General features: G+C 36.5%; 4 protein-coding genes and 1 non-coding gene across 5 annotated transcripts in view; 1 reads left to right on the plus strand and 4 right to left on the minus strand.

Moving 5' to 3' along the window:
- Positions 1-13,195: 13,195 nt before the first annotated feature.
- On the minus strand, positions 13,196-32,582 carry DNAAF10 (dynein axonemal assembly factor 10). Its single transcript, XM_063078595.1, has 8 exons — positions 32,354-32,582; positions 26,805-26,905; positions 24,286-24,416; positions 21,585-21,686; positions 19,979-20,094; positions 19,146-19,280; positions 16,813-16,910; positions 13,196-14,050 (listed from the first exon to the last, which is right to left on the minus strand). Exons 1-8 carry the CDS (start codon positions 32,534-32,536, stop codon positions 13,843-13,845), a joined length of 1,074 nt encoding a protein of 357 aa, XP_062934665.1. The 5' UTR covers positions 32,537-32,582; the 3' UTR covers positions 13,196-13,842.
- Positions 32,583-32,925: 343 nt separating this feature from the next.
- On the plus strand, positions 32,926-45,908 carry PNO1 (partner of NOB1 homolog). The gene is made up of 7 exons (XM_063078641.1): positions 32,926-33,236; positions 33,459-33,608; positions 40,492-40,575; positions 40,774-40,834; positions 41,064-41,181; positions 44,593-44,663; positions 45,535-45,908. The coding sequence occupies exons 1-7, from the start codon at positions 33,030-33,032 to the stop codon at positions 45,600-45,602; spliced, it is 759 nt and encodes a 252-aa protein (XP_062934711.1). The 5' UTR covers positions 32,926-33,029; the 3' UTR covers positions 45,603-45,908.
- A 1,760-nt stretch (positions 45,909-47,668) lies between these two features.
- Positions 47,669-112,031, minus strand: PPP3R1 (protein phosphatase 3 regulatory subunit B, alpha). Its single transcript, XM_063078262.1, has 6 exons — positions 111,577-112,031; positions 78,770-78,809; positions 56,484-56,660; positions 55,378-55,437; positions 54,594-54,778; positions 47,669-49,729 (listed from the first exon to the last, which is right to left on the minus strand). Exons 1-6 carry the CDS (start codon positions 111,577-111,579, stop codon positions 49,682-49,684), a joined length of 513 nt encoding a protein of 170 aa, XP_062934332.1. The 5' UTR covers positions 111,580-112,031; the 3' UTR covers positions 47,669-49,681.
- Positions 107,997-108,101, minus strand: LOC134363480 (small nucleolar RNA U13). Its single transcript, XR_010021730.1, has one exon. It is a non-coding gene; the product is annotated as a small nucleolar RNA U13 (small nucleolar RNA).
- A 31,396-nt stretch (positions 112,032-143,427) lies between the features above and the next one.
- The window catches only part of CNRIP1 (cannabinoid receptor interacting protein 1), a 23,407-nt gene continuing 22,655 nt past the window's right edge, over positions 143,428-144,179 (minus strand). Inside the window, exon 3 of the mRNA XM_063078781.1 lies at positions 143,428-144,179. This exon is cut by the window's right edge and continues 235 nt beyond it. The gene's annotated coding sequence lies outside the window, so the exon portion shown is untranslated.

Raw genomic sequence — 144,179 nt, forward strand, 5'->3', positions numbered from 1 at the left:
TAAATGCGAATGTATAGGGAGCCATAATATCTGCCGGCAAATATTTTAATAAAAACTGGTAAAAGCAGAGGGCAAAACAATAACCATAAAGGAATTCCTTTATTGTATCATTCCTATTTCTCTGAATATTACCCAGCAAGTAGCAGATATTAATCCTAGTTGAAAGAGATAGTTCAATTGATAGAGCCACATAAGGAGAAAGAAAAGTATCATGAAGATTTTTATATTTATCCTGCAAACATAGATTATAATCATCGTCAACATCTAAGAAAATGTCACCCCAAAGCCTAAAAAGATCACCTAAAAAGAATCCAGTTTTAAAAACAACCCAAAGGACTCCACGAATTTGTTTGGATAAATGCGGAATTACAGATGTGGTGCTTGACTTTTTCTTTTTATTCTTAGGTAGGTCGTTCTTTATATTCTTAAGTCTAAAAATGGTTAATGACTGTTCATCAGTACGAACTCTGATTCAGGAAGAAAATAATTGTAAAGATGAAAAGCAGCCTTTACTTGAAACCTACTTAGCACGCAAAGGAATTTGTCCTTCTGATGCAAGTTAGGATACATCATTTTTGAAACACACAATTTTATTTTCAATATTAGAATAATCCATACGGTTTAAAAATCAGGGAAAAAAAACACTTAAAATTCTGTTCCCTCCAGCCCCCTAGATAACCACTTTTCTTAATTTTTTGTTTATGCGAAACATCATTTCTAAACCATTTCTTCACTGTTCATTTATAAAACTGTCAAGTGTCATCTGAGTTCAAAGAAGAAACAGAAAAAAACCAGGCAACTACATATGACTTTCCTGGTGAGCTGCTTTTCCTAGTGACACCCTGCTGTAGCCTTAGTTTCCTTCTTAGTCCGGTCATCTAAGCACTTGCTGACTTCATTTTGCCCTGCTCTGAGGAGATTTCCCTCTATGCTCGTGCCCCTTTCATATAAAATCTCGAGTCCCCTTCAGCATTCCATCACAAACTGCCTTCTTTTTTCCTGAGAACTCCTGCGTGCTCTCCACCTCTTTCATCTAGTTTCTCCTTCCTCATTTTTACATTCACTTGCCCCTGTCAGTTCCTGTTGGCCTGTGCTGGATGAAAACAGTTGCCAAACTTCCTTGCCCCAAGAACATCTGTCTCCTTCTGGCCCGCTACTCTCCATCCCCTCTCCCTATATGTCTTCACCTAGTTTACACAGAAAACGCCACAACAAGTGAATGTTACTTTTTGAACAGCACTGAATTTGAAATACTGGAGTTAATATATTACTACAGGGAGACAATTACAGATGAAACCTCTTGGTAGATGTTGTTAGTTTTCTACACCACCGAGGCTTTTTCTCTGTTTCTCTTGAAGCAAACAGTCTCAAGAAGTGTCTAATTTCATTTTCTGTGCACAAGCTCTTTAAGATCTAACATTAGAAAGGAAGGGGTCCAGAAAGAATAACCAATCTATTATCCTAATATAACATATGAGGAAACAGATTTTGTGAGAGAGTAAATGGTTTCTCCGAAGTTGCACAGCTAGTACATGTCAGAGCCAAAACTGAAATGAGGTTTCCAGATTTCTGGTTCAATACTTTACCCCATTATTCTAAAGTGTCTTGACTGTACTACTAACTTTAGGGGGAAGAAATCCAATGAAACACTAGAAAGTTCCTGTCCTTACCTGACATGGAGAGAGACGAGGAAACGTCAACTGAGGACACACAGGATGAGGAGACGATACTGGAGGATGTCTGGGTGGCAGAAGCCAAAGGGCGCATGTGTCCAGTACAGAGGTTACTGATCACTGGCCACTGGCCACTGGCGATGATTCGAGTTTATTGACACACAACTCCATGGAAACCCCAAGATTCTACCAGGTGGCCGTAGGTTGGTGGGCGAATGATGTCACAAAACAGGCAGTTTAAAGGTATCCAGTAGCCAATATTGAGGTCAAATTTCCAACAGGAAGGTGAGATTGGACGGAGAGAGTGGCAGGAGCAGCATCTGAATGTCTGAACTCTGGGGAGGTTAAATACTGCAAGGTAGACATGATAGTTCCACGTTCCCCTAGATCATCTCAGTGCTTCTTATAGATGTTCATTAATATAATTAACTAAAAGTCATTTATATTTTGTATGTTATTTTTAATGTAATATATAATATTATACATTTCTAAGTATATATTATATATACAGTTAATTAATATCCTTGGGGAGGAAGGAAAGGGACACATAGGGGGAGCAATAGTTGTTGTTCTGAAACTATTTCAGTTATTTTGCTTAGTGAAATTACTGCAACTTTCAGGGAGCAAAGGAAGGGATTAAAGGGCTCTTTTTGTGCCTTGATTGAAGAGTAGGGTGAAGTTGGTTGAGTGTGCCTTGTAGGGAATAATGTAATCCACGGCTCTTCTCTTAGTTTCTTCTCCTTGAATCCTACCTTCCTTGGGCTGAGCTGGGCTGGGTGGGGCTGGGCCGGACCAGGTGGCGCCAGATCGGACTTGCAACTCTCTTCTGCTCTCCTTTCTTCCCCTTCATTTTAGGCATTGTTTCTGAGATGAGCCTTGATGTTGCCTTCTTATACTTGTGGATGTTACTTCCTGCGAACTTCAAGAAGCAGCGGTCTTCCCTTCAATGCCCCGATGCTTTGAATAATGGACTCTGCCTAGTCAAAGCCAACACCAGAGTGGTAGAAGATACAGGTAATTGCAGACGTTCCTTCTTCTGGTCTGTGGTCACAATTCTTTTGCCCATAAGTTGCTTCCTCTGGCTCCTTGCACCTCTTCATAGACATTCTGCCATCCTGCTCTTTTATTCGTGGGAAGCATTTGGGATATTTTCTCTCTTCTCACTCGAGAGAATCCAGTGTGGCAGTTACTGTAGCTTCCTCTCCCTTGAAAACAGCCACTGGTGAATCTTGGGCATCTAGGCTCCTTCGTATGCCATGCCTGAGTGCAATGCCAGGCAAAATGAAGAGAAGAATAGTTAGAGAAAGAAGACATCACTGGAAAATAGGGAACGGGTAAGGCAAGGGCATAGGAAAAAAGAGACTCGTGTATGTTTTGGTTTCTGTAAGAAACAAGTTGACATTCTTTGGCCTCATTTTGTACTAGCAGAACAGACAATTCAATGTGTGTGTGTGTGTGTGTGTGTGTGTGTAGATATATGTTTTTGACGTGTATATGTTTTATGTAGCTAGAGAATCCAGAACCTGCCATGGATTTGTACACTGAAGGGAATAGTCATAAATGGATTTGCTTTTTTTGTTTTATGTCATATTACCTGATGTATGCCATTCCTTATTATGTTTGTAGAATAGGGATTGCTTTTAAATGCTTTGGTTTTTCTACATGTTTTTTTTCCACCCCTAGTCCTATGTTTCAAGAATCCAACCCTGGAAGACATATTGCATGTTCTTTTCTCTTGATTTTCTTATATTGAAACATCCCAAACTAACTTGACCTGATGGATTTTGTGGAGAAAATTAAAGAGGGGTCCGTGAAAAAGGCATTGTGGTGAGCTATACCACATTAAGTGTGGTGTAACTTATGTGCCTGAGCATAAGGAACAGATGTTGCTGTCAGCCCACTTGGCCTGGTTGCCTTTGCTTTTGTTCCCCTGTTTAGTGCTTTTCTCACCAACTTCTCTTGTGAACGTGATAAAGGGAGTTAAGGCTGAGTTGCTAACGGTTGATATGTGGATTAAGCTGGTTTGGGGGAGGAAATGCGTGGCTAGAATCATTTTTCTTGGTGGCAAGCTTTCAGGCACGCCTAGAACCATCTTTCTGGGGACTTTTCTAGTGGCAGTGAGAAGGTAGCATTCGATACAAGATGCTAAGAGCCCAGAAGAAGATACATTGAGAGGTGGGACCTGTAACAATCAGTATTGCTTTTATAGACTTATTTTTCCCATCTCTTCCAGTCATGCTCCTACTGCTTCTTACGCAATCTGAATGTTTTCAGTGTATGTGTGCGTCTGTGGGGGTGATGCTTATCTGAGATGAAATTGTGAAAGGTGTGGCAGGGTAGACATATGGTTTAAGTTTCCAAGTGTTTTTCCCTTTGAGCTTAGCTTCCCCTCTCACATAGCTTACTTCCATAATACTAACATGGAATGTGAGGCTAACAATGTATACGAAGTGTCTGCAAGCCAACCAGTGTCTATTTTCTCTATGGTCCCACAGAAATCAAGGCCATCCATAGGTACTACATGTTTGGGTGGGTGATATGGATAGGGAGGAGTGTGGTAAGAACAACCACGTGTTTACATATGAAAATGCTCAGTTGCAACATTCAATTCTATTTAGGCAAATGCTTCTCATAGTTTGGTCTCCCCTGGTTCCTTGCCTCAGTAACGATTTTCTCTCCACAGTTTCTAGCCACTTAACTCTAGCTCCCAGTCTCAGCATCATCTTAACCTCTAAAATGAATCTCAAATGTAGGAGGAAGAACCTAAAGAGCTTCAGTCTAACACTCTGGAACTTGATTAAGTCCTATGCTGACTAAAGCCTCCATTTTCATATTCAGTGTGTTACCTTGTTCCAGAGACCCACTCCCTGCATTTCGTTCCCATCAGGATAACTGGCCTTGTCTCAGTGTAACATACCCAGACCATCCATCTCTAAGGCCCTTCTTTATTCTATCCATTCCCTTTTTTGCTTTCCTTAAAGACTGGAATCCCTCAAACACCTACATTGTGCCTGCGCCCTGCCACATACTGGTAAATATTGTTAGTGTCACCTTAGCTGTTTGGTGCTCCAAATGTCCCTTACTCCTATTTTTCATGTGTCTGTTGGCCTTTCGTGTTTCTTTGTGAAATGCCTACTCAGCTCCTTTACCCTTTCTTTAATTGGGTTACTTGGTTTTTTGCTTTTAAGTTGTTTATGTTCCTTGTATATTCTGGATATCAATCCTTTGTCCGATGTATATTTTGCAAATATTTTCTCCCACTCTGTTGGCTTTCTTTTTGCACTGTTAATTCTTTTGCTGCACAGAAGCCCTTTAGTTTGACATAATCACATTTGTTTATTTTTCCTTTGGTTGCCTGTGCTTTGGGGTTTGTATCCATAAAGGTGAAAACATACTTTTACCTCATGTTGGACTCACTCCCTTCCAAAAAAGCCTGCTCTTTGCCAGTTTCCATACCTTCTGGAAACCCTATTCTGCCCAGATCGGGATATTTGTGTGTGTTAACTATAACTGTGATTGTTCTCACCCCAAATTTGTGCCTTTTAGCAAAGGGGAAGTACAATGTCAATATAGTATTTGTGAAGGTTAATTCTAGTTGTCAGCTTGGTTAGATGAAGGAACGCTGAGAACCTGGTAAAGCAATCTTTTCAGGTGCATCCATGAAGGTGTTTCCAGCAGAGATTAGTATGAGAGTCTGAGTGGCCTGGGTGTGAAAGACCCACCCTCAGTGTGGGTGGGAACCATCCAATCCGCTGGGGTCCAGAGGGAACAAAAGACAGAGGAAAGAGGTGAAGCTCTCTCTCGATCCGCTGGAGCTGAGATACACTCTTCTCTCCTGTCCATGGACGTCAGGGCTTGAGACTCTTCAACTTTTGGGTTCCAGAACTTACACCAAGAACACCATCAGCTTCCCTGGTTCTGAGGCCTTTGGACTTGGACTGAGACACGCTACCGGCATCCGGTTTACAGACGGCCTATTGTGGGACTTTTCTTCATAGCCACATGAGCTAATTCCCCTAATAAATCCCTCTCATGTAATTATAACATATCCTATTGATTCTGTCTCTCTGGAGAACCCTGACTAATACAGCATGTCTAGTTTCTGATAGACGTCTGTCACCTTTTGTATGTTGTCATGTTTATAGATATTTGTACCATTTGTACATTTTGGTAATCATACACCTATTGGATATTTTTTCTATAAATTCCAAACGAGTATTTTATAATTTAATACCAAATATGAATGTGCATAATTGTCAGTTTGCAATCTGTGTAATGCCAACTTCTGTCTTCTGGATCCCTATGTAGGGATGGCAGCTTAGCTCACTTCAGAGAGCATGGTGCTGACAACAGCAGGTCAAGGGTCAGAAGATCCCCCTTACCGGTCATCGTTAAAAAAAAAAAATTTCCAAAATATGAAGCACTAAATAAGTGCATGTTCCTAATACTTTTGCTAGTATAAACTGTGCTGGAAAGACAAAGAAGTCTGGGGTCAGACAGATAGACTCAAATCTGAATTCTGCCAGGGAATATGTGTATGTCTTTGGACAGTTACTTATTTTTTCTTAGCCTGTTTCCCCCTTTGTAAAAAGAAAAAAAGTTAGCAATTAATAGTTAGAATTAAGTATCTATGCACACAAAGGAAAATGCCCAGCTATCATTGGTTTAAATAAGAAACAAGTTTATGGGTCTCTCCCATAGAAGCAGTCGAGGTAAACTGCCTAGGTCAGGCATGGAGGCTCCCCAGGTATCAGGCACCAGGTCCGCACACTCTGGGTTCCTCCATCCCCAGAGTACAGGCCCTTCATACGTCCATGCTGACCACACCTAGCAGAAAGGGAAGCCAGCAAGTGTATTTTTCATGTGCTCTAATCAAAATTGGGCTCCTCTTATTGAGGAAGGAGGGAAGAGTGGGCCTGAGGAGGCAACCTGCTGCTCTGCTAAGCGGAGAAGTGACAGGGCTGTGGTGAGGGTATGTGGAGACCAGCCCCGAGCACACACTGGGCCACCACTGAGGTCAGCGCCCCTCCCTGCCTTCCCCTCCAGTGCCCTGTCCTTGCCCGAATCACTCCCAAAGTCAGCATTCACTGTGATACCAGTTTGTGATCCTTATGTCAAAGCAGTGAAACTGATGAATAAATGCATCTAACAGTCTCCACCTAGACATGAAGATGACGAGGTTGAGTTTGGATTCTAGATATGGATGTACCACATTTCTACTCCTGGAGCTCCTGCTTACTGGCTGTGGGACTTGGGGCAAGTTTCTTAAGCTCTTGAAACTTGTTTCATCAATTGCAAATGTCAACAACAGTAGTGTTTGTGGAGAGGATTCAAGAATATAAGGCATGAGAAATACTTAGGAGAGTGCCTGGTACACAGTAATGCTCAATAAATATTAGCAGCTATTTTATTATTATCAGTATTATCATCTGTATTAAGGTGATCCTGGTTATCTCTCTGAGTTTATTCTTCACTGCTTTCTTTGGCTTCAAAAGCCTTACCAGTGAGGAAGAAAATGAGGCTTCTGACATTTCTCCTGTCTAAGAAGCTTTACAGAGCAGATTTGGAAAATCCATAGTAAGCCCTAAGTGGCCCTTGTGGATTAGCAGAGACTGACGCCATCAGGACTCCCCTGCTGAAACTTCTATATCTGTCTTCTTAGGGCTCTTTAGCCTGTGATCTCAGTAGTTCAGGGACTCCACAGGTGGGCGGTCACAGAATTTCCTGTAGTCCATTGTGCTGGAGCCCTGGTTCAGCCAGTGCTGGGACCAGGCCTGTACTCAACAGGGTTCCCAACCTGTTTACTGCAAGCACAGACTCCCTCTGAGTGTGAATGTTATCTTTTACCAGATAAGGGATGTGCTCCGCCCAGATCAAAGATTTGTTTATCTACAGGGAGGTGAGAGCCAAAACTCTGCTTCTGTTCCTCTCTGGTGGTTTATTTGCTTACCCTTATCACCTCTGAACAGTGGTGTTGTCTGCACTTGTGTTCTCAGTTTCTGGCTTGTTAAACTTAGAGGTGCCCTGGTCAGGAGACGGAGGGCCTGGGTCTGTCTGCAGATGAAAGGATTGGTTGCAGTGGTCTTGAAAGCCCTCTTCCTGCACTGTGAAAGGCTTAGGTGTGATAAAGAAGAAAGTTAAAGACATAAAATGAGGATCAGGAAGTGTGAGTGCCTTCAGCCTCCCGTGTGAGGGAGAATCGTGTCTCTTTTCACCACATTGTTTATTTTGTGTTGCTTATTTTAGCTGTGTGGTCCACAGCGCCAAAAGTGGGCAGGTAGAGGTTTTTAAAAACAATGACTATATCCCATGCAAATCTGGAGCAAGGAAAATGGGGAGGTATTCTAGAGTTCTTGCAGAAAGTTAAGTGATGATATAAAAAAAGTGCTTACTTTGAAAAATACTTCATTAAAATCAGAATACAGAAATTACAGAATAAATTGGTGGTGGGATGTGGAGGCATATTGTATTTACTTTATAAAATAAGTCCTCATCTATAAAAAGCCAAATCTTTCCTCTTGGAAGTCAGCTCTCATGGTGCTGAAAATAAGATTGAATCTATAATAAAGCTAATAATACAACTTTTGGCTAATAAACCAATTGTGTAAAAACAAGCATAGCCTCATTATGCAGTGTTATTACATACGAAGTGTTCTGGTTTTTGTCGTTTTTTTTTTTTCATGAACCCACTCACATTTTTGGGAGAAATTTCTATAAGACAATGTTTTTCTCAAGGTCGAACTTGACTTGTATTCCTCCTGGGAACTGAACGGTGCAGATTTCTCCAGTTGCACTTGAAAGGCAAATCTGTTTTCCTGAGGTGAAAGGTCCGCAATGCCCACATCTCCCACAAGGGGACAGCGCACCACTGGGTCTTGAGTTACAACAAAGTCCTGGGATTCAGAATGTGCAGCTCTAGGAGAGAATGCCTGCTTTCTAGAGGGTAAACAATTCACTAAAGCTTTTAAGAGGCAGATCTGATAGTGCCCTGGCATAAATGAATTTTGTTGTCTCATGAACCCTGAGTATTTGCCAGAAATGTTTTGGTTGTTCTCATGCAAAAAAAGGATGAAATCATTTTGTGTTGGGCAGTCTTTAGACATTCACAGAAAAAAAAAAAATTAGTTCCTGTAGAAATACAAAATACATCCACTTAAATCACCAACAAAAGTGATTTTAGGCCGGTACCAATACACACTGGATCATAAATATACTGTTCCCTCTTCAAGTTTCTTTTGTGAGTTTATAAAAATACATGAGGTAAAGTACTCTGTTCATGTTCCTTGAAATTTTCCTGAATGAAAAAAGTATTTAGGATTTGAAAAAAATTAAGTAAAAATAAGTTTAAAGAAAAAGAGATGAAGATCAATTTGAGTTTTGAAGAATTTTTTTTTTTTTTCATATTTTTGTACTGGGCTGGGCTTCCACTGAAAGGATAATAAAAGTAATTCAGAAGATAAGGAAAAACAAGTGATTCCATTGTGTGTGGTTTATACCAGATGCTGGAGAAGATACAATCGCTGAAAGGGAGTACTGGGTGCCAAGACTCAGATCCAGCCTAAAGAAGCATGAATTGATCATGCCCTAGTTTTTACCTCATGGGGGAACTTAGCCAGGGAGAATTTATGCTTGCTCTTCTGTCACACTGTGGTGGAATCTACTTACGTCTCTTAATATCCATTCCCCTGTCTTCCTCAGTACCAAAACTCCTGCACGTTAGCTGAGTATATCACTGCATAGAATAAAGTCTATCTCAGTCTTGCTGTGACAGGTGTGATCTCATGACCATGTCATGACAAATGGATGAAAGCCGAAGTGGTATTCTTTAAAGCAGCAAGGTGCTGGGTGTTTTTCTTACTTTTCCTACTTTCCTGATGGCTAAAATGTGGGTGTGATGGTTGGAGCTGGAGCAGCCACACTGGATGATGAGTTGAAAGATACGTAATAAGAATGGTGGAGAAACGAGATAGAGCCAGGTCCCTGGTCATGGTGGAGCCACCATAGCAGCCTAGACTGCCTACCTAGATTTTGATGAGAGACAAATAAAATTCTCTATTTTGGGTTTTCATTCACCTGCAGCTGCACCTAATCCCAATCAATAGAAATACCTTGAGAAAACAGGCCAGAGGTAAGATGGACTTTTTTCTAAAAACTTGTTTTGTTGTTATTTCATCATTTTTATCACCAATCAACATTTACTGAATATTGTACAAAGAGCACTGCTGAGTGATCTGGTTTTAAGTTGGCTTAGAAATAGAGCTGGATCAGGACACCATAAGCAAAGTTCAATTGCTACACAATCCTTCAGGAAAATTGCTCCAGCACTACTGTATAAATGCAGCTGTGTTTGGTCACAGCCATAGCTGCTTCTGATACCTATGTTTTCCCTAAGAGCAGAGGTTGTGTTTATCCTGAATCAAAATCCTGTTCCTTCATTCAAGCTTGACGTTTGATGTAAAATATACAAAACCTGTGGATGACTACATTCATGGCTGTGTCACTGAATACAATCTGCATCTGCTCCTTCTGGGTTGTTCTGGTCAATAACCACTTTACTGGCTCTGGGGTTGAGGACAATGCAAGTTCTTTTCCCTCTAGATCCCTACACAGTGACACAGATTCAGAGTTTTCATGCTGCCCTGTGTTCACCCTAGACCCAGCAGGGAAGACAGAGTAGGGGAATCTACTGGTGAAAGAATTTCTCACCACTCCAAGAGTGGGGTAGGGGATGTTGTCCTCCAGCCCTGAGACCTGAGACTGCTGGGTTTGGCGCACCTTTAAGAGAGATTTCTGTGCAGACAAGGCCTGGCAGTCCAATCCCATCAAGAGTAATGAGGTGTGGCTGCATAGCGGGAGAACCTCCAGACACTCAGGTCAGGGGCTTCTTGGGTAAAAATAATCAACCAGTTAAATTTAAAAAAAAAAAAAAAAAAAAAACGTAGCTAAAAGCCAATTGCCCACTTATTTTTCAAACTAGTCATAGCACCTGATTTCATGTTGCCTTATTATAATCAGGTTGCACAGTCAGCTTTATATCCATAGTCTACATGCTTCACCTACATTAAGGGGCAGTCTGGTGGCTGAGGGAGAAAAAAATTATTTACAAAGTAACATTTGCCTGGAAGGTCCTAGTCCTCACAATGAGATTTATTACAGGGATTCCTTACTAAAACACTCTATAACTTACTACCATACCCAGCAAAGTGCTACACATTAATGCTAAAGAAGAATAGAAACAAACTTGCAGTAAAACTGTGCACAATGTCCTAGAACCTCACTGTTCTGAGATGGGTTTTTTCAGGCTTCACTGAGGTCTAGATGAATTAATTTTAAATACCGTCAATGTCTACCTTTAATTCCACACTCACAGGAAGCCTTCAAAACCACTACACAGCACCTCAGATAAACCGACATGAAGAGGAAAGTGCACCAGTTGGCAAACCTAAGCACTTCAGTACCTAAAAGGTTTATCCCTCATTACGTACGAATTAAATACCACTTGGGGGGTTGCATCAGTTTGGTTTACAAGGCCTAGTGCTAGAAAGCCTCATCGTTTCTTGGCATAATAAAACACAAAGCCAAGGATTGGGGGTGGGGGCGGGGGGGTGTCCAATGACTCCTGCTCCAGGAGACTAGCTGGCCTCCATTGGGCATCACTCTCTAGACTCAGGACAGTAAATAAGTTTTAGCTCACCTGCCAGCAGTTGGTGGTAGCTCAAAGTAGTGTGATAAAGCTGTGGGGTTTAGGGAAAATGATTGCCCTGATTGATTAGTCATGTCTGCAATAGATTAGGAGCAGGTGGGATAGGATTGTCTGCATTACAAGTGATGCATTTCATCAATTATAATGAGCACATTCCTGCCCACTTATCCATCTCTGAAATTGGGATGCATCTTTTAATCACTGTGCTACATTGCATTTTTCAAAAATGGCCACAATATTTCAAGTCTCACATGCAAAGCGTGGCAAAGGTGATGCTAAATGGATTATAAAGCTAGGCCATTAAAAAACAAGATAGCTTTTGCCTGACATTCTCTTGGGATACTCACCCTTGGAACCCACCCACCACGCTCTGAGGAAGCCCATGCCATGTAGTGGAGCCCCTGGTTCTCAGGTCTGGCTGAGGTCCCAGCTGACAGCCAGCATCAATCTTCAAGTCACGTCAGTGTGTGCCATTTTGGTAGCAGACCACCAGCCCTGGGTACCGCTGCCTGCCTGACACTGCACAGTGCACAGATGAGCCTTTTCTGCTGAGCCCTGCCCAAATCGCAGATTCCTAAACAAAGGAAATGATTGTTGTTTTAAATAATTTCTTCTCACACTTTATGAATCAATTTTATGTAGTTATCTATTTTGACAGCTGGCCAGAACGGGGATCTGAACCAGTGACCTTGGTGTTATAAGGCTGTGCTCTAACCAACTGAACTAACTAACCAGCCAGCCTGACTGATGCAAGGTTCTGCAGTGGTATGTTATACACCAAGAGACAAATGAAATCATCACAGTCAGCCAGGCAGCGGTCATGAAAATTGTCATCACATGTATGTGTACAGTGTCAGTTAATTGAAAGAAAACCCTGAGGACAATAGTAGAGCATGTCTTAAAGAAATGCTGCATCACCAACTCTTTTATGTACAAAGGACAATATTGTAAGGAAAAACATGAAATCTGATGACTCTGAATTCAAAAAGTGATTTAGAAGAATCAGACTTTGAATATGATGTGAAGGAATAACATACCAAATTTATTTTGTATATATTTTCCTTTTTAAGGATGCATAACAGTGATATGTAATGAAAAAATACCTATGTCTAAATAAATTTAAAAGAACATTCAATTAATATGCAACACTAAGTGATAAGAAAGAATTTTATCATAGTTTCACTGGCAGCATTTTTCTTTCTCAGTGGTATAAGATAATTTTACAATCAATAACATCTTAGATTTAATGAAATATAGGGTTTTTTTGTTCTTGACTTAAACCTCTCTAATTATACCACCAAATACAAGTGTTCTAAGAGAGATTTTCACAAATTTTCCATTTTTTCTTTGGAAAAAGAAACAGCAGGGATAGGCACTTTTAAGTTTAATTTAAGTTTACTTTTATAGTTATGACCACAGCACTGTTCTATAAAGTATTTTGGAAACTAAAAAAAGTTAATATTCTGAATTTAATATTACAAACAACTGACTCTCCATGAACTCCTGAAATCACATGAATTTTACATACTCTGAATGTTTTAGGAGGCTCTATTTTCTTGAACACAGGTAGGGGGAGACTAGGCTTAATGAAAATGTGATAAAGTCAACACCTCCAAAGGCTTAGCTAATGATATGAACATTAAAGAAACAAAGGGAATTAAGAGATACTTATTAAACATTTATAAAGCAAAAAGAAGTGACAGTGTTGATTTTATTACTATTAAGTTAACAGAACTAAAGCTTCCACAGACTTCAAAAACAGACGTTTATTCATAAAATATATTTTTTGACAAAAAATACAACTACAAAACCCCTACAATCTTATATATCTCACCATCACTTACCATAGTCAATAATTAAAAGTCTCACCAATTCAACTCCGTATTTTAAGTAAAAAGAGGTCTTCACAAATCATAGTATTTCATTTTATGAATTACATTGCTGAAAATAGTTACTAAATCGAATCCGACAGTGCCATTTTGATATTTTATAAAATAATTTATCGTACAGAAACTTACTGACACTGAAATCTCTCAAAATATATTTATGAAGGTTACTTCACAGTAGTTTTTCCATGGCAAACTATTTTAGACCAAATGGAGTGATTCCAACCAGAATAGCATAAACACTAAAACATAAGTGTAAAGATACAATATGGAACTTTGAGGATGCAGAACAAATTTAAAATATGTTTAAATATAGACAGCTATTGATTTTGTATTAGAAATGGAAGAGGAAAAGAGCTGGCCCTGGAGATTGTGGTGTCCCCATGAACAGCCACAAGCCAGCATGCAGTTAGGTCACCGAATGTACCCAGAGAGGCTGGAGACTAGCCTGGAGATTTGCATCTGTGGCCATTTTTCTTCAGCCAAATCCAACTTTGTTCATGAGGGTCAGAAGGTCCCAGAACTTGTCTTAAATTCTATAAGTGTCTCTCTGGAAGGCTTCAAGTCCAAAGTCTTCAGATCAAATTTTATGGAGTTTTGTAACAATCAGTACTCTCACCATTTGGTCAAAGGAACTACAAATACAGAGACCCCTTTTATCTGGACTCCAGTCCAAACTTGAAATGGGCTGGGTAGACAACGTGACATTCTGCAGAAGGCTGACAGAACCCGCAACTCCCATCTCTACTCCTTCTGAATCTTTCTTTGAACGCTGAATGGGGTATTCACTGAAAACAGGATCAAAGTGATAAGAGGAGATACATCTTAGCATTCACCATTTTATTTTTTATACATATACTTCAATGACTATTTTTATCAATTGATTACTGGAACTAATAAATACTTAAAGACTCTTTCAATTGTGTTGAGTTGTATGCAAAGAAAGAGACACCATTTCAACCTTGACACTATCCCCAAAATATCTCATAAAAAAGGCTAGTTCTACAAAAAACTTCTAAACATTATGTCTGTTCAGCATGCATTTGAATTTTCTCTTTTGATATGAAAGTTCTAAGCTGATCTAGTATTCTTTAATAAATTTACTTGATGCTCTTGATAACTCTTACTGTAATTCTTCTCTAGACTCAGATTGCTAAATACCATGAGCAAATGGTATCTGCAAAGGCAAAAGCTGCTAGGAACATTTGCAGAACCTTATCTAAACAGTTCCAGAATGGAGAACTGACACCAGTTTCTAATGCAGAGTTCCACTATACAGATGCAAGCCTAAGGACCTTTTGTGTACCATTTCTATTGGAAAGCACCACTGGGTAGAGATTTAGATCTAAACATCATTTCCTCAAAAAAGAATACAGCAATTCCAAGAACATTTGATTTCTTTTTTTTCAGCTGAAAATATAAACTTATAAAGTATGAAGAGCTGAAAGTTAACAACTTATAAATACTACTTGGTCTAGATTTGAGATGGGGAAAAAAGAAACACCTCTCCCCCTAAGAAGACGTGTTCCTAGCGAAATACAAAGGTTCTCCTCGGAAGGCCTTTTAAAGCCTATTAAGTATCAATTATGACAGTACCTTTATTTCATAAATGCTAATAAAGGCCAAGCATTTAAGAGGAACAAAGCAAATCAGAAGCAGAGCAGAAATGGAAGAAGCGGCTATAGGTAGATAACCTACTATTCTCTTTCTCTCAGACCCTACAAATTATTTTGATTAAAAGGAATAAAACATTGAGATGAATAAACAGTTTAAATACAGACTTTTTTTCATATGTCTCTTGGCAAAGGCTGCAGTTACTTTGTATTTAAAAGATAACAAAGATTTTTTAAACTCTCATATTATCTATTAAGGTTTTAAAAGTATGTGTGTGTGTGTTTCAAATACTCAAAAAAAGAAAAAAAAAGAAACAATATGTTGAGGCCCCTTCATTCAAAAACCAAATTCTGAACTAGATGAGTTCCTCTAGGAACTCTTGGTTAAGTGCTCAATAAACATTTACAGTGTAATTGCATTACTACCAAGGCAGACAGGCAAATGGAAATAAAGCTAAATATCATTTTACCTAAACCAATTCTCTTTGTGGGTACAATACTTGACAGAAAGCGCCAAACCAATTTTAAGACTAAACTAGACATCTGTTACGGTAAGGATTAAAGTTCATATTGAAATAAAATTTGTAATTGCATACAGACCTAACAATCCATTATAGTCAGTCAAAATTCTAGCTGCAAACATGTTTGCATATCACATAGAACATGTGGATTACATGTGTGGATTACAAAGAAAGCTGGGACTGGTTCTTCAAGTAAGTAGCTGAAGGAGTTTGGTCATCAAGTGAAATGTTGGAGAGTGCCACAGCATGGCAGAGACTGGGGTGGAAGAAATCAGGGAAGAACAATGGGCAAAGGTACTAGGAAAAGGGAAAGGAGCAAATGATCCAGCCACCTGGCATTCTCCCAGAATTCTTCAAACTTTTCCTCTGCTTTTTACTCACAGAAACCATATCACTTTGATCTAAAACACTCACACTCAGTTTTTTGTCAGCTATATCCCAAATACTTTAGCAAGTAATTTCCCAGTTACAGCCCTGTTTCTCAGAACCCCTTGCAGCTTCTAAAAGGAGCTAATACGTAGAGAAGGACTTTGTAAATGTGAAAGTCTCAGACATACTAAAGATGATGTTTTTCTTCTTATATTATTAATCAAACTTTGGTCTTTTTGAAATATCCTTCATTTATGGGCTTGTGTTGTTTTCTTCCCCGCCCCCTGTGAGTGATGTTTATAGAAAGATGTATTTTCTTTTTCCCTCCAAGTATATATTGCTTAGCTATTAAAGTATGCAGAAATACTGTTAACTCCCAATTTTTTTTTATCATAACTTTTAAATGAACAGCTGACCTAGTATCTACCACATTACGGCCCTTGGGATTCACAGAGCACACTGGGTGGTAACAGCTTTCACTGTAACTCACCCTGCCTATACATGCAAAAAGCAGACTCAAATGATTAGGTTTTTCCTTGGAGAAAACCTTACCAGGAGCCTTGGGCTCTGTCTTTGTTCTCTCACAGTGATGTTACCTGAATTTAGGCAAGTGAATTCTCATGATCTAAACTAACAATTCCAATCCTTTTTCTATCTTCTAGAGGTAGTGTTCTAATGACTAGATGGAAAGATCTGACAAAAGTCTTGGGTCAAATTTTTCATATTAAAAAAAAAGCTACAAAAACTATAATTTCAAATCTATGAAAAAAAACTATTCCTAAGCTACTCTAATATACAGAAAACACAACGAAAATGACAAATATATTTAGTGTGTCAAAAGAAGGTTAATATTTACTAAGTGTGAAATAAGTACATTAGTAAAAAAAAATGCTTAGAAAACACAATTTATGTAACTTCATTAAATTTAAAATCCTATCAAAATGAACTAAGTCAAAGGAATAGAAAAGAAGACAAAAAGTTCAATCTAATCCTACTTTCCACCCACAGTAACTTAAAAAGGAGCCATGTGCACTAGCAGAGACTTACTACTTCCAGAGGTGAAGGCCGCCAGCACCTCCAGCTGTCAGAAAGAGCTCTCTGTTCTGTGGCAGGTGTCGGACCTGCCAGACAGTAGATTTATGAGCCTAAATAGGACAAGAGGCACACAACTGGTTTATATGCTAAATAGTACACTGGAAGAGAAACTCTACAAATAAAGAATTTTTCTACTATAATTTCAACTATTATAAAAGTAATTAAGGTCATTTTCTGGCATATCTCTTTATAATGGCTATAGAGAGTTATAGGAGCCCATAAGAAATTAAAAAGAGCATCATTTTTCTTTATTGCTTTATAAAACAAGGTCTACTGGATTAAATTTAAAAAAAGAGAAAGACATTGGATTAAAAGTCCATTTAAAATTATAGTACCAAATAAATTATGAAAATATATTTTATACATTTAAATATCTCTAGTTCATTCTGAGGGGGAAGAACTCAAAATACAAAAACATACTTCTTCCTATGGGGGAAAAAAAGTATAGACTTGATTTGTTCTGAAAAACAGATTTCAGTTTTTAGAACAGTTTTATGTTCACAGCAAAACTGTGCAGACAGTATAGAGAGTTCCTGTTTACAGATTTAACTTATAGCTCCCGGAGCTTTATCTTCAATCTATTGCCATTTGACTTGTTCAGTCTTTAAAATCAGGACCATGAGGACTCATAGTATTCACAGTCATAATAAGCCAAGGCCTTTATCAGTCAGACTAAACTAAAAGATTAAAAAACGGCAACTGCAAGAAGGGGAACCGTTTGTTAGCATCTCAGCAACAGCCAGTACATCCATTCCAGCAGTGCTGTTTTCACTGTGGGGGAATAGGAAGGAGACAGAGAAGGAGAGAGAAGGCGGGGAGCTATGAATGAATGACTTCTGCTTTGCAGGAGTGAGGCTGGCAACGTGATCTCAGCCACACTTGCGCACTTCACATTTGAGGAAGTGAGTAGTCTTGACACTTGATTTTAACAGTCTTTTGAGACAATTACCATTAGCAGATAGAATCACATATCTCAAAATACACACTTTAAGTGTGTGAGAGTCCCCAAAGGATTAGGTTCAAGCTGTCAAAACATTTTAATTTGCTTTGTAGCTTAAACTTCTCTTTTCTTCTGAAAGTTGAGAAAAATATAAAAAGCATGAGGGGAGATGGCCTCTTAAGACATACCAGAGTCATTTATTTAACAGATTTAGCAATTACTGGATTAACTATACACAATATAAAATGTTTGGAGATGACACTATTATTAATAGATAATGAGAAATGTGTTGAAATTACACTGGTATAATGGAACAATCTGGTAAAGTGTTGTATGTTGCTGGTAGATATTTAATATATTCTAAAATGACAAAGGCAAAACAATATCACAGTGTTTAGCCTCTTTGTTAAGGATTTAGTTCATCAGTCAGTGACAGTAATTTATACACAATAACAATAATAAAATGAGACAAAATAGGAAGGTTGGAGAAATCCTATTGAATCCGTGGTGGTGGGAAAGGCAGCAAGGGAATGAATTCTTATTTCCTGAGCAACTTGTACATTTAATCTTATGGAAACTATGAATCCAAAACTGATCTTTCTTTCTTTCTTTTTATACTTGAGGAAGCTCAGAGTCACATTTTCAACCCATCTCTTGTAAATGATAGGACATTTCAGCATGAACTTTACATAATCTCCTGACTCCAGACATTATCTCCTTTTTTTAACCAGTATTTTCCATTTGCCCTGCTTTTATCATCTATTTTTCTAATGCTGTAATACCATGTTTCCCTCTAAGCTACCTCAAACACAAGGCAAAGTATAAATAAATAAATAAAATATTTTGAACTCCTACTATGTACTAATCACAGTAATCCACGCTCTAAATAATTGCATTTAATATAGCAAACTGGAATATAAAATAACATGTGACGTGATAACAACGTATATATGAGTATGTTTTGAAAAGCATATACTTATATAGCTATGTTTTGAAAAGTATATAGTTAGGTATTAATACAGATATTATATGTTTATTAAAAAACATGAGGCTGGGTTTTGTTGATCAAATTCCTAACATCAGCTAGGTTTCCCGTGATTGCTGCTAAACTTCAAAACAAGATTCCTAGCTAACTGAGATCTTTATTATAATCAAGAAGTCTAAAATTGATAAACTTTGGGAAAGTACTCTTTGCACAGAAAAACTTGGCGAAATCCCACAAGAATATATCAAAAATAACTCCCTTCACATAAAGACCTAGAAGGAACCTTGGTGACTAATTCTATTTATTAGTCTAAAACAAGCGATCATTCTTCTTCATAGAAGACATTTCCCTCTTATTTACCTTTTCTGAAACAGAAGCAAAACCTTTGGTTGGATGCTGTGTTCTCATGTCAAAAACGTGGAACTTCCCTTCCAGAGATGTAGCTACTAACTTATTCATACTTATGTCTTTTCTGTCAAACTCCAAGCTACATACCTGAAAATAGAGAACATTATTGATAGTCTCAATCATCTTTATTCAGGAGGCCCTTTTAAACTAAGTAAACTAAGTAAAACAGCTTTAAAATGATCAGATCACGTGAAAGCACTTAAATAATCACTTTATCTTTTGAATCAAGACATCAAGTACTTTTACTGTAGAAAAAATTCTTCTCGGTGAATAAGACCAACAAAACCATCTTGGGTTCCCATATTCAGGGAATGCATTTGGAAAGTCATAATTTAACTTTTTACAGTTAAATCAAGGCTGACTTTAGAAAACATGAGGGAACTATATTCTTTACTAAAGGTGCACAACTCAGTAACCAGAAATCTGGGGGTAATTGGGGAGGGAGTTACTATTTTAGGCTTTCCGATATTAGCAGAAAAAGGCCTCTCATTTTCTCATTTTGATATCACACTGCATGACCCACAGGGGTCCACAGCTGGGCCTCAGGGACTGGTGACACCTCTGGCATTGTACATACCATATCTGGGTGTGTGTTCACTTTCTGAAGAGAAGTTCTATGATTTTCATTAGATTCTCAAAGGAATCTCGCCCCAAAAGGTTATGAACTATTAGCAGAGGGGTTGACTGAGATAGTTTAATAGAGGTGCTTTTTTTTTTATAGTAGTAGTTCAGAGGTGAATGAAAACATGCTCAGAGAAACTAAAAAGCACTGGAATATACATTACCCCATTTTTTATATTTGTCTCCCACCGTAATGACATATTTCTGAGATCAAATAGTTTGATATCCCCATTGTCATAGCCAGCACAAACAACACGTTCCTCTTGATTATAAGCATTGCCTGGAAATCAGGATACAACATTTCAGATCTTTGTAAATGCGAATTTGAAGGCTGCTAAAAAAATCTTATGGAACTACACAGATGAGGGTACTTCAAAAAAAGTTCACGGAAAGATTTTCATTATCTTTTAATTCTATTTTTCCATGAACTTTTTGAAGTACCCTCATATAATTTATACCAAATTGGATCTTAAAAATCATATTAGGTAGAGTTCCATTTTACCAGTCCTGACAGGACATCAAGATTATTAATTTGGTATCTAATATTGAATTTTTTTAAAAAAGCTCATTCATTTAAATTCTGTACTGAAGGGATATGTGAAGGTGTTTAGTGGATTCTAAGTTGAAATAACATGTTCTCTCTATATTATATCTGCAAAGACCAGCAGATCAACCACAGTTCAAACACAGCAGGGAATAGGAAGATAAATATAGCAATTCTACTATTACCTTCTTTGTCAGTAACTATCCATGAATGTAAATAAAAATTACTTTAAAACTAATCTATTTTGCAAAATGTTTTTGTACTGCTATTTTGTCTTTGCAAGGACATCTGAAATATCCTATATTTCAAATTGTACTTATGTCCCTGAGATTGACAATGACGAGGCTTTAATGGGCCCCAAAATCATTACTTTTTCATTATAATTTCAATTTAAAACGATCATTCTACCTAAAATTTCCCCCCTATTGTATGTTTAAAAATGCTTAAAATGACAATCTTTATGTTATGTATGTTTTACCACAATAAAAAAAAAAATGAGGGGAGAAAAAAACAAAAATCAAAAAAAATCCTAAATATGTTTTATATCCTTTAGTAGCAAAAATGAATTTAAGATTAATTTGGTGCTCAGCAAGAGAGCCAAGGGCAAATATCAATTAGTCCTACAAAATTAATATTCATTAATAGAGGAACACAGTTAAGTGCATTAATAGTGGAACTTAGTTACCAAATTTATAAGAAACAATTTTGTAATGGCAAACTATTCTGTAGAAAGTAAGCATAAGGTAAAGTGTAAGGTTTGTTAGGTTACCATTTACATTTGAGGCTCAGTGTAGCCCCATTAATGGCATTTGGTTCTAAATTAGATCAATATCATCCAATTAAACAGGAGCACATAATAATAACAATAATTATAATAATAAATATTTTTGAGCACTTAATAATCTAAGAACAATTCCAACCACTTTACATGTATTAACTCACTAAATCCTTATAACAACATGATTAAGTCAATTCTATTATTAGTTCCATTTTATAAATGAAGCAACAAAGGAACAGAGAAGTTTGGTAACTTGCCCAGGCCACACAGCCAATAAGTAGCAGAGTGTGGCCCCGGAGGCTAACAATAACCATCATGTACATTTGCTTCAATAAACTATCAGAATAAATCCACAAAATAGACTATAAAGAAACTATTAGGAATTTCTTAAAGCACTGTGCTTTCTACCATCTGATACTTCAAATGCAAGAATTCTTCAATAATTTACCAAAAGCCACAGTCCAACAGTCTCTCTTGTTTTCTCCTTGTACGGGTTCCATATTAGCAACAGGGTCATCTTTTTGCCTTGGGTCCCACACCTTCACAGTTCCTGTCATAAGTAAAAGTAAGTTGGCAAAATTCAATAATGAATGATCATGTTTCTTTTCTGCATTCACTTTCTGTGGCTTCCTGTATACATGGCAATATTATAGATGTTATGACATCTGAAAAATATTCACACTTTTCTTACTTCTAATTGGGTAAGTTGTATTTGATATCAGAGATATAACCTATATGTTGTTGTCTGACTTAATTTTCAAATCAGTAGATACACAGAAAAGCTGACAATTGTTCCTAAGTTATCCATAAATTATGATTAATGATGCAAACACAAATGTTATATAATTCATATCATGCCTTATTTTTTTTGAGCCTAAAACTAATGTATTATTTATTAACAATAATACCAGTATCATTTATTTTTTTTCTTACTACCCATATAACCATTGGCATTTTTCTTATACAGATGAACAAACTCTAATTTTGAATAATGGCTTCTCATATGGGGTTCTGGAATACTATTTCACATACAAGAGAGTTTGGAGGGAAATATTAAAGTTAAGAAACACTTCTGAATTTAATTTCAGTTCTTTTTTTTTGTTTTTTAAAAGATGACCGGTAAGGGGATCTTAATCCTTGACTTAGTGGTGTCAGTACCACGTTCTCCCAAGTGAGCTAACTGGCCATCTCTGTATAGGGATCTGAACCCGTGTCCTTGGTAATATCAGCACCACACTCTCCCAAGTGAGCCATGAGCCAGCCCTTCAATTCATATTTTTAATTCATATTACAGGACTACTAACTAAATGGTGTCCCTACCTATGAGAAATGTAAATTCATGTAACGGAATGGCTAAAAGGCAAATACTTGAGAGAGAATAGGAAAAGGGCAAAAAGTCCTTAAAAGAGATAAGAACTCAGGAAAGGTGGAGGTATTCCACTAGATCTAGGTTCAGGGATAAAATAAAATTGATCATTAGAAAGGTTGCTTCAAGGAGATAAAAATTTCCCACAAATATGACAAGGGGTTATTATCTTACTCTACAGGGTTTATACAAATTGGTAAGATTTATAGTAAGTTTGCAATAGTTAAATGAGCAAAGAACCAGACAATTCATAAATCAAAATTAACTAGTAAACAAACATAGAAACAAGTTGGAATGAAGAACCATTTTTATCTATAAAATTAGGGGGAAAAAGGAAAATCAATGCTTGTAGGGTAGACTGTTAATCTACCTCAAGCACTGGAGCTGACAATGTAAATAGGTACACTGGAAAGTTTGGCAATACATTTTAAGAATCATATGTTTAAGGCCGGCCCATGGCTCACTTGGGAGAGTGTGGTGCTGATAACACCAAGGCTACAGGTTCAGATCCCTATATACCGATGGCCGGTTAGATCACTTGGGAGAGCATGGTGCTGACAACACCAAGACAAGGGTTAGGATCTCCTTACCAGTCATCTTTATAAAAAAAAAGAAAAAAAATCATATATTTATAACAAAAGAGTTACATACATGGCAATACTCAATTCTTCATTATTTTAAGCCACTCTCCCAAAATGATACACAAAAAAACTTAAACTGAATGTTTATTAACAGGGGCATGGTTAAGTACACTATGTGATGGAATATTACAGTCATTAAAATGATAATTAAGAAGACTATATGAAAACAACATCTGCATATGATACAACATTAAATGAAAAAGGTAAGCTATAAAACCATATTCGCCTTGGTAACTATGAAAAATTTTATATATGACCAGAAACAAAAGGAAAAATCCAATGGTTGTGGTAATGCAGTAGACTGAATGTTATTTTTCATTCTACATTCCTTATTGCTTTGGTGATTGAAAAAAATAATTGATTTCTAAAACACAGTGCTTGAGTACCTATTAGAAAATGACATCTCACTTTTCTTTTAAAACAATTTCCTCATGGTTTTGGGCAGCCATTAAAAAACTAGCCAAATCAATTAAGGTACCAAATCTCTCATGTACCGCTCATGAAGCAACCCAAATTCTGATTCCATTATAGCCATTCAGAGCAGCTCTGGACACCAAAAGACCTGTCCCCTGTTGGTCACTGCAGGGTGCAAAAGCTGCGTTGGAGCCCTTGGAACTCTCTACACTGCTCAGCGGATGGATCCCAGAACTTCAGTTTTCAACCAGCTGTCAATATGACAATTTTCACAAGTACTAATTCTGCTTTTCAAAAAAAGAAAATGAAAAGCTGCCGCCCACATTATATTGTCAGCTGCCTCAAAAACCTTTAACGACGTTTTAAATCCTTGAAGGTTCAGAGGAAACCATCATTGTTAGTAGGTGAACTAGCTCAACACTAAAATAGTAAGGGCTGTGCCTCCATCTCAAAATACCCAAAAGTCTGAAAAAACTGAGGGACATGCAGTCAAACCTGCTGTTAAAAAAGCAAGCCTATTAAGCAGCAAGACTGTTAGATTTAGGGGTCAAGGCAACTGACAAGGATTTTTATGTAAATATCCGAGGGCACTTCAAAAAATTGGTGGAAAAACAGAAGTAAAAGAGGATATGAATCTTTCCATGAGTTTTTTGAAGTACTCTCATACTGTAGCATACAGATTTCCATTTTTTAAAAAATTAAAAAATACACAGAATACAATGACTCACCATCTCGGCTGCCAGTCACGATTTCAGGTGCTCCTTCCCCAATTCCTAGTCCACCTATACCGTCTATAGTATTTATAATTTCTTTATGGCCCTTGACGGAATACACTGGCATCTCTGGAGCTTCCAAATTCCTAAGTAACAAACACAGCTTCTTACTTATGCCACATGTCCCAAACATTTCAGTGCACTGCTAAAACTTAAGAATGTACACCATACTTAGATTTTTGTTTAAAAATAACGGTTTTGCTATGAAAGTAATGCTAAGTAACACTACTTCTAAATTTTTCTCCCCACTTCAGCTTCTTTGAAGCCCCCAATAAAAACTGTCATAATTCAACCTGGAATTTGAACTCCTGAAACCACTTTACTTAATGTTCTTCAACGATGATCTATCTAGAACTGCTGCAAATGAATTACCGGATCTGCTTGTTAATAAACAGATTCACGGTCTCCTCGCAAGACATAATGAATCAGGATTTTTGATGGGCCCCCAAATCTACCGACTATTTGATACACTGAAGTGTGACAACCACGGCTTTAAATACAGAGAAAGGCCTGGCCAGTTAGCTCGGTTGGTTAAAAGTGCAGCCCTGTAACACCAAGGTCAAGGGTTTGGATCCCTGTAGCAGCCAGCGGCAACAACAACAAAACAAAAATGAAAACAAAGAAAAAGAGAAAATTCAAAGTGATTTAGAATTCTTCCAAAGTAGGCCTTGGTAGATGGATCTTGAGACCTTTCTGAAGGATAAAATATGGGTAATGTTTACCTTGTACACATTTCTTCTTTTATCATGTGTTATTTTCTCACTTAATTCTATACCAATTTTCATCTAGTGACATATTTTTCAATGTATCATCATACTGGTCACAATATATATTATAGCCAGTTTGGCTGAAGTTTGTCTAATTCAAGGTTAGTTAACAGAAAGGCATTCAGGAAAGTGTCAATTCCCATGTGTGCCCTAGACTGCACTAGATGGCTGGTGATGAGTGGCTGGGCAGGGTTATGCTCATACACTCCTTTTCCTGCTCCCCATTACCCACTTTCTTGTTTTTCTTTAGCTTTTCTTTTTCAAAGTTTTTTTCTTTTTTTTATTTTTCTTTTTTCTTTTGCTTTTCTATTGGAGCGTCTATCGACATTCCTCTTATTTATTCCTTCAATTATTTATACTTTTTAAAAAATGAATGCAACTATTCATAAAATGTAATCCCAACTTATTATTGGGCCAGGATTCATTAGTAAAATCTCACTAATCAAAAATTTGAGATACTTCAACCTAGTTTAGAGAAGACATTTATTTTTGTACCATCATTATAAAAGAATCAAGAGACTAAACGGGATTGTGGTTCTATTTAAAAGGACTGTTTTACTATTTTTATGGACTTCAAAGCATAATGTTTTTAAACATGAAATTATAAGACTTGTCAATGAAAATAAATTTGTAATACTTGTATTACACTAGAAAACTCTACTAGGAAGATGGTCAACAATTATATTTGTTGTATATTCTCATGCTGAAATATATTTATTTTAAAAAGTAATACTCAGACTGGCCTCTCTCCCTATTTCTCTGAAAGAGTGTGACATAGCTAGCGTAAGAACTGATGAATAAATGCTAACTTATTTATTAAGCAGTTAAAACAAGAGGAAATTAAGATCGCTTCATGCTGTTTTATGTTATGATTCTAAGACAAATAAATATATCAAAGTAATTTAATTATAAAGTAGCAGATTCTAAGTGAGAATCAAGAAAGGTCATATTAGAAAACATGATACAGGGAAGACAGTTTCTTTCTAAAACATTACTGTATACTTTAAATGATTAAAATAATACATTTTCCTGAAAAACAATTGAAGAGGAATTTCAATTCATTCAACTCTAAATATGCAGAAATAACTCTAGGTAAAACATGAAAATGAAGTCATTTGGCACATTTCTGATTTTGCTCATTCAAAATAGGTTTATCTTGATTTGTTCAACAGATGTGTTTCTTTTAAGTTGTGCTGAGATGTTAGTTAAAGCATCAAAAAATACAAACAAAAACAACAAACTTTAAATAATTTGGTAGTTCTACATTAAGAAATTAAAACAAACAAAAACTCAATGTGTCATTCTGTAATGTCAAATCTCTTGCTGAAATGTAAACAACTAATATCTCATTTTTTAGTGTTATTCATGGGCATTTTTATATATTGTATCCTTAAAGGTAGAGGGAGAATAGACTTTTATCTACAAATATAGGGCATTAAATGCTAGAATCAAACAGCATGTGTAAAAATAAGTATTGATAACATGATCTGAAACATCTAAAGAAAACTAGATTGGTATTTTTTAATGGATTTTGAATATGTAATCTAGAAATATATACTAAAAGATAATTCTCATATTTTTATAGATAAAACTGAACAAGGAAAAAAAGAAACATTTTAAAATTAGAATTCTTTCAGAGAAAGAGTCATAAGACTATCAAAGAAATTGTTTATTTCATCTGTCTGAATACCGATTAAATAATCTTACCATATTTGAAGGTTTCCATCAAAATCTCCAGTAGCTAAATATCTCTGCTGTAAAGATGTTGCACCAAATGTTCCACATTTAATGGGTTTGGCCTTTTCAATCTTGATAGAAGGGAGGAAGAGAGGATACATAATTTATTTAAGCAGTTATTTATAATACACAATATTTAAGGCTCTATTATGGGATTTAAATAAGACACATAATACAAAAGGCAATTAAAACATTTTCTGATAAAATGATCATGTCTTTCCTTTAGTCATCTTCCTATAGTTTAAAAGTATATAACTGTCAAAAAGGAGTTTTAATTTGCTTTTCCTCTTTCCTCTCATATCACTAATGAGACATTCAAATGCTAACAACTCTACCACCTCCAATGGTTTGCAATATGAAAGTTTCAGCATTTAATGTGGTATTCTTTATGATCCTCAGTAGAAATGAGAATAAAATGAAGATATTCTTTCCAGATGGCCACAGGAACAAAAATGTTTATGTGTCTGTTATAGTTTTCCCTGCACAACCCTATAAACTGAAGATGTTTTGTCCCACTTTCTCTGGGACCTTTCCAATGCATAGAGATTTATAAGTCTGTGTGTACCAAGGCACTGCTGTTAGTATGGATTAGTCAATCTTTTAAGGTTTCTTTAATTTAAAAGGCTACTGCTCCAAGTATTGTACGTAGTCACTTTAGTAAAACAACCACATACCAATGTACACTTTAAGATATGGGGTTTATTATGGAAATCAGGTGAAGAAGACCATATCACCCAAAGGGTACTTGGAGAAAATCTAATACAATACCCTCCTGTTACAGAAGGAGATAGAAGGCTAGAGCTTTACAGATTTGCCCAACTCATGTAACATTCAACATTTAATGAGTTCCTACTATATGCAAGTCAATGAACTAGACAAAAGAGGATATAAAGATGAATGAGACTGGTCATTTCCTCAAGGAGTTTACAAACCAAATATCAGTTCCTATCTGACTCCTCATATATAAGAGCAGCTTGGACTGCTCTTCTCCCATCATTAGGCCTACCTCCTTCTTCTCATTAAGATTTCATTTCAAATGCCACATCCTCAAAGAGGCCTTCCCTGCCCCTCCGATCTGAAGTGGAACCCCCAAATCACCATCACTCACCCTGTTTAATCTTCTTTATTGCATTCATCAACAAAATTATTTTACTTATTCAATTATCTGTCTCCTCCCTTTCTAGAATGTGAGCACCATGAGAGCAGGACCTTGTCTAATTTGCTTAACACCCACTAGGTGCTCAACATTTTCTGAATGAAGGTACAAATGAACATCTATTATTCCCTCAGCTCTAACGCTGGAGAGAGAGATAGCGATGGTGGAGTTCACTTTCCTTTTTCTCCCTTTTCTCCCACCACGTTTTCACATACCAGGGCTCTGACAAACCGTATAGTTTCCATCATTTACATGCAATCTCAAAACAGCTTCCATATACAGAACACCTTCATATCAGACACTACTCTAGATGTTCTTCCAGACTAGACCATCTCTTCCCTTTTTAACACATACAACAATTTTGGAACACCATTTTCAAGATGAGGAAGCAGGTTCAGGGGACAGAGGACTTGCCTAAGGTCCCCAAAGCTAGATAGACTCCAAGCTTTTTGTATTAAAATACATAAATCAATTAAATAAACATTTTATTATGTAGCCCCCACTCAGTAAACCCAAGAGTCATTAGAAGTACCAAAAAAATGTTCCAATTCTGAAATGCACTGATGAGTTAAATGGTACAGGCATGAATTAAACCTACTTTCACATTTCTGTTCTTCGGTTTTTAACCATCATTCATATCTTTACAAGGTATAAATACACAGTGATATGCTTCCCTCATGTCCTCTTTTCTCCTTGTAGTGAAGAAACATAAATGGATTTATAGATACTGGTGGTCTGTTGTGCAAGAATCAAATTAAACTGCAAATACACAAACTTTTAAAATAAACTCAAACGTATTAACATCTTCATGCAGCAAGAACTGCACTTTGCTCAGAAGGGCTGAGCTGTGCTGGCAAATGGACTTATAAAAGCAGGCGTGTTTTCTCCTTTCTCAGACATTCATGGAAATCACAATAATAGCTAAATTAATTGAGGACACTACTAAAGCTAGTCTTTATAATTCACAAAAGGGCTTCCTCTCTGTCCCTGTTAAATATTTATCTATGGAAAGAAAATATGAACAGAATTCAGTGATAACTTAAAAATTTTTTTCACTAGAAAACTGATTGGTTAAAAAAAATAATAAAGATCAATTTTGCGAAAATTGTTCCACCAAGAAAATTAGTATATATTAATAATTTTTGCTGTGTGACACTGAAAATGACTGTCAGTGATGATCATAATTGACCTAGCTATTGGTTTCTTTGCTACAATAACAAGTTAACATGATTGAAGAAGACCATGATCAATCATTCCTGTGAGAGCTATTTTTGTTCTGTCTGTGGGTGGGTCTAGTACAGCTTGTCAGTATTTCCTCCTCCACATCCTGGCACTACTTAATTAACATTAAAAGGTTTAGTCAACCAAATGCTAACAAGTAGTGAATTCAGAAGCACAGAGGCCAAAAGGCAGCACTTTATTAGCTTATTACTAATTTCTATACTATAAATATCCACAACTATGATTCCATTTTTGAGTGCCATCCCTAGTTCATATGGTACCCTTGTGCCAATTAGAAAAAAGTTGCCCTTTATAGGCTGAAGTCTCACACGTCCAGTTTGATGAAGGAAAAAGATGTCAGCTCCTACTTGAACACTCAGACACCTTCATGTGGTACAACGAACTGCCCAACTGTACCTGGAGGCCCTGTTCCTTATCTTTCTTTTTAGCAATGAAATAAGGAAGACATCAACAAAGACCAATTTGCTTCCTTCACAAGTTTTTATCTTAGATGCATGGGCTTTGGAGCATACAAATTGGGGTGGTTCTATAATGATAAATCAAGTATGTTTCATAATTTTTTTTTTTTTTAAGATGACTGGTAAGGGGATCTTAACCCTTGACTTGGTGTTGTCAGCACCATGCTCTCCCAAGTGAGCCAACCGGCCATCCCTATATAAGGATCTGAACCTGTGGTCTTCGTGTTACCAGCACCACACTCTCCCAAGTGAGCCACGGGCTGGCCCTGTTTCATAATTTTTTAATAATAATAATCCATCTAGCCCAATGGTTCTCAACCTTGGGATTCATTAAAATCAACTGAAAGAAGTTTAAAAATAATACTCATGTCCAGACCTTATTCTAGTTCAGAAGCAACAGAATACAACTGGGTCAGAATTTCTAGGAGTGGAACCAAGGCATGAATATTTTAAAATATGCACAACAAAATACACTCAGGTGATCCTGATGCACAGTAAGAGGCGAGAATCACTGAACCTGTCATATTCTTTTCCATTGTACCATCACTGCTAAATACACTGTAAGTTCTTAAGTGTTCTTGTATTTGTTTTACCCTCTTTTTAGAGAATAGACTCTTCAGGAGAAGGAATTCACCTGTCAAATACCTTTGGTCCTTATTTAGCACAATATCTAGAAATAGTGGTTCTCAGTAGATAATTTATGGTGGGAAAAAAAAGACTCAAAGAATCCAGATGAAAATATAAAAAGTTGTTATTCCTCAGGATGAGATTATAGGTGGTATTTTCTTTTTCTTTCCTATCTGCATTTTCAAAATGTTCAATCATGAACACATATTACTTTTGCTAAAAAACAAAATTACTTTTTGAAAATTGCTAGAATCCTCCAGAATCTCTAGAAGAGACAAAGAGCTTTTTACTCGATGGAATAAGTATATTCCTGAAATATGTACAAATCACATATTCTTATTTTTTAAAGTCACAAGTTTACAAATGCTCTCTGGTTGAGCTTCAATTAGCATTTGTTCCTAATACTTCACATTAAAGTTTCTTTCTGCTATTTCATTTGTTCAAACTCCTGACCACAAGTTAATGATCAGTAAATCAATATTAAAATTTCCCAAGTTATGCCCTATTTACAGACATACACTCACTCATTCTTTTAACAAGTAATTTATTGAGTCGCTGCTCCTTACAAAAACACACTTTAAAAAAAGGCATGTCCTTACTCTCCAGGAGCTTACAATCTAGTTAGAGATACATGGGACAGAATATATTTCTGGCACAGAAAATAAGTACTATAGGAATGCACTTTGTGTGGGGATCAGGAAGGGCTTCATACATCATATAATCTGAACCAGACATTGGAATAGCAACGGGTGACTGGGAGCTAAGTGATGAACAGCATAGGAAAGGTGGAAAAGAACAAGCCATGTTTAGAAACCCTGAGTGGCTGGCTAGAGAAAACAAACAAGAAAACAGGCACTCAGGGAAATTTAAAGTGGGATGGGGTCTTCCATACCTTTGCCTATCCAAATTGTATTCATTCTTTACCTACCAGTTTACCCCTATCTCCTCCAAGCCAGCTCTTTCCATAGCTTTTTATCCCTGGAGTCTCAACCTTTCCTGCACTTGTCTTATTACAACCCTAAACACCTGATTATAACTGATCATTTTATTCAGGCAACCCAAATCAAGACATTTTAAAAATTGTAAGCAGCTATAAAAATGCTAGTTATTATTTTCTAATTCTCACTAGTGACCTTTACGAAACCTGTAAATCTGATCTTGCCACAGCCTGTTTAAAGCCCTTCAATGATGTTCCATTTTTCTTAGAAAAAAAGGCATAAACCCTTTAAATGTCCTACAGATCTTGCAACGTTTGGTTCCTGCTTACCCCTCCTGTTTCTTAAGGAGATAAACTTTCTCCCATCACTGAGCCAATCCTGTTCTCTTTGGAAATCTAGTCCTCTGCTCCTAGTTTGGCCTAGCTATCTGCTATTCATCCCAAATCTGTTTTTACTCTCAGAGAACCATGTTGCTTTGTGTTGGAGAACTCATCTACGTTTGTATGTATGCGTTGTTGGTTTGATTTATTTAACTTATTATCTCTGCCACTAGAAAATAAACTCTATGAGATAGGGACATTGCCATTCACATGCCTGGCACTCAACTGATACCAGGCACTCAACTGATACTTGTCAAAAGAATAAATGTGTTAGGTTGTCTCTTTCAAATACACTGCACGCATCCTGGTGTTTGCTTTGGCTCCGCTTGCATGAAAAAGCATTTACTAACATGGGCCTACTAACAGACTCTCAACAAATAACTGCGAACTTTCTAAAAGGTCCTCGAATTTAGACAAGACATCTTAAGTTCACTTTTCAGAGACCTCGCGCTGGACTGTGCTGGGGGTGGAGGAAGGGGCCGGCTGGGCGCGCATGTACTAGCCCGCCAATAAGAATTCAGGGCTCGAAAGAAAAGCTTTAAGTCGGAAGCATTCCTCAACTGCGATCAGCTTCTCTGGTTCCACGCAGCTCGAGCTATGCTTTTGGGAGACGCTGGACGAAGACTTTGGAAAAGAGAAATGCAGACCCCAGAATCCGCACTTGCCCCCAACGGCAGTCCTGATCCTGGAACTGGGTCGTCTCAACCCGGACACCCACCTCCCGAAGCAGCTTCAGGTCTCCGTGCTGGATTTCATACAGCTGAATGACGCCGGTGCCCCGTGCGAAGTTGCCCATGGTCACAAATTTGGCGCTGCAAGGCACCCACTTACAGTCAAACACCGTGTAGTTGAGGCCCTTCTGGATATGGGCGATGATCTGAGGCTTCTCGAAGGCCGACATGGTCAAACCAGTTTCACCTCCAGCAACTGCCAAACCCAGATCCTGACGAAATACTAACCTGGAAACCAGTCTCCAAACATTAAGGACAGTTTGTCCCTCCTGTTTGCCGTACTCTGCCCCAGCAAGTCGGATTTAGTTATCTCCAGTAATGCCAGATGCGCTCCTGAGATCACACAAGATGTTTCTCCACAGATGGCACAAATCTGTTTATTGCCTTTACCCACTGCCTTTCGCACACGTACATATTAGAGATTACAAAATGCTTTGGCTGTGAGTTGCGCGGCCGGAGGGAGACCATAAGAATCAGGCATATTTTAGGACAGCCCCCACAGACACAAATCCTGCTGCAGGTCCCCGGCGTGGGACTTGTTAGGAAAGGGGGCGGAGCCCTGAGGTCGGTAGGGGAAGGCCCGCTCCTGCGGGGTGCGCCTGCGCGGTGCAGCAGCGCACGTGCACCAGGTGGAAGGCTTGCCGCGGCCGGAGGTTCCTGAGGATGGAACCCGAGATGGAGGCACGGAGCGCCGGGGCAGAGGATGGTTTCACCCAGGCCACCCGCAAGGGTGGCCGGCGGGCGAAGAAACGGCAGGCCGAGCAGCTCTCCGCAGCGGGGGAGGGCGAGGACGCGGCCCGTATGGAAACGGAGGAAGCCCAGCCGGCGAAGAGGCCTATCTTCCCGCCCCTCTCCGGTGATGGGCTTCTGGTACTAGCGGGGACCCTGGGACTGGAACAAGGCAGGGGCCAGAAGCAGATCAAACCGGTGGCTTCTGGGTGATGTTGAAGCTGCGGGGGGCTCTTCTGCCGTGAGGCTGAAGTTTAAGTCGTTCATTTAAAGGAAGCTTTTTGTGGATCAGCTGTCATTTATTTTACAACTCCACCCCCATCCTTGCACACGTCTCCTGAGTTATGTGTTCTTTTATTGCAGAGTGGGAAAGAAGAAACAAGGAAAATTCCAGTCCCAGCTAACAGGTACACACCCTTAAAAGAAAACTGGATGAAGATATTCACTCCTGTCGTAGAACATTTGGGACTCCAGATACGCTTTAACTTGAAATCAAGGAATGTAGAAATCAGGGTAAGGAGAATATTAATCATTTCCGAGTATACTAGGTTTTCTCTACAGGGATAAAAAGGCATGGATAGACTTTTCTTAGTGGGACTTATTCTTTTAAATGGTATTTTTTCCAGGTTTTTTGTAGGGTTTTTTTTTGTAGTTTGGTTTTTTTGGCGGCTGGCCAGTGTGGAGATCTGAACCCTTGACCTTGGTGTTACAGTACTGTGCTCTAACCTAACTAGCTAACCGGCCAGTCCTTTTTCCATTTTTTTAAATATATCCTAGTGAATCGGAACTTCCCAAATGCCCTCACAATCTATATTCAACACAAATATTAATTGAATTCCTAAGCTGGTTCTTAGGAATTCCTAAGCTGAGGTCATACCAAAGTATTGGCTATGCCTGTGCATGTCATTTATTATGTTCAGTGTGGAGTTGAGAAAACGCTGAGTAAAGAGATTATCATAGACAGATGTATTTAAATAATGAGCATAAGTACTTGTTGCAGTATAAGAACTATATATTTTAATGGCACTCTTTTGGGGAAAAGTATATACTATTTTAAGAATAAGTATAAAATGTACATGCATACATATGCATATGTATTTTTTTTAATTCCATGGTGTCAGTCTGGGAATTAGACATTTAGACTTGACTTTGGGTTTCCTTTTCCAGGTGCCAATTTTATACCAGAATCAATGACCGAAATTAATTATATTTTCCTTTTTGAGGATTCTTATACCGTCATCAGGACTGGTGTAGACTCATCTCTGTTAATGGACAATAACAGTGGAACAAAGAGAGACACTAATTTAAATAGCAGCTGAAGTTTAAAATATCATAGAATGTGACAGTACAACCCCTCTTTGCTCCCATTGCTACTCACATTCAAGCTTTTATGGTTTCAGGCCAAGACTTCTTATTTCCTTATGGGTTTCCCTTGCTTCATGGTTTTATTTTATTTTATTTTATTTTTTTTTGATTTTTTTCTTAATTTTATTTTGTCGATATACAATGTGGTTGATTATTGTGGCCCATTACCGAAACCTCCCTCCCTCCTCCCTCTCCCCCCTCCCTCCCAACAATGTCTTTTCTGTTTTCTTGTCGTATCAACTTCAAGTAATTGTAGTTGTTATGTCTTCTCCCCGCCCCCCCGGTTTTGTGTGTGTGTGTGTGTGTGTGTGTGTGTGTGAGAATTTATTTATTTATTTTTAGCTCCCACCAATAAGTGAGAACATGTGGTATTTCTCTTTCTGTGCCTGACTCGTCTCACTTAATATAATTCTCTCGAGGTCCATCCATTTGTTGCAAATGGCAGTATTTCATTCGTTTTTATAGCTGAGTAGTATTCCATTGTGTAGAAATACCACATTTTCCGTATCCACTCATCTGATGATGGACATTTGGGCTGGTTCCAACTCTTGGCTATTGTAAAGAGTGCTGCGATGAACATTGGGGAACAGGTATACCTTCGACTTGATGATTTCCATTCCTCTGGGTATATTCTCAGCAGTGGGATAGCTGGGTCATATGGCAGATCTATCTGCAATTGTTTGAAGAACCTCCATACCATTTTCCATAGAGGCTGCACCATTTTGCAGTCCCACCAACAATGTATGAGAGTTCCTTTTTCTCCGCAACCTCGCCAGCATTTATCGTTCAGAGTCTTTTGGATTTTAGCCATCCTAACTGGGGTTAGATGGTATCTCAGTGTAGTTTTGATTTGCATTTCCCAGATGCTGAGTGATGTTGAGCATTTTTTCATATGTCTGTTGGCCATTTGTATATCTTCCTTAGAGAAATTCCTGCTTAGCTCTTTTGCCCATTTTTTAATTGGCTTGCTTGTTTTTTTCTTGTAAAGTTGTTTGAGTTCCTTGTATATTCTGGATATTAATCCTTTGTCAGATGTATATTTTGCAAATATTTTCTCCCACTCTGTTGGTTGTCTTTTAACTCTGTTAATTGTTTCTTTTGCTGTGCAGAAGCTCTTTAGTTTGATATAATCCCATTTGTTTATTTTTCCTTTGGTTGCCCGTGCTTTTGGGGTCGTATTCATGAAGTCTCTGTCCAGCCCTATTACCTGAAGTTTCTCTCCTATGTTTTCTTTAAGAAGTTTTATTGTTTCAGGGTTTATATTTAATTATTTAATCCATTTTGAGTTGACTTTAGTGTATGGTGAAAGGTATGGGTCTAGTTTCATTCTCCTGCATATGGATATCCAGTTCTCCCAGCACCATTTGCTAAAGAGGCAGTCTCTTTCCCAGTGTATAGGCTTGGTGCCTTTGTCAAAGATCAGATAGCTGTAGGTGTGTGGGTTGATTTCTGGATTCTCTATTCTATTCCATTGATCAGTGTGTCTGTTTTTATGCCAGTACCATACTGTTTTGGTTATTATAGCTTTGTAGTATAGTTTAAAGTCAGGTAGTGTTATGCCTCCAGCTTTATTTTTTTTGCTCAGTGTTGCTTTGGCTATGCGTGGTCTTTTGTTATTCCATATAAATGTCGGGATAGTTCTTTCCATTTCTGAGAAAAATGTCATTGGAATTTTGATGGGGATTGCATTAAATTTGTATATCACTTTGGGTAGTATGGACATTTTCACTATGTTGATTCTTCCAATCCAAGAGCATGGGATATCTTTCCATCTTCTTGTATCCTCTCTAATTTCTCTCAGCAGTGGTTTGTAGTTCTCATGATAGAGATTTTTCACATCCTTGGTTAACTCAATTCCTAACTATTTTATTTTTTTGGTGGCTATTGTAAATGGGCAGGCTTTCTTGATTTCTCTTTCTGCATGTTCACTATTGGAGAATAGAAATGCTACTGATTTTTGTGTGTTGATTTTGTATCCTGCTACTGTGCTGAAATCATTTATCACCTCCAAGAGGTTTTTTTGTAGAGGCTTTAGGCTGTTCAATATATAGGATCATGTCATCTGCAAACAGGGACAGTTTGACTTCATCTTTTCCAATCTGGATGCCCTTTATTTCCTTCTCTTCTCTGATTGCTCTGGCTAGTACTTCCAACACTATGTTGAATAGGAGTGGTGAGAGTGGGCATCCTTGTCTAGTTCCTGTTCTTAAAGGAAAAGCTTTCAGCTTTTCCCCATTCAGGATGATATTGGCGGTGGGTTTATCATATATGGCTTTAATTATGTTGAGATACTTTCCGTCTATACCTAACTTATAGAGGGTCTTTGTCATGAATGAGTGTTGAATTTTATCAAATGCTTTTTCAGCATCTATAAAGATGATCATATGGTCCTTGTGTTTGATTTTATTAATATGGTGTATCACATTTATTGATTTGCATATGTTGAACTAACCTTGCATCCGTGGGATGAATCCCACTTGATCGTGGTGAATAATTTTACGTATGTGTTGCTGTATTCTGTTTGCTAGTATTTTAGTGAGGATTTTTGCATCTATATTCATCAAGGATATCGGCCTGTAGTTTTCTTTTTTGGTTATATCTTTACCTGGTTTTGGTATCAGGATGATGTTTGCTTCATAGAAAGAGTTCGGAAGACTTGCGTCTGTTTCAATCTTTTGGAATAGTTTGTGAAGAATTGGTGTCAATTCCTGTTTCAATGTTTGGTAAAATTCTGCTGTGAATCCATGTGGTCCTGGGCTTTTCTTTGTTGGGAGCCTACTGATAACAGCTTCAATCTCCTTTATTGTTATTGGTCTGTTCAGATTTTCTATATCTTCATGGCTCAGTTTTGGGAGCTTGTGTGTGTCCAGAAATTTATCCATTTCCTCCAGATTTTCAAACTTGTTGGCGTATAGTTGTTTATAGTAGTCTCGAATGATTCCTTGTATTTCAGATGAATCAGTTGTAATGTCACCTTTTTCATTTCTAATTTTTGTTATTTGAGTCTTCTCTCTTCTTTTTTTTTGTTAGCCATGCTAATGGTTTGTCAATTTTATTTATCTTTTCAAAAAACCAACTTTTTGATTCATTGATCTTTTGTATTGTTTTTTGGGTTTCAATTTCATTAAGTTCTGCTCTGATCTTGATGATTTCTTTCCGTCTGCTAACTTTAGGTTTGGCTTGTTCTTGTTTTTCTAGTTCTTTAAGGTGAAGTGTTAGGTTGTTCACTTGCCATCTTTCCATTCTTCTGAGGTGAGCATTTAATGCAATAAATTTCCCCCTTAATACTGATTTTGCAGTATCCCATAGGTTTTGGTATGATGTATCATTATTTTCATTTGTTTCAATAAATTTTTTGATTACCTGCTTGATTTCTTCTTGGACCCATATGTCATTAAGTAGAATGCTGTTTAATTTCCATGTGTTTGTATAGTTTCCAGAATTTCGTTTGTCATTGATTTCTAGTTTTAATCCATTGTGGTCTGAGAAAATACATGGGATAATTCCAATTTTTTTGAATTTATTGAGACTTGATTTGTGACCTAATATGTGATCTATCCTGGAGAATGATCCATGTGCTGATGAGAAGAATGAATATTCTCAGGTTGTTGGGTGGAATGTTCTGTAGATATCTGCCAAGTCCAATTGGTCTAGAGTATTGTTTAGATCTTGTGTTTTTCTGCTGATTCTTTGCCTAGATGATCTGTCCAATATTGACAGTGGAGTGTTCAGGTCCCCTGCTATTATGGTATTAGTGTCTATTTCCTTCTTTAGGTCTAATAGAGTTTGTTTTATAAATCTGGCTGCTCCAACATTGGGTGCGTACATATTTATGATTGTTATGTCTTCTTGATGGATCAGTCCTTTTATCATTAAGTAGTGTCCCTCGTTGTCTCTTTTTATGGTTTTTAGTTTAAAGTCTATTTTGTCAGATATAAGAATAGCTACTCCAGCTCGTTTTTCTTTTCTGTTTGCATGGTAAATCTTTTTCCATCCTTTCACTCTTAGTCTATGTGAGTCTTTATGGGTGAGGTGGGTCTCTTGAAGGCAGCATATAGTTGGGTCCTCCTTTTTAATCCAGTCAGCCAGTCTGTGTCTTTTGATTGGGGAATTTAAGCCTTTTACATTAAGAGTTGTCATTGAATAGTGTTGATTTATTCCTAGCATTTGCTTCATGGTTTTGAGTCTCTGCTTTCTCCACTCTATCCTGTATGCTAGTGTCAGATTAATTTTCCCAGACAACAATGCTTTTATTATGATATGCTGGCATCTTCAACATCTCTGAAGGATAGAAATTAAGTTTTTGGCTGAACCTGCCTTTCAAGTAGGAGACCAAGTCACAAATTCATCTCTCACCATTTCTTTGTGTGCGTACTTCATGGTGGCTTTGCTCTGTGAAAAAGATCCTTTCCTCCATACTCCCTTTTTCTTCCTACTTCAATTCCAATCATCTTTCAAGGTCTCGCTGAAGTTCTTTCTCCTTTATGATAGGTCCATTTTCAGTCATTTCTTCAATGCTTGAACTTTTATTGTGTTTAGCTTTCTTATTCATTGCAGGATCATCAATTTGGATTCTACTAACATTTGTTGATGCTGCCATATATCAGACACATAGTCGTACTTTGACATGTACCACATCATTTGGTCTTTAGGATAGCCCTATGAGGTAGATAATATACCCCCATCTTGCAGGTGTGCGGAAACTGAGGGTCAAAGAAGTTGAGTATCGTTGTCCAAGTCATCAAGCTAATAAGTGAATTTTGATGCTAGTAGGTCTTCCACTCTGACTCCCTTACTTTATAGATGAGAAAACTGAAGATCTAGAGTATTTGTGGGACTTACCCAAGGTCACACGTAGGATTGGAACTGAGGTCTAGTTTTAAATGTGGAAGTCCGGGAGACTTTCTCATTACACAATCCTATATGGTTTAAAATTTGTCAAATATGTGGTCTTCTTAACTGGATTGTGAATCTTTATGGGAGAGTGCAAACAGTTTTGGAATCAGACCTGTGTTCAAATCTTACCTTTTTCACTTTTTAGTACTGTTACTTTAGTTTCTTCACATATCAAAGTATTCATAGCGCTTAATATTCAAGGTTGTCCTGAAGATTAGAGCTATAGTGTGTAAAGCATATTACTTACAGTGCGTGTTATTTACACTGGTAGACATTTTATGAATAGCTGCTGTTTCTTCAATTATCAAACTCCTTGAGGGTAAAATCTCTGCTTAAACTATTCTTGGTTTCCCCTTCAGTACTGGGCATGCAAGTACAGTTGAATCTTGAACAACACAGGGTTAGGGGTGCTGACACCCACACAGTTGAAAATTCGAGTATAATTTTTGACTCCCCCCAAACTTTATTAATAGCTTACTGTCGACCGGAAAAGCATTACCAATAACATAAATGACACATATTTTGTATGTTATATGAATTATATACTATATTCTTAAAGTAAGCTAGAGAAGAGAAAATGTTAAGAAAATCAAAAGGAAGAGAAATAGACTTTTAGTGTACTGTTCAGTATTTATTGAAAAAAATCCTCATGTAAGTGGACCTGTGCAGTTCAAACCTGTGTTGTTCAAGGGTCAACTGTAGTTAGGACTGGAGTTGTTGGTTTGGGAAACATCAGCATATAAATGATAATTGAAGTCAGAAGGTTAGGTCAGGACTCTCAGGGAAGACTGCCTGCAGGAGAAGAGAAGAGGACTAGCGTGGGCGTTGAAGGAATGGACAAAGGATGGAGGTCCTACAGAGTGTGAGCGATTGGGCTGTGTCAGGGGGACCTTGCTGTTAACCGAGTTTGATCAGTCAGATAGTGTGGTCAGTCATTTGACAGTCTTTGGGTGAAACTGTCCAGCTCTGGAACTGGGAAGGTTTTATTTTCAAATTAAGGATAGTACTTCATACAGAATATACTGGGGAAAGGTGGCAGTGAAGGAAATTATAATAATGGGAAAGGTGATGATTTTGTTAGCATATTTTCTTTTTTATTCCCAACTGTAATTTCTACCTATTTTTTTTTTAACAGACTTGTAAAGACACAAAAGATGTTAGTGCTCTGACAAAAGCAGCTGATTTTGTGAAAGCCTTTATTCTCGGGTTTCAGGTGGAGGTGAGTGATTTCATGACATCTGAAATGGGGGCTTGCAAAATATTCAATATGAACATTTCAATGGATGGGACATTTTTACAAACCTTGAGTTTTTTAGCTCTACTATTTGTGAATTTTAGTTCAATGGTGCTTTCTGCTTCACTCATTCTCAGGTATCTAAATGGAAGGGCCTTCACAGTATTTATTTTTATATTATAGGATGCACTTGCCCTCATCAGGTTGGATGACCTATTCCTTGAGTCTTTTGAAATTACAGATGGTGAGTGTGGATGGTCTTTTCCTGTGAAACACTGTCCTTTTGTATTACTTTGTATTGTGTCGTGACTCAGTTTTCTAATAACATCAACTGAGCTGTATTATTAGCAATTTTTTTAAAAATGTGTATATTTTGTGTCTTTTAGTAGGGAAATTTAATGATTCAATTTTATATGGAAGTGGGTGGTGCACTGGATTGGCTTGCCTCTTGAGATCTTGCTTTTCTTGTTTAGTTAAGCCTCTAAAAGGAGACCACCTGTCAAGGGCAATAGGAAGAATTGCTGGCAAAGGAGGAAAAACCAAATTCACCATAGAGAATGTGACACGGACGCGGATAGTTTTGGCTGACGTGTATGTATCTGACTTTGAGAAAGTAATTGTCATAATTTATATTTGAACTTCTGTTAGTTTCCAAAAAAATGTTATAACAGTCGTATTTTATGCATAATGTTGCCACTAAATCTTTGTCAGTATATGGTTCTGGATGAATAGTCACCTACTTTGAAAGGAGATTAGGTTAGTTGAGAAAATTTCAGGAATTATAGCTTTCTTTTTTTCATTTAGCAATGAGGGAAATGTTTAAAATCACTATTCAAAGAAATTATATTACAGATGAAAATTTAAATAGTATCTCGGGGGAATTTATTATATCAGTATGGGAGAGCAAACAGTCGGTGTTTCAGATGCCATCATGAGGCTCTCCTTTAAAATATGAGGGTACTTCAGAAAGTTCATGAAAAGATTTGTGGTATCTTTTAATTCTATTTTTCCATGAACTTTTCAAAGTACCCTTGTATATGATGAATTCATGCCATTGCATATATATATCCCCAAGGCCTTTTAGAAAAAGGTGAGTATCTCACGTTGGGTTAAAAATCTTGAGAGCAATTATATGTACACATAAATGAGGTGATATGGGCTTAGAATAAGGGTGTCAGCAGTGAAGCTGGGATTATCCGTCTCTGAGGTTGAGGCTGCTCTGTTGCCGGGTTGGGGATCTTACTGGCAGATGGCTCAGAGGTTATGTAATGCCAGGAAGTTGGGAAATGAAGCAGTTGACTGAGAGGAGGAGGGATCTGCCTGTGACTAAATTCAGAAATAATTTCATTTGATATCATCTCATTTTTGCCCTAAACTGAGGGGCTCATCATTATTTAAAATCTAAATTTCAGACATTCTTTATAGTCTACAGATAACTATAGTACTATGTGGGTGCCCTCTTTACCTGAAGCCAGGTGTATTTTTTTTTAATCTCTTATGGATTGACCCTAAAGTCAGAAATATGGAGCCATCAGCAAAGCTTTTTTGAACTGGAAATGTCAAAAACATGGAAAGGTACACATTTTGAAATACCTTATATATTCCTGCCTAAAAGCTTTTGTTAGTTTAGAAATCCAAAAATGTAACTAATTTGCTGATGAAATAATGGTTAGTATGTCATTAAATTTCTGATTTTTATATTTATATTTGTAAATGTTGACTTAAAATATACTAATTTTTTTAACAGCTTTATTGTGGCATAATTTACATATAATAAAATTTGCCTGTTGTAAGTATTCAGTTCAATGAGTTTTTGGCAAATGTTGTATAGTCCTGAAGTTCCACCGTGCTCACATAGTTCCATCACCCTGAAAGTTCCCTTGTGTATCTTTTCAGTCAGTCACCTTCCCACGTCCTGTTCGCAGGTAACCACTGCTCTACTTCCTGACACTACGATTTTGGTTTTTTTAGGGATTCATATAAATGGAAAGACAAAGTATGCAGGCTTTGGTGTATGGCTTCTTTTAATTAGTATGCTTTTTGTCTCTCCATTCTATTAGGCGTATAAGTAGTTCTTTTTTATTGCCAAGTACTGTTCCTTTGCATGGATATGTTGCACTTTGTTTATCCATTTACAGTTGGACACGTGGGTTGTTTTCAGTTTGGGGCTATTATGAATAATGTTGCTGTTAAATTATCTTTTATATCTTTTGTGTTTTTCTTACAAACTGAATTACAAACTACTCAAAATTAAAGCGGTGTACTACCTGATTTTGCTGTAAATAGGCTAAATTGTAAGTGCACATGTTTAACAATTTATATTAATTATGATGTAGCCATTAATTATGTTATAGCCGTAAGATGGACTATTGCACACCTATAAATGTTACTTTTGATGAGTAGCTAATAACCTGGCAAAGTACAGTATAATGTGAGGAAGATATAAAACTAAAAACATTTAGTTCCAGATATATTCAGTATACCAAATGGGAAATAATATGTTGTCTGTGTCTTGAAACACGTTCCTTTCCAACTTGCCCCATTAGTTTGGTTCTTTTAGTAGCAAAACTACTCACACTTTATCTGTTCTTGTCTGTATTTCCTCATCTCTCATGCTCTATATTAAATAATTTTATTTTTATCAAAGTGAGACATACACAGTCTAAAAAGCCAAAAGTTTCTGCTCCATTTCACACTTCTCAGAGGAATCAATTTCAACTTTTTGCTAATTTATCTCTGTATTTCCAAATATCTTGTTTATATACAGCTCTTGATTTATTTTTCAGATTCACTATTGACTTTCTGCCATGAAAGATGAGAATTTAGCTTTCTTTCACCCCTTCTCCTGCTCTAGTTTGACATAGAAATTGTGGAGGGGTTGTAGTTTTTGGTAATGACCAAGTTCAGAGTGTGACCATTGAAGTGAGAGGCTGGAGTAGGGTGGAAAACAAGATCCAATATTGGTATAAAGGATATCAAGGACCCAAGAGGCTAGGGTATTGGAATTTTCATCTTTGTGTATACTGAAATTATCAAGCATTGTGATGAGAGTAGTCAGAGAAAGATAGTAAGTCAGTAAGTGTTCAAGGATGATCCACAGGGGCAGCTAAGGATTGCAGCAAGGTGGGGTAGTAGGTGATGTGGTCTGAAGGGACCAGATCCAAAGCTGAATCGATTGTAGGGAGGAGGGCAGGAAAGCAAGTGGTCTGGATGTGGCATAAGGAGCACCTCCAGGCCCAGTGGTACACGGTTTGTGGAGGAAAAACTGGCCACCACTTGAGAGCTGGGTTTTAGTTAAAGCAAGGTGAAGGGAATATTAACAGAAGTTGAAGGTAGAGGATTTAACTGGTCGCTATTATAGAAGGCACAGTGAAAACATTTTAGAAGATGAACTCCAAAAAGCAAAATTCTGTATTGTCGATCTTATCTGAATCATTCAATAAGGAATCCTGTTAAAGGGGTCTGGATGATCCTCAGAGTACTGAAGAAGTTTAGATAATCTCTGGAAAGATTTGCAGATGAAACCCAAATGTGTTGTAATTAAGTACAATATTACTTACATTTCTGGGTATTAGGTAACCCGTTCTACCAGTGTGTAGTCTTGGGTGGGTTTCTTGATTTCTCAGAAACTTCTTTCCTCATCTGTAAAATGGGGATAACATCTACCTAATGAAGCTCATGCAAGGATTAAGTGAGAACATGTATACAGACCCCTAGCACATAAAAGGCACTTACTGGATGGTAGCCATTATTAACCAAGAATCTTAAAGAACTTTTGTTTTTCATTTTTGTCCTAATAATTTTTTATTGGTATACCATAAAATCCCATATACCATAAAATTCACTCTTTTAAAAGGTGGTTTTAGTATACTTACAAAGTTGTACAACCATCACCACCACCTTCATTTAGGAACCTGGATCTGTCATGATTTTCTGGTTTTTGGACAGGACTTAGGTAAGGAAATGCTTTTTGTTGCTAACTTGTCTCATTTTATCTTTCAGGAAAGTTCACATTCTTGGCTCTTTCCAAAACATCAAGATGGCAAGAACTGCCATTTGCAACCTCATCCTAGGTAATGGCAGTTTCATTCTTTGTTGTTTTCTTTGTAAAGAATAGGGAATTTAGGAAGTCAAACCACATTGGCAAAGCAGTAAGGCTAATGTTAAAAAGAGCAAGTAGAGGGCCGACCCTGTGGCTCACTCGGGAGAGTGCAGCGCTGGGAGCGCAGCGGCCACAGGTTCGGATCCTATATAGGGATGGCCGGTGCGCTCACTGGCTGAGCGCGGTGTGGGCGACACCAAGCCACGGGTTACGATCCCCTTACCAGTCACAAAACAAAACAAACAAAAAAACCAAAAAGCAAGTAGAAACCCTTGAGAGTTGGCAAACTGGGCCTAGAGAAATAAGTAGGAATATTTTTGCTTAGATTCCATTTGTCTGCTACAGAAGAGAAAGGGTTTCTTGGGGAATACTGTTTAAATCTTTGCTTCTTTTCCCTGATGAGGTACACAGAAAAGCCATTCTGGAATAGCAGAGAACCTCACATTTTAGGTTCAACAAAAGTGGAGCTGCTGAACAGCTTTAATCAATCTTATTGATCCACTTAATCCTATTTTCATGATCCTGCAGCAAAGTCAGTACCTTATGATCAGTTAGAGGATAGTAGCAGCTTGCTCTGAAAACACCTGGGATTCCTTTTTGGGGCCCAGGTCTGACTTCATTTTGAAATATTTTGACACTCAGTACCTTTGGCTTTTAGAAGTTTAAAATGCTTTTTTAATAATAATTTGGTTATGATTTCCTTTAAAGTTCTTTTGGCAATTTAAAGTAGATCCAATAAAAAAAAGGTCCCTGTTATTTTTAGTGTTGTAGACGCTTTTCCTTGTAGTTTCTATATATGTGAGTGTTTGTGTACATAAATTACTTTCTTTTTTCTTTTGCAGGAAATCCTCCATCAAAGGTTTATGGCAATATTCGAGCTGTGGCTAGCAGATCAGCAGATCGATTCTGATTTTAAATCAGAAACTTTTTATCTTGTCTTTGGACTCTAGAGAAAAAGACCTTCTACTCTAAGTGGTCACAAGAAACCATGTGAAGAATTTTTCAGTCACCATCAGCCTCGGTCCCTTCTTCCATTCTCAGCCAGAAGCTTAAACAGAAAGGAAAAGTTTAATGATATTCACACTCAGCAGCTTTTAGGATAATTTAAATATCAAACTTTAATACTATTATTATACTTATACATTAAGTATAATTTATCTCTTTAAGTTAATGTAGCAGATTTACATAGTTTATAATCCTCTCATTTGAAGGGAAACAAACAGTTCTTTATGAAATTTATTTATAAATTTATAACTTTTATAAATTTATAAACATTTTTTTCTCTGTAAATTGTAATTAAAAGAATTATCTCAGAAAGCCTAAGAATCATGACCCTTCTTTAATACCAGGTGTTGTGTGTCTATTTTTAGAGTCAGGTTATAAGCAGCGGTTTTAGCTATGCTATATGAACCAATACAAGCTAATCTTCGTACCTGTTTTGCAGCTTTTAAAATTGAAGGCCTACCTCATAAGGTTGATGTGAGGGAAAGTTTTATTTTTTAAATAGCATTTAATGAAAGCAGTCAGAAATTTTGTTTATCCATTCACCTGTTGATGGACACTTGGGTTTCCACCTTTTGGCTAGAGAATAATGCTGCTGTGAACATGGGTATACAAAATCTCTATTTGAGTCCCTGATTTCACTTTTGGTTATATACCCAGAAATGAAATTGCTGGATCACATGGAAATCGTTTAGTATTTTGAGTAACCCCCATACCACCCAACATCCACAGTGGCTGCACCATTTTACATTCCCACCAGCAGTGCACAAGAGTCCCAATTTTTCCACCACATCCTTCCCAACATGTTATTTTGTGGGGGGTTTTTTGGTAATAGTCCATTCTAATGGATGTTGCGTATCTCACTTTGGCTTTAATTTGCATTTTTCTAATGAATAGTGACATTGAGCATCTTTTCATGTGCTTGCTTACAGTCTATTTGTGTATCTCCTTTGCAGTAATATCTGTTCAAGTCCTTTGTCATTTTAATAAGTTTGTTTTTGTTGAGTTGTAGAAGTTCTTTCCGTTTATCACATAGGTGGTTTGTGAATATTTTCTCCTACTCTCGGTCATTGTCACTGTAGATTTCACTTGTCTACTCTTAAGACTTAGTTATAATTAGGTAAAAAAAAAAAAAAAAAAAAAGATATCTAAGGCTTAAATTTATCTACTTGCTTAGGCTTAAAGGAACCTATACTCCTAGGATACTTGAAGGAGCTACAGAATCCAGTGTCATAACTAGTGCATACCTGACAATAGGGGTGTTCTGTGTATAAAATATCCCCAATGTCCCATAAGTCATTTGGGCCAGGGATGTTATTTACCTATCCAGTGCCAGTGCTAGACATGTAGTAGGGACTCTATACAGTTGCTTAATGAATGAAAGGTCTCAAAAACTACTAACGTTTATTTTTTATGTAGAGTAACAAAGTGCTGAATAGCATTTATTATAAAATCACAACCTGTGTAAATAGAGTATCACATATTCATTTAATATTTACTGAGCAAACCCTAGAGCTAAGGAGTATTCTGGACAATTGGAGCTATCAGTGAACTAGAGACATCACTTGTGGAGCTTTCATTCGTTTTATTCAATAGCCAGGGAAGACAAAATACGTAATTATGTCAGGAAAGGATAAATGTTTTGGAAAAAGGAAAAAAAAGTAGAGCAGGATAAAGGATGAGATCAGGGATGTAAGGTGGGGGTAGAGTCCTAAAGGTCTTTGTAATGACTTTTTCTTTTACTCAGTGACAAAGCAGATTTCATGGCTTGTAGGGAAAGATCAAACATCACTTTATCAGAGTTTTTTAAAAATCTAAGAAAATGGGGAAAAAAATACATCTTATGGCTCTGGAAGCCCACCAAAGATCACTGAATACATTCAAGCAAGTTTCAAATATTTTATTTTCTTATTCATACAGTATGAAGTTTTCTAAAGATCCCACAACATGACGTATCATGCAGAAGAAAAACTAAACATTCAACATAAACCACCCCTCCCCTACCCACCCCCACACACAAACTAAAAAAAAAAAGGAAAAGGAAAAAACCCTCATTCCCCAGTAAGGAAATAATGTTTGCACTATTTTTCTGTAACGCCAGCCAAGATATGCACAAGCAAGAGAAATAGAAAGCATTTGCTAAAATATTTGTAACAAATACTTATGTACAAAAAAATTCACAAAAGACTAGTTCCCCCTTGAAGCAGAGCACATGGCAGTTGACACTGGAACAGATCAAACCACTGGCTGGGATTATAAGCCACGTACTGATCCAGAGGAAGAAAGTTACATGTAGTGGAGATTTTCAGTTTGAACATTAACATTTCCAAAGTTTGGCAACATTATCTTCAAAATTATGCAAATTATTGTAAACAAGAGGTACATTTTAAATCGATCTACATGCAAAACTCCATGTCATGCAAGGACACCAAGCACCGGGATTTTTCTCTCACAGACAGAGCCCATGATGTGCAGCACTCAGTTGAAGGAACAGCGATGGCAGGCAGGGTGTGCTCAATTTAAGATTCATTCACCTTGATTCAACCTGCCCTTTTTCCACTCATGATTATAAAACCAGTTTTTATAGAAAAACTATATAGGGAAAGACTACTGTCATACAAAGCTACCAAAATGTTTTTCTTCCAGCCAATAGTACCTTTGCAGAAAAGGGAAGGGATAACGTCCAGTGGTAGAACATGATACACTACTTTTATATCACACACATGTATTAGGTTATCCATTTCCAATTTACGTGGGCAAATCAAAAAAAAACCATCATGCGTTCTCTATGCCTTGTGGTAAAGAAATTTAAGAGGTTTAAATTTGGATAAAATTTTGCTCTTCTGCGGCATATAGATCAGCAAGATTTCTCCCATTTAAATCACAAATAATATGTGGGTGTTCAGATATATACATGCACATTAAATATCACCAGTTTGGGGTTTTTTTAGATTAGCTGCAAGTCTTTTGAAACACAGAAGGAAAATTCATGGTTCAAACACAAGTTTAATAACAAATTATTTACTAATGTAAGGATGCAAATCGTTATCCTAAGCAGTTATGTGATTACTTCAGGTATTCATTAAATAATGCATAAGATAAATCATGATTGCCTCAGATAGCTTCTGGCCTATAAAATCAAAACTGAGAGTTTACATTTACTCAGGGACATTTAATAAATGCAATGGCTCCTAGTTACAAAGTAACAGAATGAAACAGCCATAAGCATTGTGCAGTTACTATATGAACACAAGAACTAGCTCTTGGCATTCGCACTGAACTATACTTTCTCCTCAAGAAGAGATGTATTAAAAGCTGCTCAGCAATGAGACATAGCCCCTGGAAATATATTCATAGGTATAAATAAAGTTACAGATTCCTTTGTTACAAAAATGTAGATAAGGTAAATAATAGGACATTAACAAATGCTTTGTCGATCTCTCAAAGGAGAAAGCACAGGAAAAGGAAAGTAGCTGGCCTAACACCCGGCTCAAATTGTACAATCTTCTATCTATATATAAAACTGTGTGAAATAAAAGTAAGGATGTTTTATGTTCTGCTTGGCACTTTTGTACTCTATCATTTTGTTTCTCAATCAAGTATATTAAATTAAAGCCAACCTACTACATATATAGAAAGCTACATATATCTATATATAAATATTTACATATGTATATATAGATACTTTCTTGTTATAAAAGATGAAGAAAAATAAATTAAAAAGCCAACCCCTTCCCTTTCTCCACCACATTGATATGCTCTTTTCATGTTGCTGTCCTTCAGACTTTAAAGTGCTACACTGAGTTATTGAGAGAGTAAGAGTTCAATAACACTTAGTTGGCTTCATGAGGCTCATGTTGGAAAATGTGGCTTCACAGAGAAAAATACTTCCATTTAAATACACAGAGAGCATTGCTGGACGTCTTGAGCAGATCTTCAGAGATGGAGAAGAAAGCAAAAGTGTTGGGTGGTACTCTTTAAGAAGAGTCACACATCTACCACCATCTTTTTGTGGATATCTAGGCCACCTACAACCTGCAACAGAAGGAAAACTCAAGCTTAACAATGTTCAGTAAACTCCTTTTTAGTAGTCTAACCACCTTACCGAAACTACAATTTAAAAAAAAGTATTTTAGCCATTTTCAGAAGCTAGATTTTAAGAAAACCAAAAACTTGAGTCTCCGCTAGTTAAACTTTCATGGTTTCTTTCTCCTAGGATAACAAGCATTACTTTTTCTGTTTTCTAGTACAAAGGTCAGCAAACTTGTTCTGTAAAAGGCAGATAGGAAATATTTCAGGCTTTGTGGGCCACATATAGTTTCTTTTACATTTTCTTCTTCATCCTCTTCTTTTTTAAACAGCACTCTAAAAACTACTCCTAGCTCAAAGACATTAAAAAAAAAAAACAGGCCACGGACAGGATTTGGCCCACTCTGTAGTTTGCTGACCACTATTCTAGTAGCTTAACATTACATGATAACAGGTTACCATAAAAACCGTCCTCAAAATTCAAATATAAACTTCAATGTCAGTCTATTCTAGAAGGTATTATTTCAGGGGGATGTTTTATTAAGTATAAGCTACCTAAAAAGAAGAGTGCATAAAACAAAAATGTCCATGGCTCTCTTCCAGGAACCAGACATCTCCCCTCCTCCCACTCCAACATGCGCACACGCGCACACACAAGCACGCACACACACACACCTGAATTTTACGATCATGGATTCGTTTTGTCTATTTTTGTAATTTATTATATATTTTGCAATTCATAGTATATTTCATAAATGGAATCTATTTCGTATCTGTTTTCTTTCACTCAACATTATGTTGGTGAGATTAATCCATGCTGTTGTGTACAGCTGTTATCTATATTATTTTTAAAATTGAACTTACTTTTTAAACTTTTTTATTTGAAAAATAAATCATAAAGAGCCAATTCATTCTATGAGTCTGCTATGAAAAGAGCAGTTTGCTACCCTGCCCTTATTCTCTATTTCATTTTATGCAGACGCAATCACTTAAAATTTTTAGCTGAATTTCAGTATTTACCTCCAGGTCTCCAACTAACATTCCTACATTGCCTTTTCTGGATTGTAAAGCTTTAGCCATTATCCATTGACTTCCCACCACAGAAGATATAAAGATTCAGCTTTCATACACATACCTCTCCCTCCCCTTTACCTCCTACCCCATAAACTTTCCTCCCCTTCCCCCACACCTTTCCAATGGTTATATCTTTTTTGACTAGACAAAAATTCAGCATTTTACATTATGACTGTATAAAATACTATTTACAGCTGAACAAAGATGCACACTATGATTATTTTTTCCTTCCTGCACACTTGTTTTGGTACAGCTAATAACTGTCTGATCTTTTCCTCTGCCGTGTGTTCTATGTATTTATCATTAATTCAACCCCAAACTTTTGTTCTAAATACATTCAAACAAATATATTATGTAAGTCTATCAATTTTATTACCTTGAAAGCACTCTCTGGACCTTTCTACCTGCTCCAATCTAGACTGTTTGCTTTCCAGGCCTGTCATCTTTGGGTCTCCCTTCACTGTCATCCTGGAGGTCTCCTTTTCCTCTCTTATGTTGTACCCTCTGCTTCCTGGATCCCACACTACCTTCTTTTTTGATTTACAACCTTATTAAACTGGGAGTAGATCCTCCAGTAGTTTCCGAAAAAGGGAGTCCTTAACCTGCCTCAATATGTCTTTGTTCTACAATCTAATATAATTGAGTTTGTAGAGAAGTTTAGTTGGAAATAACTGTCCCTTAGATTTGCAAAGACAATGCTCCATTATCTTCTGGTTTCCAAAAATTTTTCAATTTTTGCCATTGAAAAATTTGGTGCGATTATGATTCCAGATCCTTTGTATGAAGCCCCTCTTCCTCCCCTCCACCCTACTACTCCAGCTGTTTGGAAATTTGAACCATCTCTTTGTTCCCACTGTTTTGAAATTTCATGACAATGTACCTAGGTCTAGATTATTTTTATATACTACGCTGGGTACTAAGTAAGACCTTCAGTCAGGAAACACATAACTTTTGGTTCTGAGGTATTTTCTTGATTCATTTTTTATGATTTCTTTCCCTCTACTTTCTTTCTGGAATCCTGGGCATTCAGATATTACAGCTCCCACAAATGAATCTCTAATTTAAACTTCCAAGAGCTCTTTCATATATTATTCAATTTTTGTGTCAAGGATTCAATATATTTTATCCCTGAGGATAATTACAACAGGTTTGTGTTTTGCTTTTAAAATTTTTACTGTCCTTGCCTAACCTGTTTCTTCCAAGCTTCTTTTTTGGGTTTGGTTTCATCTCTGTGTTCCATATTAAAGATTTTCCACCAGTGTCTGGTGATCCTTGGCTCTGTTTCTGTGGAAAGGAAACCTCTGCATACATGATGGTGGTGTTGACTGTGAACTACACTTTTGAGTGATATGATGTGACCGTTTCTTTGGGAAGATGAGATTTCCCAAAGAGAGCTCCTCCCATCTCTTGCCTGGAGGGTTTAAGTCCAGATGCCAGGGAATCAGGTCTGAAGAAGGCTAGAGGTGTCAACATGCAAATATGCTTATTTTCACTTAATTCCATGCCCCTCCCCTCCCCTCCCAACACACACACACACACACACACACTCTCTCTCTCTCTCTCTCTCTCTCTCTCTCCATCTCTGCCTCATGCTTCCCAGCCTAGAGACTCTACCCAGTCTCCTCATAGGGTGCAGGAGATAGCTGCCCAACTAAACAGGGTAAGGAAGGAGATCCAGTGTTCCAATTGCTTCTTAAAACAGACTTTAACCAATCCTGTTTTCAGCCTCACCTTCATCCTCACTGTGAGTTACTCATACCACTAATTTCTGAGCATTTCAGTGCTCATTTTTCCCCCAGGTTAGTTAACCACTCAGCTTTCTAAATTACCAAATTTAGTTGCTATCTTTTCTGCTATTCAATTTGTCCTTGTGAGTTCATAAACTTTTCTTTTTAATCCATTCATTTTATTGGAGTTTTGGGAAGAAGCAAAAAATAAAGTGTATGTTCAATCCACCAACTTTAATCCTGTCACAATCACTTATAGCTTGAGAAGTCAGAATAAAAAAAACTAAATGAAGTCAAAGCTATAGGCTTGATCAATGCTTAAAGAAGCTGATTTTAAACACAATAATATTTTTCTCCATTCGTGTACATGCCCCTCAAAAATACAAGCAAAGGCAATTTATTACAAATATTAGAAAACAAACTCAAAGCCTAGCATATTTCTTTGATATAGATAATAGCATCATTTCTATACATAATGTCTTAATTTCCTTCCACTGATAAGTGATGTATATCTTACATTTTATATTTACTAAATGCAAGCAATCTTATTTTACATACACTATTTCCATACCACTTTAGCCAAGAGTTTTCCATTTATTTTGTTCCCTCAGGCTTGGGATTTCTTCCTTTCTTTCCTTCTTTTGAAAACTAACTGCTCTCTATGATGCCACTACCAGTGTGATCTCATGTAACACTCAACCATATGCCAGTCCATGGGAGTCCTTCAGTGATCTTTGGCAATGGTGAAGGAGGAGAAACAATGAAAGGATAGCAAACACTTGTAGCAGTACCACCTGGCAGCAGATAAGAGTCTAAAGTCACAACCTATCTAAATTTTCCAAAAAGACACAGCCTATTCTTTACACGAGAGCACCACCCTACTTTCTGAAACAAAATGCAAAAATAGTATTTTCCTGCACTGAAGAAGAAGCTTAAAGGATATTAGGGACTTCTACTGAAATGCCAAAGTAGCTACACTTCAGTCCTTGCATAACACACAACTATCAAAGTCACCTGTTTTTCCTTGTGTGATTTAAATAAAAAAATAAAAAGGAAGAAGAAAAACCTTCCTATAGAAGCATCCCATCATGACTGACTAAAAAGTTTTTAAACATTTTATCTTTGCCTTTACTCTGGATGCTCTAGTATTTAGCATCTCTAGCTTGCAGTTTAAAATCCTAGTAACACATCAAAAAACTAGTATGTTTGCTTTAAGGGCACAAGTAAAGAGAAGCTGAGTGGCTGTGCTCATGAGCAGTGAGTGGTGGCAAATTCCTGGATCCACTAAAGAAAGGCAGCAAACTGAGAAGCTAAGCTGTTGCCCCAGTTTCCACCTAGAATTAATTTTCTAAGGCTCCCCATTACTGCAGTCCCCACCTCTGCATAGAGTCCTTGTCCCAGAATATGAGAACTACCCCCTCAATAGCTTGGAAAGGAAAGGGAGAAAAATCACCTAGTGCCTAGCAGATGAGTTTAAGATGGACAGGAACTCTCCACTTCTGTTGTCCCAATGAAGCCAAGTTTCTGGTATTCCCAACTAAAATTCATGAACACATATCTGAAGTATTTTCAAACATGTTTATTTTTAGGGCCGACCCTGTGGCTCACTCGGGAGAGTGTGGCGCTGGGAACCCCAAGGCCACGGGTTTGGATCCTATATAGGAATGGCCGGTGCACTCACTGGCTGAGCGCAGTGCGGACAACACCACGCCAAGGGTTGCAATTCCCTTACCAGTCACAAAAAAAAAAAACATGTTTATTTTTAAATGAACCTTAAGAATATATCCTAACTGTAGTTTGGGGTGCTACCAACAATAAATGAAAGTTACTAATAACATTCTTGTGGCATTTTATGATAGTCACTGAGAATATTAATTCTTGAAAATAATAATAAACTTAATTATTAATCACAACAAAACATACTTCAAAACCTTAAATATGGGGCAATTACACAAAATCAAATATATAAATTTTTAGGGCAAAATACCTAAAATAAATTCTCTATTAAGTAGTTTTTAAAATATACTTTAAAACACAATTAATGAAAGAAACAGCTCTTTTGTACTTACGGCACAGAATTCTTCAAAGGATATTCTTCCATCTCCATCCTTATCTGCATTTATTATGGTTTTGTCTACAATTTGCTGTAACTGTGTATCTTTCAGATTGTTCCCCACCATCATCTTCAACACCTGGAAGAGTTCCCCATTGGAAATATAGCCATCTTTATCCATGTCATAGATCCGGAAAGCAACTAAAAAAAGAAGAGGAGGAAAAATCAATGGCAATTATAGGGCAATGACAAGTAAATACCTCCAATGAACAAGAAAACGGTAAACTGCCAGACATCTAGGATTATGACACTGAGGATGTTTCTTTCTTAAATATAGATGTTGCTCTTAAGCACAGTATAACTAGTTGGTTAAGAGATGGGCCATGGAGTCAAGACTGCCTGGGCCAGTTAATGTAGCCTAGGTAAATTATTTAACCCTGCTAGGCTTCAGTTTCTGCCAATATAAAACTGGGGATATTAACAGTTCTAACCTCTCAGGTTTTTTGGAACATTTCTTCCCACTTTCATCAAAAATCTCTTATCCAAATCATATATATAGTTCATGTGGCTGTTTTCAGTAAAAGGAAATTCTGTTTTCCTTCTATCCAACCAAAAGGAACAATGACAAATATACTAGCTGCAAATAGAGAAAAATATTTTTACAAGCATGTAAAATTTCTGTAATGTCTAAGGATCTGAAATAAAAAAACATTTTGAATTTTTTAAAAGAAGTTTATAATGCAGAATGAAATGGTAGTGGTGTAAGAGGGAGAATGAAGTCAGGGAAGAAAAATACTTACACCTCAACTTCTGCTCCTTATCGCCTTTGACACTGAACTGAGAGACTCCCTCAATGAATTCTAAATAAGAGTTAAAAATTTTCACAAATTAGAACTTTCCATTTTTTACATAGAAAAACAATATTTACCTTACATACCCACAAAAGGAAATTTCCTTGCTACAAAACAAAATATTACTAGTAGTGTTTAAAATTTAAAATGCAAATTTGAAACCTCAACAAACAAGGTTCTCTATATATTTTTCTTATTTGAACTTGGAGTTTTCTAAGGTCAGTCAATTCAAATACTTTATTATGCAAAGCATAACACTCAAAAACATATTCTTTACGCTATTTAACTCTTTCTTCTTGGAATACAACTAACAAAAGGGGCTTTATAAAATACTATAAATAAAATACTATAAATTGTTTTGCCAGAATAAAATATTTTCGGATTTCTGTTCCAAAATTCACAATCATTTAAATACACTTAAAAGTTTCATGACAAATGATCATTTTTCTTCATTGCCTGATAAGCACTAAGTCACAATCAGTTTTAGACCCCTTCACTTATTATTTAGTTCCCCAAATTAAAGTAACAAAATCTGTTGACAATTCTCTACTGAAATGAAATGTTTACTCAAATGTATAGAATCAAATATAAAATTTTGTATCATGTTAATATTAGCAAAAGCGCTACTGAGTGTCTTTGTAAAATCCAGATTAACTAAAATAAATTAATCTTGTTTTATGATAATGGTCACATCTTTATTACTGCAGTTTACTTTTTACTGCTGACTTAAGTATAGGCCTCATTCTTTAATCAAAGGTTAAAAAAATGGAGTTTCTAATATTGTTAGTTGTCTTAAAGTAAGATTAATTTTCTAAAAACAAAGGAAAGGCTAAACTTCTCCCCATTTTTTGTACATTACCCTAAAGGATAACTTGTTCATTTATGAACTTAGTTTATTAAGTTGCATATACCACAGATTTGGGGGTTTTAACATATCTATTATCATAAGATTATCAAAACCAAAAAGATGTTTAAGAAAAAATTTCAGACATTTTTAAACAGACCTATAAGACAACAGGTTATCTAATTAAAAAAAAAAAAAAATACTTTCTTACCTTTAAAGTCTACTTCTCCATTTCCATCTGTGTCGAATATATCTATTACTCGCTGTACTAAAGGATTCTGTTGTAACTCAGGCAGAGACATGAACTCTTCCACACTCAAAGAACCAGAATTGTCCAAATCGAGCTTCTTAAATCTCTTTCCTAGCCTTTTAATTTCATCAGCATCAACTAAAAGTAAACAAAAAAAAGGTAGCAAGATTTTTAAAAATTATTTTATAATGGTTATTAAAAAAAATCCAGGAGTTACTCAAAAGTTTAATTTTCAATTTGATATAAGACATATATATATATATATATATATATATACACTCTTGTCTTGATATAAGACATATATATATATATATATATATATATATATATATACTCTGGTCTAATTTATTCTAATAAAAAAAGTACATCATAAATATATTGATTTGGTTACCTTTCTGTTTGCCTGTACCTGCCATAACATAAAGCTGTATGCTGAGTACCAAGATATTCCAGGACTAATAATGCTAAGCTGATCATGAAGGTCACACAATATATTCCAGGATAGACAATGCTAAGCTGATCACAGAGTTCCTACTAGACAGGCTAAATCAATTTCTATTTTATACCAAAGCACTCTTATTTTCATTTGTCTTTTTAAATTTTAATTTATTTTATTTCTAGTAGTTCATGGTTAAAATTCAAAGGGTATTCAAAATTCAAAGTTTCCCTCCCATCCCACCTTATGACATCCAATTCCTTGGAGGCAATGTTGCCAGTTTCTTGAATATTCTTCCAGAGCATTCTTTTAAATGATAAAAGCAAACTGCTCAAATAAATCTTATTTTCCCATTTTCTATTATGAAATTAGATACACCCTTACTCTTGGAGGGGGAGAATGTAATGAAAGTCCTACAAATGCTTTTCATTTATTTATTTACAGGTCTCCTCCACCTCAGGGAAGAGCCCATGACTTTTTCATTGGTGTTCTGTATACTGCATATAATAGATGCTCAACAAATGTTTAAAGTGAGTATTAATTATAAGTGTTTCACATCTGATGCTTACTGATCAAAATGCCATCAAATACTTAAAGTAAAACTCTACTTTATCTAACCAGACACTCACTAATCAGCAAACCATTCAGAAGAGTTTCTCAAAGTTCATAGATTTTCCATAAAGAGCTACTCTCTCCATGTTTCCCTTAATTTTACATACATACCAAGGATTAATTAACTATTTTCTTATCACAATCTCCAGTTTTGCCCTTGTTTACAACCACAAACCAGAAAAGGTGATGGGGAATTTGAATGTAATAGATCACTAAAGTATATTAGAAGTGGAAAAGTAAAGGCAACGTCTCCACAAACAGTAAGTGGATGAAATCAGGTTCTTTTCCTCTAGAGTGTATCATTAATGAAAAGAGGGAAGACAGAAATGTAGTACCATAGTATTTATGGAAACTATTTATTAGATTCTATTTATCAAAGCTGAGTCATGGATAATAGTTGTCTATTAAGAAATTGAAATTGAGGCACTTGAAGGATTATTTTTCAGTTACCTGGAAAACCTCAGCATCCCAGAAGACAGCATTCTACAGTCTTGAATAAATAAGGAATAGAAAGAATAATGGAGAATAATATAGAGGAATCAGAAATCACGAAATAAATATATTTGGTTCAATCCATCCTTCTTTACACTGCCAACAGTAATCTTTCTAAAAGGCAAATTCAGCCAAATTGCTAGTTCCTGTGCTTAAAAATTTCTAGCGGCCTCTTGATATAAACAGGATAAAAAGTCTAAAGCCCTTGACAACAGTTAGCCTTATTTTTCAATTTAAATTTCCATCTTATCTCTCCCTCCATTTCCTTTTCCTTCTCCTGGTATAATTCTGCTGCAGTATAAATTTTATACCTCCATTACCTTTATAAACCTCTGCCATAATGTCCTTGCCTGAACTCTCCACTTATGTGACTCCTATCAGTTTTTCTCTGATTAAAGAAAGGGGGTATTATTAACTATGTATCTTACAGCTGTGAGTATCATAAACTCTCTGGCAAAAGCCATTAAAGCAACAGTTAAAATCCATTTACTTTCTTTTGCTTTAAATATCTTATGAAATATTATAAAATAGTTGAAACTTGTTCCTGATGAGTAGTTAAAACTTTCCTCAAAGGCAAAGCAATGTGCCAGTGGATCACACTTTACCTTGAGAATAAATGTCTTCTTAAAAAGCCCTTTCCTTAAGTATGACTTGGAGGGAATGAGCACTATCTAATCTTTCCATTCATTCCCATTCCCATATACTCCATGCAGCTAACACTCACCTTAAGCTTCTTTTAGAAGCCAGTCAAGTGTGTAAGAAGGCAGTAGTATCTGTTTCTCCACTCCCCACCCCACCCCAATTTATTTCCTCCTCTTCTCCTTCCCTTCCTTCCAGCTAGGATGATACAGACTACTCAGTATTTACCACCCAGTTGACGCCGGGTGAGCAGCTGGAGGAAGCCATACCTAAATATCTAGAATATTTAAAAATGGCTAGCTTAGAAAGCAAAGCTATTAACATTTTTAACCAAGATCTAAGAAAGCTAGCTTTCAAAAACAAATGGTAAAAACAGGCCTTTTCGGTAGTGAACAAACTGACTTATTTGGTCATGACTGTCACCAGAAAAGCAGTTATTCAAGCACTTCCACTTGCCAGCACTGTAGACTAGATGTGTTGCAGGATATTAGGGTATGAAACAGAGTTTCAATCCTTGAAATATCAGCTCTTACCAATCTCCTACAAATTAGGCACAGATCTCTAAAATAGATCAAACCCATCTTGTTAGCACCATGAAATATTTCAGTATATTCACAGAAAATCTGCATTTAGCGCCAGTTAAATAACGAAGAACAAATTCCAACTTCCAGAACCACCTTTCATCAAAGGCTTTTTTGTCCCTACTGCTTAAGATCATACTCCCTTAAAAAGAGGACAAGGAAAAACAAACAAACCTCACCCTCTTTGACTCATCTTGTGACTCAGAGATACTCTTTTTCATATGTTTTGCCAAGTTGAACCTCATATTATTTTTCCACTTTTTGGAAAGATACCTTTGGAAGGACTATCTTTTTTTTTTTTTTTTTTTTTTTTTTTTTGTCCTTTTTCGTGACCAGCACTCAGCCAGTGAGTGCACCGGCCAGTTCTATATAGGATCCGAACCCGCGGCGGGAGCGTCGCAGCGCTCCCAGCGCTGCACTCTACCAAGTGCGCCACGGGCTCGGCCCAGGACTATCTTTTTTAATAGCTGAGAATGCTTAGATATTCAACTTAAATTATATTAGACAAAGTATAAAATAAAGAATCTTATAAAGTAACATATACTATTATCTAAAATTTAAACAAGGCAGTAAAAACTTAGATCTTTTAGTGTGAGTTTATAATATACAAAAATGGCTATTAATAAGGAATTGATGATTTGCTTACACAGAAAACACCAAATTAAACTGTTAAGACCTTACCTGGATCAATACACTGTGAATGTTCTAAAGGATAAATGTGAAACTTAGATGGTAACTCATTTTAACAAATGATTTCAAGAATCTTATTAATGTTATCACACATAAAATGATTAAGAATTTACTTTTGGAGAGCTCATGTTGCTACAATAAATTTTAGTATTTTCAACTGGACACAATATTAGAGCAATATGATTCTAATAGAAATATTCATTCATCACCCCTTCAGAGGGAGAAACACAAACCATCTCTCTTTATCCTACTTACATATTTCTCTCACTTAGAAAAAAGGAATGTGAGATTCCCAAACAGTAGAGACCCAAGTCTCTGGCTCTTAAAGCACTGCTAGTAATACATACACACCAAGCTGCTATTCAACTGTTAAGGTTAAAAGTAAAAACAACTTAAATTAAAGTTAACCACTTGGAGTCTAAACTCTCAGGTGATTCTGAGGTTTCTCAGAATAAAAAGAAAAAGAAAGAGAATGGTAGAAACATTCTCCTCAAATTTTAGTCCATTCCTAATAATTGTATAGTAGAAAACAGCAATAGGACTACTGCTCCTTCAGGAAATTCTTTTAATAGCCACTTTATAGATAATTTATTACCTATTAATAGACTAATGATTTAACAACGAAAACAAAATAAAGTGAGTTTTAAAACCGTCCTGGCAATAATATTTTGAAAGAAACAACTAAATGCAATGTAGAATTCTGGATATAATATTGGAAAAGAAAAAAGACAACACTTCAAATTTCACCAGTTTTTTCAACAAAATTTGTGATTTAATATTATTTTACCAATGTTAATTTCTTGATTTTGATGACTGTACTATAATTCTATAGGAAGCTGGCTGAGGAGTGTTTGAGAACTCTTTTATTTTTGTAACTTTTTGTAATTTCTCCTGATTCTCCTCCAATTTGTGACAGCTCTTAACTCTTTCCTTGTCTTTCATGACCTTGAAACTTTCGATCCAATATTTTGTAAAATGTCCCTCAGTTTAAGCTTGGTGATGTCTTCTCATGAATAGAATGAATTTAGGCCTTTGGGGAAAGAATATTACAAATGATTTTGTGTCCTCAGCACACTGTATCAAGGGGCTCATAAGGTCAGTATGTTTCATCACTAGTGATGTTAACTTTGATTATTTAAGATGGAGTCCACCAGGTTTCTCCACTATAAACCTTTATTTCTCCTTGTAGTGAAAAAAACATCCTGGGAAGAGATACTTTGAGACTATGCAAATATTCTATTTCTCCTCAAACTCTGACCTAATTTTAGCATCCATAAGAGGGTCTTCTATGCAATATTTATTACTGTGATATTTGCCTAACAATGATTTTCTTTTTCCCTCTTTCTACATTAATTGGGATGCTTCTATAAAAAACAAAAACAAAAACAAAACCAGTCCCTTCCCCTCCATTAATTTCGTTATTCAATTATTTACATCAGCATGGACTCACGGATATTTATGTTACTCTGTGAGTTAAAATCCAATACTATCATTGTGTGTTTTATTAGTCAAATTGTTCCAGCTTTCGTCTTTAAGTACTACTTCAGACTGGCTCCTGTGTGGCCTCTCAGCAATTCCTATTCTTTTTTTGAGCATTTCCTTAATTTCTGGCACCATAAGAGTTCCAGGCTCATCCTGACTGTACAAACTATTTCTAAGAAGAGATACTCCAGCCTCTTTTGTATGACAAGAAATTTAGGACAATATTATAGGATGAGAACTATTAGGATATAATTACTCTAATACGGGATCTCAGAATCTCTTAGAAGTATTTTGAAAAGAGCCATCAGACATGGCAAAATTATCTATGGAGAAACATATACTGAATAACTCTACAAGACCACCACAAGAAAAAACTTTATAGTGTTATCAACAGAAATTATTGATGTTTTTCAACATAAAGATTAATTTAAAAGTTTTACGTCTTCTTAAATTCATTTCCTACAAAGGTAATGGCTGTATGTTACTCCAAGTGAGAAGTTAAAACCACCAGGGGGTGCAGTAGATAAAACCTTCATAAGCAGCTTCAAAAACTTACTTTATAACGACCTTGTTTTGTGTATAGACCAGTAGTTTTATATTTATATTCTGCACAGAATAGTTTGACTACGAAATGAACAAAGCAAAGAAAGCACCCTACTGATATGAAATAACTGAAACAGTATATTATGAAATAAATATGGACACACAGTCACATACATTTTGCTCTATCTTTTCTCACACGTGAAAAACTTTCACCCACTTAAAAGGTCTAGATTTTAGAAAAATCATCATTTTATAATGCCAGAGGCAACATAACATGCGCTTTGGCACGTGTCGATTATAATTCTTATGTACTTTAAAAATTATCAAGCAATGGTCAAATATACAAAAGCTAGATATCACCACAACAAAAGAATTATCAAATTGTAATCAAACTGCCAAAAATATTTTTAAGCCAATGTTGAGAAATAAAATATTCAAAAAATACATTATTAAGTATATGGCTCTTTTTTAAAAAAATAAGTTAATGGTTTAATGGGTTATCATGGAGTAGACTGTTGGCTTTATAAAAATAGGAAGAAAGTATGCAGATGAGCTTTTGCCACTCTTGTCATATGATACTCGCACCACTTCTAGACTCTGCTGAGCAGTGCCTACCAGTAAGAAGTCTCTCACCAGATGTGGCTCCCTGACCTTGAACCTCTCAGCCTACAGAACGTGTAGGCTCTGGTTTGGGAGTTCTTCTATCATCCATGGCTCTGCTTCGGCTCCAACTTGAAGATCACCTCAGGTTTGATAATTCAGTCCCAACAAAAAAGAAAGTGTTGCTCCAGAGACTTTCGGCGGAGTTTCACCAAACACCACCAGGCTGCTGTAGGTCTCCCACATCACGTCCCTGTGCCAACTCCTCTGAGCATCATTCAGGTCCTGACACTCTTCCCAGGTGAAGCCCACAGCCACATCACCAAATGACTTCAAACTACTTTCTGAGGCTGGGATGTCCAAAGTCCAGGGAACACATCTGGTGAGGGTCTTGGTAATAAGTATATAGTTCTATAGGTTTTGACAAATGTATACATCTATGTAAGCATCACTACAATCAAGATAAAAGCACATTCCATCATCCCAAAATGTTCCCTTGGGCCCTTTTGCAGTCAATCACATCCTCCCCTCATTGACCCCAGGCAACCACTGTTCTGCTTCCTGTAACTAAATTCTATCTAGAATTTCATATAAACGGGATCATATAGTATGTACTCTTGTGTTTATCTTCTTTTACTCAACAAAGTTTTTTACATTAATCCACACTGTTGTATATGTCAGTAGTTTGTTACATTTTATTGCAAAGTAGTATATAGTCCACTGTATGAATATACCACAATTTGTTTTATGTGTTCATCTGTTAACAGACATTCCTGTTGTTTCTAGTTTGGGGCTATTAAAATAAAGCTACTATAAACATTAATGTATAAATCTTTCTGTAAACAAACGTAGTCTTGAAATGTCTGGGTCATAGGGTACGCTTATGTTTAACTTTCAGAAACTATCAGTTTACCTAAGTAGTGTACTATTTTACACTCCCATCAGCAATATGAGAATTCTAGTAGCTCCACACCTTTGTCAACATGTGGTATCGTCAGTTTTTTCATATATATATGTATTTGTGAAGTGACTGTTCAAATCTTTTGAGCTTTTTAAAATTGGTTTATCTAAAAGATTTGTAAAATTCTGTTTACTGATGCAAGTAGTTTGTTGCCTTAAGGTGTTCTTTTCAAAAGCAAAAACTTTTAATTTTATTGAAATCCATTTTTTTTTCCATTTATGACTCATGTTTTGTGTACTAAAAATCTGTGCTTACTCCTGGTCATGAAGATTCTCACTTGTGTTTTCTTTTAGACCTTCCACAGTTTTAGCTTTTATGCTTAAATCTATGATCCATAGTCTGTTTTTTTTGGGGGGGGGCAGGTGGTAACTATAGGCTAATTTTTATATAATACAGCAGAAATACAGCTGTTTTGTTGTAAAGGCTCTCCTTTTGTCAAAAATCAATCATATATATATATATATATATATATATATATATATATATATATATGGGTCTGGCTTTTATGCTGTTCCACTGATTTGTCTATCTTATGCCAATACCACAGTCTTATGTTTTATAGCACATCTTTAAATCAGGGAGCACTATCCTTTACTTTTCTTTTTCAAAACTGTTCTGACTCTTCTAATAATTGTGCATTTCCACACGGAACTAACAATCACTTTGGGTTTTTTTGTTTTGCTTTTTAATCTTGCTGAGAATTTGACTGGGATTGTCTTGAAGCTGTAGATCAATCTGAGTAAAACTGATATTTTAATATCAAGTCTTCCAATTTATGAATGTGGTACATCTATACATTTGTTTAGGTCTTTTCAAGTTTCAGTAATGTTTTGAAATTCAGTGTATATATTTTACACATATTTGACTAAATTTATACCTGAGTATTTTATGTTTTTATTCTATAATGAATTGTATTTGTCAATTTCACTTTTTTTCAATTGTTTTTTGCTATTATATAGAAATTCCATTGATTTTAGTAATATTATCCTTGTATCCTACATCTTGGTGAATTCACTTATAAGTTCTAGTAACTTAGGCTTGCCATATATACGGGTTGATTATTCCCTATCTGAAATGCTTGGGGCAAGAACTGTTTCGGATTTTGGACTTTTTCAGATTTTGGAGTATCTGCAGCATACCTGTACATATACCAGTTAAGCATCCCTACTCTGAAAATCTGAAATTCAATGTGCTCCAATGAGCATTTGCTTTGAGCATCATGTCAGTCATCAAAAAGTTTTAGATTTTGGAGCATTTCAGATTTTGAATTTTCCGATTAGGGATGCTCAACCTATATATAACCATGACATCTGAGAATAAAGACAATTTTACTCCTGCCTTTCCAATCTTAATGTCATTTCTTTCTTTTTCTTGCCTTAATGTAATGACTAGGACTTCTAATACAATGTTGACTAGAAGTGGTCAGAACGAAAAATTGTGCTTTTTTCCCCACAGTCTTAGGTGGAAACCATTCAGTCTTTCTCTGTGAAACAGGATGTCAGCTGTCTGGGTTTTTTTGTAGGTGCTGGTTATCAGGTTGATGTAGTTCCCTTCTATTCCTAATTTGCTAAGAGTATTTATCATGCATGGATATCAAATTTTGTCAAATACTTTGGTATATCTATTGAGAAGATCATGGGTTTTTGTTTTTTTTTTTCTTTTATTCTGTCAATACAGTGAATTACATTAATTGATTTTTTAATGTTAAAAGCATACTCCTGGTATAAATCCCTTAGTTGTGCTATACTATCCTTTTTTACACATTGCTGAATTTGACTTGCAAATAGTTAAGAATTTTTGCACAAATGTTCATGGAGAATATTGGTTTATACTGGTTTTCTTATCACGTCTTTCGTACTGTTATCAGGGTAATGCTATCTTCTATTTTCTGAAAGAATCCAGGTAAGATTGGTATTTTTTTTCCATTAAATGTTTAATAGAATTTACCAATAAAGTCATTTTGGCCCTGGAGTATTCTTTGTGAGAAGATTTTGAAATAAGAATTCAATTTCATTAATAGATATGAGTTTAAGATATTAAGATTTTAATATAACTATCTAATAATTATCTAATAATTTATAGATAAGATTTTCTATTTCCCCTGTGTCAGTTTTAGTAATTTGTTTTTCAAGAAATTTGTCCATTTCATCTAAGGAGTAGAACATATTGGCATAAAATTGTTCATAACATCCTCTTGTTATCCTTTTAACATCTGCAGAGTCTGTGGTGATTTCAATTTTCATTACTCATATTGTTAATTGTGTGTTCTTTCTTTTTTCCTAGAATGCTCCTTTAAAATGCAAACACCATGTAACACCGACTTCCTCCCATATTATGTAAAAGATATAGGGACTAGATGGTTAGATCAGTTGGTTAGAGCATGGTGCTAAAAACACCAAGGTCCAGGGTTCGATCCCTGTACTGGGCCAGCCACAAAAAAAAAAAAAAAGCAAAAAGAAAGAAAGAAAAAAAGAAGGAAAGAATGAAACAAAGAAAGAAAAAGATATGACCAAAAATTACCCAACACACTAGAACTTACTCAGCCAAAATGAATGCTGTCTAAAGATGTCACAAAAGAAGCTAAATACTTGTAACAATCCTAAATATACATTCTCAGAATTGTTTTCAGAACTTAATGAGCTTCACAGGAAAATCTGACACTGAAAAACCACGTAATATAAAGGGTTGAAAGAAATCGTAGAGGTGAAAACCCAAAATAAGAAAACAGACCCACAGAGTTAAGTAAGTTGTTCAGTGCTATAAACCTTATGGCAAAGCTGGGTGACTGGGATTTCTTGAGATGGTTTCTGATCTAATTTCTTTTCCTGTTCCACCCGAAAAGAGCTGCATAGAGGCATCAGGCTAAGAGATACTACCCATTCCTGCTTTACCTTCAATCTGTACTTCTGGGCTAAACGTGGAGAAAAAGGAACAACATGAATGTTCCCACTCCAAGTAGATAAAAATCACACCATATATTTCTAAGATATCCTTTCTAACCCTTCTCCCAACTTGTATATTACTAGTTTTCCTGCTGAAGGTATTTGTATTGTTTTTCTCCTTTTCATTTATCTACATTTTGGTTCAAATCAAAATATGTAACAAGTTAATGAAAAAACATGTATTTATAAAATCATAAAAACATGTCTTCAATAGATGCAGAAAAAGCCTAAAATAAAATCCAACTTCCCTTCATGATAAAAACTCTACAAATTAATGAGGTACAGAAGGAATGTACCTCAACACAATAAAGGCGGTATATGACAAACACAGCTAATATCATACTGAATAGACAAAAACTGGTGGCTTTCCTCTAAGACCTGGAACAAGACAAAGATTCTGACTGTCCTTACTCTTATTCAACACAATACTAGAAGTTCTAGCCAGTGCAATAAGGCAAGAGAAGGCAATAAAAGGCATTCAAATTGTAAAGAGAAAGTCAAACTATCCGTATGTGCATATGACAGGATTCCATACATAGAACACCCTAAAGACCACACCAAAAAATTGTTAGAATAAATGATTTCAGTATAGTGGCAGGATATAAAATCAACACACAAAAAGCAACAGCCTCCCTATATGCCAATAATAATGTAACTGAAGAAATCAAGAAAGTAATCCCAATCACACAAAAAAATGAAATACCTATGAGTAAATTTAACCAAGGAGGTGAAAGACCTCCACAATGAAAACTATAAAACATCAATGAAAAAAAATTGGAAAAGACACAAATAAATGGAAAGATATCCCATGTTCAAGGGTTGGAAGAATTAACATCATCAAAATGTCCATATTACCCAAAGCAATCTACAGACAATCCCTATAAAATCAACACAATCCCTATAAAAATACCAATGATATTCTTCACAGAAATAGGAAAAATAATCTTAAAATTTGTATGGAACCACAAAAGACTCCATATATAGCTAAAACAATCTTGAACAAGAACAAAGCTGGTGGGATCACAGTACTTGACTTCAAAATCTACTATAAAGCTATGGTAACCAAAACAGAGTGGTACTGCATAAAAATAGACAAACTGACCAATGGAATAGAATAGAGAGACCCAAAATAAACCCACAAATTTACAGCCAAACACAAAGGTGCCAAAAATATATAATGAAGAAAGGACAGCCTCTTCAACAGATGGTGCTGGAAAAACTGGGTATCCACATGCAAAACACTGAAACTAGACCCCTATCTCTCACCATACACAAAAATCAACACAAAATAGATCAAACACCTAAACTTAAGACCTGAAACTATGAAACTACTAGGAAAAAACATAGGGGAAATGCTACACGAAATGGGAGTGGGGAGTACTTTTTTGAGCGAGACTAAAAAGGCACAGACGACTAAAGCAAAAATACATAAAAGGGACTACATCAAACTAAAAACCTTCTGCACAGCAAGGGACACTGTCAATAAAGTGGAGACAACCTACAGAATGTGAAAAAGTGTTTGCAAACTACACATCAGACAGGGGGCTAATATCCAGAATATATAAGGAACTTAAACAACTCAACAGCAAAAAAACAAATAACTCAATTAAAAAATAGGCAAAGGACCTGAACAGACATTTCTCAAAAGAAGACATACAAATGGCAAACAGGCACATGAAAAAATGTTCTATATCACTAACCATCAGGAAAATGCAAATTAAAACCACAATGAGATATCATCTCACTCTTGTTAGAATGGCTATCATCAACAAAAAATGACAAATGCTGACGAAGATGTGAAGAAAAAGGAACTCTCCACTTTCCTACACTGCTGGTGGGATGTAAATTGGTACAGCCACTGTGGAAAACAGTACAGAGGTTTCCTCGGTGAACTAGAAATAGACCTCCCTTATGACCCAGCTATCCTACTAATGGGTATACACCCAAAGGAAATTAAACCAATATATAAAAAAGATACATGCACTCACATGCTCACATGTTCATCACAATGCTATTCACAATAGCCAAGAGATGGAATCAACCAAAATGCTCATCAATGGATGAAAGGATAAAAAAAACTATGGTATAGATACACAATGGAATAATACTCAGCTAATGAAAAAAGAAAAAGATATCCTATCATTCTTCAGCAACATGGATGGAACATCACGTTAAGTGAGGTAAGTCAGGCACAAAAAGACAAGTACTACACATCACTCATATATGGAACCTAAAAAAAAAGTGGCTCTCATAAGAGTAGAACAGAATAATTATTACCAGAGGGCAGGGAGAAAAAGTGGTGACCTAACGGGTACAAAACTATGCTGTCTACCCTAAGTGAATCATTGTGCAGTATATGCACATACTGAAACAACATGATGTATGTACCCCACAAATATGAACAAGTAAATGTTAAAACCTTTCAAATAAGAAAAAAAAAGGGACTAATAAGAGAAAAACAAGGTAACAATCCAAAGTATTTAAGTTCACGCACCATAGTTAAGAAAAACCTTTCATCCCTTTCTACATTACTCAACTCTAATGCTGTACTGAAATTAGGCAGAGTACAGTCATGTACTGCGTAATGACATTTCAGTCAACAATAGACTGCGTATACAATGACAGTCGCTTAAGATTATAATGGAACTGAAAAATTCCTATTGCCTAGTGATTTCATAGCTGGTGTAACATGGCGCAATGCCGTTACTCACATGTTTGTGGTGATGCTGCTGTAAATAAACCTACGGTATAAAAGTCTAGCACATACAAATTTTGTCTAGTACACAATACTTGATAGCATTAATAAACAACTGTTACTTGTTTATGTATTTACTATACTGTATTTTTTAATCATCTTTTTAGGATGTACTCCTTCCACTTATAAAAAAAAAAAAAAAAGAAACTAACTGTAAAACAGCCTCAGGCAGGTACTCCAGGAGGTATTCCAGAAGAAGGCATTATCATGGATTACTGCCCCAAAGACCTTCCAGTAGGACAAGATATGGAGGTGGAAGACAGTGATATTGATGATCCTGGCCTTGTGTAGGCCTAGGTTAATGTGTGTGTTTGAATATAAATTTTAAGAAAGTTTTAAAAGTAAATAAATAAGTTGTAAAGAAAAAATATTTTTGTACAACTGTACAATGTATTTGTGTTTTAAGCTAATTATAAAAGTCAAAAAGTTTTTTAAATTTTAAAAGTTTACAAAGTAACTCAAGTTACAGTAAACTAAGGTTAATTTACTCACATTATTAAAGGAAAAATTTTTTTATAAACTCAGTGTAACATAAGTGTATAGTGTTTGTAAAGTCTACAGTAGCATACAGAAATGTCTTAGGCCTTCACATTCACTCACTGTCTCACCCAGAGCTACTTCCAGTGCTGTAAGCTCCATTCATGGTAAATGCCCTATATAGGTGTTTTATTTTTTATACCTTATTTTTATTGTATCTTTTCTATGTTTGGATATGTTTACATATGCAAATACCATTATGTTACAATTACTTACAGTATTCAGTAAAATAACATGCTGTATAGGTTTGTAGCCTTGGAGCAATAGGCTATACCATATAGCAAAAGTGTTTAGTAGGCTATACCATATAGCAAAAGTGTTTAGTAGGCTATACCATATAGCAAAAGTGTTTAGTAGGCTATACCACCTGTGTTTGTGTAAGTATACTCTATGATGTCTGCACGATGAAATCACCTAAACGCATTTCTCAGAATGTACCCCCTTTATTAAGCAACACATGACCGTATAACTAATTCTCAGTGACTGGGTGAAATAAATTAGAATTCAGGATCACTAAGTTACCAAGTAAATGGTAAATGAAGGCTGACAGACTGTTTAAGAAGCATGAACTATATAACACATTTATAAAGATTTTAGGGCTAGCCAGTTCAGTTGGTTAGAGCATGGTGTTGTAACACCAAGGTCAAGGGTTCAGATCCCCATACCGGCCAGCAACAAGAAAAAAAAAAAAAAAAAAGATTTTAATCTAAAGCAACAAATGCACAAGTCAATTTCAAAGTTAATGATATACAATTTTTGTTATAATAAATGGCATCTTAGGAATACAATTTTCAAAAACATTTTTACCTGTTCACATTCGGACTGAATTTTATTGATATTAACAAGGTTTCTTCGGAAGATTTCTGAGAAGAATAAAGGTTTGAAAGTGAACCAGAAATTAGCATTTAGAAATTATCACTATTAAAATTTGAAGAGTTAAGCCAGTCCACACAAGAAAGAAAACAAAGATGCTAAAATAAAAGAGGAAATCAAATTAACTTTAGATTAACTATTACTCTGAAAAAGTTTTCTTTGTTTTCAAAACAAAGATAAACCTCTGTTTAGGTAAATAATATGACTTTGTAACCCCCCCTGAGAAAATCTGATTAGGAGCGGAAATTAACAGCACAAAGTAAAGTCAGTATGTCTAAACTTTCAAGTCTCTTATAAATATTCAAACCAGAAAGAAAACTGCTTGAATGTGAAACCAAATCAAACTGCTTGAATGTGAAACCAAATCAGAACAGTGTTCTAATGGCTAGAAATGCCTTCAAGGTTTCTACAGATAGTTCATTACACAGAAGGAAACATTCCCTCAGAGTCTTCCAAACTCTTCCTGGGTCACTTTCTGAAAAAGAAAGCTGAGAAATCTTTTTAGATAAAACACCTAATCTTTCTTCTACATTCAGTCTACAAGAGGCCCTGTATTTACTAACTTTATCAAAACCATGCTGAATTATATTGGTTTTAGCAACAGTAAAAATCAGCTGAATCTGATTTTCCACGCATACTTTCAACTGTGCCCCAATCTAATCCTTTTCTTAAACTATCTAAAGTAGTATCTTGCACTCAGTCACTTTTCCAAATTATCATGCCAAATTGCAACTAAGGTCTCAACCTTGAAAAAAATCACCCCAACAAAGTATACATTTCCTAGTCCAGATAGGTTAACCAACAGACAGAAACAATCCAATGGCCTAGAATTGGATTAACTAAATAAAAATACAATAAAAATACAATATTGAATTGAATGCAAAAAAAAAAAATCAGAAAATAACTATCTTAGACAAATCCAGTTTTGCCTAAAATCATTCATACAGAAAATTATAACATTAATCTCATAAGATTTACTACAAGAGAAGCTATATAGTATAGTGATTAAAAATATGACTCTGGGGCCAGCCCACACTTGGGAGAGTGTGCTGCTGGTAACACAAAGGTCACGGGTTCAAATCCCTATATAGGGATGGCCAGTTAGTTCACTTGGGAGAGTGTGGTGCTGACAACACCAAGTCAAGGGTTAAGATCCCCTTACCAGTCATCTTTTACATATATATATATATATATATATATATGACTCTGAATTATGATTGGTTAAGATCAAATTACGGCTTTGTTACTTCAGTTCCTGTGACTTTAGGCCAGTTATATAAGGTCTCTCTGCCTCTATTTTCTCATCTGCACAATGGGGAAAGTAATGGTGCCTCCCTCAAGAGGCTAAAAATGGTTAATGTATATAAAGTGCTTAGAATCATACCTAGCACATGGTAAGTGCCATACAAGTATGTGTTATTATTTATGCAAATAAATGGGAGATTGGTAACTACTGGGTTTTTCCAAAGTTACAGCTTTTAAAATAATACAACTAGTTGTCTATGTAGTCTAGCTCTGAGCTCTTATTAGCTTACCCAGTCAACAAATATTTACTCAGCATCTGCTTTATACCAGGCATTGTACTTATGCTTCCACTGCCAATGCCCCAATTCTTTTATTGATGAAAATTAGTTTTTACAGCCACTTACTCTTAAGGTCTTGCTGTTTGCATGCCATACTTAATTGTAATTAAATAATTATTTCTCCTTGATTTTTATTCTTAGTTACTTCCATCTCCCTTTTTCCACTCAGGGGAAAAAAAAAAAAAAACTTTTTATAAAGGAAAATTTCAAACACATACAAAGGTTGAAAGAAGAGTATAATGTATTCCATATATCCACCATCCAGTCTCAACCATTAACACTTGAGAAATATTTCATCTATACTCCCACCCCAATTAGTTTAGATCAATTCCTAGACATGTCATTTCCTTGTAACTATTCAGTATTTATTCTCTCTAAAAAATACTCTCCTAAAAAAAAATCACAATTACATTATTACACCTAAAAAATAATAATTTATTGATATCAAATAATCAATATTCAAATTTCCCCAAGTCACAAATAATTTCACAAATTTTTTTAATCCATCAGATTTGGCAATTAGGCAATAAGTGAAGGTAGCCTTAATAATAGTTTCAGCAGATGAAAGCCAATTTGTAGCAAACCAAGAAATTAGCAGAAATAAGGCAGAGAAGGTAATTGTGTATGTTCTTTTGAGAAGCTTAAGCATGAGAAAGAATAAAGAAAAACTGGAAGGTACCAGAGTCAAAGAGAATTCAATTACATCTGTAAATGGAAGGGGGAGAAGCTGAAGACATAAGAGAGAAACTAACAAAGATCCTAGTGATGACAATGGATGAGATCAAAAGCACAGTGGAAAAGTTTACCTTGAATAACGGAGGCACAAGTCAAATCCTGATACTGAAGGAAAGGAGGTTAAGGGTGTGTAGATCAAGCAAGTTTCTGTGTGCGGCAAGTGGGGTTGAGGAGGGAATGAGGTTAAAACTTAAAATGTCCTTAGTTTTCTCAAGCAATAGGTGGCAAAATCATTTATTAAAAGTAAGGAATTGCAAAGGATTATTCAGAGGGTTTGGACTGAATGTTGATAATCTAGATGGAATTTGACGAGACTGAAAGGGAGAAACAACCGAACAGGTCAAAGAGTTAACCACTTAAATCCTACACAGCTTTCAAAAACATTTCAAACATCACCCCTTCCATGAAGCTTTTATTTCCTTAACCAAGGGTAATTTTCTCTCCTGGGAACCTTTGTTTTTATATCTCATAATAGTTTATTTACTTTCACTGTAGTAATTTATTCATTTCTTTTTCCCAGTAGCTTTCCTATAAGAACTTTGTTTGTGCTTACTGATCTGTGTATTACAGTACCAAGACAGTACCTTACAGCATGTAATTTAGTTTTATTAATTTTTTTAAGAAGTAACAATTTATATACTGAAAGAAGAAAACAGACACTAACTACTTAAAAAGGTGAGAGGATACTAAAGGCTGAAGAAAATATAGAAGACCTAATAGAGCACATGGAATGGAGCTGGGTTTTGAAGGGATGAAAAGGCATGATGGGAATTAACCTGAATAGAGGGGTATAAATGGTGAAATGCCTCAAGGATTATTTTAACAATCTTAAATGATAGTAGCTGGTTACAGAGTAAAAAAAATTTACTACAATGTATATTTGGTCAAAAAAGTGGCAATTTTAATGTGGACAAGTTCATTTGGGGGAAATTCATCCAAATCATATGTAAAATATAATAAAAGTATATTATATTCTAGTGACCCAAAAGGGAAAAAACCATATAATGGACAACAGAAGAATGTGGATAGATTCACAGCTGGTTGAACCATCACTGACAAGTAGAAATCTTTAGTGACAAGGTCCAACAGCTTAATCAAAGCATGGATACAGTAATAAGAAAGAAAACTTAAGTTCTGAGGATAAAACTGAAAGGGACAGCTTTAATAGTGTATGAAATCTATTTCAAATATAAAAATAACTTGGCTTTTGCTATCCCAGATGTACACAAAGGAATATCCATCTGCCTTTTGCCCTAGTTCATTTTTCTTTGCAACCAGAAATGACCCTCAGTCCCAGATTTAAAGAGAGAGCAGGAGATAAGAATCTGGGAAGTATGGTTCCCTTAGGACCTCTGTTCCTTGACTGAGATATAAAAACTAACTTCCTAGTACATCATCCTTGTCAGAGTTGTACTATCAACAACAAATATCGGTATGGAGGTTCCTCAAACAATTACAAATAGATCTACCATACAATCCAGCTATTCCACTGCTGGATATATACACAGAGGAACAGAAATCATCATGTTGAAGGGATATCTGCACTCCTATGTTATTGTAGCACTATGCACAAAAGCCAAGAGTTGGAACCAGGCCAAATGTCCATCATCAGATGAGTGGATAAGGAAAATGTGGTACATCTACACAATGGAATACTACCCTGCTATAAAAAATAATGGAATACTACCATTCGCAGCAACAGAGAAAATTATATTAAGTGAAACAAGTCAGGCACAGAAAGAGAAATACCACGTTCTCACTTATTTGTGAGAGCTAAAAATAAATAAACAAATAAATATACAAACAAATAAAGGGTGGAGGGGGGAAGAAGACAACAATCACAACAATTCCTTGAACTTGTTATGACAAGTGAATGGATGATGTTGATGGGGGGGAGAGGGAGGGCGAAAGAGGAACTGGTAAAGGGACATGAAAATCAACTACATTGTATATTGATAAGTTAAAATAAATAAAAGCAAAACAACAACAACAAAAAAACAAATCTCTACTCTACTGCAGCCTGAAGCCTAGCTAATTACAGACTTCCACACCTCTTTTTTTCCACTAGCAAGCAGAAGAATAATTATGTCACATGCTGAAACTATCTAGTTAGTGGCAAAATACAATTATGAGCAAAACTCTTTCAATTCTAGAGAACCTATAAAACTGATACATTAACTTTGCCAGAAACAAGAATTATAGTTCTACATGAGCACCAGTCTATAAGTTCTGCCTTGACCATATTTCAGAGATAAAGTTAGCTGTGTAGTAGTGACAGCAACGATAATTCTCAAATGCAAAAAACCACTATAGTCTATAACAGGGTTCAGCAAATTTTTTCTATAAAAGGTCAGGTAGTAAATATTTTAGACTCTGTCAACTATATGGTCTCTGTTGCAACTACTCAACTCTGTCATTGCAGCACAACAGCAGCCACAGACAATATGTAAACAAATGGGCATGGCTATGTTTGAATAAAACTTTATTAATAAAAACTGCCAGCAGACAGTAGTTTACCAACCCCTGGATCTACAGAGTCGTAATCAGGTCTGGTTTTTGGTCAATCCTAACAATATTCTATATGTAACAATTTATCTTCACGTTTAAAAGAAAAACATGCATACCTTCATATATAAAAAATTAAAATGTAAATACTGGCTGGGATGGAAGTATTATGGGTCATGGACACTACCATCTTTTAAAAAGTTTTTAAAAATTGCAGAATTTACAAAATGGAAGATAAAATGGATTAATAAGTAATTTCAGTTTATGGTAACTGCTCTAAAGAAAATAAACAGGGTGCTACTCATAACAGAATCCAAGAAGTGTAAGGAGTGATAGAAAACATCACTTATACCTAGAGGTGAAGGAGAATGGAGTTCCCCAAGTAAACAGCTGAAAAAAGAGCATTCCACCCAAATTCATAAGCAAGCAAAGGCAGTGATGGGAATGAAGAAATTGACATGTGTTTTGGGAAAAGAAAGGAGACTGCTGAAACATAATGAGCAATGGGGAAAATGGTTTTAACAATACAAAAAGCATGTGACACCTTATTGCAAGGTTTAAGAGGTCTCCATTGAAGCAGGACCAGCCTCATCAAACAGGGGCTGAATAGGCTGTTTCTGCTGGTAAGGAAGGCTCAGAATGGTTTGGGAGTTCCGAAACCTTGTGATATCTTAATCTATCAACAGTATCCATTCCAATTCTCAGGATCTCCATCTTTCCCAATCATTGCCCTTTCACACAAAACATCTTGTGATTTTTCCCCCCAATGAATTCACATAAGCATCCTGGCCATCTGACTGGTCCTTGAATCAAGAATTTCTAAATTCTCATTTTCTTTCTTTAGAATCTCAGTACAGTCAGAAGTAACCAGCATATCCATGCTCCTTATACTCCTCATTCTCCCCAGAAAACTTTTATAATAGCTATTTGGTCTGTCAAAGTTTTGCCTTCAAAAAACAACCACAAGATAAGTAAGTTAACTGTTTACTCCACTATGTGCCACAGACTACCAATGTTCCATTTTTTCATAATAATGGGGTCATCACTACCTTCAAATCCAACCAGGTGAGACAGCCAATCCAGAATTGAGAGTATGCCACCTATACCATTCCTGGAATTATTTTATTATTCAGGTTCAACTACAGACAACAAAATGAAACTCTATTTAGTTGAAGCAGAAATTATTTTTCAATGCTAGAAATTGTTAGAAAGCTAAAAAACACAGATTCTGGGTTGAACTTTTAGGAACAATTTACAAAGCCACACTACAGAACTGGGCCATCGAAAGAAATACTGCCTATCCTACAATCAGGAAGATGCAAGTGAATTTGAAAGCTCCAGAACACTGCACACACAAAAAAATCTAAGTCACAGCTGGAATCCTACCAGGAAAAACAGTAAAAAACAGGAAAAGAACAAACTCCAACTCACTTCTATAATCCAAATCTCACATGAACATATCTGTGGCAGAAATAAAGTTACATTAAGAACCCTGGCTGCTGGCCTATGAACACTTCCTTTAAAAAAAAAAAAAAAAAGATCCCTGGCTGTAAAGGAATCTGGGATATTATGTACTTGTCAGTTTTAAAGTTTCTATATACCAGAAGGAGGTCTGAACGATATTGACCACCCTTGGTAATATAGCATGAAATTCTGGGTTCCACAACAATAGACATACTACAACAAGAGCGTATAGAAAGCAACTAAAATAATTAAGAGAATAAAGTTGCTCAGAGGATACAAACAAATTAGGATTTGAAGATGTAGGGGGAAGCAAGTGAGGAAAGAAGAGAGCAGATAGGACTGAATTAAAAAAACTGGAATGTATAAGAACAGTATGACCAAGAACTTAAGAGTTATCATTACCTTTTATTTTTAAATACCAAATTATGAATAAACTCTAAATTAACATCCAGTCTTTCAAATATTAAGCTTCCATCAAATGCATGTGTGAAGATTAATTCTAGATGTCAACTTGGTTAGATAAAGGAATGCTGAGAAACCTGGTAAAGCAATCTTTTCAGGTGTGTCCATGAGGGTGTTTCCAGCAGAGATTAGTATGAGAGTCTGAGTGGCCTGGGTGTGAAAGACCCACCCTCAGTGTAGGTGGGAACCATCCAATGCACTGGGGGTCCGAAGAGAACAAAAGACAGAGGAAAGAGGTGAAGCACTCTCTCTCGATCCACTGGAGCTGGGATACACTCTTCTCTCCTGTCCATGGACATCAGAGCTTGAGACTCTTCAGCTTTTGGGTTCCAGAAGTTACACCAAGAATACCATTAGCTTCCCTGGTTCTGAGGCCTTTGGACTTGGACTGAGCCACAATACCGGCATCCAGTTTATAGACGGCCTATTGTGGGACTTTTCTTCATAGTCACATTGGTTAATTCCCCTAATAAATCCCTCTCATATAATTATAATATATCCTATTGATTCTGTCTCTCTGGAGAACCCTAATACAGCATGTATGAAAACATAAGACCTTTTTCAAACTTAAAACATTTTAAATATCAAAAAGATTTTAGATAACTGACTTTTATTCTGGAAATGTTCTGTTCAGTCAGATAAAGATAGAGAATCACCCCTACCCCTATCCTCAGGATTTAAAAAACTAAAAAAAGAAAGTTAGTAATTCCATTTGTTTAAAAAAAAAAAAAAAAAAAAATTTAATGGATGCTGTGTGCCTTATCTGTTTCTCCTTCCTGAATATATGGAAAGCTATACTTTCCAGCCCCGTGGCAGTTTGGTGGGGCTGTGCGACTAGTTCTGACCCATAAAATGAGCATAAGTAAGTTAGACCCATAAAATGAGCATAAGTAAATTAAGTCACTTCTCGGCCACGGCAGATAAAAAGCACTTTCTGCAAGTCCCTGCGTTTCCCTCTTTCCCAGTGATCTTGAGAATCATGCATAGAGATGGTGGCATTATAAGACAAGGGAGCCCAGATCACTGAGTCACCAAAAAGACAAGAGCTCCTACAAATCCACTTTGAAACTTTGTTAACCGAAAAACTTCTGTCAGGTTAAGTCAGTGAAATTTAGGGAGTTATTGTAACTTTGGCATAGTGCAGCTATTAACAATAAAGAAATCTATTTAAAAAATTGCCCTACTCTGGTAACTTTAGAAGACCATATGTCAAATTCACTACCCATTTAAAATAGTTAAGGGCTAACTTTGCTATGTAAATAAGTAAATATATATTATAGAGTTATATAATATACATACATACATATATGTAGATGTGTGAATAAAAGAAACTCTTGATAAGAATAGTCACTTACAGTGTGAGCACATTTCCAAAGGATAACTTGCCTCATTTCCCTGGTGGAAAAAAAAGAAACGATCAGTCACAAAATTGGCACAAATTTCTTTCAAATACTAAACTTAAATATTTAAAATCACAAAACATAGGAAAATAAGCCATAAATGAATATGTCTAGATTATAAATTACCTTTACACTTTTAAAAAACTGGTAAGAAAATAAGTCACACAACACAGTAGAAAGAGCTCCTGAATCAAACTGTCTGAGTTGTGGCTCAGACACTTAGGACTTACGCAAACATTTGATTAAAATAGATTTTAGATATTTTTAATATCCTAAACATGCTTTATACCAAATTTTCACCCTGGAGACTGTCAGTGATCTAACTTGTTTTGCTGGATGAACTCACTTTAGGAAAGGGCTCAACATAAAGTTTTTCCTACCATTTCTATCTAATTAAAGAGTTTCCTGAGACTGCAAAGTGAGCTGTTAAAAAGGAAAAAACAAAAACCTGTTATCATATATACCTGTATTGAAACAGAATATTCTATATGCTGTACAACCAAAATAAGAAAAATATTAACAAGAAGGTGAGCCCTATATAAGACAGCCGGCCAACCATTTGAAACCCAATTTTTCTTTTATGAGAAGTCTTATCTCATGGATAAACTGAAAGTTAAAACAATTTATCTGAACTTATAATTTATAAAAAAACGTAAACCCAACTGTTTTCTATACTAGAATTCTGTGTGAAATGTATTTGAGGGAAAAGGTATTTTAGAAAAACTGCAGACCTGGGCCAATGCCTACATTTAACATCTCTTGAGGACTACACCCAGGGATGTCAAATATCTGGTGGAAGATCACAACATTTGATTAGCAGTAGTAGTAGCTCTAAATCTAAAACAGTAAAAATGTTGAGTAAATCATGAAACCTTTAAAAAGGTCTATAGAACTTAAAGTAATGTAATTGAGTTTTTAAAGTTCAGTGGTAAACTGAGTATCAAGCATTCTATATTACATTCATCTAATCTTGACCCTGCGTAGCAATTAAATAGCAGTAAGTGAACAAGAGGATTAACATTGGAATATTTGAATATACTTATACATCCTAAGCTCCTCTTCAAAACCACCTGGGAAAAAAAACAGTTTGGTATGTCTGGTTGGCTTTTAAACTCTTCAGAGTATGTTAATACTGTGTAAACCTAAGGTCTAAGAAAAGTTTTTCAGTAAATTAGCATCCCTAATTCTTGACATGTTGCCAATATCTAGTCTTTACCCTACAAGTTACAGCAGATAATTGCAAGAGAGCTGGTAAATTTAATTTTAGGTCACTTTAAATATCAATGTATATTAAAGTAAGGCTAAAAGAAACAGCAAACAATAAAAAGCTTGACAATATTAATGAGTAAAAATGGATTTCTGCTTATTTTGCACGTTAATTGATCTTAATATTCTTAACCGTGATTCCTAGCTTTACTGCCTCACATATTCTTACATACTTCAATTTTTTAAATTCTCCTTTTTCCCCCCTTATTCTACTCTACCTTACTTATGTTTCTTGCAAGCCTCTCAAGAGTATACTGTTATTTACTACACTTTGCATCATCACTGTTTTCATTTTGTTTTGTCTTTTTAATTACTGTTGAAAGTAAAAAGTGTTATGTGGTAGTTTCAGGCAGGATTTTAAAACCATGTCTTTGTTTCTCCAGCCCACTAAAACTTTCACAGTATTATCAATTCTTCATAAATGATACCATCCATCTCCCCTATTTATCTGTTTCACTCACAGCTAGCCAGCATCCACAAGACCCAAGGACCAGAGCCAGGCTAGAGCTCTTAAAGGCTTTTCCACCCACACTGAATACTTCATCTCTCTCCTAAATCTGGAACCCATATACCCAAATGGTTATTGCAACCTCAGTCTGTCCAAAGCTGACCACATCATGTCCTTGCTAAAATTCAGTAGCTCCCCACTGCCTCCAGGATAAAAATCCACACTCTTTAGAAAAAAGCCATATAAAACCCTTTAATTAAGAAAACTCTTATCTCTGTAGTCACTATCTGAAGCAGCACCACCATCTCTATCCTATACCCCTCACTTTTTTTTTAACCATATTCTGTATTGTTCAAATGTCTTCACAGTTTTGCCTTCCATTTAAAAAAAAAATTAAAGCAATCAAAGCAAAACATGGCAGTATAAAGATGATTTTCTCAATAGTCAATATAATTTTGTCCCACAATCATGCTTAGTCATTAGTAAAAGTAGTTTTGGAGCTTTCCTCCCTCCTACCTGAGCTTCTTGAGCTTCTACAGTAATTGTTTTGTTCAGGTTTGGCCTGTGGTTTATAGCTTGTTGATCCCAATAATGTATTGGCATTAACTACTAAGAGAACCTCTCAACTAAAGAAAGCCATAAAATTATATCTAAATATGGGAAAAATTCTAAAGCTAACAAACATGTTTTAAACTTATATAATAAGAAAGCCTATAGAATTTAAACACTGTACCATATGACCAAGCCATTGGCAAGATCACTTGATGACAAGGTCCTTAAATAAACCTACTTGCTTGAAGTTTAAGATAGACTTTCCTTTTTACTATACTGATTAAAAACTCAGTAACACCCATGAGGGAGTAATGCTATAGGAACTATTCTACCACCACAAAAAAAACTAGTAAAAATCATAAAAATTGTATGAAACATTTTTCAGACATTATCTGTAATCACTAATATAAATAAGGAAACAAGAGGTAAACCCTAGGATTGTCCCAGCACACTGTATAGAAGAAATTTTTACGTTGCAGCACAGGAAGTGGGAATAGGAACAGAGCCCATGGTGTTGCTAAATTAAAAAGTCAGAGACACACGGAGTTCAGGAGGCCGAAAAGGTTAGACCTGTGGGGAAGAGTACCTTAGGGAAGGAAGGTACATAGAGATCATCAGAGACCTGCAGAAAAGTCCCCTCCAGTCTTTGCATAAGTTTCTTAGGAAAGTTCCCAAGGCCAGGGAATAAAACTAGTAGCAGACTGAACAATATTTGCAGCTTGCACAGAGCTGGGAATAGCTCCTGTTCCCATGCACCAGAATGGAGAAACCTTTAAATTCACAGGGCACTGGGTAGAGTCCTCAGAATGGCTATATTAGCCATGAACTAAAGGCTGCTGTGGACTTACCTTAAAAAAGATTAAAAGCAAGCCTCAAAAAGACCAAATTGATTTTAAGTAATTTAAATGTGTACCGAAACAAACTAACATTCTTTAAAGGAATAACACAAAATTCAGCACACCACCATAAAATTCACAATGTTATAACATCCAATAAAAAACTAACAGGATGCTATAACATGGGTGAACCTCAAAACACAAAACAGTCTAGCAAGTAAAAGAAGTTAGAGACAAAGGGCCACATATTTATGATTCCATTTATATAAAATATCCTGAGGTAAATCCATATAGACAGATGCAGATTGGTGGTTGCCAGGTGCTGGGGGAAGGGGAAATGGGGAGTAGCTTAATGGCTAAAGGGTTTCCTTTTGGGGTGATAAAAAATATTTTGGAACCAGGTGGTGACTGCACATTATGAATGTACTAAATGCCACTGAACTGGTCACTTCAAAATGGTTGATTTTGTTATGAATTTCAACTCAATAAAAAATTTAGAGCTGGCTGGTTAGCTCACTTGGTAGAGTGTGATGCAGATAACACCAAGGTCAAGGGTTCAGATATCCCTTCCAGCCAGACACCAAAAAAAAAAAAAAAAAAGGAAAAAGAACAACGTTGAAGAATTTATACTATCTGACAAAGAATTATTACAAAGATTATAAAGCTAGAGTCATCAATAGAGTGATACTGGTTTAAGAAAAGACAAAGATCAATGGATAAAGTAAACACAAAAACACATACATACGACTTTCAACAAAGGTGTCCAGATAATTCAATAGTGAAAAAAATCTTTGCAACAAATGATGCTAGAACAACTGAATATCAATATACCAAAAAAAAAGAGACTCAAATAGACATTTCAAAACAAGATACATAATAGCAAGCACATGAAAATGATGTTTAACATCATTAGACATTAGAGAAATGCAAATTAAAACCACAAGATACACTATACGTGCAACTAATATGGCTAAAATTAAAAAATTGTTAGACCAAGCATTACTGAAGACACAGAGCAAAGAATATGCAGAGGACAGCACTCTTACACAGCCCTTTGAAATCCCAAACTCTCATATACATACATTTTCTCCCAGTTATTCAATCAAACACTAGGTATTGCTGCAAAAGGATTTTGCACATGTAATTAAGGTCCCAAATCAGTAGACCTTAGGACAAGAAGATTATCCAGGTGGGCCTGATCTAACTGTAAGAGCCCTTTAAATGCAGTTTTCTCCAGGTGGTGTTAAGAAGAAAGTTAGAAATTCAAAGCATGAGAGGAATTCAACACAAGGGAGATGGAGGGTCCACTTGGTATTGAATGCAGGCAGCCTCTTGGAGCTAAAAGTGCCCCAGTAAGCAAGTTGACAGAGACCTCAATCCTACAACAGAAAGGAGCTGAATTCTGCCAACCTAAATAGCCTGGAAGCAGACTCTTCCCCAGAACCTCCAGAGGAGAACTCAGTCTGGGCAACAGTATCATTTCAGCCTTGTGATACCCTGAACAGAACCCAGTTGTTCCATGGTTGGACGACAGTTTGATTTCAGCCTTGTGATACACTGAACAAAACCCAGTTGTGCCATGGTGAACCTCTGATCTCAGAATTATAAAAAAATAAATGGGTGCCGTTTTAAGCCACTAGGTTTACGGTAACTTGTTACACAGCAAAAGAAAATTAATACACAGACATAAGGTATATGTGGCTGAAAGTAAAATTATTGACATACCAAGTGTTGGTGAAGATGTGAAGCAACCGAAATTTTTATACATTCCTAGTGGGAACTCAAAACTGTACAGCCATTTTCAAAAAACAGTTTGGTGGATTCTTAATAAAGTTTAACAAACCATTCAGAAACAAAAACAATTCCACACAAAGATTTGTACACATACGGCCACAGCAGCCTTATTCTTAACAGCCCAATCTGAAAACAACCAAAGTGTCCTCAACTGATAATTGGATAAACTGTGTGGTATCCAGACGATGGAGTACTATTCAGTAATGAACAGGAACATACTGATAACAGACAACATAAATGAATCTCAAAAGCAATAAACTAAGTGAAAGAAGCCAGATACAAAAAGCTACAATGCCACATGATTCCATTTATAAATGCCAGATAAGGCAAACTATGGTGACTGAAAGTTCAAGGGTTTCTAAGGGTGTATGTGGGGGTGAATGCAAAGGAGTACCAGGTAATATTTTAGGGTGACAGACATGTTCTATATCTTGATTGTGGTGGTGCTTACAAAACTACATATATTTGTCAAAGAACATTAACTATACACTTAAAACTGGTTAATTTTAATTATATATAAATTACCTAATAAGGACCTTAGTTCCAAGTACAATGGAATTGCTTCATAAAACAGATTTAAGTCTCTAGTCAAGAAAGAAACAATCTCATCATTTTCTTTAAAATTTAGTTTCATAACTGTCATACTACTATTCAAAATTCAAAAACTATGTTGATTTTTATTTATAAGATACATACGCATTTCAGGATAGCAAATAACATTTCCCATATAAAATTTACAGTATTATGAGAAACAAAAAACTATTACAGTTATAGTAATCTTGACATTTGTAATTCTTTCATCCCTTACGCAGTCCCTTTCTCAGATTTTAAACTCCATGAAGGCAGCAATGGTCTTATTACCTTTTGATATACCTTGCCAGATTTGACACTGTCCTAAGTTTATTTTAAGGAAGAATTTTATAGGTGCATGGTAAAAATCTGGAACTTACAGTATAAGTGACATTTTAAGCATCAGTGTGCTTAAGAACATGGTTAGATTAGGGACATTAGAAGACTCATTGGATGAAGGCAGCTTTAAAAGTCCAGTTATAAAAGCACTTCAGGATTTTCACTTTTCTTGATTTTCTCTTCTCATAATAAGTGTCTACTAAGCATTTGGATCTACATACGTTTTAAATAAAGCAAGCAGTGCTCTAAAACTGAAATAATATTTATAGTACACAAGAAGAGCCTATAACCAAATAAGGCAACATTGTCACCTCTTAAAGTCTACTAGATGGAGATAGATGTCTAAATATTCTGACAGCATACCCTTTGAAAATATTCTAAGCTTTATAGAATGCATCTATAAAATTTATTTTTATTCTCTCAAATCTTGACACTTGACAGATCAAAGTAACTCTAAACAAGATGAAATAAAGAGATCCAAAAAATATTTTCGTTTCTTTGCCAGAAAATCTCATAGATTATATTTTCCCAATTCCTACTGATTTAATCCCCAAGTCAACAATCATAACAAAGTAATTTTTTTTTAAATGCTGAATAACATGGACTTGAAAAATAATCTTAGGAATCAATTCAAATGTGCTTCTCTACTGAAAGACGGTTTGCCAACTTCCCACAGTTAATCTAATCATTATAATGAAACTAATTTTCTTCTAGGGTAAAATCACTGACCATCTGAATAACTGTTCTAGAAAAGACATTACTTATTCATAGAAACATAAAACAAGATGTGAAACTATGGATGCGTGAATTCAGGGGAAAAGGGGTAAAAAATTAAAAGATAGAAGCAGGAGATAAAAATCAATAATGTGACTAAACTTCCAGGACAAAAGTGTTTTTCAAAAGCTGTGTATTTTCAAGTACCCCTCTAGGCACACCCCTTTGGGCTCCTTCATGGACGTATTTAAGTTAGACTAAGTGACTTTAAGGGGTCTTCCTAGTCAAAATTCTTGACTATTAATGAAGATGCCAGACATACTTAAATTTAGGCACTAAGACAAAGGGAGGGAGGGAGAAAGGAAGAGAGAAATGAAGGGAGGAAATAAAAATGTCAAGAAACTATTTAAAGCATCCACTTGGTACAAGAGACATAATGTTTCCCAAATAGAGTACGTTTAATATTTTATTATTTTCTTTTATTGGCCTGTACAACTCTCAATATAAGAAAGAAAAAAGCAATAGACCTCAAGAGTACAAGTTGTTAGCAATGTGAATCTAACATGACCTTAGTTACGGCAACAAATCTGGCACAAGGGATTTTGTGCATACTCTGTAAAAATTAGTCATGATGTTATCACACGCAAGGAATATTTATTAAAATAGAGTACCACTGTTACACAGTGACTAGTTTTCCAACAGAAGTCAATAACATATCTGAATGCGTCAAATGATTTCAGGAGGAAAAAAACCCAGAAAACTTCTAGGCTAATAAATGGGCCATAACTGCACTGTGTAACTTGCTTGAACCCATCTACCAAATGCTTGAAGGCACATAACATGCATTAACTATTTTAAAGATTTGATTACATAATGCCATGATATAATCACGTATCTCCTATTAATAACACCTAAACTTCCCAATCCTGTTTTTCTCTACTACTCAGTGTTAACCATAATTTTTATATCTTTTTAAAAAATTTATTGAAACATAATTTATTATACATATTGGTGGGGTACAGTATGGAATATCAATACCTGTGTGCAATATGTGATGCTCAAATCAAGATAACTAGTACATTCAACATTACACAATGTAATCATTTGTTGTGGACCTTACCAATTTACTCCTAATACCCCATCCCCTTTCCCAACTCTGCTGGCCTCCTTTTGAAAGTTCAATAAATTATTGTGATTGTTGCATCTTTACAAGTGAGAAAATGCAGTATTTCTCTTTCTGTGCCTGGCTTACTTCACTAAACATAATTTCCTCTAAGTTCATCCATGTTGCTGTGAATGATAGAATTTCATTCTTTTTTTATGGCAGAGTAATACTTTATCCTACATATACCACATTTTCCTTATCCAGTCATCCAATGATGGACATTTAGGTTGGTTCCAACTCTTGGCTACTGTAAATAGGTAAACATGGGAGAACGTACAGGTATCCCTCTGACATGATGATTTCCATTCCTTTGGGAACAAACCCAGCAGTGGGATTGCTGGATGGCATGGCAGTTCTATCTGTAGTTGCTAGAGGAAACTCCATACTGTTTTCCATAAAGGCTGCACTAAATTACAGTCCCACCAACAGTGTAGGAGGGTTCTCCTTTCTCCACATCCTTGCCAGCATTTGTTATTCTCTGTCTTTTTTATAATAACCAATCTTACTCAGGTGAGATGATATCTCAGTGTCGTTTTGATTTACATTTCCCTGGTTCTTAATGATGTTGAGCATTTTTTCATGTGTCTGTTGGCCATTCACATATCTTTCTTTAAGAAATGCCTATTTAGCTCCTTTGCCAATTTTTTAAACAGGTTACATGTTTTCTTACTGTTAAGTTGTTTGAGTTCTTTGTATATTCTGGATATCAGTCCATTGTCACATATATAGATTGCAAATATTTTCTCCTGTTCTGCAGGTTTTCTTTTTGCTCTGTTAATTATTCCTTTTGCTGTGCAGAAGATTTTTAGTTTCATATGATCTTGTTTTTCTTTTGTTGCGTTTCTGAGGTCTTACGGCAAAACTTTTTGTCCAGTCCTGCTTCCTGAAGTGTTTCCTCTACGTTTTCTTTTAAGAATTTTACAGCTTCACCACTTATATTTAATTTTATCCATTTTGAGTTGATTTTGGTATATGACGAGAGGTACAGGTCTAGTTTCACTCATCCACATATGGATGTCTTTTCCCAGCACCATTTATTGAAAAGGCAGTCTTTTCCTCAGAGTACATTTTTGTTGTCTTTGTCAAATATCACTTGACTGTAAGTATGTGGACTAGTTTCTGGGTTCTCTACTCTGTTCCCTTGCGCCAACTGTCTGTTTTGATGCCAGTACCATGCCGTTTTGGTCACTAAACCTTTCTAGTGTAATTTGAAGTCAGGTAGTATGCTTCTCACTTTATTTATTTATTTTTTCATTCTGCTCAGGATTGCTTTAACTGTTCGGAGTCTTTTATTCTTCCATATGAATGTCAGGATTTTTTTTTCCCCCACAACGAATGTCATTGGCATTTTGATGGGGACTGCACTGAATCTGTACATCACTTTGGGTAGTATGGACATTTTCATAATATTAATTCTTCCAATCCAAGAGCATGGAATGTCTTTCCATCTCTTTCTATCCTCTTTAATTTTCTTTCAGCAGTGATTTATAATTCTCATTGTAGAGATCTTTTGCCTCCTTGGTTAAGTTTATTCCTAGATATTTTATTTTTTGATGAATATTGTAAATGGGCTTGGTTTCTTGATTTCTTTTTCTGCTTGTTCGTTATTGGAGTATAAAAATGCCATTGATTTTTGTATATTTACTTTGTATCCTGTAACTTTACTGAAATTGTTTATCAGCTCTAAGAGTTTTAGGGTAGAATCTTTAGGGTTTTCTATATACAGGATCATGTCATCTGCAAACAGGGACAGTTTGACTTTGTCTTTTCCAATATGGATGCCCTTTATTTCTTTCTCTTGCTTGACTGCTCTGGCTAGCACATCCAATACTATGTTAAACAGGAGTGGTGAGAGTGAGCAACCTTCTCTTGTTCCTTTTCTTTTGTCCAGCTTTTCCCCATTCAGGAGGATATTGGCAGTAGATTTATCGTCTTTATCATGAAGGGATGTTGAATTTTGTCAAATGCTTTTTCTGTGTCTATTGAGATAACCACATTGTCTTTTTCCTTGATCTTGTTGATGTGGTGTATCACATTTAATAACTTATGTTGCCCATCCTTGCATCCCTGGGATGAATCCTACTTGATCATGGTCAATATTTTTTTTTTTTTGATGTGCTGTTATATCCCATCTGCTAATATTTTGTTGAGATTTTTGCATCTATGTTCATCAGAAATATTGGTCTGTAGTTTTCTTCTTTTTATCTTTGTCTGGTTTTGGTATCAGGGCGATGCTGGCCTCATAGAATGAATTTGGGAATATGGCTTCTGTTTCAATATTGTGGAATTGTTTGGGAATAATTGGTATCAATACTTCTTTAAAGGTTTATTAGAATTCAGCAGTGAAGCCATCAAGTTTTAGCCTTTTCTTTTTTGTGAGACTGCTGATAACTATTTCAACTTTGTTGCTTATTATTGGTCTCTTCAGGTTTTCTATTTCTTCTTGGTTCAGTATTGGTAGTTAGCATGTGTCAAGAGATTTATCCATTTCCTCCAGGTTTTCAAATTTGCTGGCATATAATTGTTTATAACAATCTCTAATGGTGCTTTCTATCTGTGATATTGGTTGCAATGTCTCCTTTTTCATTTCTGATATTTGTTTTTAAGGTCTTTTTTTATTAGCCTAGATAATGGTTTGTTTACCTTCTCAAAAACCTACTTTTTGTTTCATTGATCTTTTGTATCATTTTTTGAGTCTCTATTTCATTTAGTTCTGCTCTGATTTCTTTTTGTCTATTAATTTTGGGATTGGATTGTTCTTGTTTTTCTAGCTCTTTAAGGTGTAGCATTATGCTGTTTATTTGAAATCTTTCTATTCTTTTGATGTGCTTATTGCAATAAACATCCCTCTTACTACTACTTTTGCAGTATCCCACAGGTTTAGGTATGATACATACTTGTTTTCATTAGTTTAAAGATATTTTTGATTTCCTGTTTAATTTCTTCTTGGACTCAGGTCATTTAGGAGCCTACTGTTTTACTTCCATGTATTTGTACAGCTTTCAGAGTTTCACTTGTTTTTGATTTCTAGTTTTAATCTATTATGGTCTGAAAAGCTACTTGAAATGATTTCAATTTTTAAAAATTTGTTGAGACTTGATTTGTGAACTAACATGTGGTCTATCCTGGAGAATGCTTCATGTGCTGATAAGAAGAATGTATATTCTGTAGCTGTTGGATGAAATGTTCTCTAGTATCTGCCAGGTCCAATTGGTCTAAAGTGTAGTTTAAATCCTATGTTTCTCGTTGATTTCTTGCCTAGATGATCTGTCCAATGCTGAGAGAAGATTATTTGGCTCCTACTACTGTATTTGGGTCTATCTCTTTCTTTAGGTCTAATAATGTTTGCTTTATATACCCCAGTGCTCTGGTGTTGGGGGCATATACATTTATGATTACTATGTCTTCTTGCTAGATAGATCCCTTTATCATGATTTAATGGCCTTGTCTCTTTTAATGGTTTTGGGCTTAAAGTCTATTTTATCCAAAATAAGAATAGTGAGTCCTGCTTGTTTTGTGTTTCCATTTGTGTGGGATATCTTTTTACATTGCTGCACTACTAGTCTGTGTTCGTCTTTTCAGGTGAGGTGATTCTCTTAAAGACAGCATATAGTTGGGTCTTTTTTTTTTTTTTTTAATAAGAAAACAAAATTTATTGCTTACAGTTTCTGAGACTGGGAAGTCCAAAGTCTATCTGGTGGTCACAACAGTGACCCAGGAGTCTCACATTGCAAGACAGTGGAAGCAGAGAGCAGAGAGAGAGAAAGACAGATTTTCCTCTTCTTTTAAAGCCCTCAGAACCACACCCTGACCACCATTTTTAATCCATTCACTACTGCACAGTCCTACAATCCAATCACCTCTTCAAGGCTCCACCCTTCAATTACCATAATAGGATTTCCCACCCTCTTAACAGTAACAGTGGAGGCTAAGTTTCTAAAACATAAAACCAAGGGGACACAATTCAAGCTTCAGTGAGTTTTGGGAGACATAATTCAATCCACTACTAAGAAATACCCTTTAGAAAAAAAAACAATTAAACTATGATATAATGCCTTAATAATAATCTTTCATAATGCATTAATTGGTCATACCTCTTAGTAGTTTTGATAATTTTTTTACAAAGTAATTGACAAATTCTCCAACTTCCACTTACATCAATAAGCATGTTATAGGTAATCCTTTTACACATATCTCAGCAACAAAATATAAAACAGCTTCTCTTAAAGGTATCTTACTCTCTTAGGATTCATAAAGCACTTGGCTGTTGCTTTGGGGAAAAAAATGAAAGTTCTGTCATTCTATATTTCTTCACATTGCTCTGTTTCCATTCTTTTCTGCATACATAATAATCATCATCTTTTAATGCCAAATCACAATATTAATTTTTAAATTCATTTTGTTTTAAAAAATTTTTTTATTGAATAATTGATTATACATATTTTGGGGGTTCAATGTTGACATATGTTGACCAAATCCATTTTACTAGCATGTATATCGTTACAAATTGTACTTATTCTTTACGCCCTTTGTCCAATCTCTCCCCATCCCCCTCCCCCTCCCCCCTCCCACCACTGATAACCCTATATTTCTTCTCTCCCTCTGAAACAGTAATGGTTACTCTGTTGATTTGTTGCCTAGATGATATGTCCAATGCTGAAAGGTGTGTTCAGGTCCCCCAATATTATCATAGAACAGATGCTTCTTCTGTCACTGTGGAATGGGCTTTGTGGAGAGAGACATCCTATTCTTTTCTTTGGACTCTGCTGGTGACTCTCCTTGTGCTAATGCACTCCAGTGGCTGGTGGACCATCTCTGCATGGTGGTTACAACATCTAGCCACTTTCACGGCAGCCGTGGTTACTGTGGTGGCTGTGGTGAGCTACCCACATGGAGGTGATGTTTCTGGCATGCTCCTTGGTGCTGGTGGTGTGCCTGGTTGTGGGGGGGGGGGTCCAGTCCCTGGCTCCATACCCCAGGCCCCCAGGTGGGGCCAGGGCAGGCCTACTTTTTAATCCAATCAGTCGGTGTTTTTTGAGTGGGGAATTTAATCCATTTGTATTTAGGGTTGTTATTGAAAGGTATTGTCTTACTCCTGGCATTTTATCAATTTCCATGTGGATGTTTCAAATATCTTTCATTCCTTTCTTCCCTTTTCTTTTATTGCTTGTCTTCAGAGTTTGTTGGTGTCCTGACATGGTAAGATATAGTTTGTTTCTCTTTCTCATTTGCATTTTTATTCTACCAGTAGGTGTTGTTCTTTCTTGTGTATTCTTGGTAGTGATTATTGTTTTTCGGGTTCCAAATGCACGACTCCCTTGAGGATTTCTTGTAGGGCTGGTTGTGCGGTAATAAACTCCTGCAGTTCTTGTTTGAGAAATACACTATTTCTCCCTAATTTCTCGTGGACAGCTTTGCTGGGTATAGTGTTCTTGGCTGGCAGTTTTATTTTTTTTAGTATTTAAAATATATCAGCCCATTCTCTTCTGTCCAGCAGAGTTTTTGTTGAGACATCTGCTGTTAGTCTGATGGGGACTCTCTTCCAGGTGACTTGACACTTTTCTCTTGTTTTCAAGATTCTCTGTCTTTGATCTTTGCCAGTTTTCCTATATGTGTCTTGGAGAGGACCTTTTTGGACTGAATCTGTTTCAGGATAATTAAGCCTCCTGGATCTGAAGGTCCATGTCTCTCCCACACCTGGGAAGTTTTCTGCTATTATTTTGTTGAATAAGTTTTCAATGCCTTTTCCTTTCTCTTCCCCTCCTGGAACAGCCATGATTGGGATGTATGTGTGCTTAAGGCTGTCTGCTCTCAGATTTCCTTCATTTTTCAAAAACTCTTTTTCTTTTTTGACTGCCTGGGTTATTTCAAAAAGACCATCTTCAAGATCAGAAATTTTTTTCTCCTCCTTGCTCTAACCAGCTGCTTAAGCTCTTGGTTTTGTTATTTCATTGACTGAATCCTTCAGTTCCAAGAGCTCAGCTACATTCTCTTTTAAGGTATTAATCTTTGTAAATTTCCTCCTTCATATCCTGGATACTTTTTCACATTTCACTGCTGTCTAACAGTCTCCTTGTATCTCATTGAGTTTCCTAATATTGTTGCTAAGAATTCCTTTTCAGTCACTTCAAGCAAGGGTTTCCTGCTCCAGGAGGTTTGGTGGGTACCAATTATTGCATTCCTTTGGTGGTGTCATATTTTGTTCTTTCACATTTCTAGTATCTCTACATTGATATCTGGTCATTTAGTAGAACAGCCGCTTCTTATATTACTCTGGAGTGGTCTCTGAGGAATGAGACTTCCTCCTGTAGATGTTTTAAATTGACCATTGAGTACAGTGTTTTAGTATTGGTTCTGGGTAGACAAGTAACATAGTCTCTGTGTGGGCACTTTGGCTGTATTCAGTGTGGGAGTTGTATATGAGTCTCTCTGTGGCCTGGGCTCTTAGTGATTCCTTGCTGAGGTTAGTGACACTGTGCTCGTTGAGGATGTGGGCAAGCTCCTGAATTCTTGAAGCTCCTGAGTGCTCTGTCACTCTTTGGCTGGGGTGGGTGACCCTGGGCAGGCTTCTTGGCACTCCAGTTAGCATCCTATGAAGGGGTGAGGTTTTTTTGTTTTTGGCAGCTGGCCAGTAAGGAAAAAGTTGAAGTAGGAAGAAGTTAAGAGTAGCAAAAGGGATAAACAACAATTACTCCCAGACTTTCTATTAATCACTTTGAAAGCAAGGTATAAGTTTAATTTGATCAGTGACAACTTTAAAGTATGCAGATTGGTAAGGAGTAATTTACCAATGCTAGCCCTACAAAACTGTCTTTAAAATGACAATAAGACGTGAGATTTTCAAAATGAACTACTCATTTACTGTAACATACAATCACAAGTACTTTCTTATTTACTGAACACACAAAGATAGGCCACATTATTCTGGGTCTCCTTCTCAAGAGAAAAATATTTCCTGAGTAACCACAAAATTACTGTGGCTGTGAACAAAACAAGATTCTATCTTAATTAAGGCCTAAATTAAATGCAAAAAAAAAAAGCTTCCAACATGGCAGCAGTTTTTCATTATGCATGTCAGCAGTTTCTCATTATGCTTACCTTACTACATGGCAAGCTCCATGACAGAAAAGCACTTGTTTTGTTTACTAATTATTCTTCAGTGAAAGATACACAGAAGATACTTTTAAATATTTCTTAATTAGCATTGAAACATACTTTTTAGAATCTTTATTAAGCAATCTCCTTTTTGTTATTTCTTTGGGTAAACATATTGACTCCCAAACAACTGGTATATAAACTTTAAGCACAGTCCATTTGCAAGTGGACTATATTCCATTTAAATCTTTTTAAATACATTTAAACCTTCCTCTGTTTGCCAACCCTCAATTTTTCCAGCAATGAGACTCCCAACATTTAGGCAAACTGTCAAAAAATTGTATTATGTCCAAATATGTGGAATATTACGTCCAAAAAGGTAAGGATGGCATTTCACAAAGTACTTAGTTCACTACAAGCAATTAATAAATCCAAGGATTTAAGAATAAGATTTCACTCCCAAAAGTTTAAGATATTTCTCAATAGCAACAGACACATAATGAAGCCTTTATTAAAGCAAAAATCTTTTTATATCTAAGGTTACAAAAACAAACCAAAAACCTGTTGGCTCTTTATGTCTGCTTTTATTCTTACAGTGGAATTACTTTTCTTCAAATTAAGACAATTCTTAAAGTCCTAAAATCCTTTGGATACCTCAGATGTACTAACTGAAATTTCAATGACTTTTTTAGTTTAGTTTAATAAATGTTACTTTGTCAAGTTTCAAGTTTTACAAGACTTTTTTAAAGGTAGAAATTAATGGATCTAGAAAGTAATCTTAAAAAGCTAACTCTGTAAATATAAATATGGATGGAAAAGGGAACGTTAACACTGAATGCAAAAAAAAAGTGAAATAACATTTATTTGCTGGGCACTCTTGTTAGATACTTTACATACATTATCTCATTTACCCTCCAAACAATCTACCGGGTAAACAGGGGTATCAAGAAGGTTAAGTAGCTTGCACAAGGTCACACAGCTGGTAGTGGTAGAGACCAAACTTGAAATCAAGCTAATATAATTCCCATAGTATTCTTAACAATATATCATAAAGCCACAGCCTTTCTATATTATACAGGAGAAGCAATAAGTTATTGCACCCATTTTCTTCTCAGAATACTTAAATTTAAGTGGCTCGTCATTGCCAACCTACACTGGCATAGCAATTTTATTTTTTTTATTTTTTATTTTTTTAAAGATGACCGGTAAGGGGAATCTTAACCCTTGACTTGGTGTTGTCAGCACCACGCTCTCCCAAGTGAGCTAACCAGCCATCCCTATATAGGGATCCAAACCCATGGCCTTGGTGTTATCAGCACCACACTCTCCCAAATGAGCCACGGGCCGGCCCTTGGTATAGCAATTTTAAATGTGTCATTCATATATCTAACACAGTAGTCACAATCACAGAAACATGACAATAAGAGGGTGTGAGATAGGTAGAGTGAGAGGTGGAGACAGCTGAAGAGGAGTAAAGGGACAGAAAATATAAAATACTATTACATGGAAATAACTTCTATAGTAATAATAACTATTACTTTCCAACAACTTCTTGTAGGTAGCAATACTAATTTAATTATGTGCCAATTAAAAAATAAAATTAAAAAACCACTAATTTGGCAACACATTTTAATTTAAAAACACATATAACCCCCCAAAAAAACAAAAAACCCTACAGGCATGGCCTTTTTAGTAACTATAATTGAGAAAATAATCTTAAAACAGAGGAAATAAAGTCCTAGCAATGAGATAGTTCGGATGATTCTAAGAGACCACAGTAATTATGGGCACAAGAAAAGTTGAAATAGAAAAGTAGTGAAGTGGTCCTCCACTTGAAACACTGAAGCTAGGATGTCCATAAAAAACCTAAAGTGAGGGCCGACCCTGTGGCGCACTCGGGAGAGTGGGGCGCTGGGAGCGCAGCAGTGCTCCTGCCGCGGGTTCGGATCCTATATAAGGATGGCCAGTGCGCTCACTGGCTGAGCACGGTGCGGCCGGTCACAAAAAGACAAAAAAAAAAAAAAAAAAAAACCTAAAGTGATGGTGGAAGCTAGAGGGAAAATGTGAGACAATAAATTCTAAATGAAAAACTGAAGCATCCAGAAAGATATTAGAAAGCAATGAGAATACACAAAGGTACAGTCAGATGAAAGGAAATGAATGTGTAGAATGAAGAATAACAGAGAAACACACAGATTAGGAGGGGAGGCACAATGAAATATGGGATGTACTACAGTAAAAGTTACTTACAAATAAGTCTCTTATTAAATATATGATTTGCAAACATTTTCTCCCATTCTGTGGGCTGTCTTTTCATTTTCCTGGTGTTCTTTGAAGCTTAAATTTGTTCATTTTGATGAAGTCCAATTTCTTTTTTCTTTCGTTGCTTGTGCTTTTAGTGTAGTATACGAGACAATCCACAACCTGTGTTTGTAAATTAAGTTTTACTGGAAAACAGCCATGCTCACTTGTTTATGTATTGTCTGTAGCTGCTTCACACTATAATGGCAGAGTTAAATTGTTGCGACAGACTGTATGACCCACAAAACCTAACATATTTATTATCTAACACTTTGCAGAAAGTTTTCCAACTCATGGTCTAAAACAATGCCAACAACTCCCACCTAACCCTAACTTAAAATGAACAGTCCTCCATCACTTGAAAGTGCTGCAAAGGAGACGACATCCCTCAGTGGGGAAGCAGTATTTTGGTTATGGTAAAACAGGCACAGAAAATATGAAGACAGTTCAAAAAGCTCATGGAAAGAATCATTATCTTTCAATTCTATTTTTCCATGATCTTTTTGAAGTTCTCTCATATTTTGGTGAAGTGGCTGACAACATGAGGGGATAGCCATATGCTGGTGAAGATAGAGGTACAGTATAACATCAGAAGCCAGACATAGTTTTCACTATTTGCAATCCCATTAGCAATCTGTGACCTTTATTCAGAGTATCAAATAAAATACTAATGAGGGTTTCTTTTTTCCTTTTAGCACTTTTAGCATGTACAGAACATGCGCTTTATTTTAATTTTGAAATTGTTCTGCATATAAAATATAGGATAATTAAATTATCTGAGAAAAAAATAGGATAATAGGATTAAATTTAAATAATGTATGAAAAATCTTTAACACAGTACCAGACACACAGAAAGTGCTCAATAAATGGTAGCTGTTGCTATTGTGGTTAAGACAAGGAAATAGTACTAATAGCACAAAACATGGTCTTAAACGTTACATTCCATATTGTATACCAAAGTGCCTTGTATAAAAGTAGATAACATGCATCCATGAAAAATCTTGACTGTAGAACATTGATTTAAAAAAATCCATTTCATTGAATTTAAAAATTATACATATCCAAAAGTGAAGTTGTGACCAATAGAGATGCTTAAGGAAGCTTATTTTGTAGAAGGAGAGCTCAAAGTTGTCAAGTATGTTTTTAATGCTTGATTTTTGTAGAAACTCACATCTCCCTCTATCTTGTCTGCAGTATTAAATTGTTTAGCCAATTCTTCATTCACAAAATATACTTAGACCATCTTAAGCCTTTCTGAATTAGCAAAACTTCCAAATTTCTGAAGTATGACATTCCAGAAGTTTTACTGTATTCCTGGGATATATTAGGCTCACCAGACAACAGTACTAGCCAGAATTCCTGATCCAGGTACACATTCGTCCTTCCCCCACTACCTATTTCAATGTAGTAAAGTCAGGGGCCAGATGACGCTGGCTTCCCATTGTAAAATGTGCCCAAGTTCAGCAGTAATATCTAAAGACCTCCCTCCTCACCAGTCATAGCCCTCACCCCCAACCAGTCTAGACTCGCCAAGTGCCTGTGTCTGGCCTGCTGCTGCTTTGTCTACCTTGAGTTCTCTGATGAGGCTGTTTTTACTACTATAATGTCTAGCCTCTGGTAATGGAAGGTAAATTAGGGCCAGGTTACAAGAATGTAACTGCCAGAATAATAAATTTGGTCTTTTTCTGGTATACAAGAGCTACAGATAATACAAGACCTAAAGAAAAACCCTTCTATGAGACCTGCAAGAAAGTTTCTTCCTAAAAAAAAAGAGACACTTAAGGAAGCACTCCCCGCTCTTCTTCAGCCAAACTTTGGTGTATGAAATTGTGACAGCCTTCTCCTGACATGCAGAGCTTCAAAGTAAACAAGGCTTATGTCTTTAATGAAACTCATGAACTGCTGAACCTCATGAACTGGAACTCTGGTTCAGGGCTTCTCATTCTGTGAAATAAAACATCCCTTATTATTTAGGACACTTTTAGTTGGATATTCTGTTACTTGTAGCCAAAAAAAGTATCAGTACCCTAAATGATACTTTTTGTACTTTGTTAATCAGCACATTAACGAACAGCGGATTGCGAAGAAACTAGGATTATGAAACCTAAACCTGCCAAGAATACTACATACTAGTTTTCGATTGTTTAATTTATTCTAAAAAATTTAAACAGCATTTTGTAATTTATCAGTCATCCCCAATAATTACTTAGCCCAATACCCACAAGAACTCTGAATCAGGCAATCTTGTGGCCATTTCACAGATATAGAAAATAAAATTCAGAGTAGTCCAATACAGGTCTTCCAATTCTATTTCATGTAACATATCACGTTACCTCTCATAATATCAAATAATATTCATAACAGCAACATAACCAACAACAAAATGCTTATATTCTTTCAGCACCAAATACAGATGCTCCTCATCTTAACGATGAGGGTACATCCTCAGCATAAATCAAAAATATCATAAATTGAAAATGCATTTTATACACAACCTATCAAACATCACAGCCAACCTTAAATGTGCTCAAAAACTTATATTAACCTACAGATGGGCAAAATCGTCTAACATAAGGCCTGTTTTATAATAAAGTGTTGAATATCACATATAATTTATCAAATACTGCAACTGAAAGTGAAAAACAATGGCCAAATGGATGCTAAAGTACAGTTTCTAATGAATGCATATCACTTTTGCACTATCATAAAGTCGAAAAAATCTTTATTGTAAGTCAATGACTGCCTGTAATTACTTATACAACTCTATGGGTAATATGACTAGAATGAATAATAAAATGCCCAAAAAGCTGCTACATTTTAAGTTCGAACTGGGCAAGCAGAGCAGCCAGAAGAAATCTAGCAACTTGTAATAGCTCTACTGAAGCACTTTTTATGTTGTATTATAGTTTTCCCCTCCACACGTCTAACTCAGTCTATGATATGAAGTCTCGGGGGTTGTGCCTTCTTTTCTTTCATCTTTGTACCTGACACTATGTTTGATATGTGTGGTAAATGAACATTAAATGTTTGCTAAATGAATGAAATAAAAGATTTAGATAGAGTTGCAATCTCACCATCAGCTGTTCTGGAATCTCTAGAACAAGATAATTCAGTTTAAGTAAACAAATGTAAATATTATTCATAAACTTTGAGTTTCCTTTATTCAATTATTAAAAAGTTTACTTAAAATTTACAAATAAAAGTAGCTTCCTGATACATCTACTCAGATACAAAAAAAAAAAAAGAAACTGAAACATCAAAGAAGTCCTCTAACTTTTAGAATCAATTGCAGTTTCCTTTTTGGTAGCTTTCTGACTATGCCTAACACACTTGTGGCTTTCTAAGTATTTATTCACAGGACTTGAAACACTCTCTCTACCTCTAGATGATAAATATAACTTAGCTCCATTGCACCTCTGTATTACATTAGAGATATCACAATGGGGACTGGATTCACAAAGATGAAAAAATGTATCACCTGCCACAGAGAAACACACAGATTAGGAGGGGAGGCACAATGAAATATGGGATGTACTATAGTGAAAGTTACTTACAAATGGTCATTAATGGCCTGGAGGAGTTGAGAAAGTTTTCACAGAATGCCACTGGAACAGGATCTTGACATATACCAGACAGACAAAGGGGAGGGACATTGCAAATAGAATAAAGAATATAAACAAAATCACTAATAAGCGGAAAAGAATGAGGTATTTAAAAAACAAGAAGTTTGACTTGGGTTACAGCATAAAGATGGCTAGAAATAAGGGTCAGAGCATGAATGCCATGCAAAGAAGTTGACATTTTTAATTTCAGACGATGCAGCATCAACTTTTAAAAGAAGGCAGTGACACAGATTTCCTTTTCAGAAGAAAAACTGATGGCAATATGGAAGACAGAATGAAGAAGGAAGAAACTGGAGGCAAAAAAGAAAAAAGCAGTAAGTAGGTTACAGAAATAGTGCACATGAAAAATAAATGGAACGCAACAATGCCAATGGCAATGGGGATGGAGAAGCAGCTGATTCAAGAGGCATTTGGGGGATCTAAATGACATGTCTGCTATAATATATTTATGTTCCTGAAAGAATTTCAAGTTCTTAAAACCACACATTAAAAATAAGATGGCTTAAGGAAAATCAAGTTGGGAGCAGACACTCAAAACCTATGAAACTTTGTAACCAGAGACTAACAAAAACAACAAAAATCGTAATAAAAATAGGATTATTTTAACATGGTTGCACAAAGATCTAGAGAAACTGTGCAGTAATTCTTCCAACACAGATAAAGAACCAAACTGAGTCAAGAGGAATACAGACTAAATGGGCAGTATATAATACTGTATTCTTCCGTAGCTTGCTGCTTTCAGCTGTGTTGATGTATTTTGGATTCATCTGCTGCTACTTGGTGGCACAAAACACTAATATGATGGAAATGTTTCCTGATAGCATATAAGCCAATCTGTTACAGAGATAATTACTGTATGAAGGGCTGGCCAGTTAGCTCAGTTGGTTAGAGTGCAGCCTTATAAAACCAAGGTCACAGGTTCGGGTCACCTTACTGGCCAGCCACACACACACAAAAAAAAAATCAGAAATAAGCACTATATGGACTGCAACTGATGACTATCTTAAGACTGAGGTAGTAGTGAAGAGAAGAAAAAAGTATGACTATACCAGGTTTCTTGTTAGGTGTGAATGGATAGAGACTGTTCCCATTAAGAAAAAATAGAATAATGAAGTGTGAAATATGAACATAATGAATGTGGTTTTAGTTATGCTGAGTTTGAGGTGTCTTAGAAACATTCTTACTTAGATAGTATCCATCAAGCAGTTAGATCTATGGACAAGAGCAGAAGAGAATGACAGGTGCTAAAAAAAACGGATCATCAGTACATAGGAGATAGATGAAACTTTAAGAATTAACAAGGAATTCATACATCCACTCACAAATATTTACTGAATTCCTATAATGTGTAGGATCCTATGCTGGCAGCAGGGCTATACTTAAGAGAGTCAAATGAACCTAAATTTGGTCTGAGGATGTCTCTGCACTTGACTCCTTACATATGGAACTGCAGCCTGGCTTACTACGTAAACAAACAATTTAGGAGTATATGAGGGTACTTCAAAAAGTTCATGGAAAAATAGAAGTAAAAGATAATTTGAATTTTTCTATGAGCTTTTTGAAGTACCCTCATATGTACAGATGGTCCTCAACTTAGGATAAGCCCATCATAAAGCTGAAAAACCATAAGTCACACCATTGTAAATTGGGGACTGTCTGTACTTTTGTTACAAATAGCTGAGTCTCAGCAGATTATAACAGCTGAGCTTCAGTCAATCACAGGAGGCTAGCTGATTCACATAAGGCCCAGCTGTAACCAATTAAACTCTACACCTTACTTCTGTCTCTATACCTCACTTTCATTTTCTATATGCAAATACTGCCTGATATTGCTCACTGGAGTTCTTAGAACCTGTTCTGATTTTGAGGGATGCCTGATTCACAAGTCACTGTTTTGTTTGTTTTTGCTTAATTAAATCCTGCTAAATTTAAGTTGTCTAAGGCTTTTCCTTTTAACAGAGTGAAGAACAAGAGACAAGATGCTCACTCTCACAGAGCTCACACTAAATCATGGGAGATAGAAAGGAACCAAAACACCTATATAACTAATCAACTATATGCTACAAATGAGACACAGAAGGTACTAAAAGAGTATAAAATAGGAGCATGACCTGACCTGGTGTAGGAGAGGGAAGGTGAGCCACTTAACTGAGGGACTTTTGAGGCATTTCAAACACACCATATTCAAAGGGTCTGATGGTGGAATAAACAGATGGAGGAATAAACATAGATAATATTGGATAAATGACACAAGACCAAGTGGCCAGAGTATAGAGAATAAGTGGAAATATGATGGAAGGGGCAGAAGTAAGCAGAGGTAGAACCTATGGTGTCTAAGGGTTATGTTAAGGATTTTAGTCTTTACAACATGTGGAATTTTAAAAGGGAAAGTGATACGATAATATTTAAGAGGGCCTTGGACCAAACCCAGATGTGAGGCTAGCAATAAAGACTAAAAATGGTCAGAGAGGTAGAATAAGTCTGTAGAAAAGGTCACAGCAGCCAAAAGAGGAAAAAATTTCAAGAGTTCCCAACAAGGTCCAACATTAAGAAGAAGTCAAGTAAGAAGAATGAAGAACCTAATACAATTAATGAGTGTGTAATTGATTCCCAGACACTCTATACTGTCATCACAATCTACAGTATTGTTATTCCTACTTTACATATATACTAAATAAGGTCTAGAGAGCTTATGGTATTTGTTCACGGTCACATTGCTAATAAATGCAGAGCCAGAATCTAAATTCAGATATTCGCAACTTCAAATCTCATGCTGGTAATTAGAAGATTATGCTAACATAGTATGCATATGCATAATCACTCTAGACCAGCACTATCTAACAAATTTTTCTGCAATGACGGAAATGTCCTTTATCTGTATTAACACAGTAACCACTAGCCACATGTAGCTATTGTCACTGAAGAATTAAATTTAAACTTTTACTTAATTTTAATTATTTTTAATTGAAATTTAAACAGCCACATGTAGCTAGTGTTCCCTGAATTGGATGTGACTGAATGGCAGTGGATTGAAAAACAAGAAAATGAGCAAACAGAGATAAGGGTCACAAAGTAAGATGGTAAAGGTAGAGTGACAGACAGGAAGGCAGAGCTGAAGTATATTCGTGTTCATAAGTTCACTCTTTATTTGAGAAAGATTATTATGAATTAGTTAATAATTAATGAAATTATTTTTGTTAGAAAAATAGTTGCACCATAAACATACATAAAAATCACAGATTTCTCTTATTACTCCATTATTGCTTGTTTTTCCTGAGATTTGTTTTTATTAAAGATTGTCTTACAAAGCAAATAATAATAGAGAATGCCAGATTGCTGCATGCCTAAAATAGGAGCTTGCTTGTGGCATCACACTGAGGAGGATATGAAAGAAAATCCTACCATAAACTAGAAAGATCAAGGATAAATAAATAAAAGTGTTTATCTAACAAGGGCTAAGGATAAAGATTTGGTCCTTTTTGTAGGCTGCTATGCTTCACCTCATTGTATTTAGGTTTTAATTTGCATATATAATTCTGACATACAAATAAAAATGAACACTATTGTTTGCAAAAGAAACGTGGCCAAAGCGCAAGTGCATCAACATGACATCTCATCTACAGAAATGTTTTATGGGATATAGATAGTGCTATCGACATGGCCACCATTGTGGCCCTCTTTATGATACTCATAAGGGCTAATTAAAACAAAACAAAAAATTCTCTGAGGAAGGAAACTAGAAATCAATGCCTAGTGCTAAATTCTAAAGGATTTCCTATAGAAATATTCAAATATTTTAAATAATTTTATAGTACAAGACTGTAAAAACCAAAGACAAACCTAGAAATATGTATCAGTCACATTTCATTTAACAAAATTTTATTCCTGCGGCAGACCTATACATTAGCTGTAATTATACTGTCAATTCATGACCATGAAGAGAATGTGGGAGTCTCAGGAGAAAATTCAGAATACATGAGAGTGGCTGAGGGCTATTTGAGAAAAGGCTTATTTGGAGGGATAAATATGAAATTTTAAACTAGCAAGCTTGAATTAAACTAGATGCTTTTTCCACTACATTTCAGAGGTCAGTTTCTCTTTTTAATTCAAGAATTTGTTATCCACGTAGTTAATTGCTTACCAAGATGTTAGGTAGAAATACTAAGTACAAAAAAAGTTCTAGTAAAATATTATTTTTCCTAAGAGTAATTTCATAAGAATACTGTCATAGTTCAGATCCTTATTAAAGAACCAACCTCAATCATTATAAACTTGCTACCTGAATAGAATTAGAATTATGAATTGTTTTTGACTCAATGTTTACATTCAAAATACAGTTTAAAACCTTGGAATAGGGCCGAGCCCGTGGCGCACTCGGGAGAGTGCGGCGCTGGGAGCGCAGCGACGCTCCCGCCGCGGGTTCGGATCCTATATAAGAATGGCTGGTGCACTCACTGGCTGAGTACTGGTCACGAAAAAGACAAAAAAAAACAAAAACCTTGGAATAATATTGATTGTAAAGAGTAAACTGGCACATATCATTAAAACCTCTTTGCAATCTTTTTAATAAAAACTAAGTTATAAAAAAATAAATCCATATGTTGTCAGAGACCCAAAAAAGGGGGGGGAACCCCCACACAAAAACTCCTTCTCAGAAGAATATACAAGAAACTTAATTATTAGGGGACAGGTGGCCAGGGAAGACTGACTTTCCATTTTATACCTTTTAGTATCGTTTGAATTTTTAAGCAAATGTATTAATACACTGTCTTTAGAACTTCCAAAAAATTTTAAGAATATTGATCTACATGTTCTCCCTACATAAAACCTGAACACAGAAAATGGTTCCTTTTAGAACTGTGTAACTTGATCAGAAGCACAAATAAATCTGAGTTAATAAAGCAAGGACGAACAAAGTACTAAGCTCTTCTTGTTAGAACCCCCGTTTCCTAGATTCATTTCCTAGGTCACTGACTGACTATTGCCCTCTTCTAGGTTCTGCCTACTATTAAGTTATATAACACCTATTAACAACGTATCTAATTTCCCAAAATCAATAACATAATTTTCTTCCACAGCCTTTACTCTCAATCCCACCCCATCTGCCTCAACCTCAATCTCAACCTCAGCCAATCATCTTGCCTCAAACTATTCCAAGATACTGAGAAGATTTAGGCCACCTGGTACAAACTCCATTATTAATATATATTTGTTGCCAAGTCTACTCTCTTCATCCCGATTCTTACAGCTCCCTCTCTTGTATTCACTTTTCTAATTCTAAAGAATAGCCACGTCTTCCCTTATCCCCCCAAAAACTTACTGCAACTGTAAACCTCTGAAGTTAACTATTTTGTCCTTTCTTTCATAAACGTCTCAGAAAGGGAACTGACACTTATTGCCTCCAATGTCTCCTCAGCACCTACTCCTTCGTTCCATTTATTGATTCACATATTCCTTTTTCAAGTACTAGTTTATATCTATTATATCCCAAGTACCTGGAACATAACGAAATGACAAAGACAAGGTCTGCATTCACGGAGCTTACATTCTCTTGCAACCCGATTTTCATCACCTAGGTCTTAACTGAAGTTACTGTCTTAAAGATTATCAGTATTCTTCTAATGACCAATTCCACCAAAATCTTCTTAATCCTTATCACCCTCCCTTAAGCTACCACTTGACTCAAATATTCTAATTCTACTTCTTTTCGAAGTATATTATCAAATCTCTTTGTTACATAATTATAGTAGAATGTCTCAAACCCATCAAATCCACTGTCTAAAATCAAACTCACCTTCTAACACTTCTTTCAACCAGCAACTTAGGTGCTACTTTCCTGTTTTTATTAACAATATAGAGCTCTCCTTATCTCAAATCACCAGGTTGGGTCATCTTTTATGACTGTTTCCTCATCATCAGTCAGTTTTTAACTCTTTTCAACTTTATCTTTAAAATGTCTCTGTCTCTACTCGTTTTCAAATCCTTTCAATACCTGTAATACCACAAAGCCGTATTCCTACCTACAATTTCCATGCCTTCCAAACCACACAGCATCTTATTTCCAGATTAATCTATGGTTCCCCAAGGGGACCAAACTGAAGTCAAACAGTAAAGCCATTTACAACACGACTTCCTTTCCAGCCTAAACTCTTATATGAGCTATATAATTAGTTTCCATCTTTATTTCCTTCTCATTCATGTTGAAAGATGAGAAAAATCTCTCCTCTTGTATAAGGTGAGTCATATTCCCTCCCACCTTCTTGGGGATATCGAACTGTCAATAATCCCATCTTTTCCCTTTGAAAAGATTCTAAAGACAACCTCTCCCTCTTTTCTGGTTTGTTCTTTTGACTCCAAAATAAACCCTTCCTCAAACCTAAATTCTCTAGCTTTCATCCTCTCTCCTATTCAAACCTTTAAAGAGCAGTCTATATCAATGTCTAGCCACCATTTATTACTCAACTAACTAAATCCTGGCTTTCCTTGCTACCGTTACAATAAACTACTATTGCCCAGATCACCAGAACTTTTCTGACCTCCCCCCAAAATACTTTAAAGTTCTTCTCTTTCCTAACCCCTGCAGTATCTATTCACGCTGACTTCTTCCTCCTTAAAACTCCCTTCAATCTGACACAACTCTGCTAATTTTCCATCTCTCTGGCTATTCATTCTCAGACAACCTTCACAACAGGCTCCTCATCCTCTATCTGCCTCTCACATGCAGTGTTCTTTAGAATTTGCCTTCTTCACTTCTCATTTTAAATTCCTTCTATACAGGATTTCATCCAGTTTCATGGCTTCAACTACTACATAATACAAATACACAGATAATGCTCACATCTTTCATTCAAGCCAAGATCTCTCTTCTGAGCTCCACATAGTCATACAGATAGCCAATTACCTGTTGGCCGTAACCACCCAGATGACCCGTGACTACTATCAACATGTCCAAATAAGAAATCCTCATCACTCCCTCAAATTTCTCTCCCCTATACTTCCTGAGAGAATATGCATTTCTAACAGGTCCCAGATGATGATGCTAGCCCAAGATCCACATTTTGAGAATCACTGCTCAAACATATGTGTCTCTTCCTACCTCCAGGCTATCAAGTTCCTTCTGCTTTCTCCCCTAGGCTATGATACCTGTGTAGCAGGCACTGTTAATATTCCTATTGAACTCAGAATCTTGCAACATAGCATTCCAAGCATTAACTACCAAATGATAAAAGATGACTAGAAATGAAACAATGGTCATCCCAGCAAAATGGAAGTTTCTTAACAGGAATTATATTCCCCATGTATCCTTAGAACCAAATCTTACCCAAGTAAGGAGTAGATAGCATTATCATCTATCCAGTCACCAAAGCCAAAAAACAAAGCAAAATTCAACATCCTTTTTCTTCCCCATATTCCTAGTCACCAAGTCCTCTCTTCTATCTCCTAAATATAACTCATATCCAGTCCGTCCTCTCCATCTGCCCTTACTTCTCACATGTAATTATTTCTTAAATGATCCCCATATCTATATTCACCTATATCTTGATTTGCCTATCCTATTTTACTACCCACATAGCTATCAGACTGATCTCTTTGAAAAAGTAAATAATACATCGTCATTCTCCTGCTTTAAAATAATAGCTTCTCACTACTTTTAGGGAAAAAAGTTTAACTCCTTCATATGATATGCAAGCCCCCCTATTATCTAGCCTCAATCTACCTGACATTTTCTCCCTTCCATCCTAACCCTCAACTCTCCAGCCATGCTGAACTAATACTTTGGTCCTCTGAATGGCTTGTACAGCTCATTCTATGACTTCAACCATAAGCTCTCTACCTGGAGTGCCTTTCCCCACTGTTAAATATTCATCCTTTTAAGACTCAGCTCAAGCACCATCTCTTCCAGGAAGCTTTCTTTGAGTGACATCCATCCCCTACTCTCATCCAAGTTTGGATTAAGCCTCTTCCCTGACATGCTCTTAGAGCACCCTATGCTTACTTTGTTAGTACACATCACACTGCATAATCACTGCCTTATTTACTCCATCTGATTAAGTCCTTGGAGAGAAAAATCATATACTATGTTTGTACAGTTAGTGTTAGGTATACTAAGACACGTTACTAAAATTTAAATAAATATATTCCTTGCTATTCTCTAAACAGTGGTTCTCAAAATTTAGCATACATCTCAATCACCTGGAAGACCTATAAAACCCTGGATCATCTCCAGGGTTTTGGATTCAATTGTTCCAGGGTGGGGCCCAACAAGTTTCCAGATGATGCTGTTGCTACTGGCCCAGGAACCACATTCTGAGAATCAGTGCTGCAAACATACATTGTCTCCTCCTCTCTTCAGGATTTAAAGTATCTTCTAGATGCCTCCAATCTGCCTAGTACAATCCTAATAATCTTTTTAGACCCAGCTCAATTGTCACCTCCTTCATAAAACTTTCCCTAATACCAGTTGAAAAAAATTTTTTCACATCCCATGGGTAATGTGCCAACATCTTAACAAGGTTTACAGGGACACAAATCTCACAGAACAACGTGAAAACCCAATCACTACACTTATGAACCAAAAAAGGATCCCCAGATGAAACTGATCTTGATCTTTCCTCTATTTCTATAAGGCTTTGTGTACATTATTCATATAATATTCATCACATGCTAACTTATTTCAGCACTGTCATTTGTATTATGTTCTCTACTTAAATGAAAATAGAAAACCTGCCTTAATCATTTTAATATCCTCCACAAAAGAGAGGACAGTAACCAGTGAATGACGGACAAAATCTACAAGTATTTGTTGATATGAATGAATCCCTGTCACTTGCTCCAGACTCTGGGCCCATTGTCTATCTGACTTACTCATCCTCCTGGCCCAACCTGACTTCCTATATTGCCTCACTACCTATGACAGATGCCTGATTCTTCCAGACTGGTCTTTTCCTCTCATTGCTGGCTGACCCTTAGCTTCTTCACCTTGCACCCCGAGCCACTTTAATTTTCTCATCCATTATGGGACATAATGAGTAGAGAAATTTTGTCCTCATGACTGATACAGATTTTAATTTTGCTGTTTGTTTTCTTAAAAAAATAAACAAAAGTAGCCTTTCTTTGTCACAGAGTCTGTACTAGAATACGTTGTGTACAACTCTAAATGTGGTCACATAGACAGCAATATATTTGTTTTAAGTTCTAGTTACAGATCGTAGAGATAAAGACAACTTTAAAAACTTAAAAAGCATAAAGACATAAAAAGGTCCTTTATGAGATTTAAGGTTGCTTTAGAAAATAAAACTTAATAGATAATAACCTTTACACTATATTCATATTAGTATCCAGAATAAAATCCATATTATCTATTCCAACAAAAAGAGATACAAAAAACCTGGTTCAAGGGAAAACCTAGGTGCTCAGTACCCACAAATTTTTACATACATATACATAATCTCCAACCCCCTGGATGCTCAACAGCTTAAAACTCAAATGGGGTGAAGGGAGAGAAAGACAACTCTCAGGGGAAAAAAGCAGTAAACTACTTTTAAGACAGTAACTAAAATTATTATCAAGGATCTGAAAAGATTCTTAAAAGATTCAATTAAATTTTACAAGTCCTTTTACTTTGTCCTTACTTGAATTAATCAGTGAAAATCACAAATAATGTAAACTGTTGACAAAAATGTAAATATGTTCATGACACTCAGAGTTATAACAGAAATTTTCCAAAGGGAGTGAAAATTGTCAGAATTATATGTTCAATTAACTAGAAAAATTAACCAGATCATGCCAAAGCCTGATTTGAGTTAATCAATATCCCAAATTGCAAAGTTGAATTATAGGTATGGTCTTGATACTTACAAACTAATGCTATATTCAGTAGCTCAAAATAACCCTAAAGTTGGGAAGCCACTATAACCATGAATTATGTAGGTCCTCAAATGGTATGGGAGGAGATGTAAGAGAAAAGACTCAAGGGTGAATCAGAAAATAAATACTGAAAAGGAAACTGGAAAAAAAAAGGAAAATGATGACCTAGAGAGAACAATATTGTACGACACATCTTAAAATATTTTTAAAGACAAGGAATATGAGCTCCAGAAAGATAAGAAATTTAAGAGCTATAGGAAGATTTCTCAAACTCAGTTTGTTCAAAAAAAAAAAAAAAAAGGGCAGGGGGTGCAGCACAAGGGGGGGCGGGAACTATTTGTAAACCAGATCACTATGCTATATAATATATAAACAATAAAGGCTAGAACACTGTTTCTGAAAATGTACTGTTTATAAATATAAGTAAAAAAAATTCCGTGTACTGACAAAGATCTTCAAGTTCCTGACCTTCAAGTAACTTACATGCACACGGAAGTTCTACTAAAGCCCTAAGGTGCAATGTCTAACTTAAAGAGTCGCTAACAAAAACACTGTTCTGTGAATGGCTCCTTCTTTCTAAGTTGTTTTCTGTAATAGTCTGGAAAAGCTTAAGTTTTGTGACTTTGGGGCCAAAATTGTCTCTGAGCTACCGCCCAAGTTGTCAAGGAAAAACTTCTCCACACATCAAAATCATAAATTAAGTCTGCTCCTAATCTGGACTTCAAGTACACCAATAAGCACACTTACTCATCTGCCCAAAACGATACTTCAAAAAGTTCGTAGAAAAATAGAATTAAAGATAATGAGAATTTTTCCAGGAACTTTTTGAAGTATCCCCACATTTTAAATAAAGGCTGACTTACTCGAATATTTTAATTTAATTTTCTTCCCTCATAACCACCACCAAACTGATTTTAAATTGCAATCAACAGGACTTCTCTCTTCACTAACCCAACACTTATTTTGAAATACTTAAATTCTACAGACAGGGTTGAATATCACACAATTAAAAGGTGCAAGAAATGACCCAACGTCAAAAAATCAGCCTAAAAATCTTGACAACTGTTCAAAAGCTGTTAAGAGAAAGTGTTAACCGAACCACAAGTTCTAATATCTGATACGTATGGAAAAGCACTGCTAACTTCTACTATGTACACAATTCTTGATTACAAAGAGGAAACTGCAAGGGTTAGCCGGAGCGAGAGAACCGGTAACAGGCTAAAAGGGCGTCGTTGATTTCTTGGCTACAGTGACAGAGGCGGGAGACACACCCCTAGCGTCGGTCTGAAACACTACAGCAGTGAGTTCTACCTAGGGATTAATGTGAGGGTAAGGAAAGACAAATTTAAATCGCCATGATTCAAAACAACCATCCCAAGTCAGAGAGAAACACACAAAGGTAACAAAGAAAATGAAAAACCCTTGGTGGTAAGGAAGCGCTACAAAACAAGTATCCCCATTTCCCCACGACCAAGTTACGCTATGTTTTTACCGACTATACACCTAGGACCTTTCTGGCTCGCCAATGCAGAGAGCAAAGCAGCAGCCAAAGAAACCCCATAAGGTTGCAAACAGCAGCGAAATACAGACTAACAGGAGAGGGGGGAAGTAAGTGGCAGGATTCCTGCCAAGACTCAGCTTGAATATGGGGAGTGAGTGGGAGAAAGAGGAGCTCTGGAGAGAAAGTGGGTCTTACATAAAGCGCCATTTGCCACATGTTATTATTTCCATAGGATTTCAGGATATCCTCGAACTTGCGAAAGTGAGTCTGGGGGTGAAAGGGGGACTCCACGTGGACGAGGGTCGGGAGAGACGTAACGCGGGCGACAAGGGGACAGTTCCAGGCTGACGGCGGTGGGGGGAGAAGGGGGACGAGGCAGGGGCTGAATCCCGGCGGGGGTGGGGCGGCGAGGGGCTCCCCGCAGAGGCCCGGGGAGGGTGCGGGGGCCCCGCCGCCGCCACGCCGGGGGGGCCGCGGTCCTGTCAAGCAGCCTGCCCGCCGCCCTCGCCGGCTGCCACCGCACCCGGGCCGCGACGGGCTCGCTCGCACCGCCGCGACACCGGCCGGGCCCGGGTCTCTCGAATTTTCCACGGAGGGAAGCCGGCCGGGGATATCGGGGCTCGCCCCCGCACCCGACTCTGTCCGCGGCAGGCCAGGGAGGGATGGTGCACTGGGGAAGCCAGGGTCTCACCATTTTGCTCGGCGGGTCGGCGGCTCGTTGGCGCGGAGGAGAGTGTCGGCGCTCGGACGGGCTCCCTCAGGAAGCGGCGGCGGCGGCCCAGCTGCGGCCCTCGGGACGCCCGCGGGGAGGGGGCGCGCGTGGGGGAGGGGAGGCGGCGCCGCGGGGCCCGCGCCGGCCGGGTGACTGGGCACGAGAGGCAGCGGGGAGGGCGGGGAGGAAGAATTAAGGTCGAGATTCAGAGACAGGGCGCGCGGAGGAGAAACGGCGAGAGGGAGGAGAGGCAGAAAAGCGAAGAAGAGGGGGCCGAGAGGGCCGGGCGGCTCGGGGGCTGCAGCCTCGCGCTCACGCCGAAGCCGTGACGGACTCACTGCAGTGGCTCGCGCTGACCCGCAACCTCAAGGAACGAAAAAGGGGGAGGGCGGGAGAGGGAGGAGAGAGCGGAGCGCAGCGGCGCGCGGGGCGGAGGGCGGGGGCGCGCGCGGGCCGGCGGCGGGGGCGGGGCTTCCGCGAGCGCCGCACATCCGGGAACCCGCGCGCCGGCTCGGCGGCGGCCGCCGCGGCGCTCTGGCGAACTCTGGTTGGGGATCGCGGAGCGCGCGGACCACGTTCGCCCCTCCACCGGCCGCCCCTTGCGTGCGGGGCGGGGGGACGAGGGGTGTGGACGTCGGTGACGTCTCGTGGCGGAGCCCTTCCTGTCACGTGGCTGCGGGCGGGCAGGGAGGAAGGCAGGGCTGGGAGGGGAAGGAGGAAACGTGAGTGCGCCCCGGGGGCGATAAAACGCGAGGGGTGCGCGAGCAGCGTGCGAAGGGGGACTTGGGCCCAGGAGTGGTAGCCTAGTGGGGGAGGAGAAGCAGATGGGCGGCCTTAAGGTGTCAGAACCACCCAGATTCCGCACCAAGAAAGAGAAAAAATCCAAGCCCTGGGGCTGGAGAGAATCAAAGGTATCTTTGCATCTATGTACCGACTTGGACCCAGTACAGAATTGCGCGGCCCATCTGGACTGTTGTCATCCTGGAGCAGTACCGCAGGCCCACACTGTAGAATGAACTGGCAGAGTCAGGAGCCCGGTTGAACAGAGAGGGGAGAGCCAAGGCTGGCCCTAGCTTGAGGCATGGGGCGCCACTGGGCAACCGAGAAGAGGGGCTCCTTCCCACTCCCGCAAAGACTTTACCACACAGCTCTGTATTTTCCTTAACCCTCCAGGCTGCCTTGGGGCGGGATGCGGCAGTGTTTGTCTTTGAAAAATACTCCAAAACAGATTGCCCACTTATTCCTTTAGTAGGGCTGTATCCACTCTGGTGGCAATTACCTTCCCTGAAAATGCAGACTATAAAAGAAAATGAAATCCAGAAAAGCATGAGGAGAAAAGTTATGTTCTAGAGAAGAAAGAAAGAAAGCAGTCAGGAGAGGTGTGATAAGGATAAGGAAAACATTTTGCAACAACTGTGTTATTCCTTTTCTGGACTTGAAAGTGTGTGTGTGTGTGTGTGTGTGTGTGTGTGTGTGTGTGTGTGTGTGTGTGTGTGTGTGTGTGTGTGTGTGTGTGTGTGTGTGTGTGAGAGAGAGAGAGAGACAGAGACAGAGACAGAGACAGAAATGTTTTCTAAGTGGTCAGAAACTCCTTATTAATAATTCCTTTGAGTACTTTTATTAAAAGCTGTAGGGTTTTTAAAGAGTCTGTTAATGCTCTTGCATGAGAACTGTATTCTTTTTCTGTGCTAATTATTTTCCCATATGATAAACATGCATCTTTCTAATTAAAGCTCAGCGATGTGCCCCTAGGTCTCTTCCTCTCTCTCTCTGAAAAGAACTACTTAGGTTCTGTCAGGCTGAATGAGGGAAAGTAATTTAGACATAACAGACTGTCACATAGAGCGTGTATCAAGGCAAGGCCAAGAAGAAGACACACTGGTTTCTTCCACTATTTGATCTGAGTTTCTTGGTTTAGATATGTTGCTACTTGATACTGTGTTACAGAACAGTCAGGGAAAAGTCCCTAAACTAAAATGTGTGTAAAGTTTTCTAGGTATAATATTTTAAAAATTTTTTTATTGAAACATGCTCTTTTTTAAAAGCAAAGTACTATATACAAAATTCTTCTTCTCTAAACTCCACTTCTCAAAGACAATCACTGTAACCGCGTTTGTGTGCATACCTTGGACATTTTCAATGAAAATCAAATGATAATTTTGACTGAGGGTTACATACTATGATGCTATATGGAACACAATAGATTTGAGTAACCCACAATTTTGTTTTGTTTGAGGTAGTTTAGCTATAGTCATTCAACAAATATCTATGGTGACTCTAAATCAGAAATTAGAGAGCTAGGAACTATGAAAGATTGGTTAATCTCTGTTACTGACCAAAGCAGAGAGGCAAGGCCAATCCACCTACTTACTTGCTCCTAATCGTCCTGCAAATCTCTCAGAGTTCACCACTTAAATTCTATAGCCCTTGGGTATACAGGCATGTAACAGACTGTATCTCTGACATGGAAACTAGTTATTCTGAATCCAGTGAGAGAGGTAAATCCAAAATTCATCTTTAATGACCAGGTTACACTTACACACACACACATACACGCAGGCCAAAAAAGAAAGTAGAAATTCTCCTTTTTCTTCTTTCTTTCCTCCTGCCTCCCCCACCCAGCCCCTTGCTGACTGATACAGGAATAAAACCCCAGACCTTGATGTTATCAGCACCAAGCTCTAACCAACTGGCCAGCCCAAGTTCTCCTTTTTCTCTCTCCATGTTAAGTTTTGGTGTAAAGCTTAGTATGAAAGGGAACAAGTACCAAGTAGTCCTGCTAAAAGCATACATATTTTTAAATAACTGGATAAATAAAGAGGCAATGAACATATCTTTGTAGATTATTTTCCCTAAAAAATTTAGCAATCAAAAAATGGTTGTCAAGAAGTATTATGTCAGATAAGTTGAAGAGAGAGACCCTTAAGACAGTGATACCAGTTACAAGAATGGTGACAGGTAGGCATGAGGTGATGGGGGTTATCAATGGCAGAGGAAAGAAAGGGTGACTATGAAAGATGATGCAAAAATGGGCTGAATATGCAACATAGTGGATGTGGGGAACAAAGGAGAGAAAGAAAAGATGACCTGTTTTAGTTTGAATGACAGAAAGTAGCAATACTGTTAAGAGAAATAGAGAAGTTGGATTACTGAGTGAGAAGTGATAAGTTTGGATTTAAAGGTATAAAGTTTGAGTTGCTGATGAGCTATCCTGGTGGAAGCACCCAAGTAGAATCTTCAAGTGCAGGTTAGAAAGGAATAGAAATGTGGGAATCAACTTTAAAACAGATTAAAACTGAAATCTTCAAATTTTCCCTTAGTGATGGAAGAAAGAAAGGACCCAGAGGTAATAATAGAACTGCTAGGAAGAAACAAAACTAAAGGAAAAAAAAATTTTAAGAAAGAGAGTAAAGTTTACAGTCTGGTATGATCATAGGCAACCTCAAGCTTCAGTGTCTCCACAATTATCTTAAAGAAGTTAGAAATGTCACAAGACATTTTATCATTTCTGACCTTTCATGATCGTGGTGATACCCAGAAAGCTGCCTTAAAGGGCTGATCATTGTCATTTATTCGTATATAATATTGAAGGGTTACAGAAAAAAATTTCTGCGGTTGTTTAAGATATTCTAGTGCAGTATTACCCCCAAATATCCACTTTTATTCATGATTATATATACTAATGTCAACTGGAAACCATGTTTGATTTTATACTTTTCTCATACATAGGAAGAAAATTACAATTAAAAATGAGGGTCAAAACCACTTGAAAGTAGGGCCAGCCTGTGGCTCACTCGGGAGAGTGTGGTGCTGATAACACTAAAGCCAAGGGTTCGGATCCCTATATAGGGATGGCCATTTAGCTCACTTGGGAGAGGTGGTGCTGACAACACCAACTCAAGGGTTAAGATCCCCTTACCGGTCATCTTTAAAACAAAACAAACAAACAAACAAACAAACAAAAAACCCACTTGAAAGTAATGTCTATTCCTTTTTGGTACACATTTGTTGTTAACACAAATTTAGAAGAAACATTAACCTCTCCTTCTAAATAAAATATATGTCCCAGTTCAAGAATCCCAGATTTAAGAATACTTGGTACCTTTTTGCCATTTGGTTTCACACCACAAAATTCCTTTCTCTTTGGGCACTGAGGTTGCATAGGGAATAGATCCCCTTCCTTCCCAGAATTATTTTTTGCAGTGAGAAGAAAGCAGTAATATAAGCTATCCCACTGCTCCAGGGTGTGGCTGAGGAACGGTTCCCTGGCACCTGAGATGGCAGGGGAAGTGTCTCATTCCCTTCTTGCTAAGCAGCAGACAGAGGTTTGTGCCAAGGATTCTAAATTCCATCTTGGAAACTCATTTCTCCATAGAAACCATTTCACAAAGAGTTCTATAAACAATGGCCTTCCTACAAAAGACTACTTAAATTACAATGTAGCTGAAATTCTGTATAATTGCTATTAAAAACACAGTAGTAGGAAAAATACTCTTAAAAATATTTATCTTTATTAATTAATTGGCTTTTTAGGAAATTTATCCCAAGTACTAGATGGAGTTTTTCTTTAATTTTAAGCATAACTACTTTTAAAATTAGGAACTTTATGCAACTTTTTCAATTCTCACAAGAGAATTAATAACATTGAATTTGTTCAAAATAAAACCTTCTATCACTTTTTAAGTGAAATACAAATTAGGGCAGTTTTTAAGTTAGGAAATGTTTCCAAAAAATTGTATGATAAGTTGGTTCCAAAAGTTGTTTATTATATACTGGGCCAAAAAGGAAAGAAAAAATAAATAAATAAAACTTGGTAAGATTTATTCCTAAACCTCTTGCATTCACATCTAATTTTGTTTGTTGGAGGAAAAACTCAGTGTTTTTAAAGGCAGTTTGTTAACACTTTTTACATAATGAGCTTTATTCTTTTTCTGTGCTAATTACTTTTCCAAATATGAGTACATTACAAGTGGGTAATTATCTGCATAAAAACTAACTGTTGAAACCAAGAGATAGAAAACAGATCAGAGGCATAGCAGCGATATAGCCAGGCCAAAAGCAGAACTAAAGGAGCATCCGCATTTAAATGGTAAAAGGAAAAAGAAGCGATAGGAAAGGTGATGGACCAGCCAAATGGGAAAGAGACCCAGCAAGGATGTCCTGGATGTTGAAGGAGTTCAAGATCAAAAGGTGAGCAACGTCATCCAGAGCAGGTGGGTGGTTCAGCAGAGTGATCAGAGAGGACCAAGACAGATGGAGGTGTACAGGCAATCGGTTTACATGGCTTAAATCTTTATATATCCACTGAAGTGTCCTACATTATGTCTTGAAGTTGTTTCTCTGAATTAGAAGTCTGTCTCACTTGTTTCTTTGGTCTACTGTACATAAAAGTGAATACCAAGAAAAAGCTTGGGTATTCGGACTTTGATAGTATTTTTCTTTTACTAGTTTGCTAAGAGCATTTACCTTATACAATTTTCCTAAACATGACAGAAAATGTGATTAAAATGCAAAACAAATGTTATGGCACTAGAGAAGACCAATCTATCATACTTGTCGACTTAGTAATATACACTCAATGTCATCTGCATGCATAGCTCCATATGTGAGACAGTCTTCAAGACTAGAGTGAGACCCTAGTTCTACTCTCACCTCTGGCTCCAGTCCACTTCTCTGTGAATTTTGGACAGTCGTTTAGTCTAAGTCTGAGCTGTCTAATGTGGTAGCCAGTGGCCACTTATCACTATTTAAATTTACATTAATTAAAATTGAATAAAGTTAAAATTCAGTTCTTCTGTCTTGTCAGCCATAATTCAAGTGCTCGATAGCTGCATCACTATGGCTACCATACTGGACATCATAGAAAGTAGGACAGTGCTCATCTCAATCCTTTACCTTAAAATATTCATTGCCAACCACTACTATGTTTGTTTATGGTAAAGGTAAGCACGTTTCAAATATAATGGATTAAATGAAATTACCTTAAGTGCCTGTCTTAGTTCTTTTTCTACTGCTAATAACAGCATACCCGAGACTGGGTAATTTATAAAGAAACCAAATTTATTTCTCACAGTCCTGGGTGCTGGGACGTCCAAAATCAAGAAGCTGCATCTGATGAGGGCCTTTCTGCTTTATCATAAGATGGTGGAAGGGAAAGCAAGTTCATGAGACAGTGTCAGGTGTCACTGGGGGTCTTAAAATGTATTCCCTGAAGGGAAGACTACTGTAATGGATGCCTTAATTCATTTAACAAGTACCCTATAAATTCTGACTTTTGCCCACTTTCCTTGGGGAAAATTGTCCACAATAACTTTTTGTATATGAAGAATATGATCTCCTTATCATGTTTTAGAATGATTTCCCCAGGTTTGTAGTTTGACTTTTGATTCTGTTTGTGACATTTTTATTTTATTTTATTTTTATGTATTTGGTGGCTGGCCAGTACAGGAATCGAACCCCATACTCTGGTGTTATCAGCACCATGCTCTAACCAACTAAGCTAACTGGCCAGCCCTGTTTGTGGCATTTTTTAAGTTTCTCTTTATTATTCTGTACATAGAATTAAATATAACATATGGATGACATCTAAAGAGTTCATATTTATAAGTATTAATATTTAATATATAAATATTCTCCTAATTAAGAACTACTTTTTCTTATTAATTTATCTCTTCTATGGTGAATATTGTATATACATTCAATGGCTAGATTTGAAGGCAGAATATCTAGTGAATTACCAACAACTTTTTACTTACAGAGTATGGGTTAATTAATGCTGACTTGACACTGTCTACTTACCTTGTCTTCTATTTAATAGCTAATTTGATTTATTTAAAACTTCATTTTGACCTTAAAACTAATTTATCAATCATTTTGTCAATGAAGAGGCAAGTAATGTATGCAAATACTACATTAAGGCCACATAATGAACTACCTGTACAACTAAAATATTAAAGATTGAAAAAACAGCTGAAGATATTATCTTCTGAAAATGTCGTATGATATAGGGTCAACTATCTGTATTATTTTGTTATAATTTGTACCAATTGCACACACAGCCTACATATGCATATGGTTATAAAATGTTCTATGGCTTTACAGTTTTTCTCTAACTAAGCACAAACACCACTCTCGAAATTACACAGAATTTTATATCATATTGTTTTTTCTCTCCATGGTACCCTAAGTAGGATGACTGATAGAAAACAAAATCAGCCTATTATTTGTACATAAAGGTAACAACAACATAGTTCCTCTATATCTATGTTCTATGGATACATTAAAACAATTTGCTTCAACAAAAGTAACATCATAACTAGATACAATTACAACAGTTAATTTTCATTCTAGGCAGTTAATTCTCATTCTGTTTTCCTGGTGGACTAGGTTCTTCCTTGTGCAATATTCTAAATTAGAAATACCTTTTATAAAAACTGGTTATGTCAGTTCTTTGTAATGATTAAAATTGTCATAAACATTTGTTTTTTCAGGGCAAACTTGTTGGAACCAAATTTAAAATATTCAGTAGCATATTCTCTATAATGCTATTCTTCCAGGAAATACAAGAGTAACCAAGAAGATATATTTTGAAGAAATATACTTGTAGAAAAAATATATGCAACATGTTATAAATTGTGATTATTTAGTAAATGAGCCACACCTGCTTATTCAAAATTGTCTTACTAAAATTAATAAGTAAGGGCAGAGCCCGTGGCGCACGCGGGAGAGTGCTGCGCTGGGAGCGCCGTGACGCTCCCGCCATGGTTCGGATCCTATATAGGAATGGCCGGTGCACTCACTGGCTGGCCGGTGCACTCACTGGCTGAGTGCCGGTCACGAAAAAGACCAAAAATAAAAATAAAATTAAATTAAATTAAATTAATAAGTAAGCTTTAAAAATAATGTGCTCTTTTGAAGATAATTTATAAAGGTTTTTAAGATATACAAAATTTATAATACTGTAAATAGAACTTGTTATTTCTGCATTAACAGTAAATTTCACTAGTGCTAAAATTCTAATCGTCACAGCTGAAAATTGCAGTGTATATGCATTTTATCAGAATGAGGAAATTGGGTGTATTTCTAAGAAAATATTACCAAAAAAACTGTATTTTTTGAGGAAAGATTAAATGTTTGGTAAATGAGTTTTTTTCAGTGAATTCTGTGTGTTCTGTGATTTTAAAGAACATTTTCATGATAGAGTTCTCTTTACCACTCAAGTGATAAATCTGTAGGAAGAGAGGTATTAACATATAAGCAGATTACCTGTTCTCCAAAGCAATTGAGTTTCAGGGCCCATTCCACCTTAGGCACAAATTTTGTCAGTGGTGATTCTGCTTGGTCAGTCTTAATTAGCCTTTCCCATTATATGTCAAAATTGCTGCCCATTTTAGTTCCAAGACACCATTATAATCATTAATCACTCCACCTAAGCAGAGAAGACTCTCTTTTACTAATAAGGTATTTACAATTAGCAGGACCTGTGCCCTTTCTAAGCATCAGCATTAGTAGCTAGGAAAGTAGCACAGGTTGCCAAGAGAAAAAGGACTTGCAAATAACAATGGGCAACAGTGAAGAGCAAAAGAGTGAGGAAACAGTAGAGCCTCCAGCATAATAATTGCATCCACGTCCTCCCAGAAACTCTTGCTCCAGCTGTACTCTTTTTGGTCATCACTCCTTCTTTCTTGCCCCTATACTAATCTCAAGCCCTGAGCTTTGTTTTTTGTTGTTGTTGTTTGTTTGTTTGTTTTAAAGATGACCGGTAAGGGGATCTCAACCCTTGGCTTGATGTTGTCAGCACCACGCTCAGCCAGTGAGCTAACCGGCCATCCCTATATAGGATCCGAACCCATGATCTTGGTGTTATCAGCACCGCACTCTCCCGAGTGAGCCACAGGTGGGTCCCAAGACCTGAGCTTTGAAGTCCTCAACCTACATCCCCTTCTGACCCACACTCAGTCTCTAGGTCCCCTTTTTTTCCTTGCTAATTTTTATGGGATCCACCTATAAAGCACTGAAATTAGCAATTAGAGTAGATCTGCCCAAGAGCCAGAGGATGGTTTTATTTGCAGAAAGTAGATTAAAGAAAGTATTTTTAAATTGATTGCACTGTCTACAACACTGGATAAACATTTGGCTATGAATGAACATAACCTCTGTCATGCAGTTGAATAAATTGCAAAGTAAGAGTAGTACCCACCATGATATAAAACTACATTGATGATATAGAAGAAAGACCTTCTTTCTGAGAAATCTAGAATGCTATGGTTCTTTTATTTTTATCCTTTCTAAGTTATGCAGCAACACAAGAATGATATAAAGATAAACTGCATAAAATGAAACTTATTACATAATAATATTCATTTTAAGTTAAACCTAAATATGTAAATATTCAAAGTCTAATTAGTAATGGATATTCTTAGTATAGAGTAAAACTTCATTAATCTGGACACCAGAGATGTTGAAGTTTGATTACTTGCCTCTAGTAGATGCTTTGAGAAAAATACTGGTCTTTGAAGTCTCAGGACAAAAAGATGCTGATGCTCAAAAAATATGAGTTTAAGAGTAAGGCTATATTGAGTTGAGATCATGAGAGAAGTCTCAGAAGACTCAAATCAAGCAATGGTGGAGATGGGCATGTTCTTATAACAGAGTAACAAGGCATTGGCCAGATAGGGGCTATGGGATGTTTAGACAGTGGTAGGGGGGAGACCTAGGCACTCTGAACACTAAATTTCAGAACTTTGAACCCTACTAGAGTGTTCCAGGACCTAGTGTTGATGGAGAAGTATTGGGAGTCTGAGACTGGCTGGAAGAACATGAGAATGAGTATTAATAGTTTATAAAAGCACAGTTTTACATACTTTGAAGCCTCTACCATATGCTGTTTTTAAGTCTTCCCAGTTGACTGAAAAGCATTTTGTCAGTCTAAGAGAAGAGTGGAAATTAAGTGCTGGGGCTGGAGTCTGTGTGTCTCCAAAACTCAAGTTTTTAACCTCTATGTTATACTTCTGTTTGGTGCATAACTGGTGCGGGTGCATGTGTGGCTGTTTTTTCTCTCACCAACTTTCAACACAAGAGTTGGAGAGTTCTGTTAACAATGTTCAAAGAACCTAAACCTAAACCTAAGAAACATATTTAAAGAAAATCCAATTCCTTCCATGAAGAACAGTCCAGGGAAGAACAGGCCATCTTAAAGCTACCAATGACTTGGGCCATTTAGTCTGTCAGACAGCAAGCCCAGAAATTGAGATGAGAGAAAAAACAATGATCCAACTTCTTTGGCTTTGCAAAAACATCAAATCATGGAGACATTTAGAGACATTCACTACCACAAACTCACTAATATTTTCTTATTTAGAATGTTTTGGGTTATTACATATAAACAGCAGAAATACAATCTTCTCTACTGTTTCCTAAACTAGTATTTCTACTCATTAGATAATGATATGTAACAGTAAACTTTTTAAAAATTATAATTTTGTTTATACAGTAAGTAAATGTATTTCCATGATATATAGTACATTTTAAAACTTTTTTTGTTTAAACCACAATTATGCTTATGGTTCCATTGCTTTGCTTGAACATGCAGTCCTCTATAATATTGTTTTATTATTATATTTCATAGTTGGGATTTGTGATTATTTGTGAACAGGTATTGAGATGAAAATCTGAGAAGTAACTCAAATGAAAATCTGAGATAAATAAAGAAATAAAAATATGAGAAGAAAAATATTTTTAAAAATCAATTTTTATTTCTCAAATCTCCAATTTCACAAGTTTACTCTTTTAAGAAAATCCATGAAGCCCATTATAGAGACCAAGGGCAATAAGCAGTTAATAAGTGAAAGATGCTAAAAGAGAAAAGATATAATAAAAAACATAGAATAGGAAGAGACTTTTTTTTAGTGACTTTTGTGCAGGTTCTTCTCCTCTTATCCAGAAAGGCTATGAGAGCACCTGAAGTTGGGGGTGGGGAAGGGCATGTTATAGGTTGAAGCCCCCTTTGTTATTAAAGGATTTATTTACCTACTATTTACTATTATTAAAAATCAGTATGGAGCACAGCAAAAGACCTAAGTGATTTTGAAACATGAAACTTTTTACTACTTTCCATTTAATATTGTAATTTTGATTTGTCTTTCAATACGGAAAGGTAAAAGAAATATCTCCTTCCTAAAAACATCAGCCTTACTTAGTAACCACTCAAGTGGTCCAGTTCAATTTTAATTTTTTTTGAAAGTCTGTCTTTAAGAGCTGGATGATAACAAGTTATCCTGTTGTGATACATTAATTTTAGACACAAATTTTATTTAAAATTTAGATTTCATATTTGGGACTTTTAGACAGGTCTGGTCTAGATGCTACCCAAATTTTGAAGTTGTTCTTAATTTTATAATGTTAAGGAAAGTTTATTAAATCAAGAGAAATAATTCACTCCTAAATAGAAACAGACTAAAGTTGATTATCAAAGAAAAATCTTAGCATGGCAAACTTACATTTACTTACAATGATAATGTACATACTTAATAATCATCTTTAAATATAATTTTTAAAAACAACATAAAATGGGCCTCTAAATTCAGAACACTGGGATTTAATATCCTAAAAATGTATATTTTGACTTATATATTTCAAAGTTACCAAATGTATATTTTTTGAATGGCTTGAACTTTTCATAAAGAGACATTTTGTGCAAATGGTGCTATGGCTCCTGTATGTTGGTTGAATGAAGCATCATATAGACGCCCTTCTCATAGTAACACAATTTAGTAACACAACAGTTGGAGGATAACAGATGCGTAATTAAGAAATGATATATAAAACTGAACTGAATACAATTAACTAACTTATTTCATCATTCCAAAATGTATTAAACATGAAATAATACAGGATATCTACTTGAATAATAGAGCCCTCAGAAACGCTCAGCAGAGGCTGGATGAAGATCACTCCTAGGCATCTTTAAGTCCTGGTTTGGTATTTTAACTTTCATTCTTTGAATATGATATTTTCCTCTTCAGCTTTTTCAAATGTATTTGAATTAAGATCACTAATTGGTTGATGAGACTTATAAAATTAAAAACAGATTTCCTATGGCAGGATTTCTTGGTAATGCAGTCAACACATTCTTAAAATCAGATAGTTCATTTCACTAGTATGGAGTTTGGTCAATCAGATCCAGATCTTTAAGTTTTGTCCTGTGTTTTGCTCTGTATTTTCTTATTCCTTTCAGGACAACAAACTAGAGCTTCCCCCCAATTCCTCCACCACAACCAATTTTAGTGTCCCAGTCTCTTAGTAGGATATAAACATTGTTAATGTGAACTCAAATTAAAAAAAATTTTTTTAAAAGGAACACAAATAGAAAACATGCCTCTCAAAATCACAATCGCTGTCTGGGATGCAGTTTTCTCCTCTCTAAAACAAGAAACTTAGAATAAATAAAGGTTAAGCATCATCCCTTCCAGCTCTAATGATCTGTTTCCATTGTTTCTAACAGAACTTATGAAACTGCAGCCTCTGAGAGGAACACCGAGGTTCCTCTTAATTTCTTGGGCTCAGCAACTATTTCCCTTCAGAATCTCATTTTAGTCTGTTAGCTACAGAACTGGGCCTGGCCACTTTCATTTTGAACATGAATCACATGGATCAATGTCAGAGAGAATTGGGCCTCTTTATGAAAGATACACACAGGAAAATAAATTTAAAAAATAAAGCTAGGAAATATACTAATATAAAAAACTTTCTAGGACAAAATGATTTTTAAAGAAAGGAGGGTAAACTCCTTATAAAAGGATCATCAAATATCCCTTAATCACAAATTATTTATATTCCTGGAAATAAGAAAAAAACCTATAAAGACAGCATTCAAAGAAGCCTTTTGCAATTTCAAAGTATTCTTATTTCTGCCCTGTTGCAGCTAATAGAATACTTCCAGGGTATGTTTTTAGAAAGAAAGAAAGGCTACTAGCACGTTAGACTCTAATGTTTTAATGTTTCAGGAGATTTTTTGGCATAGAAATAATTTACGATGCCAGACTGATGGAGGAATAGGAGATAAATGAGAGAGAAGATGGTTTGAAAATATTTAGAAATAAAGAGCTTCTAAAATAACAAACACAAAAGAAAAACTAGCTAAAATTCCTTGTAATCATTGAAGATATTTAAAGACTTTGTTGTCTGTCTTCTTCTAAAACCAAAAAAATTTCCAAATTTTTAAAACTCAAAATACTTAATCTATTCTATATTTATTTCACCTGCAATAAATTATTATGTAATGATAATTTTCCTGAAGATTCCATCAGCCACACGAAGTAACAGTAAATGCATGACACAACATCTCATATTATAAAATGTACTTAATGTACTCTGTCAAAAATAAATCACAACCTAACAACCAATCTGGACTCTGACTTCTCTGTGGTAAAATTAGACATGTTTTAATTCTATGTAATCGATTAGATTTAATCAGCAATATGGAAAGCTTCTTGCTTGCCAGCAGTCAAAGTTATAACTGGGGCACACCAGCAGAAGGTAGCACTGGAATTAACACACAGACTCAAATGTTAATTCACCCACATTCTGCCTACTATCCCCATTCTCCTCCTGAACTACACCCCCATGTGTCTTTTGCATGCAGAGCTCTCTTTGAAGCCAGAGAGAGTTTTATGCGTGGGAAATCAGGGGAATCAGAACTACCTTATACAAAAGCATATGGTTCGGAGTCCAGGGGATGCTGAAAAATACTACATATTAGGAGTCTCCCTGTGGGGAGCTCCTTTGACTATGAGACCCTTAAATCTTGCATTTCTTGTTCCTGGGGTGTTTAAATTGGTGGCCTCAATCCTATAGCACAGGGTTTGTTTTCACATTTAGTTCCCTTGGATTTTTTTTTAACCTACTTTGACAAAAAAAAAAAAAAGTGGGAACAAAATAGGAAAAGAAGGCAGGGGGGCAGGGAAAGAATAAATCATTATGCAGCTTTCAACCTCCACAAGGAAACAGCAGTACAAACCCACAGATCCAGAATTGTCAAGCAATGGGGCTGTTTGTTTACAAGTCACAGAATCAGTTATGTAACTAGATAAGTTAAGAAAATCTAGTGAATGTGTGAGGGGCTAGGAAGACCAATAATTTTAAATTAATCAAAAGACTTCATCTCTGAAATAGGTTCATACAGACTTTCTGTTTACTTATTTTTATTTGCTTTATGAATTAGTTTTTGAGTTTTATTCTACCAAAAGTTCAGTTTTTCCATGTAGTTAATGATCCCTCATTCTTTGTTATTAATATTAGATACCTTAAAACACTTTCTCACCGTGGGACTTGTTAAAATATCAGCATGCATTTATAATGGAAATTGGAATGGATTTTTGTCTGCTGACCTAGAATATTTCTGTTTGATTTAGCAGGAAAAATGTTTTATATGATCCATGGATCAGTTCTAATTCTTCTCCATCCCTAGCCTCATAACTTCTTTTTCTATTGGTGGTTTGTTTTATTTTTATTTTATTTTTTTTGCTTAAGTTTTGGGACCATAGTTTACAAAATGAAGGCCTTTAAAAACATTTCCATGTAAATATACATTTTTTAGGTCTGATACAGTGTAAAAATTTCTACTCTAAAGAAAAAAAGTTAGAAAATGAAATGATTTAAATAAGTTATTATATTGGACTATAGTACAGTTCATCATAAAAGTTACTCTCAACAAAGCTCTTAAAAAAAGAAAGTTTTTATGATCATTTTAATACCTGCATTTATGTTGAATACTCTCTAAAAGTACGATTTTTTTTCCCTGAAAACTTACGGCCAGATTTCAGTGCTATATTGGTAAGAATGGGAATCAACTCTGAAAGATTGTAATCGATTAACTTCTGATAGCAAATTAAACTCAAACTATTGAGGTTGCAAAGTCAGTAAGTTTATGGGACATTGTTTTTCTTTCTCATCTAGCTAACTTGTTCTTTGGTTAAGTCAGTTTATTGTTATATGTTAGTCCCTAGGGAAAAATCCTAAGGGAATTGGAGAAGAATTATGTTTTTTCACCAGGCAGACAAAAGCACTGAATTCAGTCCCTCGGGGAGCCTTTCAGAGTGTTTTCTGCTAATGGTGCCAGAGACCCATGACCAGGAGGGAGCTGCCGGCTGAGACAGAGCACCCAGAGGGCTGCTCAGCTTATACTTGCCACAATAGACACTGAGGATAATGATTTAGTCCAAGTCAATCTTTGAAGACATGTGAGGAACACCTGTATTGTTTTTGTTTAATTAGAGTCTTGGCATAGAGCAGGATATTTAGTGGCCTATGCCCTTCTACTCAAGATAGAGTTAGGGTAAACTGATTCATTGTCTAGAGACAGAGTAGTGCAACCAACCTTAATAAAAGACTTATGCTTAGGGAGAATGTTTTAATAAATTATGTGTTCCCAGCCCAGCAGTATCATAGAGCCTCTGTAGTTGGGGGTTTGATATTTACCAGCTTAGAACAGTAATGTGAGTTGGCTAAGGTCTTTCTATCCATTTAATTGTCAGTGAATGTTAAACAGAAGAATATGAGTTAAAACTAAAGGACAAAGATGCATATCAACTTTAGATGGACTCCTTTGAATTGCTGTCCAAATTCATGGGCCCTCTGGACTTTAAGGCCATATTATTTCAACAATAGTCAATAAAGATGATTTATGCAATTTATACAAAGGTAAATTGTATGAACAAAATTTTAAACATATCTATACGATATGTGGGTTATAATTACTGTTAAAAAAATGATAGTGTACAGAGGTGACTACACAGTTTTTATTATCTTTATCTTTTTTTGCCTGCTGCCCAAAGTCATAAGAAAATATATCATTATCACTTAAAATGATAATCGCAATTATAATAATACTTTATCAGTAATACCTTAATTTAAATATTGAGCTTAACCTTTCAAAGCATTCTTAAGTATGTAAGGTAATTTATACATTGTTACAGTTCATTACTATACGTAGTACACTCCTCTGATCTGTGAAAACGCAATGATATGTACTGTCTTCTTAGAAAATGAAGATGGGATGAATCTTAGACATCTCAAAAAATAAATATACTTCATTTCTGTATGTATTTTATACCTCTATACAAAGTTTAAAAGACTCTGACAATATAATATGCATGTTAATTTGTTATAAAAATTCACTAAAATTCAGTGAACTAAATCAATTGTCAAGAAAGGACCTGTGTAGCTTTTGTTTCTTCAAGAAAAATTTATAAAAGCATCTTTTAGGAGTGATTTTGAACTATCTATCCTTCAGAGTAACTTTTTTTGTTTTGTTATGGTAGCTGGCCAGTACAGGGATCTGAAGCCTTGACCTTCATGATGTAACACCCTACTCTAACGAACTGAGTAACGGGCCAGCCCCAAAATAACTTCTAACTGGAGAATTGGGATTTGGGGGTGCTCATGAATTCTCTGGGGATAGAATTGAGGTTCCATTAGAATATCTTGGTTTAATTTTTAAGTTCAGAGAGAGAGGGTAGGGACAAAGAGCAGAAGAAATTTATATCTGTACAGGGCAGCTTTAGGTGTAACTTTTTGGAGATATCTCTTTGAAGTCGTGGAAAGAGAATGGGTTATGGGAGTTTAATTGTCTGGTCTGTTACTTAAGCTCATGGAGCCTTGGTTTTCTCATTTATAAAATGAGAATGTTGCTTTGCAGAGTAGGTGCACATTATAGTATCGTAGGCAAGAGAGATCAACCAAATGACTTCTTGGGTCTCTTTGGAAGTGTTAGAATGAAATAATTGTAAAATAGATGAACAGATTTCCCTTCAATTGTGAGTAGTTTAAAATGCTACCAAAGATGGCAGAATAAGCCATTAAAATGGCTTTTATAAAACTTTCTTCCTTTGGCTTTTATCAACTATAAGTTAAAGCTACTCTATTCACAGTTTAAAGCTGAGGAAATAAGCTTGTGTAACCTGCTAATATTTTCGCCCCAGGAAAATAATTGTTCCTAGAAAAGCCAAAATGTTCTTACGCTTAATCCCACTGCTTGAAGTATAAAGACTTATTGTATTTTTTGCCTGAGTTGAAAAACCAAGGACTGTTTTAAAACTTTAAGTAATGATCAAGTGCCATATAAATTCTAAGGTATATATTACCTGAGGACTGTAATGGAGTACATAATAAATACTAATTAATTTTACCAACACCCCTGTGGTAAAGGCATTATTACTTCTCCTCCCCTTTTAACAGTCAGGGAGACTAAGGCAAGTCACCCTGGGGATATGTGGAAGAAATTGCTGAGCCAGAAAAGGGAACCCAGGAGGTTGGAATCTGAGCCCTATGTGTTTACAACTTAAGAAAAGTCTCATTACTCACGGATGAAAACATTTCTGCTTCTCTTTAGACTGATATATTTGGTGGGAGGGAGTGGATGATATATACTACTGAGACCCCCAAGATGTTAGCCACTTGTTTCCAGGACTTACAATCACAAATTACTTGTTGATAATGCTAACACTTCAATCTTTTAGATCTAAACTTACTTAATAAACTTTAAATTGTTCCTATACATGGATTAAAAATGGAATTTAAGAAGAACGATGAAGACTGAAAGATAAGAAAAATAAAACAGATTTCCTCCTCAAGCAGATAAGTAATTTACTTGTTTATTGTGGTTTTCCTTTTATATTTTTATCCCCACAGTTGTAACTCATAAGGTAATCCAGGAATTATTTTGGGATCTCCTCCCCTGTTCCAACTGCTTAGTGTGTAGAGGGCACTCAATAAAGACTTAACTGGCTGAAACATAATACTCCTTCCGGTCATAGATTGACCAGTGACTAGTATAGAATGTTGTAAAATAGATAACACAATGTATAAACTACTTTGCTCACTGAAGCATTCAGTTACTATAGCACACTTATTCATTTAAGTAATTTGTAATTAGAAGAATCCCAGAAATGAATCAGAATTAGCTGTGTTGACTTCAACTCGGTTAACTTTGGCAAATAAACACCTTAGTGCTATTCCTTTTTCGAAAGCTAAAAATTTGACAACTGAGGTTTGATTTATGAATTTAAAAAAAAAGCTTCAGAAAGAGATTAAAAGTGTCAAGATCCAGAATAAAATACATTTGTCCAAATTTTATTTTAAAAGAAAAATCACTTTTCCTAGCCAAGAATAAATGCTAGAGGCTGCTTGACTACCAATATTGTGTAGTATGAAAAATGGAATTCACCAGCATTGGGTAGTTTTTTCCATAATAAACTGCAATATTGGTTTATCTAGCATCCATATAAGCTCTTCTGGAGTTGTAATATATAAAATAACACCTTGAAATTTTTGTCTATAATACAGAAAAAGAGAATTGAATTTGGTCTTATGAGATAGGTTTCAACTTTGAGGTGCTGCTGTGCACTTCTAAAAATGAGCCTTGCAAGTGTTTTTCCACTAGAATATTTATGGATATAGTAATTTAGGCAGTCATTCCCTAGAGTAGATTATGACGTGCCGTAGCTGAAATATGAGAGTGAAACCTAAAGTTTCCAGTTGCAGCTAGAGAGAGACATTTAAAAAAAAAAAATTTTTTTTTTAAAAGAACCACTTTTTTTTTTTTTCTTTTTTAGACTGGTACTAGGTTAAAAAGTTCCACACATTTGGAAAACTGTCTTTAGGACTATTTCTGATAGACCACATTCTTTCCTGTTTCTGGGTTAAAGTTAAATAACTCCTGAGACTTTAATTTTAGTTTCTCAAATAAGACAAAACCAGTTGAACTGCTTTGTATTATTGCCTGAGCCAGAAATTGAGGCCAACAGTACTGAAAAGGTAACTACAAGTTGACTTCTCGTGTTTTGTAGGTTGATACTAGCAAAGAAGGCAGTGAGTTGTTTATGTTCTTAGAAATAATTTTGGAAGAAATGAAAGAGTCTTCATCTCACTATTAATCATATTATTTCCCACTCCTTTTTCAGGGGAAGAATTTAGAAATGTCAACAAAGCCTTTCAAATGTAGAAATTACTGAGTTTAAATACATGATAAATGTCATTGCTGCTACCAATAGTTTTATCCGCAACAGGACTAAAGCTGTTAAAACACATTTTAAGAGTATTGGCAGATTTTTAGTACTCTTACAATCATCACATTTTAGAGACCTTTCTAAATCATGAGTTACATGAAATAAAGAAGCTAAGAAAAAAATTAGGCAAGGTTGTTTCATTCAGCCGTCCCTGTTCCCTCTGGGGCCTATTAAGTACTGTGTAAACAAGGCTGCCTCTCACTCTGGCCTATTTGGTGTTGGTACTCACCTCTTAGGCAAGCGGAGCCAGCCTTCTAGAACTGGCTGTCTCATCTTGCAGTTTGTTTTTCATATTTCAGTCCTCTTTTTGTTCACGCCTATTTTTTATTCCATGATATCAGAGTACCTGAGGCTGATCAAATCAACTGAAAGTAGACTAGGATGCCAGCATTTTAGATTGGGACATTAATGCTGGGTATATATGCAAGCATTTCAGACAAGGATATTGGTACTGGGTATATCTCACTTACACAAGTTGTATGACATCTGGGCAGAAAAGAATTGTTCAGAAATGTCTCTTCATCTCCCCCTCAGGGTTACAATGGCTTGCCAGGCCAAGAATTAAACAGAAAAGAAAGGAATCCATTTTTAAAAGCCACATACAGGTACTTTGGATGACATTTGCAGAAGCAAAATGTGTTGGCATTTCATCATTTAGAGTCTTATTCAGGTACCAACTCTTATCCTAACATGAAGGAGGATGGTGCCAAGGAGCAAAAATGTCTCTCCTTTGGCCTCGTGGAATTCATGCTTGGGCAGATCTTAGGGGTATAGAGTCTTTTGCACATTCATGTGTAACATCCATTACTATTAACAAGAGATAACCACGTACGTCGAAAAGAAAACATGCCCTTTAGAACTGAACTTAAGACCTTGGGGATAAAAAGATCTCCCTAGCTAACAGGTGATGGGAATTGTACAGTCTAGAATTTGCTCCCTGCTGACCTGACATCATTGAATTTGGAGAAGCAGAGCCAGGTTCATCCAGGGGTAGCAGAGAAAAAAAAAACTGTTTTGAAAAAAAAGTGGTTATAAATCAGGCTTTTAAATTAAGTCACAGAAGTCCCTGCCTAATTATATCATAAAAACAAGTTCCAGTTCAAACTTCCTAGGAAAGAGAAAATTGTGAGGGATTTAAGCTTGTTCATTGCTTTCAACCAACCACTCTTGATTAGCTTTTCTTAAAAGAATAAAATTTGACTCATTTAATAAAATTAGATGCATCTAATAAAATATTTCAATTTGGAGATCTATTTACATTTAATTTTCAGGGATTCATGGTAAAGAGAAATATGGTTAAAATAATCTTGTTTTTTATTGAAACATAATTGATTGTACATATTTCTGGAGTACAGAGTTGAATATCAATACCTGTGTGCAATATGTGATAATCAAATCAGGATAATTAGTATATTCATTATTACAAAGTGTAATCATTTTTTGTGCCCATTAACCAATTTCTTGCTAGCTCTCCTTCCCCCTCTGCCTTTCCCTCCTCTAGTAACCACAGTTCTCTTCTCTCCTTTTGAAAGTTCAATGTATTATTGTTATTGTATCTTTCTTTTTTATTATTGTGATTGTTGTATCTTTCTTTTTTTTTTATCTTTCTTTTTTATTCTTTTTTATTATAAGCTCCTACTTATAAGTGAGGACATGCAGTATTTCTCTTTCTATACCTGGCTTATTTTGCTTAACATAATTTTCTCCAGGCTCACTCATGTTGCTGCAAATGGCAAAGTTTCATTCTTTTTTATGGCTGAGTAATATTCCATTGTGTATATATACCACATTTGCCTTATCCACTCATCCACTTAGGTTGGTTCCAACTCTTGGCTATCATAAATAGAGATGTGATAAACATGGGAGTGCAGGTCTAAGTCTGAATGTCAATCCAAAGCATATGGATCACTTTCACTTTCTTGCCTTGACTTTGGCTCTCCCCTTTCAAAAGGACAGTGAACTATGGGGTAAGAAGGAGAAAAAAGTCGAGGTCCTCAATAGTCTATTACATGGGGTGTGAAAAGGTCTCTGAACAATCAGAGCTCTTAACTATCTTCAGAATAGGATAAGAATTAAGAAGACAAGCTTTGAAAATAGATATACCTGGGCTTGTCAATTGAACCTTTCCAGCCTCTGTTTTCACATCTGTAAAACTGGAGCAATAGGGTGGTTGAGGAAATCAAATAAATTAAAATCTCTAAAGTACTTAGCACAGGGCTTGGCAAATAGCAAGCATTCAAATAAACAGTAGTCTTTATTATTGTTAATGATGGATAGTGGCTAATGTCCATGTAATATCTAATATCTTTTGCATGGAATGTTCCTGACTCTTTTCTCTGGTATTTATTGGTGGCTCAACTGGCCGTGCAGAGAGTGTAAGTACAACTCTATAACTTCGGTCAATCCCTTTCTTCGGTTTGATCCAAACACTTTCTCAGCAAACTGTCCCTGCAGAGGGTGTAGGGATGTGGGGGGTAAGAGGTGAAGAATCATTGCCATGTTTAGTGAGGATTACAACCAGGAGCATGCCTTAGCCACGTCAGAGCCACTGCAGACACCCCTTGGCTTTGCACCTTTTGGGACTGAGTACTTTGTGTGTGCCAGGCTGGCCTCATGGGTATCATGAAGAGAGCATGTGGGTGTTTTCACAGTGCCCCTCCTAGGCTATGCTAACTCCAGGATTGGGAATCTCAGGCACTTAGTTTGGGAATAAACTGTGGTTTTAGAACAAAGGACAACACAGTAGCTAGTTCAGAAAATTTCATGATATGAGAAGTGATAAGCCCTGCTGGAAAGGGGAAAAGGCCCCAGAAGTGAAATCACAAATGCTGCATTATCATGGGTTGCAGTAAACATGTGTGGGTGTAGAAAGAGGGTAAGTGGTAACACTTTTATCTCTCGCCCATGTCAGTTGAGGTGATGAAAGACATGAGAATTAAGGGTAAGTGGATGGAAACAAAGGCCTAGTGTTGGAATTAGGGAAGCTCGGTTTGTGAAGGATGACATCATAGAGAATAGTTCAATTATTTTTATGCATTGCATTAAGATTTGGCTTGGTAATATCGTTGTAAAGTGGAGATCTTGAGATTAATTTGGATATATGTGAACTAAACTGTGTACAACTTCGATTGATGCAGAAAAAAGTTTTTTTTACTTGTAAATGTTTTGATACAAATTAAATAGAAAATCCGGCATCTCATATTTAAGAAGAAAGAAAAGAGAAGTCTAGGAGCCTTGACCCCTAAGCTTGGAAGACACATGCTAATAATAATTGGCAAAGGCATTTGTTTCACCCTGTAAAGTTAGGAAGTTAGACTCACATGCATGTGTCTAAAATTAGACGCATATACAGGTATTATGGATGAACACAGGAAGTTTAAAAGCCGTCTATTCTGTCCTGCCACTAGTACCACCTAGTGGTAGCCAGGAAAATTTGTAAGCATCTTTTTAAACCGCTTAAAAAAATTATAAACATAATATATCAATGAAACTCATTGTTAAGAACAACTGAAAATGCACAAGAATTCAGAGTACATTGTCAAGGGTCCTTCAACTCCCTCTCTCAACCCTGCTCTTTTTCCTTATTAACCCTACCTTTCCAATGAATTTCCTCAAATTTCAACCCCTCTACCATTCTGTCTTTCTCTCCACACTTAGTTTTTAAAAACATGAATGGGATCATACTACATGTGACAGGGTGGTTATTTTTCATTTAAATATCTTTAAATATATTTCCTAGCATAGTAGAAACCATTGCTACTGGGCCTAGACACCAGGACTTGCTCACAAGCTCAAGTGTCAAGTCTGCTTTCAAATTCTGGGCTGGAAAAGCCATGTGGATATTGAACATGCCTTCCCCTTGGTTGAGGTTCTTGACTCAGACTAGCCATCATCACTTCTCTTACCAAATCATTCCCTATAGTGAACAATGGCTTCTCTACCTCTTTACCCTGTGGCCTAAGCTAGTAAGCCCTGGTGAGTCTCCATGTGTGCTCCTTCGCTCCTGTCCTCTCACAGTCTGTTAACTCCACCGCAAGGACCTCTCTGCCCCCACTGCCACTGTCCCTATTTTGCCTGCTCACTTCTCACCACTGCAGAAGCCTCTGTACTCATCTCCCTGCCTGCAAACCACCACCAGGAAGATTATTCTGTAACACAAATGTCATTCTGTCATTTTATGCTTAAAACATTCCTTTAGTTCTTTCTGTACAGTGAAGCCTAAACTGCTTAGCATCTATACAAGGCTCCCTACAGTCTGGTCCCAGCCCATGCCTCTTTTCTTCCTAAGCTCCAGCCATATTAATCCCTTCTTCTAGAGTAGATCATCTGCCTTCTTATGCCAATACCCTGTAGTACCTTTTCTATGCCTGAAATGTGCTTTCTCTTTTGTACTTCTGATTAGATTCTACTTGTTCCTCAAGTTGCAGCTCAACTATCATCTATGAAACTACCTCCAGCTCCCACAGGCTCCTCTTCCATGCTTTCATGTATTTTATATCCCCTTCTAGTATAACACTTAACACATTTTATTATAATTATTTGGCCATGAGCAATTTGATTACTTATTATTGTACTCCCATTACATCTCCTGCCCCCAGAGTACCTGGCACATAAATGCTTGTCGAATGGATAAATGAACATTAAAAAGAAGGACTATAGTGAATAACCCTAGGGAAATGCTTTCTTAATATGATAAGAATCACCTAAAGTGCTTATTAAAATGCAGATGCTTTGGATTTACTCTCAGAGTCCGCTTGATTTAACACATCTAAAAAGGGGGAGCTCAGGAACCTACATTATAACAAGCAACCCAGATAATTCTCATGGCCTGTGAGAACCTCTCCCCTAGAATGCCAAGTAAATAATCTGAAGAAAAGCAAAGAGCATTTGTTCTTTGAGATGGCATACATTGAAGAATGTGTTTATGCTTGTAAGAGATCCCTTGGGGTGTTCTTGGCACTCCTGAGAATAAGTAGATATCAGCCTGAGTTTGAGAAAACCACAGTGAAGTGAATTCCATGAAGGCCATAAAGAAGCATCAAGCTCTATGTACAGGGTGGACTGTTTCTTTTTGAGGACAATTGTCATCAACTGCCATATGCTTGTTTCATTAGAATAGTCACTATTTAGCCAGGCCCAAGCTGTTTTCATTAATATGTTGCATTTGTGTCAAGATTCTCTTTGGATGTTCTCCAAGCACTTTAGCAGCTTTAAGCCTGTCTTCCCTCAATCCCTGAGGGAGGAACAAGCACAAGTTCACGCCAACTCATTAGAGAGGCATTGCCCAAGAGCAGCTCCTGGGGCACCAGATACAGGCAGGAGCAGGGAGTGGGATAATTCCCAGCCCCTCCTCTCTGTTCTGTCTCATCTTCTCCACCCACCCTGCCAAATGCTCATTACTGTCTTCAGCAGGTTGCTTCCACCCCTGCCTTCAAGTCTGCTCACACAATTTCATTCCCAAGATAGATAAGCTCCAAAAAGTTTCACAGGTTCTAGACAATGCAGAACTGCCAAGGACCACATTTGCCAAAGCAAAGCTTCCATGCAATTAATCTAAGGGGTTTTGCTCACACAATTTCATTCCCAAGATAGATAAGCTCCAAAAAGTTTCACAGGTTCTAGACAATGCAGAACTGCCAAGGACCACATTTGCCAAAGAAAAGCTTCCATGCAATTAATCTAAGGGGTTTTGCAGAAACAATGGCAAATGGGTTAGGCTCTGGCTCAGAAGGCAGAATCTTTAGGCAGCAGGCGTCCACCAGGTGCAGAGCTCTAGGTCTCCCAAGGGGTCCTAGGGTGCCAGCCTTAGTCACCTAGATCTGCCTGAACACCTCTGACTCTGTGACTTAACTTCTGGTGAACGCTTCATTAGCGCTTAATCTTTGCATAGTCCTACGTACTCTGATGTTTGCCCTCAGATCCGGTGAGGTTAACGCAATTGAGTTAACCCAGTTTCTGATTTAGGTACTTCTCTAACTCACCATTTGCTAGGTTCTACCATCTCAATCATGGTCTCCTTAGTATCTCCACTTTTCAGCTCTGTGACTCCAGTCTTGATGAAGACACCACTACAGGGCCAAAGCAAGACACACCTATATTAAAAGCAGGCCATCTGAGGGAAAGAGGAGGGAACCACCCTGGCAGCCACTGCTTGGGAAGTCAGTTCAGTGGTCTACCCCTTTGGGGATATTTCCTGATGCTTGGTAGAGATGGTCTGACTGTGACAGCCCGATGTCTTGCCAAATGGAACATTTTGCATTAGTGCCTTCATGTTTTAAAAGAAGCATACAGTAAAATTAACTCTGTGTGTGTGTGTGTGTGTGTGTGTGTGTGTGTGTGTGTGTGTACACTGCTCTGTGAGTTTCAATACATGCATAGATTTATACAACTACCACCACTATCAGGATACGAAACAAGGAAAAAAAAAAAAAAGAAAGATACAGAACAGTTCTATCATCCCAGAACTCCCTTATGCTGCCCCTTTGGTATATCCAAGCTTTATTTTAAGGTCTTAATCTCATAAAAAATCTCCAGGGAAAGGTTAAACTATAGAAAAGAAAGATAGTCCATGTTCAATTATTTGAAGGAATTTCTCATTAAGGGTTAGATTACTTCTATAGAGGACAAATTCCCATGATACCAGTCCTTGAATGGGTTTTTAGGTTGTCTCTCCAGGCAAGTTCAAGCTATTCTCTCCTACCCAGGCAAGCAAGAGCTATCTAGCCCAGGAAAAAATATCCCTGTCCTGAGTAGGACCTGATAATTTAAAGTTATGTCCATCATACCCATTATTTTGGATGTAACTAATATGAAACCAAAATCATTACTCTGTAGCCATACAACTTCTGAAAATAAACTCTCAATGTGGTCATAATAATTAAATTTCAAGGTGTAACCATCAAGAGTTGGAGAAACTAAGTACTGCATACATGCTCGCACGTGCGCACACACACACACACAGACACACTCTCTCTCTCTCTCTCACAGTCACACACACACACACACACACACACACTCTCTCTCTCTCTCTCACAGTCTCACACACACACACACACACACACACACACACACACACACATCTACTCCATATCAAAACATAGCCTACAGCATAAATTGTGAAAAGATTGAGACCTGCTGGGGTTTCAGCTGGAAAACGAAACCAACAAATATTAGTATTTTAAGATAGATATTTAAGATAGATAATTTTAAGATAGATACTTTTGTCAGAGAAAGTGACTATCTAATAAAGTCAAAAGGAACACCAGCTGTTTCAGCTTTGGGGAACTCACAATGCTCCTATGTTTAGTGGGTCTGTTGAATTTTTCTGAACATTCAAAAAATATTCTTGTGAAATAATTTTGACATGTCAAATTCTGCTTCAAGCAAAGAGGGAGGTTGTTACTAATAGCATTGTTATTTCTTGGGCCGTGGCCTCTCTAGGGATGGTCACTTCAGTGGGAGGAAATCTCAGCTTCTGGGGCTGTCAGAGACCACGGGTTTGTAGACTTCTGGAGGAGGGTAAGCATGTTGGAGTCACACAGATGCTGGATTTCATTCTGCCTCTTCCACTAGCTATGCAACATTGAGCTTAATGTCCTCATTTTAACAATGGAAATCATGTATACTTTATAGGGTGGCTTGGAGGATTTAATGAGGTAGTATATATAATGTCTGCTACACAACAGGAGCTCAATGAATTCTAAGTTTGCCTTTCCTTTCCCCATTTGATCCATTTCTCTACCTCTAAAGAGAGCCTCACCTAAACTAGTGCAGTCAGAGTTTATCTTATCTTTTAAGACCATGAGAGAAAAAAAGATGATTTAACCCTTCTCCTAATCTACCACATGGCTTTTAACTTTCCCTGGCAGGAAATGATTTCTTAGAACTAAAAATTACTTTTTTGTTTTTGAAGTAGTTCTACTTTAGGGTCTTCACCACAAAAGGAAAGTAACTGGTCTGGATTCCCCAGATGTTGTAGACCACGAAAGGCAAGTTTTGTTGCTACAGTAACAAACAGCCCCGACATCTTAGTGATGGTTTCTCATTCATTAAAAAAAAAAAAAAAAAAAAAAGGACTGATGCCACATAGAGAGGTACAGATAAATGATAAAGTGCATCTAGTAAAATGCTAATTGTGAAATTCAGGTGACGAGTATGTGGATGTTGGTTGTGCAGGTCTTTTGATTTTTCTACATTTTTCATCACAAAATATTGGGAGTAAAGTTTATTTTTCACTTATGATACACGTCCAACAAAGGTTGGCTACAGTTCTGCTCCATATCTTCTCATTCCAGGACCCAGGATGATGGATCATCTTGAATGTGGCTACTTGTCATAGCAAAGGGAAAGAGAACTCTGCTGGGTATTACACAGACACTTGGATGTTTTAGCCTGGAAGTGACATATGTCACTTCTGCTTACATCTCCTTGGCCAGAGCTCCTTGCGCATGGCCCTCCCCAAGCCATGGAGATGCAATCCTATCATGTGCCTTGATGGGGGAGGACTGGAAACTTGGTGAGCAGCACAAGTGATTACCCTGATGTAAATAAACAACCTCATAAACTTCAAAGAACCGCAGACCTTAGTACCATTATCATGAATAAGACTAACCTGAACAGGCAAATTCGCTGGAAGCTATGTCAGTAAGAGAATTCAAAACCTTTTTCTTTCTTATCCACTTTCCTTCTTTTAGTCTCCTTAAAAGGGAGTAGGAGAACTAACCCTCTAAAGGATAATATATTCCAAACTTCTCGCTGGCTGGTTTTCAGCCAGCCAGCCAGCCAGCCAGCTCTTTCTAGAATCGCCTCACCTTTTTATTGAGTCAGCTCATTTTCACTGAACCAGTTAGATGTGGAAGCCGTCCAAGAACTTAAGAAAAGCAGAAGTTATATAGAGTCTGGTGAAGCTTTTCAGAAATGGAGTAATAAAATAAAATATTGAATAAGCAATATTTCAAAATTACTCTTGACTCAACATTTTAGAGGAGTCAGGAAAGACTGCATAGTGGAGGTGACATTTAAACTGGCACTTGAAGGCATTTGCTCAGTAGAAAATGGAGCTGGGCATTCCAAATAGAGGGAACAGTCTGTGTAGTGGCAAGGAAATTGTTTGAGCTTGGTCTGTCTGAAGGAAGACTAGAAATCCACTGTGGCTACAGACTAGCATGCCTGTCAGGATTACTGCTAAAATACTAGTGTAGGACCAAAAATATTGTTGTATTTTTCATCTGTTAGCAAGAGGGGAATAGAATACTCTACATGTAAAGGAAAATTTTTAATTAGTCTTTTCTACTGCTCTAACACTAGTGAAGAAGACGTCAAAACGACAAGATCATCTTCGAGTAATTTGCTATATAGAACACTATAGGTAAATAAGTTTCTAGAATCTGAATATTTCTGAGTACTGGCAACAATTTTTAAGTCATATATATTTTTTATATATCCACAGTAATTTTCTTTGGGAAAAGCAGGCGATCTACTAGGCTGCAAACAAATTAAGGCAAAACCACCAGGTCGAAAAAAAAAAACGAACACTGCAGGAGTGTGGGCATGGAATGATGTGATTTTAAATGAAATGCATTTGGCATAAGGAAGGTGGTGGGGAGGAGAAAAACAAGGAGCTTAACGTGTGACATATCAGCTTATCCTAACACACTCTGTGAAGTGGATATTATTATTACCATTTCATACATGAGGAAATCAAAGATTTGTTTCTTATAAAATTAGCTGTTTAGACTTGAGCCTTATTTTTCAGCCTCCGAGACTTATTTTTCCTCTGTGAAATAGAGACATGACATGTGCTGCCTACCTCACAGAGCTGTTAGGGGGATTAAAAGAAATAACAAATAGAAATTTTGACATCATTCTTCACCTTTACCAAATCTTTAGTTCTCTAATTCTGTCCTGATGTTTGCATATTATTCAAAATTGGGTCTTTATAAAAGAGACTTTATGAAGCTTGTCCATGGAGAAAATTTTTTCCTGGCATATCTTAAAATATACTACTTCAAACTATTAAATAATTAAAAATCTTATCTCTATATGCATTTTCTTTATATATAGAGAGAGTATGTCTTTGACCATCATTTCAAATTCATGCATCGAATATCCTATGAAAATGTGTTTTATTCCTTTAAGTACCGTTATTTTTTTCTTGGCATTTTGAATGATTTTGCTTGAAAATGTATTCCTTTTTTTCTGTTTTTAAATAAAGTGCACCAAATAATGATGTTATGTGCCAAGCACTGTTCTAAAGGTTTTGACTACATTCACTTATTTAATCTTCAAGACTAAAATCACACAGTCAATAAGTGGCTGAGCCAGGATTTGAATTGAGGTAGTTTGGATCCAGAATCTGAACTCTTAAACAGTTAACCAGGATGATACATTACTGAAGATATGGACCATCTTCCTAAATAAATCAGGACCATCATTATGTATATCAATTTTTATTTGATATCTATAGAAACCATGTGGTTTAGTACAGGATTGTGTCCCTGTAGTATAGAGATGTCCCTATCTATTACGCTTTTTGACTTACTTTGTCCAATTTTTATTTCTTTCTTTGTTCTCCCTCTCTGTTAAAAAAAAATTATCTTCAATATATCTACCTCGACAATTTTTTTTCCTCTAATTATTTTGTTTTCAATTTCCTAAGAACCAGAAATCAGATCACCCCATGTTAGAACTGTGTCTAAAATAGGAGTCATGAAGCCTTGAAAGAAGAACCAAGCCGTTAGTGAATGGACTTTTTGACATCTGTGACAGTGATCTTTTTTTTTTTTTTTTTTTTTTTGGCATGTTTTCTGTTCTTAATTGTGATCCAGATAGTTTAGATGGCTGGATAAGTGACTTCTCAATAATCAAGGTGTCACAAAATATAAATTCAAGGCATTTCTACTCTTCCACCTGTTCAAAAATGTTTTAGTCATCATCATAATTAGAAGGATGGCCTAGTTTCTCAAGCTTCTGGGTAGCCATCTGATGCTTGGAAGTAGAGAGACATGGCTACAACCTGTATAAAAATAGCCCTTCCAGATGGCTGAGGGGCAAAGTTACAACTCAGCGGCTTGATATAGCTGAGCATTCAAATTTTGGAGTAGGAGGAGAGCTATGCAAGAAGTAGCTAGAGAGGCTGGGCTTGAGTCCAATCATAAGTAGAACAGTATATGCCAGGAGAGATCACTTAACATGGCAGATTAGCTGTTAAGATTTCCTATTACTTCATCTCCACCTCCTCTCCATCTCCCTTGACTCGGCCTTACTTCTGGCCCCAAGGGAATGCACACCCACATATACACATACATGCACACGCATGTACACACGCACACACACTCTTTTTTTAAAAAAGGGGTATAAATGAGAGGACAAATCATAAATCTTAAAAGATTTTAGAAGTCTACTAGTCTAACTCCTTGTTTTACAGACAAGCTAACTAAAACATAGAAAGGTGAAGTGACCATGTGGGTTCAACCAGGGTGTTAGTGGGACTCACACACTCAGCTTCTCCTCCAGGGCTCATCTTCCTGCTGCTCTGTGGGAGGGTGTGTGCAGTTACACCGGGCCAAATTTCCTCCAGTCTTGCCTTGACTCATTTCAAACTTGAAATGAAGCCTCTAGTTGAAAAAAAAAAATGGAATATTGCAAAAGCCATGATGATATTGCTTCCACCCTCAAAACAAATACTGAAGCTCTGATAGATGAGTCACTGGCTCAAACCTCTTGCTTCACAAATGAAAATATTTACTAATCAAATGCTAAACAGACTAAAATGTGTAGTTCTCCCATTTTTCCACCTTATAATCGCTCTGTACTTCCATTGGATATTCTGGAAGAAAACTTAAGCCTTTGTAGTAAATCCACTGTTTTAAATATCTCAATGTCTATTCAAATAATTGAGTGTTGGTTTTTAAAATATAGTAATTAGGAATGGGTTCGTGCTTATATTTAGCAGTTGTCATAGACACAATTATTTTAGAAAAACAAGCTAATTGAGAGACATACAGTACTGCTCTCTTTTAATACCATGTATGATTAGCCCACAGCCAAGGCATTGCTGTTCCCTGGTGGCAGTACAGCCTCATTGCAGGTAAGTACTTAGAGGTAGAAAGTGTTTTGAGTGCCAGCCTTCCAAATTCAGTTCTACAATAAATTGACTCCTTAAAATACTCTCATTAATCTTGTGTATTCTTACATAGAGTTTACAGTTAGGAAAAACAACAAACAAATCCCCAACTAACTTTTTCCAACACAATAGGATTTCTGCTGCCCAAGTGATTATTACCATATTGTTGGAAAGTAGTATGTTACTTTTCAAAAGGAAGTTTCTTTCCTTGTTATGGAATTCATCCTTAAACTGTATGGAGAGCAGGCTCTGTGCCAGGTACCTTTCAATGTCCCGGGAACAGGCAAGTCAGCCTCAACCCTGCTGCACATGCACTATTATAGTACCATGCCCTCCTGACACTGAGGTACATAGCTGATTCATGGGGCATTGGCCACCACAAGAGGAGGAATGGAGTGAGGATGGGGACTAGCATTTCTGATTGCCCACCAAGTGCCTAGGCCTGTGCCATCCCTGTTAGAAATGGCTGGAGCAATCCCGTTAAAAGGTTGGAGTTGATCCATGAGTAGAGGTTCTAATTCTACTCCAGGTACATCTCCCTCATCCCATCTGAGTGGGGCTGGCCTGGAGCAGAGGGCCACCTGCTAGATAGCTGTTGCCAAATTAAGAATGCAAGTCAGGGTATGATTTTCAATGCCTTTATTAAGAAATATCAAAAGTTGATTACAGTTTCATACAGTTTACAAAGTTCTAGTGAAGGGGAATGTAGAGATGCCATCAATATGCATGTTTGAACACTAGGGTAGCTTGCCAAAGGGGTAACCCTACAACTCCTTTCACTTTGTTTAAAAGTGGTCCACAGCAATGCTTTTTCCCTATTTCCACTAAGCCATAGCACAATACCTTAAGTTGTCTGAAAGAGTTTTAATACATTATAAACACTTCCTATTTGACCTTTAAGTTTATCATTATCCTTCCCTGAAAAAGCTGTTTATAGGAAGCATAACATTTGAGTTCCATTCACTGCCATTTTATTACATTTTCACAAAGCCTGCTTCGAAAGCTGGCAAATATTGCAAGTTACACATTATCATATTACACATGGGAGAACGCATACACATTGCTATTTTTAAAAATTTAACATTAAACACAAAAAGGGGGAATCACTCAACTTGGAAACAAAACACCACAGTCCGTCGGTGGAATACTCAGGTATAGGACAAGCCTGCTAATTCCACTGAGCTCCAGTCACAAGCGGTCAACAGCACGACTGAGAACAACTGGATGCAGGAACACCAGCACAAAATAGAGAGGAATATTTTCGGTCGTGGTACATCACGCTCTTTTAGGTCAGGGATATCATATCAGAGGGGAATTACACTTTGGAAATATTCGGGGCTAGTAAGTCATTGGTACCAGATGGGAAAGAGCGACAGTGTGGTGTGCCTTGGGTA

This window comes from Cynocephalus volans, chromosome 14, assembly GCF_027409185.1.
Source record: "Cynocephalus volans isolate mCynVol1 chromosome 14, mCynVol1.pri, whole genome shotgun sequence".
Lineage (NCBI taxonomy): Eukaryota > Metazoa > Chordata > Mammalia > Dermoptera > Cynocephalidae > Cynocephalus > Cynocephalus volans.

Coding starts and splice junctions, on each gene's coding strand:
- DNAAF10 (XM_063078595.1), bottom strand. CDS start 32,536: ATGTCGGCCTTCGAGAAGCCTCAGATCATCGCCCATATCCAGAAGGGC. Junction 20,095..21,584: donor CTGTTGGACTGTGGCTTTTG/GTAAATTATTGA, acceptor CCTGATTTCCAG/GCAATGCTTATAATCAAGAG. Junction 14,051..16,812: donor GGCCTTCACCTCTGGAAGTA/GTAAGTCTCTGC, acceptor TCCTGTTTTCAG/TGAATACCCCATTCAGCGTT.
- PPP3R1 (XM_063078262.1), bottom strand. Junction 55,438..56,483: donor TGGAGAAGTAGACTTTAAAG/GTAAGAAAGTAT, acceptor ACTCTTATTTAG/AATTCATTGAGGGAGTCTCT. Junction 49,730..54,593: donor CCTTTGAAGAATTCTGTGCC/GTAAGTACAAAA, acceptor CTTCTGTTGCAG/GTTGTAGGTGGCCTAGATAT.
- PNO1 (XM_063078641.1), top strand. CDS start 33,030: ATGGAACCCGAGATGGAGGCACGGAGCGCCGGGGCAGAGGATGGTTTC. Junction 33,237..33,458: donor TCTCCGGTGATGGGCTTCTG/GTACTAGCGGGG, acceptor CTTTTATTGCAG/AGTGGGAAAGAAGAAACAAG. Junction 40,835..41,063: donor GTCTTTTGAAATTACAGATG/GTGAGTGTGGAT, acceptor TTTCTTGTTTAG/TTAAGCCTCTAAAAGGAGAC.